General features: G+C 40.6%; 4 protein-coding genes across 9 annotated transcripts in view; 3 read left to right on the top strand and 1 right to left on the bottom strand.

The window, feature by feature from the left end:
* NPLOC4 (NPL4 homolog, ubiquitin recognition factor) overlaps window positions 1–41,224 on the top strand; it is a 49,555-nt gene extending 8,331 nt beyond the window's left edge. Inside the window, exons 4-17 of the mRNA XM_026701752.2 lie at window positions 3,452–3,631; window positions 7,106–7,154; window positions 7,915–8,009; window positions 8,733–8,856; window positions 11,800–11,979; window positions 15,615–15,701; window positions 17,574–17,645; window positions 19,095–19,221; window positions 23,678–23,838; window positions 32,820–32,891; window positions 35,815–35,910; window positions 37,395–37,511; window positions 38,792–38,894; window positions 39,275–41,224. Of these exons, the coding sequence (XP_026557537.1) occupies window positions 3,452–3,631; window positions 7,106–7,154; window positions 7,915–8,009; window positions 8,733–8,856; window positions 11,800–11,979; window positions 15,615–15,701; window positions 17,574–17,645; window positions 19,095–19,221; window positions 23,678–23,838; window positions 32,820–32,891; window positions 35,815–35,910; window positions 37,395–37,511; window positions 38,792–38,894; window positions 39,275–39,432 (1,621 nt within the window). The 3' untranslated portion in view covers window positions 39,433–41,224. The remainder of the gene's footprint in view (window positions 1–3,451; window positions 3,632–7,105; window positions 7,155–7,914; window positions 8,010–8,732; window positions 8,857–11,799; window positions 11,980–15,614; window positions 15,702–17,573; window positions 17,646–19,094; window positions 19,222–23,677; window positions 23,839–32,819; window positions 32,892–35,814; window positions 35,911–37,394; window positions 37,512–38,791; window positions 38,895–39,274) is intronic.
* Window positions 41,225–45,122: 3,898 nt separating this feature from the next.
* On the top strand, window positions 45,123–49,641 carry LOC148127029 (uncharacterized). The gene is made up of 3 exons (XM_087924989.1): window positions 45,123–45,320; window positions 46,485–46,614; window positions 47,438–49,641. The coding sequence occupies exons 1-3, from the start codon at window positions 45,221–45,223 to the stop codon at window positions 47,706–47,708; spliced, it is 501 nt and encodes a 166-aa protein (XP_087781115.1). The 5' UTR covers window positions 45,123–45,220; the 3' UTR covers window positions 47,709–49,641.
* Window positions 49,642–53,123: 3,482 nt separating this feature from the next.
* Window positions 53,124–90,452, top strand: FAAP100 (FA core complex associated protein 100). 5 transcript variants are annotated; one of them, XM_026701754.2, is made up of 10 exons: window positions 53,124–53,311; window positions 53,728–53,908; window positions 58,947–59,065; window positions 62,304–63,232; window positions 69,571–69,724; window positions 70,983–71,773; window positions 73,517–73,653; window positions 75,711–75,827; window positions 76,963–77,049; window positions 81,217–82,160. In XM_026701754.2, the coding sequence occupies exons 2-10, from the start codon at window positions 53,744–53,746 to the stop codon at window positions 81,340–81,342; spliced, it is 2,625 nt and encodes an 874-aa protein (XP_026557539.2). In that variant the 5' UTR covers window positions 53,124–53,311; window positions 53,728–53,743; the 3' UTR covers window positions 81,343–82,160. The 5 variants fall into 5 exon arrangements, with proteins under 5 accessions (XP_026557539.2, XP_087781122.1, XP_026557540.2 ...); XM_087924996.1 differs by lacking the exon at window positions 53,124–53,311 and adding an exon at window positions 53,331–53,410; XM_026701755.2 differs by lacking the exon at window positions 53,124–53,311 and adding an exon at window positions 53,348–53,469.
* Window positions 90,453–91,082: 630 nt separating this feature from the next.
* On the bottom strand, window positions 91,083–118,338 carry FSCN2 (fascin actin-bundling protein 2, retinal). 2 transcript variants are annotated; one of them, XM_026701757.2, is made up of 5 exons: window positions 117,426–118,338; window positions 97,875–98,031; window positions 94,623–94,744; window positions 93,867–94,034; window positions 91,083–91,816 (listed from the first exon to the last, which is right to left on the bottom strand). In XM_026701757.2, exons 1-5 carry the CDS (start codon window positions 118,243–118,245, stop codon window positions 91,611–91,613), a joined length of 1,473 nt encoding a protein of 490 aa, XP_026557542.1. In that variant the 5' UTR covers window positions 118,246–118,338; the 3' UTR covers window positions 91,083–91,610. The 2 variants fall into 2 exon arrangements, with proteins under 2 accessions (XP_026557542.1, XP_087781125.1); XM_087924999.1 differs by lacking the exon at window positions 93,867–94,034 and having other exon boundaries at window positions 91,502–91,816.
* Between the last annotated feature and the right edge of the window lie 25,841 nt (window positions 118,339–144,179).

The following is a 144,179-nucleotide window of genomic DNA, read 5'->3' as shown; positions in this document are numbered from 1 at the left end:
CAATGTAGTGTGATATCTTAATACGTGAATCTGTTAAATATTTGCCGGGTTCTGTTTATTTTATGTATTGTTATGCTATTAATTAAAATGGTTTTGACATTGCATTATATTTATCCAGTCAAAATACTAACAAACAGGAGAATAAAAACTCATAATAAACAGAGCTGCCCAATCATCAAACAAGTAAACACCACCAATCCCTAAATGCCCATTGCTTTGCAAAAGACTATTAGGGAGAATACCAGCTGTACTTCCAAGGGCAAAGTGTTCCAGGATTTGGAGACTATGAAAAGCATTTCTTATTGGCCTGTGACCCTTTGTATTCTCATAAGGGTGGGACCTTGAACACCCCCCTCTTTGAATTCAGGAACCAGCAAATCCTGCCTGGAGGAAATGGTTTCTAAGGTACCCTGGAACAAACCTATATAGAGCTTTATAGGTTAAAAACAGCATTTAATTGATTTTAGAAGCCTATTAGCAACCTATGCTGCAGAGAATAGAATTACACTGTCATAATGATTCTCACCTAGTGTCATTTTGGCTGCTGCACTCTATCAACTTCTGAATAATCATCAAAAGCTCATGCACACACACACAAACACACACACCCAGAGCACATGCAATTCCAACGTGTCCAAAGAACATGAGTTACTCTTACCAGGGTTTCCAGGTCGAAGTAGGGTTGCAACTGGCTCATCAGCCCCTGCTGGGCAATGTCTCCCAGTTATAGTGTCCATCTGCTGCTCCAGCAAGAGCAAGGAGTCCACAAATACCCACAGGCTGCAGACAATCCTGTCCAAAGACTATAGCGAGTCCATTTTGGCTCCAAGATATTTCTCAATAACTAGTACGTATATATTGCTAGAATTTAGGTTTGATTCTAGCCACCCAGACCCTCACAACCTCTTGGCTTTAAGTTAGAAAATGATACACAATTGAGTTACTATCAATGAGCTGGTGGTATTTCATCCCTGATGGATCTAAATGTGATCCAGTAATATATGTAGGCAGACCCAGCCTTAGCAAATAGACATAGTAGGTAGAAACTTACTGCAGATGCTAAAAAGCAATGTAGAAAGGAAGTAAATTGTTCTTTAAAAGTTTAAAGTTTTTGAATGTTTCAAGCACTAGTAGAAGAGAAAAGAATTTTAAACTCAAATATGTTATGTAGCCATACATATGGCATCTGTCTGTGTATCAAATGTATATAGCCACCCATCTTTCAAAAAATAACCATTTGCTTTCCTCTTGGCTGATTCATTATATGTTTCAGGGTAAAGAAAGGACAATCATTATTGTTCTTGCTTTTCAGTTTAGATATCTTACTCTGTTGTCATTTTTATAGCCAGGGAGCAGTCAATTTAATTATGCTTTCTTTTGGAATAACATTGCTTTTCACAAACTGGTACACTGTGATAGTAAAATGTATCTGCATAGTCATTGTAGGGTCTGTTCCTCGTTTCAGCAAGAGCATGCCTGGTGGATCACATTTAACACCCTCATTTTCTCCCTTATGATAGGGGGAAAAACTAGCTGCAGACACACCTTTTCTTTAGTCTGAAACTTCAAAAGGCTTTGGTGGGTCTTTATCATAAATACACAGGCTCCATGTATGAAGACCTATAGAATCTGTCTGAGGTGAACGCAGCTAGTCTTTGAGTTACAGCCTTTTGTTCAATCACTATTTGAAGTGACAATGCACTGAACAGAGGGATTTATAAACTGGTCCTCAGAGTTCTGGCTATGGTCATAGCAACAAAATTTGAGCATTTGACAACCAGCTTGTACCTATGACTGGCTTCAACATCCCTCAGTCACATGTTTGCCATTTGTCAACTTCCCTGCAGGCCTTTCACAGGGAAAGTCAAGTAAGTTTCTCCCTCCCCCTTAGTCTTTTTAGCTTACACGCATCATACCCTCCTTTCCCCCATCATTTGCATGCACCCAGCACCCCCTGCCTCAGTCTCCCAATCCTCGCATGGACGCACTCACCCTCACTCACTCATGCATACATGCATGCATATACACTATATTGTCTTTCAGTGTCTTCCCTGTGACTGCATGTACCCCTCACCCTCTTTTTCTCATTTCCTCTGCAGTTACACATACACATGAACCTTATGTTCTCTTTCCCTGGCCTCCATCACTCACATCTATCACCTGTGCTGAGCCTCTCAGGGTCTCTCCCACTCCCTGCAACACGTCTGCACTTTTTACCTGGGACTCCGTCTGCTTCCTGCTTAATGACTCACCTCTCTGGGTTATGACAACAGCCAGACTACGAGGATTTCTGGTTGCTAAGTGATGAAATTGGGCAATGTCGTATTTTACACCTGTATCATTTAGCAATGGCAATTCCATTTCCAACTGCAGATGTAACTCAAGGGCTACCTGTACACGCTATGCATATTTATATATTGCTAACCCAATTTGGATGGTACATTATTACAATTAAAATAGCAGCTGTTAAAATAAAGGCATAGCATGTTTAATTCCTAAGTGCCAATTGAAATGAGACAAAACCTCCTCACTTTTTTTTCTGTAAAACGTAAGAGGAGGAGACTGCTCCATTTTCCTTGAAGGTACTTTTTATTTGGAACAGGCAATTAATTGGTTTCTCCGTCAACCCTTGATGTTACTGTTCTGAGAAGAAAAGCTAACCTTGGTAGAATAGGTTACTCATCATGTCCCTTGTGAATCATCCTTAGTCTACTCGTGTTTGGCAGCTTGCCAATAATTGTAGGAGGAAAAAAGCAGAAATCTGAAGCTGTTTAGAGCTATTCTTTTCTTGGTCTGTTCTTATATTGAATAGGATGGGGAGATGGTAGTCCTTTTGCTACCATTATAAAAAAAATGGCCCTTTGGGAAATGACATCTCAGAAAAATACAGCTTCAAAAGAGCCAGTGTTATTTGTCATGAGATAAAAAGAAATGATGTAAAAACTGGAAAGTTCTTAAATGGCACTCCTCTGTGCATTTATCTCAAAGTAACTTCAATTGAACTCAGGGAAACCTACTTTCAAGTAAATAATCACTTTGGGTTTAGATCCAGTTTTCCTTTGATCTAAATTCTTCTCACAGGAAAATCAGATGCAAGAATGGGGAGATTGTTTGCTTGATTATGTCTGTAGTTTCGGAAAGTTGAGGCACCATCCAGAATAGTTCGGAAGAAGGCCTTAATAGCTTAGAAGAAAGAAGAGTTCGGAGAAGATTGTCTCAATTTTTTTGTAGAATGCTTCAGCTTAATCTCACTCCTTTCTGTAAATGGAAAAGATGGTATAGTGAAATCTATAATCTGTACAATTGCCAATCCTGCATAGAATGTCTACCTAAAATCCCCCTATGTACTTCCAAATTAAAATAGATGTAATTGAATATCGTTCTGAAATTGATAATTCTGTAACAGTTCTACCATTTTTTTCTAATATTTTTATTTTTTTTGTTTTTGCAGACATGGAGATATGCTATTTCTTTTTCCATCAAACGCACCTGGTTCTTCCTCTGAGAACATGGATACCTCAATTTCTCAAGGAATACGTCCACTAGGTGTTCCCCAGGTGGTAGAAGATGAAATTGATCAGTACCTAATAAAACAGGATGGGAAAATTTATAGAAGCAGAGACCAGCAATTGTAAATATCATTGTGTTTTCTTATTCCACAAAATTCCTCACAGTTTGCTGTTTGTTTCCTTCTTTTCGTTCTCTATTTCCCATTCTCAAAGGTAACTAAAGTAATCCCGTGTCAATTCATATTGAAGCGTTTTCCCACAATTTGGTAGTAATTTAGTTCTCTGAGGTGGGTTGATAATAACTAAGATGCTACATGTTTCAGCACTGCTTATGTGGAACAACTCAAAAATGGATTCTTTCTTTAGAAATCTGGAAAATTGATGTTTTGATCTCCAGAACAGGCCATGGGGAAAAATGGTACTGGCTTTGTAGGAAATTCAGCCTCGTACTATTTTGATAGAAGTTTTGTCTTTGTATGGTAATGAACACATGACTATATATTGTTCAGTAAGTATCTGCTCTGAAATTCTCAGAAAGCCTCAGACAGATTTGTAATCTTATTCCTTTAAAAAAAAATACATTATTGTTCATAAACTACACTGACAGTCATTGAAAGGATCTGATCCATGTTAATCGTTGTTAGACTTACCTGACCTTCAAATCATTTAGAGCTTTGTAGAATGAAGTGCATCTTAGTAATCATTTGTTAAAAGCACATAATGAAATAATATTGTAGCTTACTACTTGAGTAATCAATTTGTTTCCATCTTAAATCTTGGAGTGCCACAATTTGGCCTATGTCCTTAAATCTATAGTGTAGATGTAATAATACCCTGTTTCTCCAACAATACGGCCTCCCCCAATAGGAAGTCCCAGCATGTTTTATAGGCATGAAATGAAATTAAGCCCCTCCCACCAAATTAAGGCCTATATTAAAACTTGCGAAATGTGGGGGAATGGTGGGGGGGGCTTGCCATTAGGAAGTACTTTTGTTGCACAACCGGATATGGTGCTGCCTGCGTTGACCCCGATACGAAGTGCCCCACCAACGCTGAGGTCAACATCCAAGCCGTCGCCGCCTGCCTGAAGATGCAAGGGGGGGGGGATTAAGTCACCCCCGGAATGATGGCCTAGCCATTTTTTGGGGGCTCAAAAAAAATAAATAAGACTCAGCCTTATTATATGAGAAACACGGTATTTAGACATGAATAATTTCAGCCAAGTCTGGGTAAAATATGGAGTAGGTTCTTATTTTAGCCAAACTTAAATTGTGCAAGAGAGCTGTAAGCATGTAGAATAAGCTTGACTTGCTTTTATTAAATACAATTGCTTGTTCAGAATTCCAGTATTCTCAGTAAAAGTCCTGCCTGTCTTGACTTTAATCATTGTGGTTGGACTAACTGGATTTCTAGTAACAGCAGCAAAGGATGAGAACTATTCAGTCAGCTAACATACAGAAGCCCTTGATTTAACATTATGAATTATGAGGAAGACGCTTCTGAAGTGACAACTGCAACATTTTTAGGCCGTAAACATAGGCAGTAGCCCTCACTGGATCATTTACTGCAAACCTTCTGGGTCTTGCTGAGGATGACACTGTATTAGTTTGAAGAAAATTTCTAATTTAATTGTACATTTAAAGCATGCTTAGAATTGTGCATCCCAAACATCATCAACATGGAAGATTTGAAATTGCCACAAACAAATATAGGGTGGTTTATGCCTGTGCAAGAGCAAAATTGATAATTAATCAATGCTAAATGTCTTATTCAAGTTATAATATTACAGATGTTACCTTTAAGTAAAAATATATTTGTTTGGAATCTAAGCTGGGGCTGAATTTCATAATAGTCTTCATGTCCTTCTAATTATTGTAGTTTTGAAATACTTGAGCTTTGACAAGTAAGCAAGGGAAAAATAACACTGAATTACAGAAAGGCCATATAGATACTTTGTTGTTAAGCCAGTTAGGAGAAGTCATATCAAGAAGATATGGACATGATTGTAGACAATTTGCTTGGTTTTTATCTTCCAAATCTTTTACACCTGTAAAACTTCAGAACTTCAGAGTTGGCGCATGCTTTAGTATTTCTCAGATATATTGAGAAACTCAGAACTGCTTTTGATAACCATTTTGTTCCTAGCTGGAATCTTTAAAGAGACATGAAATATATTATTCTCACAGGCTACACTGAGAACATTGTAGTAGTTGGTGTCTGTCTGAGGAAATGGTATTGTGACCACCAGAAGGCTACTTTTGGAGTATAGCTATACATTTTAGAAGAGATCTCTATTATTAGTAACTATTATAAGAATCTGATTTAAACTTTTATAATGTGTTATTTCTTTTAAGGTTAGATAGGTCCACACTGCCCCTTTATATAGTTTTCCATGTATTGGAATGATTGCTTCAGTGAAGATCAAAAACCTTTGAATAGTGAAGTATTGTTGGCAGTTGTGTGATTTTGACAATGTGCTCATGAAAACATCATAGGCAAAAAAATCTCTTGTTGAATTTATGCCACACACACAGAAACACACACACACACTCTCTCTCTCTCCCTCCCCCCCCTCTCTATATATTGAAAGTTGCTAAGAACACAGTAACTTTTATGAAGAAAATGCCAATAGCAGAGAAAGAAAGTTGTCCTGAAAGACCTGCTGTTAAAATAAACATTGAGTAAATAAAAGATTTTTAAAATATTGAATAATAGTCCATTGCCTCCTTAAATAGATGGAAATGGAACATGGTGCTCTGGATCTTTTCTACAACAGTATAACCAATCTGTCTATTCTGTTATTAGCGAAAATAGCATTGTATCTTATCAGTACTCTCCATAATTATATTTCTGAAATTAGGGAACAATTTTAGTGTAGTTGGCAATCAGCACAGTCACTCTTAGCTGATGACCATCGAACCATTGAAATGCTCCAATGGTCACATGATCAAAATTAAGATACTCGACAGCCTGTTCACATTGAGGACCACAAGGTGTGCTTCAACTTCACTTACTCACCTGTCTTCTCTCCATCCTTGTCCTTTTGACCTTGCATTCTGCTTCCCTCTGCATCCCCATTGCCCTGCATTCAGCTGCCCCTCTCTACCACACCAGTTGACCTTCTGTTGATGAGGTATGCCTGGCCTGGCTCACTGCAAGGCAGCTCCTGGCTGTTTGAGACCTTCTGAAGACCTTGTCAGTAGCAGGCAGAAGCAGAAGAAAATGGTGAAGATCAGCTGGGATAGCAGGAGTGCAGCGTGCCAGGGGTGACCACAAAGACAGACATAGTGGATAGATAGGCAGGTGGAAGGAGTTGAAACAAAAGCAACCCGGCAAGGCAGGAGAAACATGAGGTCCTCACCTAATGACTGCTGGGTCCCGACCTAACAACTGCAACATGGAACTGCTATTGCTGAGGGGTGCAGTCACATGATGTTTTGCTTAATGTCTGCTTTGCTTATCAATGGAAGTTCCAGTCTGTTGGGCCCGTATTAATTTATGAAACTGTGTTAAGTATTAGTCTGTAAAGCTTTACAAAATAGAGTGCTTTTCTGTTTTTGCCAGTAAATTTAGCTGCTGATGTTCTCTTTACACAGATGTCGACATGGTCCATTGGGTAAATGTGTACATTGTGTACCTTTAGAGGTAAGCAGATAAGTGAAAGCTATTATAGTAATACTTTACAAGGTAAAAGTTTTCTTGATGTATAAAGTTGCTTTAATGGCATCAGTAGAGAGGATGTTGTTGAAAGTTTAATGTATCCTAGCTGTGCTGATAATGGTTAAAGAGGCAAAATTGGACCCTTGGATATACCTGTCAAATCAAAACTTGGATTTATCTGTTTTTGACATCTGGTTTTTTGCAATAGTGATTTTAACAGGGTATACAATTTCATGTTACAAGTTGCAAGAAAGCGTATGCAGTTGGTATTTTCCACTTATATTGGAAGTAGATTTTTTTCCTTTTTAAAAGCTACAGCTGAAAGCTGCTTATTTGGGGGGGGGTATGCTTATATATACTGTTTTTATTAATGACTTATATAATAACCTTTTAATCATTTTTAGTTGTGTGCAGATTCTTCAGTTAGCTAGGTGACCTCTAGCTTTGTTTTTAGCTCTGTAAGCTAAAAAAACAAGAATATTACATCTATGAAACAGGTTGGGTTTCAAAAGCTATTTTGTACAAGAGTAAAATATTTTAACTTGCGGGGGAGGGAGAAGAAAGGGCTCCACTATTACTGTCAGAATAGTAATTGCTGTGGAAAAAGGGTATAACATTGCCTAATTATTTCCACACTGAACGCCAGCCGAGTATTCAGACTAAAATATCCATTTGTACGGTGATCAATGTATTATCAAGCAGGTGTCTGACCTGGTTTTCCTTTGTGTATGTGGGTTCTTGGCAGCCTTTTGATGAGGATTATTTAAACCATCTGGAACCTCCCGTGAAGCATATGTCATTCCATGCCTACATCAGGAAACTGACCGGAGGTGCAGACAAGTAAGAAACTTGGTATCTACTGCAGGGGAGTAGAAAGATGACATAGATAGCAAAATCTGAAAAAGTAGAAAATGATAGGGCAAAACCAAATTGGCTTCAAATAGTAACATCACTTTTAAGTAAGTTCATTATATTGGGCTGAGATGAATTTTATTTTTTTTCCCTTGGTTGTTGATCTTAAACTGACCTATACATTGATGCAGCAAAGACATTTTTGAGGAGAGGGTAACAAATCTAGTGTTTTTGTCATATTATCAGCAGAGGTCAGAATAAAAAAAAAACCTGTCCTAGAAACACAATCTTTCCATTAATCTGTCACGTACATATCTTTTTATGGTGATTTCTCATAAAAAGTATTCTGTGGATAGAAGGTAGCAAATGTTAAAACATCTTTATTTTTATTATGCTGTGAATCTGCAACTGATGTTTCTCATGTTTACGGTGTCTATGTTGATCACACTGTGTTAGCTGTTATTTGCATACTTGATATGTTTGCTAACACCAGTGTAAATGAGAGAAGAGGCAGGTTGGTTTCTGCATTGAACTGCTGTTTCTCCTCTCTCTCCCCCCCCCTCCCAGCCAGTTTACAATTAGGATTAGGGAGTTATATGCAGACTGCATATAGTTGTAGAGTCTGGTGGCATCTTCTGGCAGGATGTCTGCTGTATGTTTATTGGTGGTTGATTTTTTAAAGATATTAAGCATGTTTCTTCTTTTGTTTAGAGGGAAGTTTGTTGCTCTTGAAAACATTAGCTGCAAGATTAAATCTGGATGTGAGGGGCATCCTCCATGGCCAGAAGGAATCTGTACCAAGTGCCAGCCAAGTGCTATCACACTCAACAGGCAGGTAAGATGAGTATTACCCATAATAAAAGCTAGCTTTTCAAGATGACGGTGAAAGTTCTTGCTATGATGTTCGTTTTGGGAAGGAATAGCCAGGAGAATTTGGACAGTGTTTGGCAGCTGCTTGGTGATAAACTTAGCACTCATATAGGAAGATAAAGCAATATATGTATCTGATAGATTCCTTATAAATGGAGGAAATCTGCCATACATAGGAGAAATTGCAGAAATTTTAAATTCCAACTCTGTTATCCTGTTAAATGAAGTGAAAGACCACCACGAAAAATTTCAATTATATAATAGCAGTGGATTTTGAGCAGCTAGAGCTGTAGAAGGGATAGTATAAAAAAGATACCCCATAACTCTAGGGGATAGATACAAAAAAAAAAAGGTAATATGTGGTTTAATTGTTAATGGTGCTGAAGAAGATGCCTTAAGCTGGGCCACCATACTGCCTATTCACTGTTTTCCTGCAAGGCTAGATAAGCAAAAGGCAGGATTGAATCTTCTATAGGTCCTTGTTTAATAACTTATGTAGCATTTTCAGGACCCTTTAGCAATAACATAATACTTTGTAATTTTGAAGCCCTGCAATGTCCAAGGAGATTTAAATTTATGAACTATAATTAGCAATGCCAAACGCATTAGAGCAAAAATATTTTTCAACCAAAAGTTACCGAAAAGATGCCAAATCCATTTCCACACTGAAATAGACTGTCTCCATAAAAATATTGCTTCATTATGGATGCATCTAAGGACTGCAAGGATAGAGTCTCAGCTGTTTGTCTTTGTTTATTCATGCTTATTTACAGAAGGAGCCAATTCAGAATGACCAAACAGGATGAAGCTTTTTTATGATTAATCTAGCATTTTAAAAAAATACATTGTTTTAAATAATATCTAAATGTGATCTTTATATCTGAATCCAAGAAGCCTTTCCTATTGTTTAGGTAAATGGGTTAACTAGGATTTGTACTTTTTTATTTGTTTTCTTCAACATTATTAATACTGACCAAAGTTTCAGGCCTGGGCACATTAACCAATACATTTAGGAAGCAAAGTTTTAATCTTTTCTGGTCCATACAGACTGAGAAGTTTTCCCATAACATTATTCTGGGATTCACATTTAATTTCAAATAGTTTACTCTTTTTTGGAGTGTGAGTGTGATGGCTGGAAAAGTTACCATATTTTTTGCACTATAAGACGCTCCAGAATTTTTTGCACTATAAGATGCACGTAGCTTTGGGGAGGAAAACAAGAAAAAAAAATCTGCCTCTGCCTCCCAGCATCCATCCGGTATTCATCTGGCTAGCCTTCTTGCAGCAAACAGCCTGGTCAGCTTCACCCCATTATCGCAGCCCCAGCACATGGCTCGTCAGGGCTCCGCTCCATTGCACCCACCACCTGTTAACTAAATTGAGTTCCTGCTGTTACCAGGGAATGCTGGAGGCTTTGCTGCCGAGCAGCTGATTGGCGGTTGGATTGGCCTCCTGGAATACTGCCGACCAGCTGTTCTAGGTGGTACAGATTGCTGCCACCACCACCAATCCCCACCACCTATAACAGCTGATTAGCAGTATTCCAGGAGGAATACCCCTCCCCCCTGCTGCAGCATTCACTCTATAAGACGCACAGACATTTCCACCCACTTTTTGGGGTGGAAAAAGTGTGTTTTATTGTTTGAAAAATACAGTAATTTTGAAAAGGTACAGAAATAGTTCAGGTAAGTGCTTCCTTTATCCCTACTATTTATTTCTTTTTTTAAAGAGTATTGGAAGGCTTTCACACATTACATTGTTAGCCTTCAACAAATGTTTTATTTCCCTAGAGAGCTTTTAAATTCAAGAGTGACATAGAAGGTATTCTTAGGAACTTGTTTTAAAAATGTGGGTCAGTCCCAGGCCTTGTTTGAATTGTACTAAGCCATCAAGATCAACAAAAAAGAAAGCCTGTAAGCTGGGATCATCCTACAAGTGTAAAGTACTAGGAATCACCTAGGAGTGTGACTAAAAGCAGAACAGTGACACGTGGACAGGTGTTTTTTTTTTAATTGTTATGTCAGAGTGCCCATAGACCATGATTGGGATTCCATAGAGAAAGTTAGAATTGAATGTCTGGAAATTTATTCCTACTACTGGTATAAATTAGAGGTGCATTCTGATAATTCACTATGCAAGGAGTCCTTTTGAAACTGTGGTATTCAAAAGTTGTGTTCTCGCTCCAGTTGAACAAGGATTGCTGCAGGATAAAGGATTGTTACAACAATGACTCAATGATGTCTCTTTGTATTAAATAAATGTTTTATTGGAACAGTGAATTTTTGCAGGTCATTCAAGGTGTATACCAGTCATTATGCTATGTTGTATAAAGGAACAACTTAAAATACAAAATGTGTCTATGGATCCAAAAGTATTGGAAAAAGTGAAGATCTGTGAATGTGTAAGAAATAATTGGCCACATTCAGAAATCACAGTTAACTAAATTCTTTGTTGAACTATGGCTTACAAATTTGTAAGTATTATCTTTGAGAATCATATAGTTGAAGCAGGACTTCCAGAGAGAAGTAGAAAGAGAAATTCTGGATATTTATATGTGAAGTATGCAGAATATAAAGATACCTTCTGAGAATCCAAGCTGAGGTTTCTGCAATTCGTGAACCTCCCTAGCTAACATAGCATAAAAGAAGAGAAACAAGCTGAAGTTTTTTCTTCATGGATACAGCTGCCATTGTTCAACTACTTCTGTTAGCAGAAGCAACCAAGTGGGAACGATCAAACAGTATGCTGTTCATCAAAAGAATTTTGGCTTACCATAACTCTAAATGAAGCAAGCTGAGTTAAAAGACAGCAGGCTAATATCTGCAGTTTTATGACTATATTAAACTCTACTGATTCTGATAAGGGGAAGTGTTTAATTATGGTTTTATGTTTTTTTTTCAAATTGCAGAAATATAGACATGTGGATAATATCATGTTTGAGAACCATACAATTGCAGATCGTTTCTTGGACTTCTGGAGAAAAACAGGAAATCAACATTTTGGATATCTATATGGGAGGTACACAGAACATAAAGACATTCCTCTGGGTATTCGAGCTGAGGTTTCTGCCATCTATGAACCTCCACAGGTATCAAATCCTACTCTGAAATCCCCTGACTTGCTCTATTTAGAAGAATGCCTGGGAAACAACATTTCTCTTGTATTTTTTGATAATTGAAGTAGAAAAAATTCGTTGACGTATTTTGGGGAGAAGAATTTTGCTATGAACAGTCTTGCTTTCAAAAGAAACAAACTTTATTTCAGTCTGAACATTTGCACGTTCATGTGAAATTAAATCTCTTTAGGTGTGTTTATATTAAAGGTTTGGAGGCTCTTTATTAACTTATACTTTATAAATAATTGCTCTCCTCTAATCTGAAAAAAATGTCTATGCATGCTTCTTTCTGTTTCTGCTGAAAATTATGCCTGCACAATTTTATATGGTTGAGGAAGATAGGTTGCCAAGTATGCATTGATCTGTAACAGATAAGGATTTATATTGCAAGTGTGGATGTTTTTAATCTAACACCATGCTGAGCTGAAAGCTTGAATGATACGCTAAAGAACATTAGGTACATCAAACTGAGTCAGCAACAGGAATCTATTTCTTTCTATAAATTAGAATTTGTCCCTCACATTGGCAAGTCAGCCAGTCTCAGTTGTTAAGCAAGTCATACAACAATGGCAGAGCTTGATGTTGCTACTTTGAGATCTTCATCAACAACATTTCTATTGCTATTGTTGGTAAATTGTTGATAAAGTTCTACTTTGAGATCTTCATCAACATTTCTATTGCTATTGTTGATTGTTGACTCTTGTCCTAGCCAAGGTGTTGTCAAATCATCCACATACATGCAGAAGCCCTTGAAACAGCGTTGGCGAGGGGGCAGTATCTTGGCATTTTGAGTTTGTAAAGGGCGCCACTCAATGGTTTATACAGCTCAATAAATTGGTAAGCTTAGGGTGCCTTCGATTTTTTTCAAAACTGCAATTTCATGTTAAGTCATCAGGTGGCACTGTTCACTGAGTACTGAAGGGTGATTTAGATGGAGCAATAACTAGTTATAACTGTAGAGTTTATCATAATTGTTAGCAATCATAGTAAAGAGGAAAAGTTAATGTAGACTTCTGCTCTAACTAGGTTTCCACATTTTAATCATGATCTGGAAATCAAGCCAATTATTCATCATTGCCATCAGTTTTAATTTTTCTTGAATTCTGGAATGTAAGCAGAAACTCAAAGGGAATTTGCTGATAGGCATAAGATATATGCAAAAGTCCAATTAAACAGAGAACAATTTCCTTCCACGCAACCACCCATCCATCACATTTCTATGCCATCCATCTTACCAATTGACTTTACATAAATTAGGGTAAGTGAAAAAACTGTGGCTTCTCTGCCCATATGTTGGACTTTAGAACAAATCCCTATCCCTGTGTCAGTAGCCCTACTTCCTGAAAGACCAAATAGAATAGGAAAGGTATAAACTGGAGGTATTTTTGAGAATAGAAGTGTTTTCCTTATTCCTTTTTTTAAAGAGACAATAAAGCATTACTATAGCCATTTCTTGTATTCTCCATTTTCTAAAATGGAAATCAAGTTCCATGACTTTGCATAATGTTAGGGCTTCTTTCCTCTAAGAAATAAGATGTGGGTTTTGCAAAAAGCAAAAGTAAGGTGCAAGAAAGTGGGCTTTTTTTGAAAAGAAACTAAGGAATGCTTACAAGATTACATAAGAAAAGAGAAATATAACTTCACTCTGTTTTTGTGGACTTTTGGATATATCTTATGCATACATTCTCTTTGAGTTTCTTCCTATGTATAGAATTCTAGAAGCATTATAAAAGATGCTTATTATTAGGAAGAAACTAAGTAGAGTTTTGCAATCTTGGGTTCAACAGTTTTGTAATGCAGACTGAGGTCACCCAGCTAGCTTTGTGCCTGAGGCAAGAATAGAATTCAGAAATTTCCAGTGTCTTAGCTACTACACCAACCTGGTTGTATACACAGATCCATATATTTGTTTCAGTTTTAAATTTGGGGCTAGCCTACTGCTGTGCCAGAATGGTTTTTTCTTCATCCTGATTGGTTGGGAGTCTTGGTCTGTGTTTATTGGTCTTGGAGTTTGCTGTGTTCTGCTTGATTGGTGTGTCTAATATCTTCTGTCTGTTTTGTGGCTCTTTTTGTATCTTGATTGGCTGGCAACATTGTGTTCCTTTATTGGAGGCCTTTTGTGCAGCTTGGCTCCGGGTAAATGGACGGCTATCAGTTATTAGGAAGCTAGGTTTCATCTGGGTGCCTGGTTGGATGTGTTTGAGCTGGAGGTATCGGGGGGATCTGTTTGTGCTCAGGTGTTTGCCTGGCTTGTGGTGTAGAGATTTTTTTGTTTGTGAGTGCAGGTTTCCAACTAATCGACAGTCTGGTGGAGTCATCTCTTCTATTCATGCTTTTAGGTCTTTCTTCAATCTCTATGGCTTCTCTGATAATTCTGTGGCTGGGGTTTTCTATAGTGGCTAGGGTTTTGGTGCCATTGAAGTTGATGCTATAACCTGTGGCTTTCATGTGTTGGACTAGTGAGGAAGTGTGTTCCAGCTTTTTTTACTGCATTTTTGTGTTCATCCAGGAGGGTACTTAGTCTTCTACTGGTCTGTCCAATGTATGTGGCAGGGCATGATGCACAGGGGACTTCATATATGCCTTGGTTTTCCAGGACAATTTTATCTTTGGGGTTTCTTAGGATGGCTGCTACTTTTCTGTCTGTTTTGAAGGCAGTTTTGAAACCATTCTGACACAACAGTAGGCTAGTGGTTCCAACGCATTCTGACATATAGTCAATGCTAAAGATTAAGGTGGGACAAGAAGCAATGGATGGAAACTAATCAAGGAGAGAACTAGCCTATTCCTATCAGAACGATTAATCAGTGAAATTTCAGAGATTCTGGGTGCTCCATCACCAGAGGTTTTTAAACCATTTGTCTGAAATGGTATAGGGCAGTGATGGTGAACCTTTTTGCTGTGGTGTGCCGAAAGCATGTGCATGCTGGCACCCACAATGCAGTGCACCCCCGCCCCCCTGCTCATGCGTGCACAACATCCCCACCCCGCCCCTTATCTGCATTGTGCATGTGTGCGCCTCCCAGCCCATTTGAGGCCATTTTCGCTCTCCCGGAGGTTCAAGGGAAGCCTCTACAGCCTCAGGAGGCCAAAAAACAGGCCGCCTGGAAATACCAGAAGTGCCTGTTTTCAGCTTCTGGAGGGCCTCTGGAGCCCGGAGTAGGTTGTTTTTGCCCTCCCAGAGGCTCAAGGAAAGCCTCTGGAGGCTGAAAAACAGGCTCGTTTCAGCACTTCCGGTGCAGGTAAGTTTGGCTGGGACTTGCATGCTTGCACAAATGGCTCTGTTTCATAGGTTCGCCATGTATAGGGTCTCCTACTTGAGCAGTTTTGGACTAGAAGACCTCCTAAGTCCCTTCCAACTCTGTTATTCTGATTCTTGAAAGTAAATCTGATTTTATCAGGAAAGCATACATGTTCTAAACATTACATGAATGCAGGTCTGTTATATGCATAAGTGAAACTTCTGTAAATGGGACAAAATAGCTTGTCTGTTTTCATTCTCCTGGTATCTCCTCATTGTGGAAAATGTTATTTTCCCTTTCAGATGCTAACGTCTGCCTGTTAAAAGTTAGTTCTCTAATGCTGTTTGTTTGTTTTTTTTATTTTAGATTGGTACACAAAATAGTCTAGAGCTCCTGGAAGACCCAAAAGCAGAGATTGTGGATGAGATTGCTGCAAAACTTGGTCTAAGAAAGGTATCAAAATACATTTGAGTTGAAATGCTGAAGTAAATGTCTTTATACAAGTGAAGAAAACCTTACTAAGTACCAAATCATTTTGTTAATATGCAATTTATACAAACCATATTGCAATATAATTGTATTGCAGTTATGTAAAATAATATGTATTTGAAAGAAAATAAGTATTTTATAATCTGACAAACAAAAAATCCCTATCTGCTTAATGGAGGAAAAAAGGAAGAAATCCAAAAAAGAAATAAGTCTGCATTAATAAATAAATAAAACTACCCCATTATACTTAAATATAAAAGAAAAGTATTGTTTAAAGTTATGTACTGTTGAAAGTGTATAATCATCATATTTCAGTTTTTAAACAACATATATGTTTAACTTTGACTTGTATTTTGATTTTCTTTATCTAAAGACTGCCAGTGATTTTTTTTTTTAAATGTGGCACATCAGCTTTCAGATCAATAATTAATTTTCTTATATAGGTGGAGGTAATTTATATTGTTAATACCTGTTCCAGAGAAATAAAATAGATTTTATTTCCTGGAGCTTGGGCATTTGTAATCCAGGGACACTAAATTACATGATGAAATATTAATTTGGATTTATGCAAACATCTTTATCCACACATGGAATTTTTCTTTTTGGCTATAAGTTTATTTTCTCATATTTGCCAACCTTTTGGGCTGGTACATATGTTTGAGAGTGCTGTCAGTGTTGTCACAAAATGCCGGGAAGGGCTATGTCACAAAATAATATTTTCACACAAAACAAGTCAGCATGATTATAAAAAAGTAACAATTGAAAAAAGAATCCAAAGGTGAGACAAGTGGGAATGAGCTTAAAATAGAAAACTCGCTCTTTTGATCACATAGCATTATTTATATATTTGGATTGAATAACATTCCAGTTGATCTTTTAGCAGTTTACAGTTTTTTCTTTCAGTAATTAGAATTAAAATACTTGTATATAAGTTATAGTGAAGTAAAATATAATTCCAATAAAAACCCTTGAGCTCAATACTCATCAAACTCCTTTCAGTTTGGATCAGCCACATTTCCATTCCACCCACAGAAACTGTGTAGAAGAGCCATATTTTTTACCATTCCCTCAAGCACCAATAGGGATGGATTATCCTTACCTGTAGGCAGGGGTCCCCAAACCCCAGTCCATAGACTGGCACCAGGTCATGGTATGCCAGAAACTGGTCCACACAAACAACCAAAGCCCCATCCACGGGAACCAGCATGCAAAACCATCCCTTTCCGGTCCACAGAACCAGTCCCTGGTGCCCAAAAGATTGGGGGCGGCTGCTCTAGGGATAATGTTTTGTAGAAGAAGCCGTAACAGAGGGTGCTCTTGACAATATTTTCTCAAAAATGGGACCCATAACATGCCTTTCCTCACAGATCTTCACCTGTTGATCAGATTCCATAAGCAGGCAGTCTTGAAAGATGCACAGCTGCTAATCCAGAAAGATCTGAATGAAAAGATTTGATGTTGCTTTTTAGATTAACTAATATAAAAATTGAATCTTGAGAGCAGCTCTGTGAACTGCTCTTGATTTTACTGTGTAAATCATAGAAGACTAAGTACCATTTTTTTTTTTAATAAGGAGGGTGAGAAGTAGGAACCCTGTAGAAGTCATCAGATCTTTTCATAAGGGAGCCTAAAACTGCAGGTCTTACCAGCTGGCACTATAAAATGTATTCAAATGAGGTCTGCAATGCTAGCGAAATATTTTTTCCCCCAGACAGCTGTGAAGCATATTTTCCCTAAGGGATTTATATAACGAGGCCATATTGTACTAACTAGTATGGGCAACATTTTTAAATAAAACAAGACAGAAAAATAAATATATATGTACTGTGTTTTAAGGTTGGCTGGATATTCACAGATCTGGTTTCAGAGGACACACGGAAGGGGACTGTTCGCTACAGCCGAAACAAAGTAAGAATTTTTTCCTCTTTAATTTGCTTCTGGTTTTACAGCAAATATTGCATCATTTATATACATAATTCATAGGAACGGGAGTTCAAAAGGAATCCTGTGATGGATATGTAGGATTTTTAAACAGAAGGAATATGTAGCACATTTTAATACTATATCTCACAACATATTTCCCTTTCCTTTCAATAAAAAGCTAAAGTCTCATCTGAATTGGAATTTGTTCTTGGCAATAATCTGCACAGCTCCATATAGTTTTCTTGGCAAAAAATATGGAAATGGTTTACTTTTTTCCAAGGTGGCTTTTTGTGACTTCTGGTCTGTAGCCCTGCATGTCTTCCATCAAAATAGTAACCAGGCCTGAAGCCATTTAGCTTCTGAACACTGACAAGGTGAGCTGAATCCTGTCACCCGCTGAGACTTTTTTAAAACAAAACTTCCCTAGCAGTCATCTTGCTTGTAGTGTTTTTTTTTAAAAGATTTCTTTTCTGTGAAAATAACATATCATTATACCATATCTCTATAATGCATTTGGTTAAACTATAATATCTGCCAAGAAATTTGGTTGTACAATTATGACAACAGCTTACATACTCTATCACCTAAAAGTAAACTGAATATCTAATAACTGAATGTTCCCCACATTTATTCCAGTCCTTTCATGCTAATCAGTTTTCCATTTTTTTTCCTAATTTCAACCCTTCCAATATCTTCTATAATATTTTAATAAATATCTTAGCTGGACATTATTTTGAGATCAAAACTGAACAGAAAAGTGTAACAATTTCTATCACTCTTTTTCCACCTTGATAAAGTTAAAATATAGAGACCAAGTCTAAAACTAAAGCTGATAACATCTTACCACTGAGACACTACCAAATACTAGAGAGATCAAAATTTATGGTAGTTTTATTTTTATAGTGGTATATTGGTTCCTTGGGAAGTCAGGCAGTATGAAAACCTTAGGAATAACCCATATTAATTGTTCGCAATTTTGTAAAAATGTTAGGTCATTTAAGTATACATGCTGGTAAAGACCTGTTGAAAGGTTGCTGATAGAAAGGGTAAATATTTAAAATTGGTCCTAAATGTTCTCAACTAGAAATCAAATAGATAAACATGATTTCTTTTTCATTTTCAAATCTAATTTCCCAATTCCCTAAAGTGCTTGCTTAAATTATCTATTATACAAAGCCCAGATTCTGCTTATAATTTCTCATATCAAGGAATACCAAATACCCTAATCTCAATTATTCTTCTGTTCTGTCAGAACACATCATAAGGGTAAAGTAATGAAAATGCACAGCTTTGAGAATCACCTGATAACTGGCTAATCTTTTTCCAGGATGATAATCTATGCTTGATATTAATTTATAGTTTTTAAAAAATAAATCTTGTTAGGTTTCCTTAAAAATACTCACATATGTTGTGTTGTCTTTTCTTCCTCTTTAGGATAACTATTTCCTTAGTGCAGAAGAATGCATTACAGCTGGGCATTTTCAGAACCAGCAGCCAAACATATGCCGCTTGTCTCCAGATGGACATTTTGGATCTAAGTTTGTGACTGTTGTGGCTACAGGTAACAATAAAATACTGTACTTATTCTCCTTAACCTGAACAGTTCTTGTCTATCTTCCTCCCTGAGGTAAAAAGCAAGGTTTTTCAGATACCAGAAATGTTCAGAATCAGACACAATATTTGCTCTACATTCTGACTTTTCTGCTTACAAAAATGTCAGAGTATATGCTTAGGCATGTTGGATGGCAAAACAGAAGCAGGATTTTTCAGTAATAGTTCCTTAACTATAGAATTAGTTCTATAAAGAAGTTCACCTGCTGTCTATTCTGTTATTTTTAGTGCAAGGCAAATAATTTTTTATTCCTGTAGGTCTTTTTAATCTGTTTATATTACTGCTGCATATGGCCTATTTTAGTAGTTTTATTCCCGCTGCGTTTAACTACTATTTCAGTCAACCATTTTATTATATTTTTGCATGGGTATTTTGGATATTGGCAACTTAACACTATTTAGAAATATGTAAATATAGGAAAGTTGCCAGGGTACATGAATTGGTGATTGATTTCAGATGTCACTTTCAACTTTTTTTTGCCTTCTTATAACACAGATTCTTTTCTACTAGTTTATGTTGCTATAACTCATATTGTTTAAACTGGCAAGCTGTACTGTAATTATATTGAAATTTATTCCTTGCTAAATATTTTTCATCCAAGTATCTTTAGTTCTAAATCCACAATCTAGTCTCTTACAATTTTCAAATACAGGGCATCCTTGACTTACAACCACAATTGAACCCAACATTTCTGTTATAGAGACATTTCTTAAATAAGTTTTACCCCATTTTATAACATTTCTTGCCACCGTTGTTAAGTGAATCACTGAAATTGTTAAGTTAGTAACCCAGTTGTTAAGTGAATCTGGCTTCCCCGTTGACTTTGCTTGTGAGGTCACAAAGACACAGCAACTGTCATAAATATGAACCAGTTACCAAGCATCTGAATTTTAATCATATGACCATAGGGATGCTGCCCAGGTTGTAATTGTGAAAAATGGTCATTAGTCACTTTATTCAGTGCCATTTTAACTTTGACTGGTCATAAATAAATGTAAAGTCAAGGACTACCTTTACAGCCATGGATCCTAATGTGCTCCTGCATCTGTAGAAGAAAGGTTAACTTCACCCAACTGTAGTCCCTATCCCTTTTATTTTGACCAATCACATGCATTCCCCCCCCCCCAAAGAATCCATAAGAATATGTTTTCAAAATTAGAACTGCAGAGCAAAAGAGAATAGGTGAACCCTATTATTTGGCTAAAGCTTTTTTTTTTCCACAAAAAAAAATCCATACATATACATGTCTGATAGGTAATTTCATAGCTTCTTAAAATGTCATGGTCTGCAGGTACTTAATATTTCATTTAATTTTGTAGTTGATACCATTGAAATGATAGTAACACACATTTACAATTTATGCAGTAAAACATTCACTGAGTGGGCTTCAATTAGTTGGTTGATTATATTAATTACTTTTGTTCTTCTGTTTTGGTTGCTCTAAGAAAACCCAACAGCAAAATTTTGATTTAAATCTTAAATGAGTATACCAAAGATAATTTTTCAAAAGGCAACTGCATTTTGTTTTTATCTGAAAATGTTTTGCTTCTTATCCAAGAAGCTTCTTCAGTACTGACTGTCAGAACTGAGGAAACCTCTTGTTTTCTTTAAGAAAAAACAAAATCCTGTTCCTTTTGAAAAAGCACTTTTGGGACAACCATGACCTGGATGACCGACATTCTCCATAGAATACTCTTACATAAATACTCTTTAACGAGTAGCAGCTATTCCAGCTGCTAACCAGAGGAAAGCTGTAATGGCTTCTACATTAGTAATACATGCGTTGTGATCATTCAAAGATGCTCAGAAAAATAGAACAGAAATAATAGAAGGATGTAATAGAAAGTCACATTTGAGTTTCTTTGTGATTTGCTTGCTCCTAGCTCAAGTCTTTCTATCCTTCTCCCACAAATTGAGATTTAGATAGAAGAGGATGATAATATGGTACTTTTGTAGATTTTTTTCCCCTCATGATGCTTGGTTTTCTCTGAGGCCAATTCACAAGATTCTTTTTAATTAATGAACTGTTATATAATGTGCTTCCTAAAACATAGTAATCCATGTCATTAGATTACTTGCTTGTCAGCAGCTGAATAGAAACCTCAGGGCTACTACTGCACTTTCACCATTATTTGAAATTAATTAAGTGAAATACTTAGTAATATTTTAGATTTTGCTTATCTTAATTTTTTTAAAAAGTTAATTTTGGACTTCTGCAGATGCCTCAACACCTGTTGGTGTTGTTTTGCAGTTTCCTTTGTAGAGTCACATCATTATAGAGTAATTTACTCCAAAGGCTGTATTTGTCTTATATGTCCAATGCAAGATTGTCTTTTAAGAATATTACAAATGATCTCTTTATATAAAATGGTAGTAGACAAATTGGATAACACCGGAATCTTTGACTCTGTGTTTACCTCATTGTATTAAATATTAAAGTTTATTACTACTATGCTTTTTAAAAACTAAGCTGCACTTAACATGTGCTGCATTCATTCACTTTTTTAGCAATAGACAGATGGAGATAAGGTTGAGAAGAATGAGCAAGTTTCTACAGCTGGTGTTTGCACAGATGACATAATCAGCACTGTTTATTTGAGTAGGATAAGTGGCAGCAGCTTATATTTTAGAGACAGGCTTCTAAAGAAAACTGAGCTCTTGTAAATAGGAGGATGCAATTTTCAGAGACAACAAAAACATTAGGAAATTTTCATTCAACACATTGAGTTCATGACAGAACTGCTCCTGTCAGCAGAATTAAAAGATGAATTCTTTCCTCTGGACATCTTTAAATCTGAGTATAGGACCTGATTTTAAGAATGGAAAGAGAGAGGAGGAGGAGGAGAAGCAATTCCTGTGTTATAAGTAGATTACCACTTGACAGTCAATTATGCCCATTTACGTATAAGCTTCATGAATGTAAAGTCACCATCTTAAAATTGATATTGTAGAGGACACTTTTAATATGAAATGAATTATATTTCAAAAAGCAGTTTTGTAACATCTGCCTTCGATTTCTAACTCGGCAAAAGCTCACCAAAATTAAAACACAAGTAAATATAGGAAAATTATGTCAACCTAAAGAATTCTGCTTTTCGGTGGAATGATTTAACTTGCTATGCAAAGTTTTGAACATTTAGGAAGAACTTGTACAGAAAAATGAATCATTGAGGGGGGTTGTGGTAAATGATTACATGGTTTTATTTATTATTTAAAACTTTTATGTAGACTAGATATTTTTATGTTTAGTGTTGTCAGGCAGTCACTCTTGAGAATAGGGTGGTGCAAGAAACGATAGGGGCAACACATTATGGGAATATGATCCTGCTGCTTTGCAAGCTGTACTGGTTGCCAGCTTGCTTCTGGGGGCAATTCAGGATGCTAGTTATCGCTTTAAAACCCTTCCTGGCATAGAGCCTACTATCTCAGAGATTTCCAGTTGCTTCTGCCCATCTGGTTTGGTCCAGCAGAGTGGTGTGCTCTGAGTCTCATCAATTAAAAAATACATTGTTACAGAAAGCCAGCCTTCTTGGTTGCAATTTCTGCCCTGCGCCATGATCTTCCCCCAGACATTTGTGTGGCTCCTGCCCTTATGTCTGTCAGGAAATTACTGAAGATCTGATTGTTCTCCCAGGCTTTGAATATAGATGATTATGGAGTCTCTTTTTAGTTTGGGATTAGTTTTGGTTTGTTTGTTTGTTGTGCTTTGCTCTTTTGGACGTTTGTATTTGAATAAGTTGGTTTTTAGTTGCCAGCTATTTAAAATTAAATTTTGGGAGTTGGGTGACAACTAAATAATAAAGACTATTATAAAGAATAAAAGTAGAAATGACAGCAATGAGGACTGCTAGGATTGAAGTCACTAAGTGTTGTAGTCAAGTGGCATTGCATTTTATGGCACATTACTTAGTGAAATTCCAGTTGCAATTACTGTCATTAAGCAAGGACTACCTGTAATATTTATAAATGCCCATTTGATCTTAGATAAGGTACTGTGAGCAGGTTATAGAAGAAGAATTGGGAAGGACACAATGCTCAGTTCTACCTTTATAAAAATCAACTTCACAGAAAAAAAAAGGAATCAGTTTATTTAATCTTTCAAAAATGATGTAAACATGATATATGATGCTCTGTGCATTATTTTCTAATAAACAACGTATCTTTTTTTTTAAATCCCCTATATGTGGTCCTTTGGATAGTGCTATATCATTCATCATTTGAAAACTTTTAAGCCCAGATTCTAGAAAAAGTCTGTTCTGTCGGGGCAATAAACTCTGAATTGATGCTGAATTTCTTAATGAAATAACATGTTCTTCATAAAATCAGTGATAGCCCATCTAGCAGCTTGAGGCGTGTTCTATCGTAACTCTGTCAAACCTCTCTTCTTAAAATATCTCTGTTTCAGGGGGTCCCGACAACCAAGTCCACTTTGAAGGCTACCAAGTATCCAATCAGTGCATGGCTCTAGTGCGTGATGAATGTTTGTTGCCATGCCGTGATGCTCCAGAACTCGGCTATGCAAAGGAATCCAGCAGTGAACAATATGTGCCTGATGTCTTCTATAAGGTAAATATTCATAACCTACATCTCTGTTAACATATGACTTCTGTGAAGACCAGTAAAGATTCATAGTTTATCTGTAGTTTTCAGAGTCTTGCAAGCCATAGATGATTTCATTCACTTATGATCTAGAGAGAAGGAGCAGCTTGAATCAGGAGGGTTTCATAAGTATATGGGATCTGGTCCAACTCATAGCTTACAACCTTGTGCTTTTTTATTTTTGTTTTATTAGCCAACCAAGGCAAGTTCTTAGTTTTGCTTTCATTCATGTAAAGTACTGTATTTCAAGCAGTTCTTCGTTAAAGGAAGTTTACTTTCCCTCATTCTGCTACTTCCTATCCTTTCTTATAAGGAGGGTAAGGTCCTTATGGTGGTAAGCATGAAAACAAGAACTAGGGTTGACATTAGCAGTTTTCCAATATCTAAGGGGCTGCCACTAAGAAGAAGTGTATGTCAGCCTATTCACCAAAGCACCAGAGGGCAGGATAAGAAGCAATGGGTTGAAACTAAGCAAGGAGAGAAGCAACTTAGAACTAAGAAGAAATTTCTTGACAGTTAGAACAATTAATCAATGGAACAACTTACTTCCAAAAGTTGTGCCTGCGCCAACACTGGAGGTTTTTAAGAAGCTACTAGACAACCCTTTTGAAATGATACAGAGTTTCCTGCTTGAGTAAGGGTTGGACTGGAAGACCTCCAAGATCTCTTCCCACTCCATTATTTTGTTAGTCATAAAACATAAGCCTGTTTTATGGGCACTCAGCCGTGCATGCTAAAGGTTCTTTTCTTCTAAATAAGTATATGTTTGCGGCCTGTAATTTTGGTGAAATTCCTGCAGTGCTGTTTCTATATTTCTTTCTTACTTAGAATTAAGTAAGGAGTTAATTACACTAGCTGATATTCTTTCTTGGGTGATGTTTTTTCTCTTTAGCCTTTTTGGGAAGCCATTTCTTCCAGAAAGGCATGTCTCTTCCTATTCCTCTTTTTTCTTCAGTGGTTTTGGGACCACTACCAATTCTGATTCTGGCTTTCCCGGAACCAAGAAACCTTCAGAGTTAGTGCTGCCTAGAATCCAATTTTTTTTTGGTTGCCAGCTATCCTCCTCCTTTCCAGAAGTCTCTCTTTCAGTGTCTGGCTCTTCTGCCTTTTGCCCTCAATGTTACTTTTTTAAAATTCTAGATATAAATTGTTTTTGTATATTTTTCCACTCCAAACCAGATTTCTGCTAATTAGTGATATAGTTTTGAATACTTTTGCTTATTGGCTTTACATCCATGAAGAGATGAATGCCTATTAAATCTTTGGTTTTTATGTATTTTTCAGTTGGATTAAAATATTTCATGTTTTTAATTCATTAAATTTGCTTTTAAGATATTGTGTCAAATACCTCAGCTTGTATATTTTATTCCCAACATAATCTTTCTCTTATATGAATGACCTTAAGGTAAGCATAGGACCAGCCTCTCAGAATTTAAAAAGAATCTATATTGATATACAGCCACTAATCCTATCAGTGCTAACTAGAACTAATAAATCCATAGGATGCCATTTTGTTTTGTTTTTTTTCTCCAGTTCAGCAGCTCTTCTGCCTTTCTTCTGTTCTGGTTTTAGAGTTCCACCTAATCATCTCCATGCTTTCAAAGATGACATTACTGATTTATCTCCTCCCTACAGTAGCATAAACTGTCTCTGTTATTATTTGTACAGTGCATATCAGAGTTGGGTTTCTTAATCTTGGAGAACCATCAGTCTTGTGGATAGTAGCTCTGGCAAGAGTCAGTTTCGTGCTGTTAACATTCTATAGACTAGGACATTGGGCTGTATCTAACAAAATGAAATTCAATGTAGAGAAAAGTAAAGTCCTACACTTAGGCAAGAAAAACCAAAAGTACACATATAGACTGGGTGAAACCAGGCTCAATAGCAGTTACCGTGAGAGGCATCTTTGGACCCTTAGTGGGCAACCAGCTAAATAGGAGCCAGCAGTGTGCAGCAGCAGCCAAAAAAGCTAATGTAATCCTAAATTGTATTAACAGAGGGATACAATCAAGATCAAGGGAGGTACTAATACCACTCTATAAAGCCTTAGTAAGACCACACCTAGAGCACTGCATTCAGTTTTGTTCACCACATTATAAAAAAGATGTTGGGACTCTAGAAAAAGTATAGAAAAGAGCAACCAGGATGATTAGGGGACTGGAGGCTAAAACATACAACGAACGGTTGCAGGAACTGGGCTTGGCTAGTCTAGTAAAGAGAAGGACCAGGGGAGACATGATAGTGGTCTTCCAATATTTGAGGGGCTGCTACAGAGAGGAAGGGGTCAATCTATTTTCTAAAGTGCCTGTAGGCCAAACAAGGAATAATGGATGGAAACTGAACAAGGAGAGATTTAACCTAGAAATAAGGAGAAACTTTTTGACAGTGAGAACAAGCTTGCCCTCGGAAGTTGTGGGAGCGCCATCACCTGAGACTTTCAAGAAGAGATTGGACTCCCATCTGTCAGAAATGGTGTAGGGTCTCCTGCTTGGGCGGGGGGGGTTGGACTAGATGACCTACAAGTTCCCTTCCAATTCTGATTATCTGTTATCTGTTATGTCAGACCCAGAGCAAAAACTCTAAAAGTGGAAGTTGAGAGGTCAAGTGAAGGACAGAATAGTTAGCTATGTGATTGAAGAAAAATTGGAGCCTGCATAGTCCCATCCACTGCTTACAAATAGTACAACCATATCTACAGAAATACATGTTTGCAATATTTTCTGGTATAAGATCAATTTTTCCTTTTGTAATGTCCCATCACTTTCCAGAGCCAGCTCAACTTCAGCATGAAGTATGTAGTGCTCTCCATCATGCCTCCTAGCAAGCTCCCAGAATTAACAATGCCACTTGTATTTGGTAGTTGCAGCCGTCCCTCAGCTGACTTTAAATCCCCAACTAATGTTTGTTTGGGATTTTTTTCTCCCCTTGGCCCAATTATGCTTAGATGAGATGTTCACTGAAGCAAAATGATGCAGCAATAAAAGCTGCAGGTTTCTCACAGCCAGCCAGAATAGTTTTCTGGTACATGTGGAATATGCTTATAAGGTACCTGGTGAGAAGCATGAATTGCAACAAAGTGCAAAATAATAAAATGCAAAACAAGGATTTAAAGAGCCTCTGAGGCTGAGAGTGAGGTGTGGGTGGTCAATGTGAAGAGGAGAAGCTATGCCAAGAAAAGGCTTTTATATATCCATAACATAGGACCCTAATGGAGATAAAGGCAATATTCCTAGTCTGTTAATGCAGACAGGTTGCGTTTTTTTCTTACCGCAGCAATACAATTCTTAATTCTTATGGTTCATATGATACCTATATAGAATTTTTTGCAGTGCTGTATTTTCTAAAGCAGCAAATCTTTAATCCATTCTTTAAAAACAAAGAAGCTTGGTAATCTAAATATTTTTATTAGAGCAATGCTTTCTTCATATTTTTCAAAGTTTATCCAAAATTGTCAATGTTTGATGAGCTTGATAACTAATATGCATCTGGCTTTAATATACAAACATTTTTGATAGTGCAGTAGAAATAGCATCACTCCAGAAAGAGAATTAATGTCCTTAATTGCCAATTTCATTTATACTTTTGTCAAGAAGTAGGAAAACCAATCAAATACAGATGTAATGTTAGTCTTTAACATGGATTATTTCAATTTATATAATGAATCTTTAATTATAGATGAGCTAATTGTGAGATTGCAGACTTCTGTTGCAATTACCAAGATACTCTTGTTTTTAAAGCATTTAAATATAAATCTTAAAGTGTAGTAAAACAAGGTTTCTCTCAATAAATGTTATCTTGCTTAATTAATCTGACTATTGATAGATAATTTACACTTTTAATCCCTACTCTCCAGGGGAATATTTTTATAGTTTTATATCACTAACGATACATATTGGGCAGAATTTATACACTGCTGAACATAGGACTTAGACATGCGAAAACTGCACCAGTTTGGAGAAAACACAAAAATGAAAATTTTGAAGGGAAACTAATGCTTGTTTTAAGCCCCTAACTTGATCACAAGCCTTTTGCTTCAATATAAATCTAAAAAGTTAGTAAATAATAATAATTAGGAGCTGTTTCCGACCTTCACATCAGTGACACACAATGCCAAACCATTTATTGTTGAAGATTAAGGAACATATTTTGATTCCAGGTTGAAGATTTAAATAAGAGAGATGGGACGAAGCTAAGTGAAGTACTTAGATTAAATTATTCATTGGGATGAAGGTCTTCTGGGAGATTCAGATTTTTGTCTCTTGGGAGATTTCTCCGAGGCACACCACAAGTGCTCTTCTATAAAATAATGAAAGATTTGTGCCTGAGAGCTTTGAAGAGCAGTATATATGGGTAGCATTCCCAAAAAAGAGCTTTTAGAAATTTATTGGACATGCCCCAAGAAGCCAATGTTTGTGTAATGTGGAGTACATTTATCTCTCAATGTTAACAGCAGTTTAAATACAACAGAATCTATTGAACCTCTATGTTGTCTAACTGGGTAAAAGAACAGATGGTTTGAAAGCTCCCATGATCAGAAAAAATGTGATATATGTCAAACTAGATAGATTTGAAGTAGTGCCTGTACAAACCCTGTGCCTTGCATGAGGTATGTGGTCTGAGTCTCTTATTTCTTTATGTTAGAAATGGAGTTCCTGAGTTGGTATTGTTGCTTACAAAAAAGCACATATTTGGGTTCAAGTTACATGGCTGAGAAAAAATGCTGAAAAAAGCTGTAGGGCCTCAGTGAGTGAAGAGAAGTTTTAAAGTGAAAATAGTAAACCTCTTTTTCAAGTCATCCTTGTGTGGTGTGCTTCTGGAACTTGGCTGGGAATTGTTGCTTTCTTGACAGCCTTTTACTGATCTTGCCAGTTCTTCTGAGAACAAATCAATAATCTGTGTCTTAAATATGATAAACATAGGAAATGCAGAGGCCCCAGGCTTGCTCTGATTCTATAAAATGGGGCATTTTCCCCTAGCAATACCTTTAGGTTTTTTGCCACAGTCTTTATCTTAGCTTTTTAAAAATCAAGAAAAATTGACAGCAAGGCTGTTGACTGAATTTTTACGCAGACTCAGTTAAAATAGAGAGATAAAAGCTTACCCTAGTTTAAAAACAGGAATAAATATTCTAAATAGCTATTTTCTCTGTACCGGTTGATCAAGGAAATAGCCCCTGAAATACTATAGGCTGAGGTGCTATAACAATAACATTTATGTAGTGCAACAGGTAGTCCTCACTTAGCAACCACAATTGAGACTGGTCATATACTCACTAAACAGAAAAATCAAGTGACCACAACTTTTAAGATTTTATTTTCATCTTCCATATTAAATCTGCTTGTCACAAGGTGGTTGTAAAATTGTCAAATGGCAATCGCATGATAGGGATGCTGTGGACAATCATAGATGCAACAGCAGTTGTGAATTATGCAAATGAGAATCAGATGAATGTAGGACACTGCAACAGATGTAAAGGTGAGGAATGGTTGCAAAATTATTTTTTACCACCATCGTAATTTCAAATAGTCACTATACAAGGCACTCAGTAAGCGAGGACTAAAGTAGCACCTGAGTGCTGAGCCTTCTTTCCTTTTTCAGTTGTGTGATGTGCAAGCAGAGTCTTCATGAATTTGTCTAAAAACAGGAATCATATAAGATTAACAGTTTAAATAAACAGTCTACTTTCAGTAATAGGAAAAAGAAGTTTCCTTTCTATCAATCTGAAGTTATCACTGGATATTTCCTTGAGTTGTGGGAGAAGGATCCTATATAATAGGCAACATGATCTTATATACAAACCTATACTTTGTTGCTGTCTAACATACATTGCCATTAGTTACAACATAGTGAAATGAAATTATTGGAAGCCCTGAATGGGGAATTCATTTAAAACTCTGTATATATTTCAGTTTGAAATTTACGATGAACCATCTTTGATTTATGTGATTCTAAGTATTTGAATACCTTCAGTTAATTTATGAAGTTTAAATTTCCACTGTCTAATTGACATTTTATTGGGCTCCTTTGTGAGAGTTCAGCTGTGTTGTACTCTTGAAGTTGGTTCCTGCACCTTGGGGTTCCAGTCCCAGACTTATTTCAGGGATGGCTCAACATTCCATCAAATATCTCACGCCCCCCAAAATCCAAAAGGCACCTGAATTTTATGGATCCTTTGAAGCCTTCAAAGTAGCTAAAGTCCATTTTGCAGGACTTGGTTTCCTTATCGACTTCAAAAGAATAGCTGTGATCTTGGCATTAGTGAAAAGATATCACTCATCTTTGCAGTGAGCAAAGATTTTTATTGATGTTCTGATGTTTAAGTACTTAGGGTTAATAAAGACAGTTGATGACATTGTTTTTGCAAAGAGATCTTTGCCTGTACTACAGTTTTCTCTTTTCAGAAACAAACTGGGTAAGGTTTTTGCAGTTCTGCTATTGGTTCAGCCTGCATTTCTTCAGACCATTGTATGCTGGCCTGAAAAAATGCCAGTTACTAAATTTTAGTTTCCACATGAAGTCATGTGCATAAGGTTTCATTCCATCATGTAATTTCAGTGGCGGTGGGATATTTTTGTTTAAATGGGTTTCTTAACTCTTGTTTTAAATAATACTCTTGGTCTTACTGAATGATGAATGCTTTGTATGTAGAATGAATTATTACGCCTGAAGATAAAGGCTAGGTGAGATGTCAAATACAGAGCTTAGTTGCAAAAATTATTAAAGATGCTCAAGATTCTTCTGGTTCAGCAAATTTTGTAGTACATGTCCATCACCTGGATATAGGTAGCTATAGCCATATAGCTACTTTAAAACCAATGCGGGGGTGGGGTAAGGTCAGTGGACTAGAACTCACAGTCTTGAACTTCGAGTGACATCCTTTAAGATATTTGAAAACTGTTTTATTTGAAACATTTCCAATTCCTGTGGACTCTCTTTGTAGGCATTATATCCTGTCCTGTCCTAGTTTTCTTCACTGCCCTTCCCTGGCTCTGTTTCAGTTTCTCTGAATTCTCTTTAAAATATGTCCAGAACTGAATGCAATACTAGATGTGGAGTCAGACTAAAGTAGAATAACAAGAATTTGGAATGCATACATTTTTTGATGCAGCATAAATTGCATTTGCCTTTCATTGCAGTCACACCATATAGTGCTCATATTCAGTTGGCTCCAAGTGCTGTAATTGAAATAGTAGTTTTCCTACAGTGCTTTTCTATTTAGATGAATCAGTTCATTGCTTATTTGGAATTGAGAAGAATTCTATTTTCAAGCCAAATAAGTATTTTAAAAAATAACCTAATCGGGAACCAGATCTTGCCTTACTGTTAAATATGTATTTAATTAACATGGAGATGCTTCTTCATGCCGTCCTTTACATGGTATTCCATACTGCTCACAAATGGGAAGCATCATAATTACTACCAAATTAGCAAAGAAAATAGTATTTTCCTTTTGGTTGCTGTACTTGATGTTTACTATACTAAATATACTTAAAATAATTAGCAAGGGATTAGATGTTGTTTCTTCATCTTGTGATTCTGGGTTTATTTACTACATTTTCTATTATTATTTTATGCCAGAGAGGACAAAGATTTTGTTTGACGGCTATTCAGGCATTTTTTTTCACTTTGATTTCAGATATGTACTCTGTCTTTTTTTTAAAGATATGAAGGTGAACAGGTGTTAGAAAAATGTTTCTGCATATTAGAACTTGATTGGACTTAAAGATGTATTCCAGATTGGAAAATTATATGGGTGGCATGGCAAATTCTCCCTTGCATAAGCGAGCCCATAGATTGGTTTCACTGAATTTGTTTTTTGTCTTTATGTGGAAAAAGCACTCTTGTTGGATAATTGCTCATGGCTGCTGGCTTGATATTCTCAGTAATACAGGGAGCATTCCTAAAATAAAAATGATTTTTGTCTAAAATATTATGCTTAATATCATTGGTGTGTGTGGGACAAAACCTTGTGCAACACTATAGAGATTAATCGCGCTATGAAAGTACACCAGATTTTAGATTAAGTGCTGTTGAGACATGCCCATGAAAAGAAACTGTATATATATGTCTACTATGTAAACTTTCTTCCCCTTCAATTTTTCTGCTGAAGTTTAAAATATCTAAAAGCACTGGCCCTTGCAGTAACTATTGGAAATTCATTATACCAAGCATTAACTAATCTTGTTTGAGCAATAAAACACCTGTGAGATTTTTGTTTTTTACATTATGCTTGGAAAGCCGACTGAGTTACATTTTTCACTAGATGTCTAACTGATCATGCAGTGAAGTAAGAAGTGGTCAGTGATACTCTGTTTTTTCCAGCTATGGGTTAACAGCTGCTTCTTCGTGTAAAGATGAAGGGTGACAAACAGACATGTTAACTAGCTAAAATTATTAAACTTGGCATATTTATAGTTGTTTGGCAAGTAATAATTAGAAAAGAGTTGAATTGCTTTTGTGAAACCAAAACCTTTTCCATGAGGTGGAGAGGCAGGGACTAAGAGATAAATAAAATTTGAATCTGCAGTTTTGAGAATTACAAGTTTGACTGATTCTCTGAGCTACACCTTGTTCTGATTGGCTTATGCATGGTTCATCAGCAGTGCCCATCTTAGGATTTTACATTTCTCTCCAGCTCTCCGTTTCTCTCCGTTTATGGCTGCATGTGTACACCTGTGCACTGGGGTGTGAATGTTTTGGATTTATTTTATAAATTTAAATATGTGAATTCATATTTTAGTTACTGAGGTACAGTGAGATGAAACTGTGTGAAAGATACTTGAATGTTAGAATCCTATCAGTTTGCTGGTGCTTAGATGACATACTAGGAACTGACCAATGGGCCCCTGATTTTCTGTGTTTAATATTTTTTTCCATTAAACTATTGTTGTCTTTGTAATTCTTGGTTAGTTATTCTGCCTAACAATTTGGGATGGCTTTTGTTTTAGGATATAGACAAGTTTGGCAATGAGATCACCCAGCTAGCTCGTCCTCTCCCTGTTGAGTACCTAATCATAGATGTAAGTATCAATTTTGCTTACTTTTTACTTTGGCTAAAGTAAATAGAAACATTGAATAGAAATATGCAGAATTCTCTCCATAAGTTAAATTGAGGAACTCTTGCCATATTAGTTCCTTACTGGAAAGTAAGTGCTAACAAGTAGTTTATAGCTGTCTGGTTGCAATGTGGTTGTGTAAAATCTCAGAAGAGTATTTAGATTCTATATAAACACACTGTTCAAGAATCCCACTGCTCTTACAAAATTATGTTTGTATTTTAAATAAGTGGGAAGTGTCATCTTCACAGAGATGTTAGTGATTACATCTATTAAGAAAACAAGTGTGTGCTATATCTTTCAGAGAAATGATTAAGCAATGTATGTGTGATATGGGCTTTATTTATTTAGGTCTCTGTCCTCCCTTTATTTTTACAGTTTAAGGTGTATTCATGATGTTCCTTACTTTTTTTTTTGCTCCTCCATTTTTCCTTTTTCTAACGCAAGTCATGATTTTGCTTTAGAACTTTCTGTTCAACAGACCTTCAATTTGGGAGGCAAATATAAGCATTCCTATATTACGTTTTAACTGAATTGCTTTTATTCTATTTTTGTATAATTAATTGTCTTGTTTTATCCTATTTTTATTCAATGTATTTATTTTAAATTATTTGTTAAACACTTGATTTGAATAGAAAGATGACTTTAAAAAAGTGATATTGCCCTCCACACTTTGATGGCATCTATATATTCCTTAGATTTGACATTACAGTGATGGGAAGATTTTTGCTAAATAAAAGAATACATTTCAAAGGTGATTAATCAATAGATGACAAAATTGTAACATGTAGAAAGATGAAATAGAAATTAACACATAATTCAGAGAGCCAGTTTGGTCTTGTAGTTAAGAAAACTGAAAACCATGAATTTAAGCCACACCTTAGCCATGAAAGGCAGCTGGATGTCTGTGGGCCAGTCACTCTCTCTCTCAGCCCAACCCACTCATAGAGTTGTTATGAGGAAAATAGGAGGAGGAAGATGTATTGGATATGTTCGCCACCTTCAGTTATTTGTAAATATAATAAAGGCTGCATACAAATAAATAAATTTGTATAATTGATGCCAAAATTCATTTATAAATAAATAAATTTAAGACAGATTCTGATAGGCTATGAATTCATAGAGATTCACTTGTTCAGCTTCCTTGTCTATCTGTCTTCCTTTCTCCACCTCTCCCCTGTGTGTGTGTGTGTTTGTGTGTGTGTATGTATGTACGTATATATGTACATATATATGTGTGTGTATCTATATATGGTATTCAGCTTTGTTCGGGTATTTTCCCACATCATTATAGTTGTGCTTCTAAAGTTGTAGCAACGTTTCGGCAGAATCTCATCTGCCGTCATCAGGCTTCTGTATTGTGTTCATCTGTGAGTCAGACTGTGGTCTTGGAGTATGCTGTGTTCTGCTTGATTGGTGTTTCTAATATCTTCTGTCTGTTTTGTAGCTTTTTTTTTTTGGTCTTGATTGGCTGGCAACATTGTGTTTCCTGTATTGGAGGCTTTTAGTGTGGCTTGCCTCCGAGTAAACGGACGGCTATCATTTATTAGGAAGCTTAGTTTCATCTGGGTGCCTTATCAGAGAAGCCATAGAGATTGAAAAAAGACCTGAAAGCATGAATAGAAGAGATGACTCCACCAGACTGTCAATTATCTGGAAGCCTGCACTCTCAAACAAAAAAATCTCCACACCACAAGCCAGGCAAACACCTGGGCACAAACAGACTCCCCCGATACCTCCAGCTCAAACACACCCCAACCAGGCACCCACCTCACTGACAAACACAGTACAGAAGCCTGATGATGGCAGATGAGATTCTGCCGAAATGTTGCTACAACTTTAAAAGCACAACTATAATGACGTGGGAAAATACCCGAGCAAAGCTGATACATACATACATACATACATACATACATACATACATACATACAGTGTGTGTGTGTGTGTATATATCTATCTATCTATTTCTACTCAAAACTGAAATTGGCTGATCTATGCACCGAGATACTGCTTTTCTGAAATGATGGTAGCTATTGTGTTGTTTGCCAACTTTCTGCTCAAGTTGACAGTCCAATAAATTGATTAGCCAACAATAAAAGTGTCTGTTTTGGACAATCTGGGATATAAGTTAAATGAAAACATATTGCCAGAAAGTTGCATTTAGGGCGCGTTTGACAAGAAGTGAAACCACATTTCTGAAACCTGTATCATTTATTAGTTGATTGCATGATAAGTTATTTCTGTGCCTTTTGATTTGATTTCAAATTGTGTTGTTCCTTGATTAAAAACCCTATTGTTGGTTAATATCTATCCTATGCAATATCAGGTGACATATGACACTTTTTCATTTTTAAAACACAATAGTTTGTAAAATTAGCATCCCTGGGGCAACAAAATATGTGTAGAATCCTTTTTGTTAGAGGAATAGGGCTGCAGACGTCATAGCTTTTGATAGCAAAGACAAGAACTTTTTTGTCTTACATATGTACATACATACATATGCTGTCTTTCCTCCCTCTAGTCTAGAAAGCAGTAGGAATTTGAACCTTTGATGGTCTCAGAAGTCTTGTGCAATATGGTCTTTTTGTCAGAGATGAACTGATTCTTAATTACCTCACGCAAAACACTAAAAAAAGCCATAGGTTGTTTATATTTATGGAGAAAATATATGGAGAGACATATGAGAGATTTTAAAAGAAAGAGATCGGAAGACCCATAAGAAACTTCATTTCATCTCTCCTTTCAATTTTTTACCTGTCTTTGTTTTAAAGGCCTTATCTGAGGCCTGTCTCTGTCATAGATAGGGGTTTTGCCCTGTCTCTTGCAGTGTCTGTTAACATCGTTTGTCATTTGAATTTCAACTGTTATTATTTTTACTGTTTTGAAGATTACTACCACATTTCCAAAAGATCCAGTTTACACATTTTCTATTTCTCAAAGTCCATTCCCTATTGAGAATCGTGATGTACTGGGAGAAACTCAGGTATGTATAAATAGCAGTTTGGATGAAGGGAAGTATCTATACAATTGCATTTATTTAGTTTTGTAATATTTAAAAGCAGATAACATCATGCATAACATTGGCTTAGTTACAAATAGTAAATAGTTTTAGTTTACCCCTTTTTGTTTTGTGCAAAATTTAACCAATTCTATGTGAACAGATTTCATATAGTCATGTAAAATAAAGTTTTTGCTATGTCTGGAGATCAGAAAAAGCTTGCATGTATGTTACCACGAACAAAATGTCTACCATGGTTACAAATTGTGTCTTAGTAAGACGTCTATTCAGCACATCTGCTTGTATATGCTGTATGCCTTGACTTTTGCTACCAAGCAAAAGATCTTCATCCTTTGAGAGGAAGAAAGTACAATCTGCTGTCTTTCGTATTCCTGTTGTCCCGTTTTGAGCCTATGTTCAGAGAGATAGAGAAGAACTATTGGATTTAAAAACAATTTAGCTTACTTCAGGTTGTCACTGTCAACTCTTATCAACTGAAAAAGCTCACCTAATCTACCCAATTGCTGAGAATGGAATTACACTATTGGTCAGGCATTGGATGAAAATTATAAGCAGTAGGAGTTTCTGCAACTGTCTTCATGAGTTCTGCTAAGCTATTGTTACCTGCCATTTGAAAAGAAACACAGTAAAGTTCCCTCAAGAGCAAGTTTTATCTAAATTCTCCTTGATGTGGAAGGAATATCTGGTTACTCTTTGGCAAAAAAAAATCCAGAGTGTCATTCATTTGCTCTCTTTACATCACAAATACTAGCAGTCTTCATAGATAGAACAAAATGCGTGAAATTGTTAGCTGAACTGGCGATGTTCAGGAGAGCCCAAATGTAAAACCTGCAGGCCAGTTATGAGGCGGTGGGATATCTAACAGAGCCTACAATGCTGTTTTCCTTTCCTAGCCTTTACTTACAGTTGCTTCTACAGTTCTACATTTCCTGCCCTCTGCATCCCAATCAACTGCTGTTTCTTTTGCTGCCTCCACATCCTCCCAGTTTTTCCTACTGTCTCTCTGCCTCCCTTCTGCTTTGTTTGCCTCTATATTTCCCAGCTTCTTTGTCTTCTTGCATATCTCTTAAATTCGATGTGTTTGCTTCCTGGATGCTATTTCTGTCTATTCATTCTTGCTGGAAGAGTTTCATCAGCAGAGGGTGCTATGATCCTGAGAAAAGACTTTTAGTATCATAAGACTTTTACTAAAAAGAAAAAAAAACCTGCACGTATTTTAGTTTGAGAATGTTGCTACAAAAATAGAGAAAGAATTAAATGCTTAAACAAGTATAAATGTAAATAATAAAGTTAGTATTAAAGTCATATTAAAAAGTCATCTGACTGCTTCGGTCCTGCCCACTTTTGAAGGGCAGCTGTTGAGATAACAATTTTTGCACTGTACATACGCTGGTAAATTTCATAGAATGTTCCAGTTGGCTAAATAATGCTTCTGTCAATCTTTGCAGGACTTTCACATTCTAGCTACATATTTGTCCCAGAATACCTCTTCTGTATTCCTTGACATCATCTCTGATTTCCATCTTCTCCTCTTCTTGGTCACCAATGAAGTGATGCCTTTAAGGGTACGTAATGACTTTATTTTTGGAGAAAAGCATAAAGGTTACATTAAGAAGGCTGCTAAGCATAACTGACTTTAAAACAGGATATCTTGACTGTTAGAAGTGGTTTCTAGATTGGTAGTTTGGCAGTCAATTCTGAGCTGTTTGGAGCAATAAATTGGTAGCAATTGTCACTCAGCCTTGGTGGAGCAAATTTGACACTTAGGCATATTGTTAAATTTTCTGCATCAGAAATTCTTGTTGTAAAAAATCAATTCTGCAATCTCTTTTGTCTATTTTTAATCTATGCTTATGGCTAGCCCAATTTGCTAACTTTTGCTAGATCACTGATAAATATGAAGCTCTGCCTTTACAATCGACAATTTTTTTTAAAAAGGCAGGAAAAATAATAATGTACTGTATTTTCCAGAGAGCTTAAAGAATTGTAACGATGTGTGGAATAGCTGAGCTACCAGTAGGTAATTAACCAGGTTTACTGAATATTATGATAATGAAGTATAATTGCAATGGTGCAATTGTTGTCTTAACAATAAAATATGGAATACACATACTCTGTCCTCTTTTTACATTTTAGAAACTTCCTATCACATTTTTTGTAATTCTGGACGTAGCCTTTTCCATCTGCCTTTGATTTAGAGAATCTGAGCTCTGTAATTTATAGTATAGAAAGCAAGGAGTTCTGTTTTTCAACAGAATGGGGTTAAATTTGCAGGCAAGCCAGAACTTCTTGAAGATATACCTTTCTAAATTTCATAGAAATCAAAGCAGGCATTTTTGAAGTAAACTTCATTAATCCTTTTTAAAGAACAGTTCCTGTAACTTTGCTGTTAGGTCAGTGTAACGACACAGGTGTAGCAGTTGCTTCTCTGGTGGGTATCCATCCTAGCCTTCAAACAGTTTTCTTTCCCGATTATTCATTTACATCAGGATCTGATATGTAACAAATCCAATGTACAGATTCTGACATTTATGCAGTAATGTGATTATGGAGCCAGCAGAAACATTTTTATTTCCTGAGCCCCTTCGCTCAAGAACAAGGATGAAATGATAACGCATATTGTTATCTAGTTCATTTCAGAACTTGTCTGCAGTGCCACCTGCTGTTCAAATCTCAAGAAATGGTGTTTTTTTTTCAGCAAACCCATTTTAATGTAATCCTGCATAGTGTTGCTTGTGAATGTCGTATAACAGTTACTAACAATTACAGCTAGCGGAATATGGTGCATTAATCCTTTATTTAAAATGTAGGTAGGGTTTTGATGTGGTTTTATTTCCTGTTTTAGGACAGTATCAGTTTGTTGCTGGAGGCAGTAAGAACCCGGAATGAGGATCTTGCTCAGACCTGGAAAAAATCTGAACAGTGGGCTACCATTGAGCAGCTTTGCAGTATGTTTAATGTCTTTGCTCTTTTTGAATCCTCTCACTCTAAAGATGCTGGACAGCTTTTGTTTACCTACATCAGATTGCCTAGTGTTGGACTTTAGATTTGAAACCACCTTTGGAATGAAATTAGTACAAGTAAACAAAATTTTACACTTTGTAGCCAAGTGGTGATTTAATTCATGCAGGAAAGAAAGGAGGGGTTTTTATAGGATACAGTTGTAGAAATCTGTGGAAAGAGTTAGACAAGGAATGGGACTATTCCTAAGGGAAGATTGCATTTATTATAGAAATTATCTAGCAATTTGTAAAGTTTCCAGGCAAAAAATGTTTTCTGCTTGTTGGAGCTTTTTCCGTCTCCTAATTATTCCATTTCACTTTTTCAGGCACAGTGGGTGTTCAGTTGCCAGGACTTCAAGAATATGGTGCCATGGGCAGTTCAACACATGCAACAACTTCTTCAATGTGGGCCTGTCAGCACTGCACCTTCATGAATCAACCAGGCACAGATCATTGCGAGATGTGTAGCCTCCCACGGAGCTAGGCCCTGTTTGGCTTGGCGGTCAGGGCGGCCATTACAGACCAACTGGCAGAAATACAGAGGCAAACCTTTAGCCAGGCAGGACTGTTTTTCCTCCTGGGATGATGTACTGTGTGGGGCGGGGCAAGACAGGAAAGGGGGGAAAGGACCCATATCACAGGTATTCAATTGCCATTTACAAGGTGGCAGCTTGCAGTTGGAACAGGATGTCCCAGTGGGAAAAAAATAAGATGGCCCCACTGTGCTGCCTTGTCTTTTCTTTGCTCTCAGTATTGTAGAAAGCCAGCGGTCCAGCCACCCGTCGCACAGGTGGCTGATCGGCTCTGTGGGCTCATGGCAGTGTGGCTGTGTCGCCCAGTTAGCTTGCATGCCACAAGTTTTCCCCGCCTTAAGCTTGTCAGTGAAGCTAGGCAGTAGTGTTGAAGGGATGACTTGGTCCCCCAGGGCTAGCTTGTGTAATGTTGTTCTCTTGACACGCTTTGCATTTAGCCCCAGAGTTTCTGGGTCACTGGTGCCTGAGCCACATTGGTCCATTATAGCTTCAAATTGAGTGACGTGTGATCGCAGGACATACTGCGGCTTTAAAGCCCCAGGCTAAACCTGGTACTGGAGAGTGGGGGAAGAACATCTTTCTCAACCAGACAGGGATGATTCTGCTTGCCTCCATTTCTTGCCCTACATCCCTAATGGCAGCAGATTAAAAGAATTGCCAGAGTTTCTAAACCTAACCCAGAGGTTAACTAAGAGAGAAGACGATTTTCATCCTGGTTTGGCAACGGGACGCATATCCTCTCACTTCCAGGTTTGGAACCCCACAGCAGCTTCATTCCAGCTGTGTCAGGACTGGGAAACCAACAGTTCACAAGCAGTTATTTGTACCAAGTCTCCATGCACTATTTTCCCTTTATATTTAAAGCAATTTCCTGGGATCCAAAGCTATGATCGGGCAAAATATCCAGGCATTTTATTCATGCCTATTAATGACTACACAGGGATCAGCACAACAAAGTTAGATGGAGCATATATTGGAATGGGAGTTTGTCTTACCTCACTAAAATGCCTGTGTAAAAATGACCTTGCCTCTAGAACATAGTGACTGCAATAGAAATGGCCTTGCCTCTAGAACACAACCCTGCCTACTGTTCACATAATCATATATTAGCTGTGCCTCCTATTCCTTATTTCTTCTGATACCTGGGCTCTTTCATTCAAAAGTGCCCAGAGATTTTTATTTTTTTTCATTATCCAAAATTCCCAATATCTCTGCTAGGACTGTTTTATGTTAAATCACAATTAGTTCCGCTCGCAGAAGTATTCTTCATAGCAAGCCTATGTAATCACCCTGATGAACCTCGCAACATTAGAGAGAAAGAAGCCCTTCACGTCAACTCTTTGGTTATGTGGACATACAGCCTTTGTTTCTGCCCTTCCATAGTTTATATTCCTAGGTCTTCATCATCACCAAAAAATGTGCCTCCATCTCAGCTCCCATTTTCATTACGGGCATGTAGGATCGGCCTCCAAAGACTTGCTGTGAAGGATGCAGTCTTTGCCCTTCAAGGCAGTTGTCGCTGGGGCTCATAAACACACTCTCTGGCCCTAGGTATTGCTGGCAGGACGTGTGACTTTTGTTTCCTGGGTTTGCATTTTGACTAGATTTCTCAAGCTCAACGGGCTGTAGCCGCTCTTGCTGTTCTTCTTGGTTCTTTGGGTTGCAGAGGTGTATGTTTGGTTTGGACTGGACTTAACTGAATAACAGCCCCTGCAAATAAAAATCTATTAAAAGCATCCAAAATGATGGCTTTGGGTCCTTTTGTTACTTTCTCCACTTTGCTCTCTACTCGTTTTGAATTTGTGGAGCCCTTGGGCCCCAAACATTTCTCCTGACCACCATTCATGTATTGTTCCAATACAGATACATATGTCATGATGATTCACTTCAAGTCCCAACCACATCTAATTTCTAAAGTGCTTGCTGTACATGTGAGCAGTCCGCTATTGTTTAAAATCTCATCTTAAAACAAAAAAAAATGGGATCCATGTTTTTAGCAATCTGGCAAGTAAAGAATATAGGTTTTATGTAAATATGATATGGGTTATACATGTTAATGGATACAGCCATTGATAACAAATGGTTAAACCTGAACCATTTATGTAAGGTGGCTAGTAGGAAGATTAACATACTTCTGACCTTCTAGATCATGATTTAGAAGTATGAAAGAGTTGGGAGGAAAAAAGACCAAAAACAGACATAATATCAGTGTTCAGATTCATAAAAAAGTTGCCATAGAGAAAAGGTCAGGAACTATTTTCCACTGCCACATAAACTAGGACCAGAAATAATGGGTACAAGGGAGGTTATGGGTTCTCCATCTTTGGCTATTGTTAAGAAGAGGCTAGACTGCCATCACTTGAGGAACAAGCTAATTGGTTTTCCTACACATTGCAGAGGATTGGACTAATTGACCCTTGTGGTCCCTTCAAACTCCACAAGTCTATGATTCTAGGGTAATGACTTGGATTAACTGATGGAGGAGATAACATTGTTGAGATATTAATACCTTATAAGAGAGCAATAACATTCAAAATGGTTTTCATGGGTTATAGAAACAGCTAAATATAGTGATTTAAGAGACAAATGCAAAATTCTCAACTTAGGGGGAAACAAAGATAAAATGCACAGATGTAGGGTAGGGGAAGCCACATAGATAGTAGATCTTTCAAGGTAAAAAAAAACTTGAAATATTTGTCTTAATAGTGAGGACCTATATCCAGCTTGTGGTGTGGCTCCAAGAAAGCAAATGCAATTTTAGTCTGCATCAATCAAATATTTTCCAAGTCCTGGGGAGTAATTGGCTCCACTTCATTCTGTGTTAGTCAGATCACACCTTGAATATTGCATCAAGGTCTGAAAACCAGTTTTGGAAAGAATTCAAACAAGTATTTCCAGAGAAGAGCAAGAATTAGAAACATTAAGTCTAATGAAGAAAATTTGAAGCAGCTGTGAATGTTTATCGTGGATGGGGGTATCATAGCATGCTAGAGATATGTCAAAGGATGATGCACAGAAGATTGTGAAGGTTGTGAAGATTTTCATGCATGGAGGGTCCTTTGCACCAATTATAGTAGTATCTGTGAGCTGACCCAAAGTGTGCATGTCTTGTGCATGGACCTGTACAACATAGGTCCTCTCAGATGTGATCCAGGGTAGGAGAAATTGAAGGTCCAGAGCAACATGGCTTCAGAGAACTAGGACTGGTATGGCAGGTAGATGCAGAGTGTAGGAGAAAAAAGGTGTGTTACTGTGTAGAGGCAGAGGAGATCCAGTGAGTATGTCCTTAAGATTTTCCTAATTTGCTCTGTGGTTTTGCTTGGGTCAGATCATGCCCTCCCTCCCTGGAATAGCCCAGACAAACATCCAAGGAATAATGTGTTTTCTTTCACATGTAGGACAAAATATTTTTAATTTCATGCACATCCCTTCCAAGAAGGTCAAGAACTATTATTCTAACTAGTGAAGAATAGCTTGTAGGTTGCAAGAAAAACAAATTTTGATTGAATTTACTGCTGTTAGGCTATGGAGCTCATTAACCAGATAAATGATGGGATTGATTCAGGGATTGCATTCAGGATCAAGACAGCCATCTGGTTGAGAATATTTTCATTTGGATTCTAACACTGAGCTGAGCTGTGGCTCAGTGGATGAAGTGTCCTTTCCCAACTCTACCAGTGCCCTGTAGGTCAGGAGATAGATTTTGTGTTCCCATCCATTTTCCTTATGCTTATCTCTACTGTGCCATCTGGACTCAAAAACACTGACAAGGGACTGACGCATGTCCCCATCTGGCTACCTGATGTGAACCACACTGAATGTGCTCTTCTCACTTAAAAAAAAAAAACCCATTGTCTGGATATCATTAAGAGCAAGGGGAAGTTGGGATGGGGTGAGGGGAAGCAGCAAAGCTAATGCCAACAAGACGGGACGCTTCTAATTTTCAAAAGAAGTAAGTCAAAGCTGCTTTACCTTTTGTAATTCCCAGTTGTCCATATTTCCCAAGAAAACACATGCTGGGGAATTGCAGTTTTGTGCCTTTGTAAACAGTTTTCGTGTAAATTGTGCGCAGCAGAGTTGGCATACACAGCTTTGTCCCAGAGTTGGAGTACACAGCTTTGTCCCTGATTTGTCTATAATCAAAGAAAGTATGAATAAACAAGAGAAATATCCTCTTTTCTCTTGAGTGCTAGTGACCTAAAATGTATTTTGGAGTATTTGGGGGAGTTGTACCACAAATCTCTTACTTCCCTCCTCCATCCCTTCAGAGATGTAAACTGCAGATCGGACAGATTCCTTTCGTAGGCCAAAAGGATCTGTTTGTAATTTGAAGAATGGCAAAAGTTCAGGACAATGTTATAAAGTGAAAAGAGGCAGATCTTAGCTTGAAAAAAAAAACAAGCTAGACTTGAAAGAATGACCACCACATCTTGCCATCTGAGGATTTCAGCAGGTAAATAAAGTTTTTATTAAATTATGGGTTTTTTTAATTAAGTATTTTTTGAAGGTCTTGATCACTGGCTAGTTGGCAAGTGAGAGCTGGAATCTAATTCATCTGGAAAGTGGCAAACTGCACGGCAGCATTAACTTTTAGGGCTCAATGCATTTTCAATTCCTATTAAAATGTCTTGAATGGATAAACACATATAGGAAACGGGATAGGATGTCAGGCTAGATCCATAGATAGCTAGGTTCAGGTGGCAAAGTTGTGACTACTGTGTGTCAGTCTAGGTCATATTACGTGCCTTGCTCGCCCTCAATTTAATCTGCTCCTTTCTATTTTTCTGCAGTCCAACATCAGCCATCAGCCCAAATCTGCCTCTATTTATATGCAAAGGGAGAAAGGTCTAAAAGGACCAGTTGTGAACAACAGAAGGGAGAGCTGAGGTTGGGTGAGGAATGGAAACAGGACTCCCAGACTCCAAGTGTGAAGGACCTTCAAGCAGCTGCAGCAGCCACTCTCTGACTCTGGCTACAGCTAGCCGAGTCTCTTAGCCTGAAATCATGGGAAAGAATGGAAGTGAGAATGAAATAAAAATGAATCTTTCCAGTCTTGACAGGTTTCAGCCAGCTGTACTGTATCTCTTTCGTCCTCTTCCCTTCGTGTTTGGTTGTTAGAATGTGATAGCACCCTTAATAGCAACCTTATTATTTATTGTGTTTATCTGCTGCTGACTAAAGACGATCACATGGTGGTTGACACAGGTCCAATCCAATGAAGACATAGCCTAAGCTACCCCCCATCCTAACAATAAGGAACTAGCAAGATTGAGCAATTTGCCTACTCAGATCCACAGCTTCTACTTTCTCCTGCCCACCCACTTCTACTTCTTTCCAATTTGCAACATCCCAAAGTTTCAAAGCTATTTAGGCACATGGAGGAAATGAGGGCCTTCTGTGGAAAGGATGGTCGTAAGTCAGATGACATCCCAAGTTCCAACATGACGTCGTCAAACCCCTGGATATTATTTCCATCCAGCTGGACTTGGACTGGTGAATGGATGCAATGAGTGTTGTGTTTCTATAGCTACAGAAGTAGAGACGCCCCCTTTTTTTTTCCTGCCCACTGATATTACAAACTGATGACCAGCCCAGCTAGATGAGCAACCATATGGGAGCCATCAAGGAAAAAGGGGCGGGGTTGGATGAAGGACAGGAATGAGGCTGTGAGGTCTGTGCAGAGACTGTTAAAAAGGATCTTTGATTTGGTCTGCCTTCTCTTGCCACTGTCAAGGCAGCATGAAGCAGATTATCTGGCTGCTGTTGTTGGTGGCCATCAGCTGTGCAGCCATACCGAAGCAGCAGCAAGCCACCCCCGAATGGGACTACCGATCAGAAGGTAACAGGTCCCAAACAGCATGGCTTTCCCCAGAAAGCAGGCTGTTGCTTGGGACAACAGAAAGTTTTCTTTCTGGTGAATTGGGGCAGAGGGGCACTTGGATAGGCTGGCCCCTCTTTGGTAAAGGCCTTGGAACCCCCGTTGTGCAAGGGAGAATGATTTTGGTGGCACACTTGCTTTTGACAGGATGCCCCAAAGCCCATTTGTTTTTCATAAAAGGCTGCTAACCTGAGACTTCAATCGCCTCCCAACTTCCAATTTTCACATTTCTTATACAATTCTGAACTTATTTTCTGTGCATGATTCTTCACAGTTTTAAGTATCTGTGAGCCCCTGAATTTTAGCTGTAAATCATATTTCTGCTTGTGTAGCTCCTAGGACGCATCTTTAGAGTTGAGCACATTTCACTTTAGAAAAATACTGTGGGTCCTAAAATGAACTCTTAAGGAAAACCAGGTCTTTGAAGATGCATGCTAACCTTCAAAAATTAAGATCCCTTTATGCTGCCATTGTGTTTCATGTTATGCTGAAACAACTTTATTCCTCCTATTGCTCTCCACTTGAATTCCTATGAGATGGGTGAGCTGCCACATTTTTTTACAGAGGTTTGGGAGTATTTTTTTTACCCATGGAGAAGGTATGAATGTATGGTGAAGGTCTGGCTGTTGTCCTCAATAGTCCTGCTAGATTCTCATTTCATGTTAATGGTGTGGAAATGCCTCCTTCTCAGGCACAGACAGCATTTAGGAACAAAAGTGCAATGTTGGAGAAAGAGGGGAAGGAAAAGTAGTAAAACTGTTGTTGTTATTACCACACAATCTACCAGATAGTTCTGACTGGATGTGGCACAATATTTTGACTGTCCAGATTCTTTTCAAGGATCTAGCTAATGATACTATTGTAATATAGGCACTGTACCAAATAATGTGACATTTTGTAATTGATGTGTTGAGATTCTGCCCATTCATATGGTGTCCAAATGCTTCTCTAGATCTTCTGGTATGTTCCCAATCACCAGTACTTTCTTTTTATGTGTTCACCGAATCTGTATTTGAAGGTTTTTAAACCTTTCCTTGTTTTTTTTAAGACAATGATGATTTTACACAGCTACTTCTTTGTTATATCATATTCCAGTTTGCTCTTCTTTTCTCTTTCCTCTTCCAGCTGATAAAGTCAATACGAGGGGATGTTCTAATCTTACTGTGGTTCTTGACAACTGGAAATTTGCTATTATGTCTCAAATCAGGAATCTTCTTCTCCATGATCACCAAACAGTGTTGCCTGACTATGGAAGGTGAGGGCTGAGATCCAGGCAGTAAATCTGGATAGGTTTCTAACTGACTTTGTTTAGCATCTCAAAATATGCCAGTCTAGTGGAGAATTGGTACATTTGTGTCAGCAGTTGATCTAGAAGAACAAGAGTACTGGAATTTAGTTGTTCATAGGATTAGGATTAAGATTAAGTAGCACATGCTCTGCCCTAGGAGGTTTGCACAAGATACCAAACCAATGTGTAGGTTTTCACTACAGCCATTTTTCAATCTGTTTTTTTGGCTTTATCCAATGTGTGCGTGTCCAGAACTTGAGATACATTTTGATTATTTTTTTAAAAAAACTAGCTCAATCTTGAAAGATCCCAGGTAGTGCACAAAAAGCAACAATGGCACATGTTGGCCTGTTAACAAACCGTAATGATGCAGCAAACCAGCAACTTATCATTTGCAGATTCAGAAGACTGAGTTGATGAAACTGGATTCCTGCCTTGGGCAGGGGGTTGAACTAAAAGACCTTCAAGATCCCTTCCAGTCCTATGATTCTATGTACTATTTGTGGGGGACTACACAGCTAAATAAAATAAATACTTCTGGGTCGATGTCACTGCATCTGTATTATGGAAGTATCCCCAAGAAATGGACATTTGCTTGAGCAAAGTTTTGCACAGACGACTTGCATCTATGAAAATAAATTACTGCCTAGATGCCATAATCAAGTTTGGGAGCATAGATCCAGCTGTGGTGTTGAACCTTGTCAGAATAAAATGAAAGCCTGGTTCTGTTAAATTAGCATAGGGTCTTTGTTACTTAACCCATTTCCCTTCTTGCCTGTTGTCTTTTTAGAATCAAACCTCTTTCTGATGCCCTGGATGACCTATACAAGGAATTTAATGCCCTCAAGGAACATCTTGGAGAACTGACTAAACGCTTTGAGGGAGTGGAATCTTTTGTAGATGAGATGAACAAAAGGCAGAACCTGTCTCCTGCTAAGCCTTTCATCAGGGCTACCCAACTAGGAGAGAAAAGGGCTGCCCTCCTGCCAGCCAAACGCCGCAGAATCTTGATCCGGAATGGGAGGCGGATCATAGAACCCTTGACTGAGGGAAGGCAATAAGTGCTCCAGCTGGTGTTGGACCTTCACTGCAATTTTGGAAACCAAACACATCCTTTTGCCTGTCTGTCTTTTCCCTAAAAAAAAACTTCCTTAAGTGTGAAAGACCCAGATAAAGGTAATAAATAGGAATCCTTTCTTGGCTGATAATCTGGACAATTCTCAATGTATTATTGGAATAAATGCCAAGGAACAGTTCCTTAGTAAAGTGGTTTTATCAAATACATGTCTCCTTAAGAGTAGACTAAGACCCTGTTGTTGTTTTAAGTTATGCACAGCTTAACTTAATGACAGATGAAATCACACCTGACCGTTTTTAAAAGAGGATACAGAACACAGTTTATATCATATTCTCCAGTTCTTATATATGTTAGGAATGATTCTGGCTGCTTTACATAGTTCTTACATGCTATTTGCACACTGTGTAATAGTTACATAACTATGATAGCCCACCAAAATGCTGGGGGATTGTTACTTTCCATGACTACATTACAATCTATACCACCCATTTTTGGAAGTAGAAATGAATTGATTTTTAAGATGCAAAATGTTGCATATGCAAACATATACATCCTTCTGCTATTTGTCATGCTCACTGAAGCATTCCATGTATGACTCTAGAAATATGAATAAGCAGAGCTATTTTCCGTTAAAGGTGGCAGTCAATAAAGATTTGCTTATGGATACAGCATTAAGGAAAGTACCAACTCTCTACATAGCTTCCAATTTATGTGTGTGGATAATTGTATGAGTGTGTGTGTGTGAACCTGTTATGAGAAGTCTCTTCCTATCTCTTCTAACAATCAGAGAACGCCCAACGTTTGTCTGCATATTTAACTAAAAAGGTAAAGTTTTCCCTGTCAGGTGTGTCCGACACTAGGGCATGGTCCTCCTTTCTGTTTCTTGGCCAAGGGAGCCAGTGTTGTTTGATCACAATTTCTATGGTCATGTGGCCAGCATGGCTATATGCCAAAGGTGCACAGAATGCTGTTACCTCCTCACCAAAGTGGTACTTATTAATCTACTTGCACTTGGATGCTTTCGAACTGCTAGGTGGGCATATTTAACTAGGAGACACTAAATTAATTGCTCATAGGTCTAGGATTGCAAGATGAGGAATCGACCATAATTGCATCACAGGCTCCTGTATCCAAAACTGCTTGATAAAATGGGTATCCTGTGCTCCAGCGGCAGCCACATGGTCTAAAACTCTCCATCTATGTAAGCATCTTCATAAGAAGTTTTATCTCCCGAAGGTGAATCCCTGCAAATTGATTAAGACAACTGGCTCCTTTGGCTATAATTTACTAATGAGCTTCCTTATTTCTTGAATGATTCTTTTTAAAAACTCACTACTGCAGTCAGATCAGATGCTACAAAAGAGGAAGCTGAGTGCATTTTAAGTACAAGGGATCCAAATTCTTCTCCATCTTTATGCCAAAGCTGGTTTTAGCCAATGAGAAAAATCGGGTTTAATTTCCACATACATAAATAGATTAGAAGCAATTGCATATTATGTAACCTTTCTGGTTCTCCTGGACTTAGGAGCTGACAGACTATCCTGACTTGATGTTATGTATGGCTGATAAGCATATGCTTTGAGGGCTGTATCTTGGCTATCAGGCCTATGCACAGGCTCTAATGTTTTAGCAATGGAAAAACACTGAGAACTATGTTGATTTTTTTAATCGGCCTAATGGTTTGATTGTTTCCAGACTTCTATTTTCAAGCACTAGGGACACCAATTTAGGCATAAGGCCTAAAAAACATATCAAGTCAACTCTTTACAATAAACTACTGGAAAAACTGTCCAAGTCAAGTTTTGCTATAACATTTCATATTATTTGGATAGGGCAAATGTGTGGGGAAAGCTACATGAGTCTTTTCTTCTTACTTGTTTTGAGCTATGTTTGTCAATAAAAACTAAGCAAGGTAATTCATTCTTCCCCTCTTGCAACTTATTGAGTTACTCTGAGGTAAGATGGACAGCAAATAAACAAACAAACAAAACTTATACACCTAGTTTAATTTTCAGCAGGATTTAATAAATTATATTCAGTGTATTAAAAAGAACATATACCTAGTATTTTTGACAAAAAGCACTAAAGCCTACATATCGTAAGTTATAGCTTTTGGAAGACCCAATTGCACTGACTCATTCATATACACCCACAGACACAAAGCATTTCATGGCTATGCCAGAAATATTTTGAAATATGTGTAAAGAAGCTAAGCATTTGAAATGGACATTCTTGAATCTGCAAGCACAATTTTTGAGTGTACAAATAAATCTGTAAATCAATCTAGTAGTTATTTTGCTAGGGATCCTAGTAACCAATATGAATCCCTTGCTTCATCTTTATACAAATGTATTCATATTGTTAAACTTTTATTTATTTATTACATTTATAGGCCACCCATCTCACGGCCACACAACTCTGGGTGGCTAATGACATGATAAAACAATATTATAAAACCATAAGTGTAACATTAATAGAGAATTAGCTAAGATGGGGAGTTATAAAATGGGATGAAGGTGGGATCTTTAATTTAATTTGTTAATCCCACCTCCAGAACGGCACACCCATATCTGGACTTGAGGAAAATAGAAAGAGACAGGTTCAAGGCCTTTTGGAAGGCCAAGAGGATAGGAGCATATCTCATCATGAAGGGTATGGTAGGAACCACGGCAGAAAAGGCTCTTCTCTTGCACCCCATTAGTTGGAATTCCTTGGCCAACGGGGTCTGCTCGTTTGCTCTTTCTGCCTGCCTGAGTGGAGCAGGCCAATCCCATTGCGGTGAGATACCTCCTCAGGTTACATCAACCAAATGTATTACAGCAAACAATGGAGGCTTCTCTGAAAATATTTCCAAGCCTTACTTCAATCTAATCTGGGACTATTATATCCCATATTATGGCTACTCGTTAGATTTAATACACTGCAAATGCACAAAACTCTTCTTCAAATTTGTGTCTATTAGAATACTATTCTATGTCATTGTGTGCATTTGCACTCCAGATATGTGCACTTTTAAATAGAACCACTTATAGGCTCTATCTTTGAACTTTGTTACTATATCTTTTTCATGGTTGCATAAGCCCCTATCATAATCTACAAACCTCCACTCTAATGTTAAGATTTGTTACACATATAATCACACTTTGCAATTTTATAGACAGAGAATAGATTTAAATCAATTTTAGTTTGTAAATCAGCAATCAAGCTTGATGAAATAAAAAAAAACACTAACAAATCACTAAAAAAGCCAGTCCTCTGGTCCTGGTGACCGATCCTGATTGGACCCTGTAACATTATCCTTGGACATGTATATTCATTCATGAAAAAACACTAAGGTATAAAAAAGCTAATGGGGGTTAATAGATAAGAAGAAATAAATCATGTTAACTTCAGTTGCTGGAATTTGGGCTGAAGGATGAAACATATCAATTAATTAAATGATAAATCCTTTACCAGTCTCACGGTATTTTAGGATAACTATCACTGCAAGCAACACTGCCATCTACTGTCTCAGCTGCATTGTGATGTTTGTTCTTTTTTTTAAATGCTGGCATGTACACACCGCTGTTGCTTATAAAATGCAAATGCCAGATGATTGCCACTTTCTCATTTTAGCTTTCAAATGTGAGGTTGGATCTGAACAATTACTACAAAACTTTAATACAACAAAAAGCTGTAGAATCAATAGCAGGCAACATCTTGTCAAATATAGTACCGGTCCTCACCACAATGCCTAGCCACATGAACCTTTGGTAGGCTGGGTACAGAGCCAATTATTATTTTTTGTACTGATATTCCCATTTTTAGCGTGGGAGCAAAATACGGCTGACTTGGTGGGACGGCTGTTTTTTTCTGGCTATACTTATTTCTATTTATTTAAAGCCACCACAGTCCTATTAGAGAAGCTTAAGAAACCGGTTCAAAGTCAACTTGTGAACTCATGATTCAAGTCCAATTTCTGAGCCACGGTATACACAGTATCTACAGATAAAACAATAGCAATAGCAATAGAATTTAAGACTTATACCCTGCTCCTTAGTGCTTTACAGCACTTTCCGAGCAGTTTACAATGTAAGCATATTGCTCCCAACTAGCTGCATCCTTATTTTACAGACCTAGGAACAGAAGTGGTATTCAGCAGGTTCTGACCAGTTCTGGAAACTGGTAGCAGAAATTTTGAGTAGTTTGGAGAACCAGCAAACACCACCTCTGACTGGAGATTTTACAGTATCCTTCCCCTGCCACGCCCACCAAGCCACGGCCACAGAATTGGTAGTAAAAATAATTGAATCCCACCACTACCCAGGAAGGATGGAAGGTTGAGTCAACCTTGAGCCCCATCAGGACCAAACTCCTGCTGTAGGCAGTTAGCCTGCAATACAGGTACTCCTCGATTTACAACCATAATCAACCTCAAAATTTCTGTTGCTAAGCAAGATAGTTGTTAAGTGAGTTTTGCCCCATTTCACAACCTTTCTTGCCACAGTTAAGTGAATCACTGCCAAAGTTTCCCGATTAACTTTGCTTGTCAGAAAGTCACAAAAGGTGATCACATGACCCTGGGACACTGCAACTGCCATAAATGAGTCAGTTGCCAAGTATCTGAATTTTAATCACATGATCATGGGGATGCTGCAATGGTTGTGTGAAAAATGGTGATAAATCACTTTTTTCAGTTCCATTATAACTTTGGTCACTAAATGAACTATTGTTAAGTCGAGGACTGCCACTGCGCCTCACTCAATTCCAAAGATGGATGACTGGAGTCCAGATGTGTTTGCTTTTTCCCTACACATCTGATTTCACGGGGTAATAATGTTAAGAGTCCCACAAAACCCAGGTATCCTCTGTGTCCATCAGAAACCACTCTCAAGAGTTCCTACATTAAATGCAACTTGGAGTCAAGCTCTTTCATTTGGCTCTATGGACGCATCCAGGCAGCTTCTTTGCTACCCATGCACATGTATTTTTCCATTCCAAATCCAGTCCTCTGATTTCCTGGTGGTCTCCCATCCAAGAGACCCGATGCTGTTTGGCTTCCCATCTAATGGCAAGATCGACCAGGAGCTTCCCGGCATATCAGGAGGACCCCAGTCCAGCTAAGAATGTTTTTTGGTTTTTTTGCAGTATCCCCATCTCCTCCCACCAGTGGGAACCACACACACTTTCTAAGCTTTCCTCCTTCAAATACAAATGGAAGACCATGTGCATTGGCTCCGCGAATCTCTCTTCGTAGCCCCAGCGCCGAGCATCCTCTCCTTGGGCTGCCCTGACAATCGTTTATTCCCTAGCAAGCCGCTCCCGTACCAGGACCCGCTCTTCTCATCCCCATGGCAACAGCGAGGCGCACCAGCAGTAGGAAAAGGCGCTCAAGAGCTCGCTCTCCCTCCCTCCCTTTCTTTACGGCGCGTCGTAAACTGTCTCTGCAGCCCCTTGTGCTTCCGCCAGCTCCGGTCGACAGCCCGGGGAGAGAGAGAGAGAGAGAGAGAGACAGACAGACATAGAAAGCCGTAAAGCAGCGCCTCTTCCCGCGCTTAGTAACGGGTGGCGTTCCGACCGCTGCCTTGGAGAGAAGGAGGAGGCGGGGTCAGAATGGAAGCTCCGCCCCTTTGGCTTTGTGGCGGGGTGGTGGGGCGCGACCTATGCCGGATTTGGGGGGCGGGGAGTGAGACCAGTTGCTTGCCGGTTTGCGATTTGGGACGATTTCGTTTCCCGTCTCGAGCATTGCCTTGTCTATTGTGAAAGTCTGTGTGTGTGTGTGTGTGTGTGTGTGTGTGTTGTGCGTGTGTGTATGTGGGTGGGTAGGTGGGTGTCCTTCGGGGTTTATTGTTCTCTTCGTTCCCACCGGAGGCGCCGGGGCTGGAGTAGTATGGCCCGGGTGGGGCGGCCCCTTGCACGCAAGCTGACTTGCTCCGTTCCCACGTGCTTTTGCAGACGAGGCGGGGTGATACCTGAAGGGCTCTCCGGTTCTACCCCCACATCTCTCTGATTCCCCTTTCCAGGCTGGCAGCGGCAGTCATGGCCCAGGTGGGGCACAGGGTGGATTACCTGGCGGGATTTTGCTGCCCGGTTGGGGGATTGGCAGCCGGGAAGCCCCGCGTGCTGTGCCACGAGAACCAGATCTACCTCTCCAATGGCACCGAGTACGTCTATGTCTACGACCAAGAAGGGCGGCTGATGAAGGTACGTCTGGACTGGCGCTTGGTCCTGCTAGCCGAGCCTCCTCCTTTCAGGGCCAGGAGCCATGGGGAGATACCAGACTCTGGAAATCAGGTCAGATGCTGAGGAGGCAATTTTAGGACTGATGGAGTGGCTGAAGGAGGCAGAGCCTCTAAAGATCCAGACAGCAGCAGCAGTGTCTTTAAAAGTTTGAAAACACTAGTATGTTAATAATTGCAGGATCCTAGCTGATCTCTCTTAACCTGGTTTACTATCTTCCATCAGTGTACAGAACAATGCATTGTTTAAGCACTGAAGACAATTACAGGTGCAATTCACGCTGCATCCTTTAGCGCTAGCTTAAAGCTATCTTCTCCACTCTGACAGCTTCCAGATATAATGAAGTACAATTCCACTGCTCTTTACTTAGTGTATGATGGGGATTGTTGTCCAAAGCATCAGAGGATGCTGGGATGGATTAAATACCACTACTGTATGTCTGCAGCAGGTTGCTGTATCAATCAATGACCTTGATTGATCTAAGAAGCAAAGCAGGGTCATCCCTGTTTAGTATTGGGATGGGAAACTTTTAGGAATTTCTGGTCTGCAGACCAGACAGGGAACTTGAAAATGTGTTCTGCAAGAATGCATTGGCAAACCATACCATACTGTTGGCAAGAAGGCTGCATGGGTGTACCCAAAAGTCTCTGTAAATTGAGTTTGACTTGGTGGGTAAAAACTGATTTGAAGACATGCCTTCATTTTCATGGTAGCTCTATTTCCCAGTTTGTAATTTTATCTTGAGTTTTATTCAACACCATAAATGCTAAAAATAAACATGTTTATGCAGCACATGAGCACGAAGTGAATTCTATACAGATCTATCTTATGTCACTAATCCTAATTTAAATACAGCATTTGAACTAAAAAGAGAAAAAGTAGAACAGCACTGCAACACAATAATGTTATCCCGTACAGCATGTTGAATTTCTCTGCTCCTTCCCTTCAGGAGACTCAAAGATAGAAGTAGTAGTGGGTTTGTTTAAGAGTCAAAAGTACTGACAGAAAGCAAACTCTTGCACCAGAGGAAACTGTGTAAAGAAAAGCAGTAATAGCATGCAATGTACCTTTTGCACAGTGGGAGATAACTTAGAAGTTTGGGCTACAAAATCTCTAATTTGTCATGTTTCTGGGAGCTAAGGAGTAGTGCAGAACTTCTGTAGGCCACCAGCTAATCTATCCCAGTCATAAAAGATGTCCTGACAGTATGGAAATCCATTCTGTGATTGGATTGTGACCAGTATTTTTTTGGCGAATATACATGTGCCAGGTATTTTTTTTATTGTTCATCATTTTAGGACGCTTTCAAAACACATTGGTTTACATTTGCTACCAGGAACCAAAATATTTTGGTTAAGTGCTGGAAGTTGTTTTTCTGCATGTGAATTTTTAGGAGAAAAGCAAGACAGTGGGAGAAAATGAAGTTTGCTTTTCATAGTTCTGGATCAGAGCAAAAGATATACCACCTTCTCTTTATCCATACTGTTAGCTCCTATGCTATTCCTGATAAATGTAAAACTTGATCAGAAATGTAGCTGAAACTAGGGCGTTGTGTTTTTCTTTCATTAGTCCCTTGAGCTTCTAATCTGTTATTTCTTTAAAAAAAGCCTAGTCTGCTTCTTACAAGCAGAGAACAGATGAGTGGAATGCGCTGCTAACATAGCTTGTGTGTGTGTATGTGTGGGAGGCTTAATAATAAGAGTGGCACAGTAGTTCAGAGAAAGAACCAAAATGAAATGGATCCTATATGGTTAACCCAGACTGGTTTGATGCTTTGTTTTCTGCCCTCCCCATCACATTATTCTAACTGGAGCCCAAGATCACCCAAGTTCAGTCCCGCTCTCCCTCCTCCCCACTTTATCTGGTATTTTACATAAATAGTCTGCTGGAAACCACAGCTTAATGTTTGAAAGAGTCCTTGGGTTATTAATTTTTCTCCTATAAAATTGAACAGGCAGAGATGATGTGTGAGATGCAGAGATGCTCTTAACTGTTTAAATCCTTAGTTTAGATTTTTCTTGATGATTTTTTATGATATCTTTTTCACCATAGCAACCTTTGGTAGCAAATTGGTTGTTCTTCATAAGTCACCTACGTGTAGCATCAAATTCTTGACATCAATCTGTGGTGATTTCCCCCCCCCTCTTAAAACTGTCCTTACAAATCTGCCTTTTGTCTCTAGAGTAGTCTTGTTGAACTAGAAAATGAAGGTTATGTTTTCTATTTGCTGTATTGGCACAAGTGATACATATATGAAATATTTTCCAGTGTTGCATAGATTTTCCAGTGTTGATTCCTAGATTTAAATCATACTTTCACATATTAAAGCAATGTTTCTGAATCTCAACAATTTTAAGGTGGGTGGATTTCAACTCCCAGAATTCCCCAGCTGGTAAACTGGCTAGGGAATTTTGGGAGTTGAAATTGCATACTTGAAACTTATTGAGGTTCAGAAACCCTGTATTAAAGACACTCCTTTAATTTATTCTTTTGATTTTACCTCAGAAGCCTATTTTGATAATAACCAGCTGAACCGTGCACACTTTCCACTCACATAGAGATAGATAACAAATAGGTTAATATGCATATAGATTATTACTTTCTCATAAAAATGATAAAAATACAGATTTTGCAGGGCTTTTTCATGCAGAGATGATACTCTGTTCTCTGTGCTTATAATACTGTTGCAGCTTTGACTGCAGACCGATGTTTGTGTTGGCTGCTGCTTGTTCTCTCACTGCTGAAATGATAGCCCCCATCTTGGATATAATATGCCACTTGTTCAGCAACGCATCAGCAATCGTTAATGGCTTAAAAGGAGGAATGACATGCAAAATAGCATACTCCTCTTATTGCAGGGTATGCATTTGGGTGAAAATAGTAACAACTGCACATCCTCAGATAAAGAAACAAAACAAATAATCTTTACTTCAAGCTTCCCTTGAGTTGAGAATGAAGCTCCTTTTAAATCAAGGAATATTCAGAAAATGGCTTCAGACTAGATGTGCCAAGGTGTCTTAAATGATACTCGGAGGATCCTGATTCTGCACAAGACAGCAACTTATTATTTGATTATAGTAGATTCCTATTCCATCATAATCTATCCAGTCCTCAGTGGCGGTTAGTCCTTCAAGGTAGTCCAGGCAAGAGGCACAAACAGGAGTAATAGCTCTCTACTTCTGTTGTAAGTCTGCACACATTTCTCTCTTCCTCTCATTTTAACTTTCCAGACCTCCCAGAAACAGGGAGTAGTTGCTTGTTTCTCCTGACAGAAGCACAGGCGAATTTCATAGGGTGCTGCAGTTCTGCCAGTAACCTGTTGCCAAGCGTGAAGGTCTTTGTAGATTAACATCCACGCTTTAGTTTGCACACAGAAGCCAATGAGCAGCCAAAGCGGAGCCTGCAGTAACAGAGGTTATGGACTCCTCAAGTGATGTCTGGTGGTGAGCATTTGATCCACTGCTTTCTCTATCAACGGAAGCTTCCAGATGGTGATTAAAGGCAGCCCTGTGCATTGTGGTAGTTGAGACAGGTGGTGATATAGCTCAGCTTTTGGAGAGACAGATTTTCAATCTCCTCGTTGTTTTGGTTTGCACCTTTTCACCAGATGAAGTTTGTGGCCTCCGTGGGTGAGGATTACCAGCTTTTCACCAGCATTGTGTTCATGATTTTGACAACATGTGGCATGAGGGGAGTGAAATTGAGGTGAAATTTCTCCCACTTAACCTACAGGTGGAGAAAAGCTTCACCTACTCAATGCTACTTTACTAACAAAGAAACAGTACCAATAATAATTTTTTAAAAAAATATAAATTCAGTGGTGTAAAGACTCTTAATTCCTGTAATGAAATAAGTGTCAAGCACCAGGATAAGGTTACAGGTAGATCTCCTTTAATGATTGCCTTATTTAGTGACCATTTGAAATTATGACAGTGTTGAAAAAGTAATGGTTCTCACATGTATGCCTGTCACAGGATCCCCATCAGAGGTGGGATCTATCAGTTCGCACCTATTCGCTAGAACCAGTTGTTAACATTCTAAGCAGTTTGGAGAACTGGTTGTTAGAAGAAATTACGGGCCTAATCCTGTAAGGAAGGCAGGAAGGAAACATTCTGGTGTTGCTTACAGAAACTGCCTCTTCATTGACCCTTATTACATTCTTGGCAGGACTAGACTTTCTGTCTCAGGAATGTGTCTGGAGTTTTTTTTCCCCTCCTTTGCTGGTACTTTACTTGTGTGGAGTGACCATTCAAAGTTACAATGGCACTAAAAAAAAGTGACTTATGACCATTTTTCATACTTACGACTGTTGCAGCATCCTCACAGTCATGAGAGGCCAGGCGAGGAGATGTGTGCCTTCATGTGAGTGATATTGAGTTGGCCATACCCAGCCAATAACATGACCACTAAGCTACACCCACCACCTAAGCCATGCCCACAGAACTGGTTGTTAAAAATTTGAATCCCACCCCTGATCCCCATGTTCTCATAATCAAGATTAGGGTACTTTGCAACTTGAGGCGGGGGTGTTTACCACTGTCACAGCATCCCGCTGTCATGTCATTGTCATTTGCACCCTTCATAGTTGTCTTCTGACAAGCAGAATCCATAGAGGAGCCAACAGTAAAATCACAAGTCACGGCCATGTGCTGTCTCACTTAATGACTGTGGCAGAAGTGAGGGAGGGATTTCATTGTGGCCCTGTTATGTTTTCCTTAACAACCCTGTTGCTTAGCAACTAAATGAGGACAGGTGCTAGTTTGATAGTAAATAATGCACACTTTGGCTTATCTGGAACCAAAGCAGATTTTATTAGGGAAGATCTTCCCTGCTCATTCAAGGGCTATTGATGACCAGTTGGATATATATTTATGTGCCCAGTCTTCCTGTGAGGTCTAATATGAGTCTATAAACCAGAAAATGGGCTGTAAAAGATGTCTGCTAATGCATATTTTACCTCCCTGAAGGCTTTTTGCGATCCTCCTTCCTGTTTTCTTCCTAGGCTGTCTACAGGTTTCCTGATCAAGTCTGGCACGTGGAGCTCTTGCCCCTCCACCATCAGCTGTATATTCTCTGTGCTGGAGTTGGCATTTATTGTGTGTCCTTGGACTATCAAAGCAGGTGAGGGATGGAATGTGATTGCATTGAGTATTCCAAGCTTCCTCCCCTGCCTAAAATTCTTGAATTAAAGGCTGGAGTGATCACATAGACTAGGAACATAGAATTATAGGGTTGGAAGCAGGGGTGGGATGTTACCGGTTCTGCCCGGCTGTATAGAACTGGTAGCTCTGAAGAGCAGCAGACACAGAACCGGTGCTGTGTCTGATGCTGTTTGGCCCACCTGCCGACCCGGGCTCTTCTCTGACCTTTATTTCCTGCTTTTTCAATCTCAGCTGCTTTGCACGGCACAACCTAATAACCGAACCGGTAGTAACACCAGTTGAATCCCAACCCTGGTTGGAAGGGATCTTGGAGACCCTATACCATTCCAGACAAATGGCGGTCCAGTATTTTCTTGAAACCCCGCAAGTGATGGAGCACTTGTAACCTCTGGATGTAAGGATAGGATAGGATATATGATAGGATAGGATAGGCCTGATATGTTGATCGGATGTGGCCAATCGAACCTCTTTTGAGCCTACAGAGGTCAGATGATTCATAGAGAAATCTGATTGGGAGCTTTGGGAATGATCTTGCTGTGGATGTCATCTAACTCCTCCCTTAGGCTAGTCAGGAGCTATGCTTATAATAGGGGGAGGGAATGTACGCAAAAGGGGTTTGAAGGAAGCAAGCAAGAGATAGCAACATGAAGCTGCTCTAAAAGGCATCTCTAAAGTAGCGGGGGGCGGGGAGAAAACTCAGATTCTTTGGAGAATGCAGGATGTTTCCAGACGGTTGGGAGTTAGGGGTAAGAGGAACAAAGGCAAGGATACCTTAAGTTAGGAGAAGAGAAGATGGTTAAGTTGCAATACGGGAGGGGGCGGGATGGGGATATGACATTTTCAAGAAGAATCACTCACGCATCTCTGTTACTAGATTCTGGGCCAACAGCAATTTTCAAACCATATTCAAGAGGCCAAGAAGCACAGTGTAATAAGCACATCTTGGTATTACAAGACATGTGCCACCAACAGCAGCTTGCTGGGCAGAAGTTCGGCAAAAGCTGAATACGTGTGGCATCTTTTCTGTGTCCGTATTGGATTTAGGAGGATGTGTTTATTAATCGGGAATGTGACCTTAAACGTGGTATATCACTCAAATCCTGTACCCCAGACCCCCCCAAAGAGCAACAAGACCATCTTGCCCAATGTTACACACCCAGTTTTCTGTCAATGTCAATCAGAATAGAGCTGGAAGGGACTTTGGAGGTCTTCTAGTCCAACCCCCTGCTCAAGCAGGAGACCCTAATGACTATCGAATCTCTTCTTAAAAGCTTCACTGATGAAGCACTCGCAATTTTTTAACAGCAAGCTGTTCCATTGGTTAATTGTTCTCCCTGTTCTCCCCTAGACACTTGGAAAGGCTAACCAAACATGCAATCCTGAGCATTGACTAGAATCTTGGCATTGTGGAAATCAAGGTTTGTCTTTTCCTTTCCCCACTGAGCTTGCGTGGGCAGTATCTGTTGGGCAGTGTTGAGCATCAAGGTTTAGCGACCATTGTCTAGACCAGTATTGGTTCAAGTGTTCTCTGAGGACCTCTGGAGCTCCACCAAGACCTTCTCAGGCTCTGTGAAATCAAAATTGTTTGCCAAATATTAAACTTATTGCAAAACTTTAAAGCAATGTCACGCTTCTCATTTTTTATTTGTTAAAAAATGCAGGGTTTTTTCATGAAAAAAATTACATCAGTGTCTAATAGGTTTAATATTGTTATTTTTACATGATTTGATGAATAAATATTTCATGAATGTGTCCATTTTAATTTTTAATATGGTAAATATTGATATATAAAATCCATAAAAATTGTAAGCTCTTTTAGGATTCTCTCTAGCTTTTAAGCACAGGAAGAGGTCTTAAGAACAAAAAGTTTAAGAAACACTGGTCTAGACAACAGATTTCCTGATGATTTGCTAGAAACTGTGGTTAGCATCTTCAAAGGCAGGATAACCATGCAAAAGTCTGGTGAAACATCAGGAAATCGGTTGTCTGGACCAGGGGTCGCCAACCTTTTGGACCTTAGGGAACACTAAGCTCATAATTTTAAATCCCACTGATCAGAGACCCTGGGAAAATCCTCAAAAAAGTCCGCAGGAAAATTCCCCACCCCATTTTCCTACCAATTGATCATTCTTTATTTGGGATCACAGGATACTGTCTCCAGCTCTGTTGTGGGGGGGGGGGGATGAGCGAGAGAGACTTTTAGCTTCATGCAAGGAAAGCAGCAGAAGCAGCAGAAGTCTTTCTCTTCCCCAAACTCCATCAGAAATGAGTCTTTGCCGACGCAGCCTCTTGGAGCAGGAGGCTTTGCAGAGTCCCAAAGACTCATTTCTGGCAGAGTTTGGGGAAAGAAAGAAAAACTTTTGCTGCTTTCCTTGCGTGCAGCCAAAAGCAGAAAAAGAAAGAAGCAAAAAGAAGCAGCCCGGTGGCCAGGCGAGGCATGTGGGGCAAGTTCCTCCCCTCCGCCCTTTCCCCCCTCCTCTCACTACCTCGTGTTGTTCGCAGTGCAAGACAACGCAAGCCTTGTGTTCCCGAGGGCCATGTAGGCGGTACAGCCTTGTGTTCCCACGCAGCCTGGATTAATTGCTTTGGGGGGGTGCTCTGGGAGTGACATTTCTCTGCGGATCACCAAAATTTTCTCGTAGACCACTGGTCTAGACCATGATAATTAAATCCTGAAGCTCAACACCTTCCTGAGGTTGCCTTTCCTTATCGAGTGAAACTGTTAATACCATCACACAACACGTGCCAACAACAGCTTCACACTTTGCTGCTTTTAATGGAGGCTGGGTCAAGGAGAGCATTCAAATCTCCCTGCCAGTCCCATTGACCCAGATAGAGCATCTATCTAATGTAGCCTATAGGAACACATTAGAAATCTTCAGGGAGTCCTGTTCTTGGCTCTCACATCTAGGTTGTCCCTTGGCTGTTTTTGTGTGTTTTTCTGCCATTCATTCTTTTGCCATTCTTTTCCAGGTTCCAAGCAGCTTAAAAAAGAATTCTTGTCGGCAAAAAGTAAAAAAGTAATTAAGGGGCTAGAACTTCCCTCCAGAGGTGTTGTTCTGTCCGTCTTAATCCAGCTCTCCCCATTTCTGAATCCAGCTCAGCGAAGCGGATGCTAAACCTTCTGATTTGCCAGTGCTATTTCCGAGTTTTCTCCCTTTGGCTAGTCTGAGAGGTTTTTCTTGTTTGCTTTGAAGGTTAGTGAAGCAGACGGATGGCGAGGAAGGCGATTGCTTTTCCAGCATTTTCCCCATGGGCTGTGATGCCTGCGCTCTCCCTGATGCCACACTTTGCACCTTCACGCTGCTCAATGATGTCTTGGTCACCCTTTCCCAAGTCCGGGAGAAGTGGTGCATGAATCTCCACAAACTCCCAGGCCCTGAGAGCCAGGAGAAATTGCCACATCAGCCAGTCAGCCATGTAGACATCACCACCAGCACAAGCAACGATGGCGATATGTCTTTAGCCCACTTCCTCCCGGTGCTGTGTTGTGCATCTGCTCCTGGTGCCAGTGACCGTTGGGAGGGACTTCGCCATTCTGGGGGGTTCGTGTTGGAGGAGCCCCTCTTCAGCCTCCTTTTCGGTGTGGATGCTGCCATGCTAGATTCTCCCATGATCCTCTGTGGCTTCCCCGATGGGCAGTTGTGTTCAGTGCCTTTGAAGGCCCTAAGCTCCCCTGGAGACCACGGTTGGGAAGACTCGCCCGTCAAGATCCTTCACCATCTGGAGGAGCCAGTGGTTTTCATTGGGGCCCTGAGGACTGAACGGAAATCCCTGGGTGTGGAGGAGAATCCAGCCTATGGAGGCTTGGGTTGTGACTGTGTTGTGGCTTTGGGACACTATGGTAAAATGGTGGCCATCAAGGCCTCTCAAGGAGAAGAAGTCAAAGTCCCAGAGCTCCGGGAATATTATCTACAAGGACCAGTTCTGTGTGCAGCCTGCAGTGGGGGAAGCTGCATGTACTACAGCACCCATTCTGACATCTACGCGGTTGACTTGGACAGCAATACACCTGAGGCTGAAAAAGTGGAGGCTCCGGCAGGGACCCTTCCTTCAGCTGTGTCTCCTGCCAGCTTGAGTATCTGCAGCGTGGTGGCGCTTTCCTTATCTTCCCGGGAGTCAGAAGGTATTAATTAGACCATGAGAACAGGTCCATGGTCTGGAATGGTAGAGTAATCCTACCAACCTGTCTGGACACATCCTATTGAACCTGTCAGACAAGTCATTTAGCAACCATTCAAAATTATGACCTGGAAAAGGAGACTTATGACCTGAATTGCAAGTTCTGACAGTTGCACCCGCCCATCCCCCATGGTTATGAGGCAGCACTTTGGGTGTCTGGCAGTATGGATGCCTTCATGTCCATTTGCAGTGTCCTACAGTCACGTGACCATGCTTTACGATGGTTTTCCAGTTTTTGGCAGAAACCACGCCACAGCGAACAAGGGGTTCACTTAACAACCGCAGCATTCACACTTAGGACTGCCGTGTTCGCTTAGTGACTGCTGAAAAAAAAAAAGTAAAATTGGGTCAGTCACAAATGGTTTTATGATCATTACAATTTACAAGCATTGTGAGAAGGCCCCATTAAGGTTGCAACTGTAGAACTACCTGCAGTAAATTAGGAAGAGAAACAAATAAGACACGAGGAGGACGTAGTCGTGTGGACAGAATGTATCTTGATCCAGGCTCAAGTGCTGGTTTGTATTTGCACTTCTTTTGCTGAAAATGAATTTGTCCATGGTACAGTTAGTCCTCAACCTATGGCCACAATTGCGTGCCAAATTTCCATTGCTTAAGCAAGACGATGATTGTGAGTTTTGTCCCATTTTACAATCTTCCTTGCCGCAATGGTTAAATAAATCTCTGCAGCTGTTAAGTTAGTAAAATGGTTGTTAAGTGAATCTGGCTGTGAAAAGTGTGAAAAACAGTCATGCCACTTTTTTCAGTGCCGTGATAACTTCAGATTGTCAGTGAACAAATGATTGTAACTCAAGGACTACCTGTTTTACCTCAGAACAAACGGGGATCACATCCAGAAAAGCTCAAAAGAAGATTTTATTTAACGCTGACCTTTTCTTGGGCCCACAATGGCCTTGACAAAGGAAAAAAAAAACCCTTTTGTCTCTCCTTAGGTTGGCCAGGGCAGCAACTAAATGTGTTACTACATTGGGCTTTTGAGGTGGCTACATGAAAGAAGAAAGTTGTGCGCTCCTTTGTTCCAACATGTGTCAAACAATCCCTGAGCTGCAGACTTCAGTCAGGAGACAGAGATTCCTAGGCAATCCATCCTTCAGCTTGTGGTATTGCTGAGAGACCTTGGCAATCATTTAAAGCTTTTATCCAAGATTGGGCAATGTTTGTGTCCAAGGCTGCCTTGAGCAGCTTCCATAGCAAAACACAGGGGCACCAAAGTGAGGACTTATCTGGGCAATAAGGTCATCACACAAACGTTACCATGATATAATTATGTCTCAATGTTTGACCCAGTAGATAACTTGCAGCAGGGGAGAGGAGTTATCAGTACCAACATGTGGTCATTTATCCCCAGACACTCATTTGGTGATAACTACAGCTCATGATCATATAAAGGGGGTGATTGCAGGTAGTCCTCAACTTACGACCACAATGGAGTCCAAAATTTGCATTGCAAAGCAAGACAGCGGTTAAGCGAGTTGTGCCCCATTGGGCAACCTTTTTTTGCCACTATTGTTAAACGAATCGCTGCAATTATTAAGTGAATCCTATGGTTGTTAAGGGAATCTGGCTTTCCCCAGACATTGCTTGTTGGAAGCCAGCTGGGAAGTTTACAAATGGGGATCCACATGACTGTGGAACAGAGTGCAGCTGTCATAAAATACATCTTGGTTGCCAAGTGACCGAATTTTGATTACAGACCATGGGGATGCTGCTACGGTTGTAAGTGTAAAAACAGGTCATAAGTCACTTTTTTCCATGCCGTTGTAAACTTTAAATCACTAAACAAATGGTTGCAAGTCGAGGATTACCTTTATGTCAACTTCACAAATAAGATTCTCCAGTTTTTCCTCCTCTAAGAGAAGCAGAAGTTCTCAAGATTTCCTTTCTCCCACCCACCCCTTTGTAATGACAATAACACTTTCTCAGGTCTTAGAGGTAGTGCACCTCCAGCATATTTCCCAGGGATGCCACTGTGCCTGTGGACACTCTCGTTTGCTTTAAGACTTCCTATACTTCACGAGCTTTTCATTTTTTAAATAAACAAATAGGGATTAATGAAAAACTCTTTTAGGGTGGAATTATTATTTTTTTAAACGGAAGCTGGCATGCTGTAATGTGATGTCACAGGCTCCAGTCCAGCATAATTTCCAGGAACATCTCCAGGCTCCAAAAGAACTTTTTTTTTAAAAAAACCCATAAAAATAAAAGTATGTAGCCTCTTATCTAGCTGCTCATGAAAATGACAGAAGTAAGTAAGGGTTCGAAGAGTGCAGTCTGCAGGAGGAAGAGCTGGCCTACTGGTCAATTGGTGCTTTGTAACCAGTTAGTTCCCCACGCAGCTATTTTGTGAACGGGCAGGTTGCCCAACTCGCAAGATGTTCACTAAATTCCAAATCTGCCTGTCATCCACTCCAGGCTAAGAGATCCTGGGCTTCTATTCTGGTTTTCAGGTGCAGCGTTCTACTTCAAAACGGAGGGAAGGCGTTCTACCGTGTTTCAGAAACTGTCATCTGAGGGGCAGCAAAACTGAATTCATAACTAGATTCGGCTCTGTGGTTGCTTAGATTGCCTAGCCTCAGACCAGCTAAAAAGTTTTCTTTGTTTTATATCCCGACTTCATTATTTTTATAAACAACTCAAAGGGCAAATATACTTAATACTCTTTCCTTTTCTTATTTTCCCCACAACAATCATCCATGAGGTGAATTAGGCGGAGAAAATCACCCAGCTGGTTTTCAGGCCTAAGGCCAAACTAGAACTCGCCATCTCTTAGTTTCCATCCTGGTGCCTTAATCACTAGACCAAATTGAACTCTTTGTTCCCTTTCCTACCCCTCTCCTCATTGAGACCATTTTCTGTGGCTTGTTCATATCATACTAGCCCAGTCAGACAGGGGTGTCTTGATTTGAGGTGACAGAGCTCGGCCCTTGCAGTTTTGAGGAAAGACTGTATGGTGATTATATGCTAGTGTGATAGTTTGTTTTGGGTTTTTGCGCAGAGAAAAGCTTGAGGTCAGCTTCCATCAACTCAGCCCCATGAAGAAAACAGGAGGGTAGAACTCAATAATTCAAGAGCTCTGCCTCCTTTCAGTAAAATGGCTCTGAAATGCTGTGACCTGGGGAGGCTAAGCAGTTCGCCTCCTTTTCTTTCTTTCTTGTGCAAAACATTTGCATTGAGCTTGCTCACCATGCCAGAGGCATTCAGATCCTGCATGCAGGAAACAGACTTCTCTTCTAGCAAGGATTGGGAGGCCATTTGTCTCCCCCTTGAACACAAAGGAGGGGAAAGGGTGGGGGGGCGGCTGCTCCAGCTACCAACAAGGTTTAAGGAAGCAAATGACTTTGCACCCATCCTTGTCATCACCGGGGTATTTGGCAGGTATGGTGGAAAGGCCTTGCCTAAAGGTGCTGCACTATTTATTTTGCCCAAAAAGAAAAGAAAAGGATAAGAAATGGGGATGTTTTGTTTGTGTGGACAAATTGTAGTGGTGAAGCGGTTTCTGAAAGCAGCAGGGAGGAGATTTAGAATTATGCAGCATGTGAGAAGCTGGTTCTCTGGCCCACTATAAGCTTTATTTTTAGTGCTGCTTTAATTTCTGAGCTGTTAATAGAGTTTTTCTCCTTCAACCTTCTGTACATGCTAATGAGATCCAGCAGCAAGCTTTCTTTTAAAAGGCTCTATTCAGGAAATCCAATTCTTGGTTCAATCCCAGATCTTGTTGTGGGGGTCAGTTGTTACTGTACCTCTTCCTTTCCCCAGAGGCTCTTTCTTCTGTTTCGGAACCCTAATTCCTTGCATCTTAGGATGAAATTGTTCTATTCGGAAAGAGTCATTAGCAAGTAAAATGAAGCATTCAACTAGGATAAGCATTCTGGAAGGGAACGTAGCTAGATATAAAGTTGCCCTTCTCTCTCTTCCTGGAAGTAAGTTTTCTGCCTGCCATTTATCCCATTTTCTTGTTCTCTCCACAACTTTCAGCATCATTTCCCACTTTGATCTTTTGAAGGGAAAGATGGTCTGTCTGCGGTACCTATCTTCTAATTTATATCCCATCTTTACTGTGTTTGTAAACAACTCAAGCCAGCGAACATATGTACTGTTCCTTCTTCCTCCTAATTTCCCCACAACAACCCTGTGAGGTGGTTTGGGCTGAAAAAGAGTGTGGCCCAAGGTCACCCAGCTGGCTTTCATGTCTTGAACTCACAGTTTCCCAGTTTCCATGGGAATGAAGCATTGGCCTCTGGCAGCAAGCAGTTTGGGATCTTGCTTTTGAGTGAGAAACGGTGAAGAAGCAGCAGCTGCCACCATCTTCTTCTTCCGCCGCCTTTTCTTTGGTCAGCCCCTGAGTCTGCTGTGTTTTTTTTTCATTCTCCAAGCTTCTCCTGGGGCTACTGATTTTCTCTGCCCCCTGGAGTAGGGGAGTCTATAATGGCTTTGTTTGCTTCCAGCGACTGAAGTTACTTTCTGTGCACAGAAATTAATCTTAGCTCTTCCAGGAGAGGCTGAGCGATGTTCTCTTCTTGTAGTTCTTTCTGCAGGCCGAGAAGAATTATCCCTAAGTTAATACACAGGCAACCCAAATTTAGGCTGGATGTACACCCACACCAATATGCCACTATCCATATATGTACAACATAGCCAGTACACTTTTTATTCCCTCTTTAATTCTCCTGTGATCTTCTTTGCCCTTGTTCAACTTCCTCCCTCCAATGCAAAATATTTTCTGTCCTCGGTCCCCTTTCCAAGTTACTTTTTATCTTTTTCCTGTATAGGTGGGCACGTTTCCAGATAAAACACTGTGCTGCAGCCACCTGCCGTTTTATTGTAATAAATGTGGTGGAGTTGTGGTTTAATTGGCAACATGCCTGCTTCTCTTCTCTCTTTTGTGAAAAGGAAAGATTCTTTTGAATATCTGGTGCAGCAGGGATATTGAGGGGCATGTGCACAGTCAGAGACAGGTATTTCAGCTTTTTGTTGCATCATGAAAGCTGTCTTCCAAATTCTGGTTAGATTGCCCATTCTTTCCATCTCTAAGGTCGTGTAACTACAACCTCCAAACCAGCATAGTTATTCCAGAGCTTTTAAAGACACATGGTTCTAAGACAGCATTTTTCAAACTTTGCAGCTTTAAGATGTGTGGACTTCAGTTCCCAGAATTCCCCAGGCATCATGTTTGCCTGTTTGTAAAAACTGAATAATTTTTTTTTGCGTTGGTAGTGGGGATATTGTATGTGGAAGTACACATCCTTCATGGTCTGGACATTTACATCCTTGACTTACAACAGTTGAGCTCAAAATCCCTCTTGCTAAGCAAGACAGCTGTTGAGTGAGTTTTGCTCCATTTTACAAGCTTTCTTGCCACTTTTGTTAAGTGAATCACTGCAGTTCTTAAGTTAGTAACATGGTTGTTAGGTGAATCCAGTTTATTCATTTTGCTTGTCAGAGGTGACCATATGACCTTGGGACACTGCAACCATCATAAATATGAACCAGTTGTCAAACATCCGATTTAGATTATGTGACCATGGGGGTGCTACAACGGTCATAAGTTTGAAAAATGGTCATGAATCACTTTGCAGTGCTGTTGTAACTTTAACGGTCACTAAATGTATGTCTGTAAGACGAGGATTATTTGTATTTATTAGGGTTTTTTTTTAATCCCAACTTTATTACTTCAAGGCATACATAATACTCCATCCCCTTATTTTTTCCACAACAACTCTGAGGTAGGTTGGGCTGAGAGAAAGTGACTGGCCCAAGGTCACCCGGCCGACTTTCATACCTAAGGTGGAACAAGAGCTAGAACTCACAGTCTCCTGGTTTCAAGGCCAGCACTACACTAGACTACACAAATACAAGAAGTTCACAGGTTTTAAAAGCAGTGACATTTATTTATTTATTAAATTTCTAGGTCGCCGATCTCCTCTACAAGGTGACACTTGTAGGGGAGGTGCAAGAGATTCCATAGGAGGTGGATCAGGACAAAAACTAAATCTGATTTCATTTACTTTTGAATTAATTTAAAATTCAATGTTATACAATTATCATTCCATTGAGTGATGGTAATATTGATTATCCTTCCATTGAGTGATGGTAATATGGGAGCCATTTTAGAGGTCCTTCATGAAGGCTCTTTAGGGCTCTATGTAACTTCAAGGTCTGTTTCCCTGATCTACTGCTGGGAAGGAGAACTGAAATCTTCCTCATGGTGTTAACTCTCTTCTCTGCTTCTCTCCTCTTCTTCTACATTGCCACCATGCTCAGGAGAATCTGAACTTCTGGCTCTCTCCGCCAAAGGCCGCCTCATGACGTGTGGCTTGTGCAGCCCAGATGATACACAGCCGCTCAAGATGAACGCTGACAAAGCTGGGCAGAGGATCAAAGAGCTCCTGTCCGGGATAGGCCATGTCTCTGAAAGGTAAGAGATGGCCTCTCTGTGAATAGCATCCCTGCGTGTAGAGTACACATTTGGCATTTTTGCGTGTGTGGCTTGGGAAGCTCACAGGGAAGCATTTGCTAATGCCACCTCGATTGTCCTGCCTGAGCAGCCTTTTCTGGCACAAGGATTTGATGCTAAACCCTGCAGTGGGGATGGAAGGGTGAGCCACAGTATGCTCAGTTAATGGGCAAGGCAGGAAACGTGGCAGTAGTGGCTCAATGAATGAAGATGACAGCTCGGCTCCAGGTTGACTCAGCCTTCCATCCTTCCGAGGTCGGTAAAATGAGGACCCAGATTGTTGGGGCAATAGGCTGACTCTGTAAACTGCTTAGAGAGGGCTGGAAAGCACTGTGAAGCAGTATATAAGTCTAAGTCTATTGCTATGCAGGAGACTGTGTTTGAGGCGGCAGTGCAACTGGAAGAAATAGAGGCCTAAGGGCTTCTGGAAGAGCAATATAGGTAGTCCTCAACTTACAACCACAGTTGAGCCCCAAATTTATGTCGCTTAAGTGAGAAATTTGTTAGGGTTTTGCCCCATTTTACAAATTTTCTTGCCACAGTTGTTTTAAGTGAACCACCGCAGTTGTTAAGTTAGTAACACGGTTGTTCAGTGAATTGGGCTTCCCCTTTGACTTTGCTTGCCAGAAGGTTGCAGAAGGGGATCCCATGACCCCGGGACCCTGCAACTGTTATAATGCTGTCAAGCATCCGAATGTAAATCATGTGACCGTGGGGATGCTGAAACCGTCATAAGTGTGAAAAATGATTTAAAATCACTTTTTTTTCAGTGCAAGTTGTAACTTTGAACAGTCACTAAATGAACTGTTGTAAGTCTAGGACTACCTATCGATTCTCTGCAGCTTGCTTTGGAAGTTCTCCTTGAGAACCAGCCTGCAGGCTTCAGCAAGGGGTGGAAGTGAGTCCAGTGCATCACTTGAGACTTTGAAGAAGAGATTGGATTGCCATTTGTCAGAAATGGTGTGGGGTCTCCCACTTGGGCGGCGGGGGGTTGGACTAGATGACCTACAAGGTCCCTTCCAACTCTGATTATCTGTTATCTGTTACCTCCGGTCACTTGGCTGAGCCTTCAAACAAAGCCACGCCAAGGGCCAGCAGTTTCCAACATCTTCTGACCTGCAGGTTTCCCACTGTGCATCTTGTCTTTCGCCTATGAATTTCTTAGGCAGTTTTTCCCGCCAGTATTATTCAACTTTTCCTTCTCTTCTGATACCTGCAGAGTGTCCTCCCTAAAAAAAGCTGTGGACCAAAAAAACCAAGCTTTGACCTGCCTGAACCAAGTGATGAACGTGAGTGCAGCTTTGCTTTCGAGCCAAAATGGTCTGAAGCCCATCACTTGCACCACCGCTGCTCATTGGAGCCATATGCTGGTTCAGGACACCTTGACAATCTCCTGCATCTTGGAAAACGCAAGCGAATGCAGCCTGGAGCGGGGCTGGACCTTCTGTGTCCAGCTTTTCGCCAACTCCTGTGACTTTGAGGAAACCACTTCGGATTCTGCCACCACCTATACCTTCCCTATAGATCAGCTTCTTCCAGGGAACAAGACAGAGGTGACCCTTCCAGTCAGCCCCGCCGAAGGCTCCAAACTGAACCTGCCTTTTACGGTCTCCTGCTCCCTCTACTACAGTTTGCAGGAGATCTTAGGCACCGTTTCTGAGTCCACTGAGCTTCTGGATGACCTCTTTGCAGACGATTCCCCTGGACTTGCCCTGGACAGAGACGGCATCTGCCTGCCCTTGAGGGAAGACACTATTGATCTCCTGCAGTGCCTTCGCTTGGATGACAACAAGGGAATGTCTGAAGCTAGCCCACCTGCTGTGGCCATTTCTGTCCCCGGGGATCCAGTTGAAAACTTCTTGAAGTTATCTCTCAAGAGCATGGAAGAGAATGATGAGCTTGTCCCAAAGGGATTGAGTATCATTGATGAAAATTACTTGGCTCCAACTGTAGCTTCCATCAAGGTATCCTCTGAACTGCTGAGAACGTCCTTGAAGGACTTCTGTGAAGGTGTGTGTTACCTGCGAATACTTTTAAACTCCCTGTCTTTTGTCCTCTCCTTGACTTTCATTAGGTTTAGCACCTCCAAAGCCCACCCGCCTTGACAGCTCCCATGGTCTGTTTGCCCTGAAAAGAACAGTGTCTTTTATTTGCAAGGCAGCTGTTGTGAGAGACTTGGGAGGTCTTGCTTGTCAATGGACCAGTTAATAACATTCTTGGCTGAGTTATGTGATGATGGAACTTCCTATAATCTCTCTCTCTCTCTCTCTCTCTCTCTCTCTCTCTCTCTCTCTCTCCCTCCTTCCCTCTCTCTCCCTCCCTCCCCCCCTCTCACGCACACACACAAACACGCACACAGCACAATTCTAAAAGAAGGGTTGGGGCTCTGTGGCTCTGCAGATGTTGCTACACAACCAGCCAACACGGCAGTGGTGAGGGATGCTGGGAATTGCAGTCCGGTAGCATCCCATCGCAGTCTTACAGAATCGTTCCCAGAATCAAAGAACATCAAACTAATAGGCTGAAAGCCAGCAATAAGCCACCTTCGTGTTTTAATGAGTATTCCACCATCAAAAAAGCCTGCAAATGACTCCCAGATCCTTTGAGTTGGCAGGGGACAGTGTTGCAGCCAAACCCAGTGATAGAAGCTGGATAACTTTCCTCTTGGCAATTAAAAAGAATGCAAGTAGTACGCCATGCTCATGAGCAAATCCTCATTTCCGGCTAATCCTGAAAATTAATTTCAGCCCAGACTAGAGTGGATGCTTTGCCAAGACAAGCAGTAAAGTGTTTTCTAACGATACTTTAAAAAATGATATGATTTTGGATATACATTTGCACAATGGTTTTCAACAAGGTAGTGTTGCAGGGAGGAAGATGGCGAGGTTTGGAATATTTTGCAAGAATTGCAAGCAGTGATAGACAGGGATTGTAGATATTTCCTTTGTCTATCTTACTGGAACAGAGATCCAATATCTATCAGCAGTATAGGTTTTTAGATCTGTTGTGTTTAAATATATATTAAAAAATTGGAGACTGCCTCTCTCACTCATAGACAACTTGGGGGGAGGCTACAATTAAAGCATAAAATTATTGTGCATCTTTTTCTAAAAAGGCCACTGGGATTCTTTTATTTATATCATTGTGACCTCAGATCCCTAAAGGTGGACCCTTATATTCAACAGGATGTAAAACAATTAGTTCAGCCTAACATCTTTATTATGATGTCCTAGATTTATGTCTTTGGAGATTCTCAGTCAGCCAGGTCATGGTTGTCCCAAAGGTGCTTTCTTCAAAAGGTAATTGGACTTTTCTTTTTCCTTGAAGACGTTTCGCTTCTCATCCAAGAAGCTTTTTCAGTTCTGATTGAATGTTGGAGGATTTAAGGGTTTGCATTCCTTGCAGCCATATGGTCAATAGCACGCTTTCTGAGAGTGGAACACAGATAAACCTCCAAGTGACTTCAAGTGACTCTCAGAAAGAGTGTTAACCCTTCGAATGCAAGGAATATAAATCCTTCCATTCGCCACCATTCAGTCAGAACTGAAGAAGCTTCTTTGGGTGAGAAGCAAAAAGTCTTCAATGAAAAACAAAGTCCAGTTGCCTTTTGAAAAAAAGCATCCTAGACTTATAGACCCTTAGGTATGTTTGGAAAGCCAGTAGGAGAATCGGGGAGTGTCAGCCTGGTGTCCCCAGGGATCCTCATGCTCTTCAGGTAACAAAGATTGCCCTTCTTTTGTTCTCTTTGCCCAGATGTGTCGCTGTGCTGTGTGGTGCTGCGATGGCTGCTGGCTGAAAATGCCGAAGCGGATGCCCTTCGGAGCCAGGAGGTGGCAGTCATGCAAGGCCTGGCCCCAGATGGAGGCAAAGTGCAGCTGAACATCCGAGAGGCAAGGAAGGAGTTGTAATTGGGCCGTGAAACTTTGACTTTGGGTTATGCTGATTAGATAGGCTTGTTGCCATGGAAACGGCTTGTATGTAGATTCTATGTGAAAGTAAAAAGCTGAGTGTGTTTGTTATCATCTTACTCTACTGCGCTAAAGAAAGAGGTCAATGCCTTTCTTTCTTTCTTTTCCCCTTTTTCCCCTACACTTTTTCCTCTTTCCTTTTTCCTCCCCTTATTTTTCCACTATTTTCATTTTGTTAGCCTTAGAATTAACTTTATTGTCACTCTGAACGTACACTAATCGGCATACATTAAAATGAAATTTCGTTGCATATAGCTCCCAAAGGGTCACCACCTCCCCATACACACTACATAAACATGACAGAATACATAACATACATACATGCATACCGTGCAGGCAAACATACACGTATTTTACATTTCGATAAACAAATACAAATTAGGAACTTGGGTTGTAATTGAGCCGGCATTAGAGGGAAGCAGAGGGAGAGGAGATCCTTCCCGAGGCAGAACTGCATTTCGCTCAGTGTGTGGAGATCAGCATGATGGCCCCAGATGTGATGCAGTTTGCAAAGATCCATGGGTGATTACAAACACTCTCTGCTTCTTGCTTGTCCCCTTTCATGGGCCACATGTGCTCTTGTCTTGCTATGTGGAGCATAGAATAAGAGGTTTGGAAGGGAGGTCTTTCAGTCCAGTGGTCCCCAACTTTTCTGGTCCTGTGGACTAGTAGTGGTGGCATCACTGGCAACATCAGGGTCGGGGGGAAAAGGGGATAGTTTCACATGCAGACATGCCCACCATTTGTACAAATGCATCTTTGCACGGGCACACATTCACCTGGCACTTGCACAAATGTAGCTTGGACTACACACGCTCGCTCGCTCACCACTTGCATAGGCTGACTCCCAACAGGCCAGGGGCCGGTACTGGGCCACGGATCAGAGGTTGGGGACTCCTGTTCTAGCCCAACCCCCCCTGCAGGAGCCTCTATACCATTCCAGACAAACGGCACACTCTGGGCAGTTTACAATGTAAGTGTATTTCCCCCAACAATTTGGGTCCTCATTTTACCGACCTCGGAAGGATGGAAGGCTGAGTCCACCTTGAGCTGGTCAGGATCTAACTGCAGGCAGTGGAATGCAGAGTTAGCCTGCAATACAACCAAACTTGACTTACAACCAAAACTGAGCTCGAAATTTCTGTTGCTAAGCAAGACAGTTGTTAAGTGCATTTTGCCCCATTTTACAACCTTTATTGTTAAGTGAATCACTGTAGTTGTTAAGTTAGTAACATAGCTGTTAAAGGAATCTGGCTTCCCCCTTGACTCTGCTCGTCAGAAGGTCATCAAAAGTGATCTCATGACCCCAGGACCCTGAAACCATCCTAAATACAAGGCAGTTACCAAGCATCCAGAATTTTGATCATGTGACCATGGGGATGTTGCAATGGTTGTAAGTGCGAAAAACGGTCATTTTTTTCAGTGATGTTGTAACTTCAAACATTCACTAAATGAACTGAGTAGAGGACTATGTATATCAAATTTCCATTCTAATTTTCGCTACAGGTCAAACTGCTTGCTACAAGCTTAAATGCAATAAAACCTTTTCAGTGAACTGGAAAAACCACTTTGGGAGGAGTCCGTTGACTCTCCTTTCATTCCAGTGACACGCTCTCCAAGCATGCTACCTTAGCTTAAATTGGGGGCATAAATCATAAAAATGAATACATTTGGGAAAGGGATATTGTGCTTCCAGACAAAATAGTTCAGAACATGGAAGAAATTTTTTTTAAAATGCATATAATAGTTACATGCTTAAAATGCCGTTTGGCCTTCAGTGCTCTTATATAAGGTGCAACCCTATGCTCTTCCTTCCTTTCTTTCCTCTTTTGAGTGTCAGTGGTGTGGAACAGTGATCATTTTCCCCTGTCAAATGAAAGCCATTTTTTTTTAAAAAAGAAAAAAGATTGACACTTCCTTACTCTCAGTTTCTCTGCTCAGTGAAACCGGTGGCAGTGACATTCTTGTTTTCCTCCCAGGTGACTGTCAGTGACCTGAGCCCAGCAGGTCCTATCCAAGCGGTGGAGATTGTCATCCAGGGCTCTCCACTGGCGAACATGTGTCAGCTGCATCATGCTGTGGTTCGGCGCATTCAGGTATGTGCTGTGGCAGAGTGAAGGTAGGCAGGATGTCTGCCTATTATATCCTGAAAACTTCGGTTGCACAAACAAGATAGGGGTTTAGCTTGCAATCCAGTAGGAGCTGGGGCTGCATGGTGTTTTCCTGTTGCCTTGTCCACAAATCTGGGCTGATTTGTGAAATGGTCCAGTCCTTAAGAGAGAGGAAGCCATATAGACTTCCTTTCTCTTAAGAAAGGGGATGAATATTCCATGGTCCTCATGTTAAGAAGCAAAGGCTTTTGAGGGTTTTCTCCCATCGTCCACCCAGAGTTACTTTGCAGAGGGAGATGGCAGCATAAAAATGTGATTTTAAAAATCATGTAAGTACCCAAGGGAACAGAAGTAGGTGTTTTTTTGAAGTAGGCCAATATACTGCTGGGAGTATACTGCTGGGAGTGTGCTAAAAACTCCCAGTGTGCTATGGGTTTTTACTGTGAACCCATGAAAGAACTCCTCTTTACATATTCTTGCATTTTGGGGATGATAAAGGAAATATAAACTTTGACACATCATTTGGGAAAGCAGGAAACCCAGAGGTGCTAGGGCTGATCCTAGTTTAGAAGTTTGATAGGCCATCACCACATTCGAAAAGCACAAGGGGTCAGATGTGAAGACCTAGTCGGATTTCTTACCTTGCCCTGGCATTTATTTTCTTGATTTCAGTCATTTAAATACTCTGTTCATTCATCAATGAGTAATAACAGAATGAATAATTAACAATTAGGACCAATAGCTAGAATTACAACATCAAACAGTGAGGTAAAAATGTATACATAAAAAATAAATGGTGTCAAATCAATAGCAAAGCATGGCTCCTAGGAAAGGAAAGATAGAAAAGAAGGCTATGTTTCAATTTTTTTTCTCAAAGCATGACAAAGAAGAAGCCAGCTGGACTGATTTGGGGAGGAAATTCCAGAGTGTTGACAACACCACCAAGGACTGTAGATGCTTCCCCTATTTAATTCCAGGCAGGCTTCCTTTTGGGGGTAACACACAAACAAGGCCCTTGTCTGCAGAGCATAGAGCCTGGGTGGGAACCGTATGGAAGAAACCATTGCTTCAGACAGGAGGGGTTTAAGAAGTCCTGTTTGTTTTGATCTGATTAACACAGGCTCTGATTTTGGAACAAGCTTGCCAGGATTCTTCTCCCCCAGATATCCGAGTGCAGTATCTCCAAGAGATCCAAGCCAACCATGAGGTAAGCAGCTACCCAGACTCAAGGCACTGGAGGAAGCAAGTGTGCATTGCACTCTTTGTTCAAGTTGGCTGTGGGAGAACTTCAACCACCTGCCTTTGGGTGAGCGCTGGGATTTCAGAGTACAGGTCGTCCTTGCTTAACGACTCTTACTGGGACTGAAATTTCTGTCACTAAGCAAAGCGTTGGGTGAAACATCTTACAACCACACTGCTTAGCGACGGTAGTTCCGGTAGTCCTGGTTGTTAGGCAAGGACTGTGCAGTCATTAGGAGGGGGCCTCAAACTGTTCCTGTCCTCCTGGCTCACCTCTGCTTTCAGTTCCCCCATCTATCTATCGATCTCATCTCCATTTCTGCCCTTTTGGTGAGGCACTGGAGGAAGAAGAAGATCAGAGGGAAGGGCAGCAGGGGTAGGTGGCAATGGGGGAGTGCAGCGCAGCCAAAGGGCAGAGATGGGGGTGGGGGGGTGGGACAGGAAATAGAAGAGCGGGAAGAGTTGAAGCGCACACCGCAGTTGTAAATGGGAGCAGGCTGCCAAATTCCAAATTTTGATCATGTGACTGCGGAGGCGCTATGACAACTATAACTTCAAGGACTGGTTGTAAGTACCATTTGTTCGGCTCCACCTTAACTTTGAATGGTTGCTAAGCGATGGGCAAGGACTGCCTGTACAGCCTTCCACACTTGTTTTTAGCCACTCCATTGGAATTGGAAAGGCTGAACCATCATAATTTCAGAATCTGGCTTGAGGGAACCAATGAGGGAATGGGTTTATGGCTTGTTTCATAGTTTTATTTATTTTATTTTGTCAAGCGATTATAAGATAATAGGTATAAGTAAAAACATAGTTATGAATACATGGATACATATATGAAAAATAAAATAAAAATAAAAGAAACAATAGGACAGGGACGGTAGGCACGTTGGTGCGCTTATGGACGCCCCCTACAGACCTCTTAGGAAAGGGGTGAGGTCAATAGTAGACAGTCTAAGGTTAAAGTTTTTGGGGTTTGGGGAAGAAACCACAGAGTCAGGTAGAGTATTCCAGACATTGGCCACTCTGTTGCTGATTTCCTGCAATCAAGTTTGGTGCCGTTAACCTTGAGTTAGTTGTTGACTGCCTCACCCAGTCTGTGTTCATTCTGTTCATGTGTTCCATAATTTGATTAGTGATACCATTCTTTCCTTCCCTGCCTTAGCCCAGAGCTGAAAGCAGATGTTCATATAAAGCATGACCTGCTTTATATGCTTTCACAATGGAACCTTTTATGCAACTGGGGATTTCACTTGAGGGTTGAGTTTTGTCTTCTCACTTTTCTCCCTGTTCCCAATCGTGGAAATACACCCTGGGTTTATATAGAGCTTCCGAATAGCTCTGCTCCCTCAGGACAAGGTGCATTTTAATCCAGCACTATATTTCCCACAACAGCCAATAAGATGCCTCTGGTATGCTCACAGGGATGAGACAGAGATACACCTTTCTTGTAGTTATTGCTGTTGTTGGTGATATCAGTTTACCAGACTTCACGTTAGCAGACTCTGGACGTAATAGATAAAATACTTTATACTATTTCACGTATGGATAATACCATTTTATCCACACAAAAAGATTTACAGCTAAGAGTCAGTCCTTGATTTTTGACTACGATTCAGACTGGGACCCCCATCACTAAGTTAGGAGGTCATTACATGAGTCACGCCCAATTTTTCAAGCTTTTTGTTGTGGTCATTAAGTGAATCACATAGTCATTAGGCAAACGCAGTTCCCCGCATTGAAGAAGATGATAGTGAAGGTTGAAATGGTGATGAACACTCTGGGGGCTCTGGGATGCTGCAACCATTGTAAATACATTTTGGTTTGTCAGGAGCCTGAATTTTTGAGTGCGAGGACTGGTCTCATCAATCACTTTTTCCACTGCTGCCATAACCTTGGTCGCTAAATAAATGATTGTAAGTTGGGGATTACCTGTATTTTGTCCTCACAGCAACAGTAGATGATTGGGCTGAAAGACAGTGACTGACTGGATTAAAATTCCTCTGCAGTTTATATTTTGGGGCCTGCTTTCCCCCCATATCTGCTCTTCACATCTAATACCCTTAGATCTGTCCTCAATCAATTTATCCTCTCGCGTTACAGACTGCCAGCTAGTGACCCTCACCACATCTTGTAATAGATTTCACAGATTAATTATGCGAATAACACATTCATTCTGAGCCATCTGTGGCCTACGTGTAGCCACTGAGTTCATTTCTGTCCAAGCCATTAAATTCTAGCAGCAGATTTTAGAATCGATGTTCTCAGCTTAAAGATATTCTTAACTTTACTGTAAACCAATATTCATCCAGAAAAGTTGGAGGGAGAGGGAGAGAAATCCGGTGAATAGCATCCTCCCCCAGTATAAACTGATGAGGGGCATAATTTAAAACCTCATCAGCACAGCTGCCAAGGGTTCCCCCACAAAGATATCTCTGATAGTTTGCTATAACTCTTGGACTCCCCTAATTTGTCCAAACGAGGAGGGGTTTTGTTTTTTTTGCTTTCTGTTTGGAAGGGATTCTTTCAGCGCAGCTCTAGAAAAAAAACTAGAAAGGAAAGTGCTTTGTGTCTTCCTGTACGAAGCCCTGACCGTTACAAACTCTGCCAATCCTGAAACACAGAAGAGCTGAAGAACCACATGGTCTTGTGTAGGGAGAAGGATTTAATGGGAAATCCACCTTTTGAATCGAATATGTATAGTCCTCGCTGGACTAGCACAGGTGGGACCAGCAAGTCCATCGCTAACCACCGTGGTCATTAAGCAAGACATCACGTGACCACGATTTTTCTTTTTATTTCTGGCTTCTCTGTTGACTCTGCTTGTTGGAAGGCAGCTGTGAAGCACACAAATGGCGATCCCTTCACAAGAGGCTTTGATGGTGGTATGAGCGAGGACCAATCATAAAGTTACATTTTTGGCACCATCGTAATTTTAAACAGTCACGAAATGGGACAGGCTTTAAGCGAGAACCGTCTGTATGATGTGTCAGTCGGTATCGCCAGGTAGTGTATAAAAACATCAAAGCAACTTGTACAAGGAAACAGTATCATCCTGCCCTCCAAAACAGAAACCACTAATATTCCTCCCCACCCCACCCACAAACCTACAAAAGAAGAAAAAGGGGCAGACCAGCCACTAGGAAGCTTTGGAAGCCCATCCGCACAAAATTATTTTCACAGCTTTGCAAAATGTTAGCACCAAACGGGCCGGTTCCATCTTTGGAGGCGACGTGTTGCAGAGTGAGTAGGACACATCAGGAAAGACCTGTGGTGGGGCTGCCCGATACTGAACCCTAGCCCTCATCAGGTGAGAGGACAGGCAGGAACGTCCCCTGCTGAGCATAGAACAACGCCGTAGGGATCTTTCTAGGTAACCAATAGAAGGCCTGAAGAATAGGAACCGCACTGGAACTTCCGAGGTGTCTTCGAAGGGCAGCCCCAAAGGGCATTGAGAGATGGTCTGGCTGTGTGGGGAAGGAGGGCTTAGAGAAAGCCATGTTCTTTAGTTGGGCGTGAAGCTGCCGGCAAAGGCAACCATTTTAGGGACAGCTTGTTGATCAGTCCCTGTTCTAATCTAGGAGAGAAGCAGCCTAGAACTAAGGAGAAATGTCCTGAATTAATCAGTGGGGCGATTAGTAATAACTCCAGAAGTTGTGAGTGCTCCAACACTGGGGCTTTTTAAAGAAGAGATTGGGCAGCCGTTTGTCTGAAATGGTTTGAGCAGGGGGGTTGGGGGGGGGTAGGACTAGAAGACCTCCAAGGTCCCTCCCAGCTCTATTGTTCCCTTCTGTTCACAAGAAAAGATAATTCTCCACAACCATCTTTCTGGCATGGCATGGATCGAAAGATGTCAAACGTAGGACCTAGCCCTTTATAGATCTGCTCGTTTTGAAGCCCACGGTTGCCCCTAAGTTCTCCCCGGTGCTTTCAGAAATGCCCAGAGCCTTTTATCAAAACGTATAGAGGTCTTGTCCCTGGTTTATTCCGTCCATTACATCAGAGGCTCCCCTCTCCCCCACTGCTCTGGATGACATTGGATGATGGGCTTCCTGCCTGAGTGAGAGGCTGGACTACTGTAGAAGACCTGCAGGGTCCCTTCCATCTCTGTTACGCTGTTATTCTGTTCTGTTAGATGCTGTTAAAGGAAGCCCAGTCCCTCCGGGATAACCTGTGCCTGGGGAATGATTCGGATGCAACAGTGGAGAAGCTCCTTCATGTTTACCAGCAGCTACGCAACCCCAGCCTTGTGGTCCTGTGAGTGTCAAGGAGCGGCACCCTTCGGAGGATCCCACTGCCGCCTCTGCCCAGAGCTGGTGGATGAAGGGAGCAGCAGGCTGTGCACTTTCTGGACGGGAGGCTGAAGCAGAGGCGTGGTAGAGAAGGGGCGGAGGATTCCCAACAGGCAGACCCTGGCTCCTCTGGAGACTGAAGGATCAGGGGCCAAGCTTTCTCCTGCAATCCCTCATCCTCTTCCCTTTCAACACAACTAGCTCCCCCGCCCTCCCTCTCTCCCTCCCCTAGGCTCCGTGTTTTTGCCCACCCTGGACAGGCGCCTGGTTGCATTGTGACGCTCTCACAGGCAGGCAGGCGTGTGTCTGGTCCTTGCGTGCACGTGCGTGCAGAGATGCCCAGGTGTATGTATGTAATTTGGATGGCTAGCCAGGCGCTCTCGTGGCTGAGGGTGGTGTGTTGTGGATTGCCCTCGATGTCGTTAGTTTAGCTTTTCTCGCTTTTGGTGGCCCTTAACGTTGCTGTGGCAGGCAAGTCTGGTGAGTTGTCAGTGGGGGGGTAGGGTAGGGGAGATTTTGCTGGAAATGCAATGCCTTTTGGTTCATTCTGAGCAGAAGCAGCCGCCGCAGCCGCTACCATCACCACCACTACCACCAAAGGGCTACGCTTCTAGCTGTGTCACATTTTTTTTTCCAGAAAACACTGTGGAAAAACAGGCTGTCACATACGTAGGTTACTCAGGGGGTGCTCTTAGTATGGCATCCCTTTTTCTAATGGGACATTTTGCTCCTTTTTCCAATATGTTTCCTTTCTATAAACTACTTGCTTGTCAATTTCCAAGGCAGAGACTCCTGCAGACTTGTGTAATATGTGTGTTCTTAAGACTTCTTTGCTTCTCAAGGGACTTGTATTGATGGGGAAATGTCCAGTGTTTTGTCAAGTTGTTAACTCCTGGGATAGCCTTCCCTTGCTGGGAAATCCAGTCTCCCCTTCCCTTCCCCTCCCTCTCCCCTTTCTCCTTCTTCACTCCCCTCCCCCTGACAGTCCCTTGGCAGCTTGGGGGCTTTGCCTGCTGCCTTCCTGCTGAGCTAATGCAGCATCTGTTTTAAAAGCAGCCTCCTCCCGATGAATAATTGAAAAGCCGCACCACCGGCACTCACTGGCTGGCACTAAAGGCCATTAGGAAGCACACCATCGCTCAGGGGTGAAGGCTGCCGTGCACTTTCCTCTTGTCCAATCTGGAATAATTGATGTCGTGGCTGCCCTCTGCCCTCGGCGAGAATCCTCACCTTGAATCCTGGAGCTCTTTCGAGGCAGATGCGGGCTGCCCCATTCCCATGCGTCCCTTTCCCTTGTACTTACCAGGTCAGCTCTGAATATTTTAAAATGGGGGTGGGGAGAACTGCTGCCACCCACAGGGGGAATGCCTGCTTTGTGTTTGGGAGGCTGTCCACAGCCCTGTTTCCTGAATCTTAGGATGCCCCTCGCCTACCTTTCCCTTCCCCAATAGAGGGAAGGGCTGGGAGGTCCAAACAGCAGCAGCTGAAGCTTCCTGGAGGGAGGCCAGGTTTTTTTTTGTTTTAACAGAAGCTGCACTTTCCCCCTGCTTACCTAGCAGTGACAGGCTCCATAAACACACTTACACGCATCTATGTAATTAACCTTCCAAAGTGAAGGTTAAGCGGACCTTTGCTGTCCAAGGCTTGGGAATGGGTATTGAGCGGAAGGAGGAGATATATGCCGCTGCTTTCCCAACCTGCCTTTTCTAAATTTCTCTTAATAGGTTGGACTTCGGGGGGGATGCCCCTGCTCCTCCTTCACACACACACACACACACCCGTGTGATCATGGAGTGCTCCACCAGTGGCACTTGCAAGGATTGTGGCCGGTGGGCAGGCAGATCAGCTGTGCGTCTGAGTGAGAAAAAGCAGGGTGCTCAATAGAGAACGGTCCCAGCGTCCCTCTTTGGAAAAGTTCGGGTTTCAGTTAGGGACAGCGCTTGGGTGGCCTGCGATTCCCTGCTCCAGTGTCTTTGCCTTCTGCTCAGCAAGTCCTCAGTGGGAGAATTGACAGGTCCGGGTCTCAGCCTCCCTGCAGTGCTAGCCTAATTGGATGCCGGCCAACAACCATTCAGCGCTGAACACGTACAGAGAGAGTCCACCCCTCCCCAGCTCCATAAGGAGCAGGAATCGGCTTCACAGACCGTCTCTGCTTGGAGAAATCGTAGCTGGTGAGTTAGTGAAGCTGGAGAACCCAAGGAGAGAAACAAGAAGTTCCTAGTCACTGCGAGGAGGGGGAGGAGGAGGAGGAGGAGGAGGAGGTGGCTACTCTCAGGTCCCTGGCTGGGATTGTTTTGCTCAAAGAAATAGGAAGTCAAGTCCAGACAAATCAAGTCTCCAGACTGTCCATCACAGAATTCATCCTGGCACTCAAATTATAATCTCAGGATCTTGGTTAGAATACCTGCCTCCCCACCTCGTTTCCTTTCCTAGAAAGTATCCTATTTGTTTATCATCAAGAGTGTCAGCCACACTTTTGCCAAACTGAGCTCCGATTTATCCCATACCCCCACTATACACATACCTTTAGGGCGATAAATTTGTAGAGCAGACGCACTTGTGTTTTCTCATTATGACTAATTGTGTGTAATTCCTCTGCAAATCCCTGGGCTGGTCCTTCTGCATCAGGAACATAGTTGCACTACCCTCTTGCCGTCAGCAGAGGTCAATGTGCCATTAACTCTGGGTTGCTTGGAGAGGATTTAGCAGGTCCATGGAGGCTGACGCTGAGCAATGCCATTTTGGCACTAAGCTGAGAGGTGCTTAGCCAAGTGGGCTCAAGATCCACAGTGTATTCCTTGTTTAATTCTCGGGAATACGTCTCGTATTGATCATCCCAGGATCTGGTAATTTTATGGCAGAGCTTCTTTCGACCCTGCTCTTGCCTCAGAGATAGCAACATCACAGCTACCCAACCCATTTAGCTGTCTTTTCCTTATTCTAGTGAGCTCTTTCTCCAACATCACACAAGCAGCAAATCCGCTGGGATCAGCAGGAGTTTAAAAGCTCACCTGCTGCTCCTTGCCCAAGATCTCCGAGCAATTTTGAAGCTGCCTTCTGTCCAAATGCAATACACTGAGCTCTTGCTTTTGTGTGTCTGAAAAACTAGCAGTGTGGTAGAGCTATTATTTCCCCTGTGGTACAGATGCATTTCTTTCTTCTGCTATCTTTTTCCTGTGCAGACTTAACACAGAAACACATTATGCCTCTTTCCTGAAAAATGAGAATCTCTTTAAGTTCAAAACATACATTCATAAAAGACAGGTGTTTTTGTGACACGGATGTGGAGTGCCTTTCCACAAGCCACATAGGTGGTTTGAAGCCCAACCCAAAGGATATACAGATGGGTCCACGTGTTGCATTAAACATGACTTATTTCACCAAGATTTTTGGATTGAGGCTCACTTGACTGAGCTCACACAGGAGAGTTTTACAATTATATTTTCAAACTGGGGTGATTAGATTGATGAAACCTGCAACACTAAAGCAAAGTAACTCCCACTTGCATGTATGCATATTTCTCCACTGAGGATGGTTTACAAAAGTATAGTTACAGCTGACTTTAAACAGTATGGCTCAACACAGTGACTGAACCTACTTATACACTTGAGCTTGGATAACACCCAAGTGCACTCACATTGGTTGTGAATAATACACAGCTCAAACATTGTGTTCATGTCAAGATGGCTGGCTGCTGCAGAGAGATGTCCTGGCTTTTTGATGAATGCCTACTATGGGTGCATCAATACATCACTTTGGTATTGTTCCCAATGCAATTAACAGAGATGTCAACTGTATGTGGAAACAAACGAGGAGGGCTTCATAACATGAAAGCATGCAGTGCTTAATAAGCTGTTTAAACCAAATATATCTGAGTCCCTACAGGATTTTTCGTCTCTAATTAGGCTTTCCCACGCACGAAAAAGAAAAATGGGCAGAGGCCTGACCCTGCATTAGCTCAGCAGTCATAACTTTTGCCCGAGTTGGCTGCTTTTCTTTTTTCTTTCATTGTAATTCGCCGTCGAGCTTAAACTGGCGTTCACTGCCCATCTCCCACAGGCGGGGGAGCGCCAGCGCCCATTCATCCTTTCGGCGATTTAACGAAGCGGCTCTCGCCCAGGCGGAAGACGGGAAAGGCCAGCCTCGCAATCGCGTTCCCCTGCAGACCGTCCCCGCCTGCCAGCGATGCCATTTTCTGGATCGGAGACTCGCCCCACTGCCCCAACAGCCGGCTGGCCGGCTCCCAGGGCGGATACAGCGGAGGAAGAAGGGGGCCGGGGGCAGGCGCCGACGCGGTCCCCAGTGGGAGTCGCTCGTCCTCTCCGCAGCGCAGGCATAAAGAGCAGCTCGCCGTAGGTTCAAGAGAGGCGGCCGCCTCTCGCTTTGCATGATTTGACGCTTAGCGACCGGAGCCAAGGAGCTCCTTCTCTATGAATGAAGGGAGGAACGTGCCTTTTCCACCCACCGATTGCACGCACACACACACACACCGCCCCATTTAAACCCTAATTTGCCTTTGCCAGCCAGGCGGCGGATTGGACGCCTGTGTCCCTCGGTCTGTTTGCTCGGGGAAAAGGCTGGGTGTTTGTTTGCTTTTTAGGAAAGGGACGCGGTGTTCTTTTTTGACTTTTGATGTGAGGCGGTCCGAGATAAGCGAGTTCGATACTGCATAATTACGACCCGTGTGCGGTTTCCTAACATCTGCGGCTGGATCTGGGGTCTAAAGTCTGTCGCTCCGTTTGCCTTATATGGCTCTGTCCGAAGTTGCCCTATTTCCTTTCCCTTCAGGGCAGGAAAAAAAATTGCCTTTATAAGGGCCGGGGACAGCGAGGTGGAGAGAGGAAGAGGAGGAGGCGATCTCGCCGTCGCCCTTCTCTTGCAGCACAAAGGATTTCCGCTTCTCTTTCCGCGTCTTGTACGCGATCACCTGGTAGACCTTCATTTGAATGTCTGCAGCCCCCGCCCACATTCCTCAAGCTGAAAAAGCCAATCGGGACGCCCGGCTTGCCTTAAACCCTAAATCGGCCAATTGTTTTTTGTTTTTTTTCCCCTTCCCTTTTCCCCGATCAAGTGTTTGTAACCTTTCCCCAGAAGGATCGGAAGGTTTCCAAAGCTTGCGTGGCTTAGCGAGCTTCGGGTTGGGCCCAGTGGAAGCATTGTCCCAATATGACTTTTGAATGAGAGGCAAAAGGACAATGAATTACTCCATACGTTCATTCCCTCCCTCCCTCAAAAGTGGCAGCTGCATTCTAAGGCAGGTGGTTTCTTCCTGGCTCCAAGGACCGCTTCGCTAACTTGCCTGAATTATTGTCAGGTACTTGAGAGAGGCCATTTTATTCCCCATGATGAAGCCTTGTTATGGGGCCCTGTGGAAAACTTAAATGGCAGCTCTCGCTGGAGCACAGCTGCCCTCCAGATGAAATGCTGGCACCGAGACACCTGCACAGTGGAGCGGTTTCCTACCCCTGTTTGTGTGCAATGCTGCATCCCTCCGTAGCTAATTGTAGTTTAAAACTTGCTACTGTAGGCAAGCTCACCCAATATGGCTAATTCACAGTTCAGAATGCCATGTAGACAGCGGTGGGATTCAGCCAGTTCAGCCACTTTGGGAGAACCAGTTGTTAACTTTCTGAGCAGTTTGGTGACTGGTTGTTGGAAGAAATCATCAGGGCAGAGAACCTGTTGTGAAATTATTTGAATCCCACCACTGCATGTAGACCTAGAACATTCCCTTTGCCGAGTAACCAGTGGGTAGACCAAATATATCCACCCTTGAGTTAAAGGGATATAGTGGCGCTTAAAGTGTATGAAATGTGCTGAGTAAACTGTAGCAATTGAATAGTCCAGTTGGGTCAGAGTCTTGGGAAGCACAGAGCCCAAAGCTGGGGGCGGGGGGGTGGGTTGCTGCTCTTTGTGCTCCAGATCACATACTTCCATCTATGTCCTGATTTTGTAGCATCTGCGTAACTGCCATGGGTATTTTTCTATTCTTCTCTGTATGAACGTGTACATGCACTGAGGTGACTGGTACAAGAAATGCTTTGTCTAGGTTTTCAGGAACTCCTTCTCAGGTCCATTAGAACAAGATCTGGTTGATAATAATAGCAGCACAAAGCATGGAGTTGACTGGTCTAAATATTCACACAGAAGGTTCTGTTGCTTTACGCTGTGTAAGCTTATAAATCAGGTGTGTACGAAAGCCTTCAAACAAGGAACCACTCAGGAGTTGTACAGATAGTCCTTGCTTATTGCCCACTTGGAAGTTACCATGGAAATAACAAGATACCAGTTGAAAATATAATGTTATGACTAATTTACGGTCATTTATGACCTTCATAGTGTCCTTCGGTCACAATTTTGCCATTACAGGCAGTATGTGCTGTCTTTTGCGTGACCTGTGTTTTATTTCTTTTATTCCCTTTTGCAAAATAGCTATTGGAGAGGAAGGGATTGCAAGAGAATAAATTGTTTTGGTCTTTCGTACTGTTGGAAGTTAAAACTCACTCCTCTCCTAGGAAAATGAAATAGTTTAGGATATACTAAAAAGGCAGAATATTTCCCCTAAAAAGAGAAGTAAAAATTTAGAAGCAGAAACTCACCCCCACCTTTGTTAATGGGCAAACCATTAAGGCATGGGCCACAGTATTCTACATAACAAAGCCCTCTGCCCATTTCACCATCTGGCCTAGGAAGATCGCATCAGCCAGCACTTAGTTGAAGCCATGTGGTCCAGACAAAGCCTACAAAGTTAGCTAAGACCCCCGCCCCTGGGAGTCTGACAGCCAATGGGATACATTTCTTACACAGGAACAGGAAACACTAAAGTGGGGCCCAACAGAGGGTATATAACTAAGATCTCTCAGCATCTTGCCCCTTCTTTTCCTTCACCTAATATCTTGTGATCATCCTTTTCACTTTGGAGTTCCAAGCCATGTGGTCCTGCTGTCCACCATTAAACCATCTTTCCAAATAGCCTCCATGTTTCCAGTGTCTTTTTCCCCACTTGGAACTGAACCCAGAAGGATATTTCTTCCAACAATACATTGAAAGCAATGTGATTACACCGCAGCCTGGAGCTAGGAGCCACAAGTGTGCTAGGCAAACAGCTTACACTATTCTCTTGAAATCTCTTTCTCTCCAATTTCTCTTGTGAGGAGAGAGGAGAAATAAAGCAAGTGATTTGTCCCTCCTGCCTGCAGAGCAGCGAGATGGGAAAGGAAGAGATTTCAAGAGAGAAAGCTGTTCATTCTTCCACAAATTGAAAGCAATAGAATGTGCTGGCAGCAGAAAAATATCAGGCAAAGGAGAAATTGCCTACAAAAACCACTTGGTTCTTTTTCTCCCCATTCTCCTCACAAAGTGGAGAGATTGGAGAGAGATTTCAAGAGAGTACTGTAAGCTGTTTGCATAATGTGCCTGCCCCAAGCTGTGCCGTAATCGCATTGCTTTCTATGGGTATAAGACAGTAAGCAGACACTGGAGCATTCCAAAGGGCAGGGGAGTGATTAAGAGTCAAGCCACAGTTGAAGGTGTAAAACTGTAGTCTTGTCTCTTTCTAGCCAGAAAATGCTGCCGTGATAATCTGACTTCCCACTTAGCAACTGCTTTGCGTAATGTGGCCCCAATTAGGGTTGTTAAGTGAGCACTACCTACATTCATTTTTTAAAAAATCCATAGGCTGCCTCTTCAATCACATCCACCCTCCCCCCCCCCACCTATCCATAATATTGTAGGAAGTTAGCACCCACCCGTTTCCTAGAAAAATGAAATATCCTGGGAAATATTAAAAAGGCAGAATATTTCCTCTAAAAGAGAAGCAGAAACTCACCCCCACCTTTGTTAATGGCTGGGCCATTAAGGCCTGGGCCAGAATACTTTACATAACAAAGATCTCCAGGTAAAGCTACAGCAATTGCCAAAAGCCCTTTTCAGTGCATCATCATCCAGCAAGGCTCAACCAAGCCTGGAACTCAGGACAGCCTACAGAGTTGCCCATGGGAGTCTGACAACCAATCAGAATACAAGCTCCAATTCAAATCCCAACAGAGGGTATAAAACCCAGGCACTCTCAGCACCTCAGTCCTTTCCTGATCTCTTCCTTCACCTTGAAACATGTGATTATCCTTCCTTTTTCACTCTGGAGCTCCAGGCCATGAGGTCCTGTCCATTAAAACTTCCAAACAGCCTCCATGTTTCCAGTGTCTTTTTTCCTGCTTGGAACTGAATCCAGAAGGATATTTCTTCCAATAATATGAATAGAGTTCAAGTCTACATGCAACTGAATTAACTATTCTGCTTTGTGGGTCTGCATCATTTTTACAAACCGCTGGAATGTTCTTCATCTTTATTGCACTTTAATTTTTCTGGTTTTGATTAGATGAGTTTTTAATGACTTGAAGAAGTAAATACTAGTCTCATTCTCGAATGCAATTTGCTCATACAGTACCTTCTGGACAACAAAATAAGAAGCAAATCTGAAATACTCATTTGTTTAGTATCCACACTCCTGCCTGTTTGTTGCCTTTGGCTAATGAGAGCCTCTCCATTTCCAATGGAGGGGATGGGTAGGTAGAAAGCCTGCTTCCACTGGAAGATTTCCATTTTTTGCCTGCATCGCATTAGCAATAGTGTTGCTTTACAATTGCTGTGCATTATTTTAAGAGTAAAAATAGAGAAAGAGGGGGATGCAAAAAAAAATAAATAAATGGCAGAATGCTGTGACTTCTGAAACAGTACAAAAATTCCAGCTAAAACTCACTCAGCCTCTGTTCTCCTGCTAAAGGACTTTGCTTATTCCAGTGCTTTGGAATCAGGCAGGAGAAACTAGAGGAGCCATCCAATGTCTGTAGAGATCTCATAGACAATGGTATTGCAAGACAGCTGTTGGGACAGGAAACTGCATTGAACCAGCATCCTTCCTTTTCAGGTTATTTGCGGAAGGCATGTCCGACATGGAAGGAGAGCAGAGTAGAAGAGAGGCTGCTTCAGTAACTGGACAGTCCTGGGCATTGTGAAAATTTCCTGAAGAGCAACTCTTGACTATAAAATTAATCCTATCTCAGGCAATAATTCCAGAACCCCAGCCCCTCATTCTTCATCATTAATTTTCCTCCCTTTAAATCTTAGTTGAAATTTTGCAAGCCTGGCCAAAATTAAATTTACTCCCCTTCTTGTCTTACCCCAGGATTTTATTTTATTAAAAAGCTTGCAACAGCTGGACCACCTCATTCTCCTCCTGCCAGGCGTTTCTGAGTTAGCTTCTAATCTATATCTCTGGCATCTACTGTAGAGTAGAAGATGACTTTACATTTTATGTGTTTATTGCCTTCATTTCATCAGATTTGAATCCCACTTTTTATAACATCAGCTCAAAGGGGTATATACATAGTGTATTCTCTCTCTCTCTCTCTCTCTCTCTCTCTCTCTCTCTCTTTCTCTCTCTCTCTCTCCATTTTTCCTCACAATACCACCCTGTGATAATGTGGGCTGAGAGAACAACAGCCAAATGCCACCAAACTCCTTCCATCTTTGGGCTACAACCTCTTGAGTCAGGATATTAAATGTGATATTGATATTGATTGAAAAGAGCTGCTACTAGAAACAAAAGTAATCTGGAAATACAAAGTCTATTAAATATATTGCAGGCTTTGACTGAAACTGGCAAGAGCAGAGCTACTCAGCTTTAAAAGAACAGATTGTAAGGGCCAGATAACTACATAAGGCTTTATTACGTTGGGAATTAATTATTAATTAGGAGCACCCTAACCTCCAGTTATTGCATCCAACGAGAAGGAACTGACTTTCCATATTTGCAATGAATCCTGAAACTGTCGTGTCTCCTCTGTTTTGCATACCCACGTTTTCTGGAACATTGACATACTTATATGAGATGTCTTGTAAGGTATGACACCTCTGGAAGGAAAAAAACAGGATGCCCTAGGGAAACTGGAAGGGAAATACAACCTCTGCAACTTAGTCAGACACAGCACAGTAACCACCTTCTAGGAGCCTTATTAGTGTGTCACTTCTAAACATAGGCAAGGAAGACCAAAAAATAAAATAAAATACCCCAGGTGAAGAGGTTCCTCTATCCTGGGCCATCTTTTACCTTGCAAGGTATGGAAGCGTAAAGCCCCTTGAGTCCAGGTGCCAGAACTCACCTTCCCCTCACATGCCATTCAGTGTCCAGGCTTGGGCACGCTGGGCCCTGGAGCATCTCAAGCCCTGTGGTACAGGCTCAGTACTCCCAGAATGTTGCACAGTTTAGGGTATCAGCATCAGCCCGCAGGGTTCCAGCTTGGTCTCCTCGTAAGTATTTGCCATTCTTCCCTTTAATGGCCACCCGGCTGCACTCGCGGAATTCAAAGAAGAAGTCCTCAGATGTCTCACCATCGCTGCACACGGTGCCATTGCTAGCCACGTACCAGAACCTGTCATTGAGGCCTAGGAGCACCAAAGAGGCACAGGTCATTGGAGGGCGCATAGAACGGAGCCATTTCAGCTTATTAATGCTAAACTCTTGCTTGGATGTTTCCCTAATAGTTTTTCTTGTAGAAAAACACATGCAAGTCAGAAGCCATAATGGAACGGATGTTCAAACTTTGTAAAGGGATGATTGAAATCAGAGGTGGTATTCGGCAGGTTCTGACCAGTTCTGGAGAACTGGCAGCGGAAATTATGAGTAGTTCAGAAAACTGGCCAATACCACCTCTGACTGGCCCCGCCCCCAAGTCCCAGCTGATCGGTTGGGTCTTCTTTTATTGCACAGGAGAATGGAGCTGGAAATCAGGTTAGTGGGGTGGGGAGGGAATGGGTTAAAATGTTTGAATCCTATCACTGATTGAAATATGACAATGAGCACTTGTGCCAGGATGATGAGGTGATTATGAGGGTTCTTTAGAGTGGGGAGGGGCGACTCTAAAGAGACAACATTTGTCCAGTTCTCTTATTCAACAACTAACACACTCAAGATCACGGTACAGAATCTAGAGTGCAGATGGTTCCACCATATGCAAGAACATGTTAGGAGAAGTGAAAATAAAAGCCATGTTAAAAATAGCATGAAGCCCCAGGTTCCCTAATTAAAACACCAGCATATGCATCCTTTGCCAAGGCCAGTCCTTTGTTTAAATGTCTTCCAAGTGAACAGCTGCCCATCGCTGCTGAAGGTAGAAGAATGAGATAAGAGAACAAGGAGTTGCCCACCCCAGGTGGTACCTGCAAGACAGAGCACGCAAGACACTCTCACTTGGTCACTATTTTCTCCCAACACAGGGAGATTTGATTCCTATCACCGTGATTATTTCCCAATAAGCTTCCAGAAAGAAAAATGAACGTGTGCAGTTTGGGGTTCTTTTGCAATTCAGTATCTTCTTTTCCTCACATGGAGTAGAAGGTGGGGATGATGGAACAGTTGGAGCAAGGAGGAAATGTTCTAAATCTCTTTCATGTCTACCAACAACAGCATAGCAGCTAACTATGATAGCCCAGAGATAGCTCCATATGGCAAGTCAGATGTGAGGCTCCCTTGTGACTTGGATAACTTTCTGCAGTTTAATCTATTGTGTGAAATTAGCTGATGGATTGTAAAGATCTGCTTTACATTCATTTTTTTAAAATGTTGTGATGCTCTTAAAGCTGTTTCCCTTCCAGTTTTAATTTTTTTTCCTTCAACAGTCAGTAGCCTTTGACTGTTGATCATATTCAGTTTTCATTAGCCCTTTTTTCTTAAAATCTATATCTCCACTTATACAAACCTTTGGATCAAAGACACCAATACTTCCTTCTTCTGGATGGTAATACTGGTAGGCCTCGACTAACAACCACAATTGGCCCCCAAATTCCTGTTACTAAGTGAGACATTTGTTAAGTCAGTTTTGTCCCATTTTGCAACAATTCTTGCCTCAGTTCACTGAATCCCTGCAGTTTTTAAATTACAAATGTGGTTGCTAAGTGAGCCTGGCTTCCTCGTTGGCTTTGCTTGTTGGAAGGTTGCAAAAGGGGATCACGTGACCCTGGAACACTGCAACTATCAGAAATAAAAGTAAGTTGCCAAATATCTTAATGTTGATCCTATGGCCATGGGGATGCTGCAATGGTCATGCGAAAAATGGTCATAAATCACTTTTTTTCAGTGCTGTTGTAATTTCAAAAGATCACTAAATGAATTGTTTTAAGTTGGGGACTACCTGTATTTTGTCTACAGAAGCACTGACACTTAGAACATTTAATAACTATTATTATACAGGGTAGGGATGAATTGTAGTCAACAAAATGGACATGTTTGCATGTGATTGCTCTTCAAAGGATTAACACTAAGCAACCTTTGAGCACACTAATTTACACTCACATGCAGGAAGTTGGCCCACTGTGTTTCATGTATGGCATTCCTCTGATATGTGATTAATTAATTAAATAATTCACTGTGTGAATGAAGAACGTTCCCCAGCTCCTTTCTCTCTTCCAACCACCCAGTTTGCAGACAGCGAATTACCTTTGATCTGGTAAGCACCATCACTGAAATTGAGGTGGAAGACATCATAGATGGAACGGTTGGCATCCAACAAGTTGGAGTTGCGATGGTAACAAACAAAGCCATGAGCCCCGCGAAGAACTAGGATGGGTCGGTTGATCAGCTTGAGAACAAATTCTTCATCTTTCCCTGTGGCAACAACTGTAACTCAGTGCGTTCTGAGATTAATGAGACTACCATAACCCTGTAGAGCTAGGAAATCTAAAAAGGACATTTTACACAAATGAATACAAAGTTGCTCCCTTAGAAATGCCTATTTCTAAGAACTTGTTCATGTGGATATTTGGCAAACAAAAGGGAAGATTTTAAGTAGTTAGGGCTATGAAGATGGGGTTTGTTTTATGGTCCTATTCAGCAAGTTCTCTGCATCTGCCAAAATTCTAGAAATATTGAAGAATCCTGTTTCTTTCCATGCTTGGGTAATCCAAATAGGATAGTCTCTTAATTCTGAGACTAAATAAGTCTTTCTTTAGGATTCTCTTATTAGCTAAAATTGTTTTCACGTATAGGATGCATAACTATTTACCAATAAAAGAGCTCAAGAGTGTTCTAGACTAGAGTCAGCTCAAGAACACACCGCTGTCCTCTTGTCAGCCTGAGTTGAGCAGATAAGTCTCCTTTAGTTTATCTGTCCTATTGTTTTGATCTAGAAGGACTGAGCTTCTGAAATAAAGCCCACAGGCAGCTTCACTTTCAGGATCCAGAGATAAGACTCACCCACTCTGTCACTGACAGCTGCCAGTTGCCCATTCTTCTTGGTGCAGATGTATTTGCCATTGTTAGCTTTAAGGGCAACACGGCGACCACACCATTCAAGATCAAACATAGTGCTGGAGGATCTGAGGAAACCAAAGCAGAAAGGAAGAACATGGATTGATGGGAGAATCAGAAAGGAGAAACTATTCCTTCCTTCCAAAGGTTTTCTTCTTTCTGTTGTATTAGACATTTATTACACATATAAAATTGACATACAGTACATCTACAATATGCCACATTATGGAGCGAGATTTATGGAATCTTGATACATTTAAAAAAATTGTACCTTCGATTGTATTTGCAAAGGTTTATCATGCTCCATTGCAACTGTTTCCTGAAAGCTTAGATGCATTACTATTGAGCTTTACCCTACCTTAACCTTTGGGTTTGCAAGTTGTTCCTATGGACAGCAAAAATCTGTCTCACTAATAATCTGCATTACAGATTCTACTACATAACTATTTTCCTCAAAGCATCAGAAGGTAAGACAAGAAACAATGGATGAAAACTAATCAAGGAGAGAAGCAATCTAGAACTAAGGAGAAATTTTCTAATAGTGAGAACAATCAACCAGTGGAATGGCTTGCCTTCAGAAGTTCTTGGTGCCCCATCAATGGATGCTTTCAAGAAGAGACTGGGCAGCCTCTTGTCTGGAATGTATAGGGTCTCCTGCTTGAGTGGGGGGTCAAACTAGATGACCTCCAAGGTAAATTCTACTCTACTCTACTCTAATCTCCACTAAACTTGGCAGTCTATAGATTGAGAGGAAGTATGTGGGGTGGGAAATTTGCCTTTTCATTTAATAATGAAAAAAGAAGGTCAGGAAACACATTTGTAATGCACATTCCACCCAAAGCAGGAGCTTGAGATGACACATGAATGTTTTCCTTTTTCTTTCACATGGTTCTAATAAATTGTAGCCTAAAAGCATCCAGGCTATTTTCAGGGGCAGAAATAGGATTTTCCTGGATGTGACAACTCTCTATAAAGGAACTTCAGGGAACTTCAATGCTTCATTTCATTGCCAAGTCCTATCCTAGTTTTTGAATAGACTTTCATGTCACTGAAGAAGAATAGGGAAAAAATATTTCTTTAGTGTCTATATATGTATGTTTCCAAGAGTTAATCCCACTCACTGTTAAATATTCTAATTTTAATCTAATCTACTTTTGTCCAGTTTTAGCCTGCAGCCTTCAGCTCATGCTTGTCTGGATTAAAAAGTTCTTAAATGTTCTTGCTTAAAAGAAGTGTCACATGTTAAAGGAGAAGTGAGGGCGCAGTTGGAGGAGGAGGAGGAGGAGGAGAAGGTAGAGAAACTGTTGTTGGATCACCCAGATTCTAAAATTAAAAACAGCTAAAAACAACTAAGAAGGTGGTGCTTGTTCTTTATTGTATTGAAACGAGAACACTGAGAAAAGATGTTATTCTTTTCCCTCATGTTGTTTTCGCAAACTAAATTATCTTCCTGAAAATATTATTTTCCCCAAGGGAATGGGGAAAGTAAGAGAAATATATTCAAATACCTACATGGATTTCTACTAAACCAATAGCCACTTCTGATTGGGGGAAAGGCTGATCCCCTCCATTGCAAGCCTAATCCCTCTCTTGAGGGTGCTTTAAATTTCTCAGCATCCCAGGTCTTCCACAGATTTGGTTATATGGTTCAAAGATGCCACTGACATATTCTCCAATCCTACTATTAAAAGTTCTCAAGCAACTGAGAAAACATTTCGGTAAAATAATAATAACAATTAAAAAACACATACCCCAGACTTAACAATTGTTGACAAGAAAGACAAAAGAGTCTGGATAGGGAACATGGCAGCACTGGAGACAGCAGAAGAAAAGAGAAAGAACTGAAAAAAAGTCACAAAATACCAAGACTTGCAAACAGAAGTGGAAAACAGAAGCAAACGAATGCAAAGATAATGCATGGGTGATTGGCACCTTGGATGAAATTCCAAAACAACTAGAGTACCACTTGAAAATCACTCTGCTTGACAAATCACCATTACTCAGTCACAAAAGGCAGGTTTTCTTGGAACAACATTCTGCTATAATATCGTTAACATCATCAAAACAGCAACATCTGCCTATCCCAGGTCCTTGGGAAGGACTTGGTGGATAAAAGTGCCAAACCCAGTCTGAATATCTGGCTGACTGTGTGATGAACTACAATAAATTTAATAATTTATTAAATTTGTACGCTGCCCAACTCTTAGTGGCTCTGTCGCTCACAACCATCAATTAATCAAGCATTACAAACAAATAATAAAATCAATGTAGTCCAATGCAGAATCTATGAAATCAAATTCTGCAGAAGAGGATTATGAAATTAGTTCTGATCAAGCAGTTGAACTATTTTAACCTTCCACCAACTGACTGGCTGTTATTTGGGTAGAAGCAGATGAACATTTCGTACAGGAATAACTTTTTAAAAACACCCACACCATCCAAATGTCCAACCATGGATTCCCGCACGAGTTGTGTGTGTTTTCAAAGAGATGGAGTAATTTCTATAGGACTTTTTTCAACCTGTTCCACTCTTACACGTTTGCCAAAGTTATTGGTTTGGACAGGGGAGAGGAAGGGAGAGGAGGGGTGGGGAGGGAAGCAGAGAGACTGTATTGGAACAGTTGCTGTTGAAGGAGGAAGGGACCTGTTCTTGAGAAATAGCAATTGTCTAAATGCAAACTCTGCAGAGGAAGATAAATGGAGGAGCAGATGCCAAAAGCAACATCTTGCCATCATGACACAATCTTCCTCACTTTTGCACAGGCACGTTAACTCTATAGGTCTGCAAAAAAGAAACAGAATCTGCTTTGTGGTGGTGCAGTGTTATTTTTGTTATTTTGATGAAAGCCTACAGTAGCTCCTTGCTAAATCTGGTGTTCATTTCTCCCCCAGTTCTCTCCCAATTGAGTTATGATGCCTAGTACACGCAATGGATACACTTCTGAAATCCTGATTATTTAGGGCAAGACTATGCAATCTTCTTATGCTTAGGGGCTAGAGACCATGTCACCGCTGGAGGCTAGCTGCTTTCCTTGCTGTTGGCATCACCAAAATGGCTGGCAAAGGAGGTGGTGAGTGATCCGTGGTGATGTCTGCCTCACAGACAGACTTGGAAATATATTTCTCTTGAACTGTATTCGGTCCACTGGTCCCTGATTTAAGGACCTGCCAGCAAAATGAAGACACAGCACAACTCACATTTCAGTAGCCATGGCTTGAATCCCTCCATGTGCCACCAACGTCCAATAGTTGCCTGTGTTGGAATGGAAAATGCACTTCTTGGTTTCTTTGTCAATTTGCATCTGGAAGGTCTCATGGTGTGTCTCTTCATCCTGATTGGCCGAGACGTTAACACCTAGAAGGAAGAACGTATTTCAAGTCATTTAGTTACCAGACATCCCAATTCACTTCCGATCTAGCTTGTGAGAGAAGTTGCCAAGATCCTTAGAAAAGCGCTCAAGTGGTGGCACTAATTTAGACACATTTATTTATTTTATTTTTTTATTTTATTTTATTTTATTTGTCAATCACTTACAAGATAACAGGTATAAGTATAAACATAGTTATGAATACATGAAATACGTATAAGAAAACAAAACAAAACAATAGGACAGGAATGGTAGGCAAGATTGGTGTGCTTATGCACACTCCCTAATGACACATGGAGCTTGTAAATATTTTTTTTTAAATTAAACAGTACAATATGCTTCATTAACCACCTATTATTAATAATAATCCTACAAATTTTATGTATAATTTATAATCTCTCAATAGGCAACTAGGCTCAAGTCTGCTCACCTTGAGGAAAGCCTTCAAGATCACCAGGCCCAGCTGAATGAAAGTTCCTGATTCATCGTTCTGTTATGTTGTGTGGTTACATTTACATTTGTTGTTTATTATAAAATATATTTATTTGTTTATTGTTGTATGGTGTCCTTTTCTGTCCCTTGGAATATGCATTTATTCAACCAATTTATAGGACCAGCCATCCAGCAATGGTCAATGAAAAAGATAAAAACCATAATTGTTCAAACTAATTAAGAAGAAAAACTGAGTTAAGGCTCTTCTAAACATCTGATTCAAGCATATCACCTACACTTATTCCCAAATTCTATTAACATCCTGGCCTCGGTGCCTTGGAGAAAAGTCAAATCTTCATGGACTTCTGAAAAGACAGCAGGTTTGGAGCTGATTATAGTATCTCTGCGAGAATGCTGTTCTATAAAATAAACACCATGACAGAGATACTTCCAGGAGCCCACCAGGTGACAATTTTATTACTTTGCTAGACATAGAGCATGCCTTTGCATTGCAGATAGGCAGTCCCATAAATGATAAAGCCCCATGCTACGTAGGTGACAATCAACACCTTGAATTGCACCTGGAAGTCTACTGAGAACTAGCGTAGTTCGCATAGCAAAGGTGTTATGTGGCCATACCTTGGTATACCTAAATCTGAATCTGTGGTTTCATTCTGAACCAGCTGAAGCTTTGAATGGTTTTTAACAGTAGCCTCATATACAGAGTGTTGTAGTGTGTTGCAGTAATCCACTCAGGAGGTGACTAAGACATGAGTGGCTGTGAATATGCTTCATGATCTAAGAACAGGCACAACTAGTGCACATGAACTATTTATTCAAAGGCTCTCCCAGCCACAACTGCCACCTGCTACTTAAGATGCAAATTTAAAAGGAGCCCCAGAGTGTACACCAACTCTGTCTGAGGCAAAAGTGGAAATCACTAGATGTGAGAGGCCCTGAAACCCAGAGCCACTGATTTTTTTTCAGCTAGTTCTTCTCCATCCAGATCTGTACAGTGGCACCAGGAATGTACCTTGATGGGATCAATTGGATAACCCAGCGCATATGTAAGGTATAAGAGATAGATTGATTATTTTGACCCCCATGTCAATAGATTAACTTCCCCACCAGTTTCATCATCTTATAGAGAAGTGGAACAGAGGCCTAGAGCTGGACCTTTCCCATATTACCAACACTGACTGAAACCTGGAGGGCAGAGAACCACTGAAGAATTATGTCCCCAGTCCTGGTACCCTTAGCCAGCAGAGAAAGATACCAAAGCAACTGAGGGAATCAAGGACGGCCATATGCTATCTCCATTCTAGCATCAGAGGTCACCTATATGTATACTGTCCTGCTACTAGATCCTGGCCTGAAACCTGACTATAAAGGGTCCAGATTATTTACTTATTTATTTAAAACATATGTGTAGCTGCCTATTTTAGAATCAACTTTGGGCAGCTCACAACCAATAAAACAATCTAAACAATCATAAAACCAAAAGCAATAAAACAATAATGTTAAAAACCAGAAAAACCTGGTGCCACAATTGCATTGCCCTGATGAAACCCACATTCTTAACCCATCCTGACTTCCCACTATCCCAATATTTAGGAGAAGAGCTAGATTTTAAAGTTCTGAGGAAGGATAAAAGGTTAGGAGGTTATTGGGCTTCATGGAGCAGAGCTGCAATGGAATCTGCTTCCTTCGGGGCTCTTTGGAGTATAAGTCTTTATAAGCTATAAGCCAAAAAGGAAATGTTGGAGACTGGACTGAAATTGTCCAGTACTGCTAAGCTGAGTGATGACCTCTTGAAGAGTGTTATTCCTTGCTGAACTCACATAACTTTTCGCTGAGGGTGGACAAAACATTTTGAGTTAAGAATAGATTTTGATGTTCCTGGAGAGCCTTCAGATGGCTGTTTTGAGCTTGAGGCAACTATTTCAGGTTCAAAACCTGCTTAATTCAGAATGCTTTGCACATTTAAGTTCCTCACTAACCTTCCAGTCATTTCAGATTTGGGAATTATATTTGCTGTCCTCAATCTTGAATATCTGGGAAGAAAGGGAATTGAAATCCAAGAGACTGAGAAAGGCTTCATTACCCAAATAAACTGATGTTACAACTAGTAGAAAGCCTGCATGCTGGTTATATTCAATGTAACATCTTCCCTCTCATGGTCTGGTTTTACCTATTGTTATTGTTTTAATGGGTTTGTAAAATGTTTTATTTCCTAGTTTTATTATAGGCCGCCTACAGTCACTTTGGGGAAAATGGGCAGCCATATAAATTTGTCAAATAAATAAATAAACAACCTCAAAGCCTTATGATGCAAGCCTTCCCCTCTTATTTCCATAAATGCTGGGGTTTGCTCTAAGATAGGAACCTTCCGGAGCCACAGTTACTGAAATTGTGGACAAAAAGATGGTGTAAGTTTAAAAACCAAAGAAGTTCCCAAATTCCCTCCAGTCCTGCCTCAAAATCTTGACAATGATAGGCCTTTGCACTATTACCCTATTAATCGAGGCTTTTTACATTCAGAGGCCAAATGAAGCTCCTGGCCATCAAAAGGTTACCTAGTACCCAATATGTTTGTCCTTAATCCAGGTCCAACTTTCTTGGCATGCTAAATAGTAACCTAATTCTCAATGCTGGTCACAATGACGAAGGCTTTATACAAGCACCAGAGGTGTTATGTCAAAAGCCCGTCATGCACCCTTGTATAGAAGGCTTCGCTGCCTGATCCAAAATGGTGGCCAGTGCTCCAAAGGATGGAGAATTCTGAGGTACAGGTTTTTTTTATTAACATAATAGTTTTCTCATCAGCTCCAAAATTGCAGCCATAGGTCTAATGATATGTCAGGATGAAAGCAAGTAGATTTATACCTGCTACTTACCTTCACTGAAAACATAAAGAAAGGTCTTCCTTTACTCTTGTGCTTGATTACAAATTACAATCACAACAATTGATTACAACACCTATCGCATATACTTGGAAAGAGAAAGGACCCACACAGTTCCGTTCCACCTGCCAAATCTGGCCCTCCCATGTTAGGAGGTTATTGCAAAGGCAGTCTGCATGCAAGCATTAAGAAGTCAAGCTATTTTACCAATGTTGCTGCAGCCTTTGCCTGATAATAATAATAATAGCTACATTTGCCAGCGGGCATTAACCCAGCTTCTGAAGTGTTCAAATGTAAATTAAGTGCAGGAGCACATTGCCTACATTAAAAAAAAATGCAGGTGACAGTCATCTTGCACTATTAAACAAGGAAATGTCATAGATGCAATCAGGGACCATGACCAAGAGTTATTTGTTTTTATTTATTTTTTAGCAGTGAGTACAGGAAACAGAATCGAAAATGGAATCCTGATAGCATCTCCCGTGGCTATATGTTTTATACTGCATATCTGCTGACAGTAGAGAGCTTCTCATCTGACCCAATAGAAGCTGAAAGAATCCAAGAGATGCTGAGACGAGGGAATATGACAAGCACCCGAGGCTCCTTGGAATATTAAATGACCTGGCAAAATGTTGCAGATTACAGCAAACACAACAACTGACACAAAAGAAAATGAATGGGAATGGTCAGAAAATCATTGGCAGGCAATAGAGTATCATTAAGGACAGAATATTCAAGAGCCCTGTACTCTGGTCGTGCAGTCTAGAAGAGCAATTTGTGTCTCACCTCAGAGAGAGCACTAGGAAGCTGTTATAACACCAGCAGCCTCTCATGTATGCTAGAGAGAGTCTTATCTGGATGAGAGGGAGACTCATAGTAAAAAAGAACTGTAGGCTGTGATGTTTGGGAGGACACTGCAGGTAAAATTAGATCACAAACCCGGAAAGCACTGCTGAGATGTGGATTATGATGTGTACATTGAACTTCCTGGGTAAATATTTCTTAGTGGCAGATTCTTTAAATAGTGTCTTCATCTATAAATCCAGTGATAAGAGTTTAGTAGGGAAAGAGAGCTGATAGCAACCAAAATTTTATTGTAGGAAGAGAGGGAACATGCATACTAAAGCTTTACAGACTATTGGGAATATGGATAATGGGTGGCATGAGATGAAACATGAATTGCCAGTGCAAAAAAACATCCTCATACTCAAAGAGGGATGAGTTTAATATTGGGGATGGGATTATTGTGCTATTTCCTCTCCTTGAAGGGCAAGCAACAAAAGGAGACTTGTATTTCCATAAAACGCTGTGTCAATATTGGAGAAAGGTTAAAGATATCTAAAGGCAGAAGAAAGTCTGCCTTATACAATGTAGATTGCTATTCTAATTTTGGCAAACATACTTCGTTTGTATGCTAGATTTCAGGTAGTTGTACATAAACTACAGAGTCATTTTGCCTCTTACAGATTAGCTGTACAATATTCTCAGAAAACTGTGCACAGTTCGTGTCAAACAAACTCAAGACCTTCCGGGCACAGTGGGAACCTGAATATCAAACGTTTTTGCCTGTTTCTCCTCAGAGCAACAGCAAAATAGAATAAACTTCCAGCCCAACGTATTCCACAAGGTTCCATGGATATTCCTCGACTTACAGTGGTTCATTTAGTGACCGTTTGAAGTTACAACAGCACTGAAAATAGTGACTTTTGATAGTTTTATACACTTACGACCCTTGCCACGTCCCCATGGTCACATGATCAAAATACAGACACAAGTAAAGTATTTGATTATTTACATATTAACAGTGGCACGAATCTCACTGGCACAACGCCTAATATACCGCCAACACATATTATCATCCAAAAAATTTACAAATGTGCTGAAATGGAGAAGCTCACATTAAAATTAAAAGGAAAGGATGACTTGGAATTTTATTCGATTTGGGATAAATGGTACGACTGGTTATAGCGCAAAAAAAAAAAGAATGTAGGAAATAAGGGGGAAAAATGAATCTACAAAACATATTATGACATATATATACTAAAAGACAGGAATTTATAAATGTTAGTTTTAGATCTCTTCACTCTTTGATTAAGTAATCAGATAGAATATATTTGCAAAAACACATAATTATAATCTAACAACAAATAACAATAATAGATTATTATGTTTTATAGAGTATAAATAACAGATAACTTACAGGATATAAGAAATAACTGCCACTTAATATTAATTATGAAATATTTAACTCACTATCAAATGTATTGAAGAAAAATATACTATATAATTAGTTTTATCATAGAACGTGTGATGTTTATTTGTATGACTTTTTGTCTTTCATTTTTGTATATTTGTATATTTTAACTTTTTGTACTTAATAAAGTTTTTTAAACTTAAAAAAAAATACAGACACTTGGCAACTGATTCACATTTATGACGGTTGCAATGTCCTGGGGTCATGTCAATGGGGTAGCCAGATTCATTGAATGACTGTTACTAATTTAACGACTGCAGTGATTCACTTAACAACTGAAGCATGAAAGATCGTAAAATGGGGCAAAATTCACCTAACAAATGTCTCAGATAGCAACAAAAATTTGGGGCTCAATTGTGGTCATAAGTCGAGTATGGCAAAGCAGTGCTATTCCACTGCCTGAATGAAAGGTGAGATACAAATCAAATCAATATATGTCTAAAAACCACAGCAGTGATGAAGGTCATTTGGATAGTGGTGGATGGGTAGGAAGGAGAAGTTTCTCTCCTTGTAGGCATAGAGTTTCCGATGGGGTAGGCAGGGAAGACCAGTTACTACTCTCCCTTTGGCACTCTTTTGCAGGATATTCGAATTGGCAGGAAGGTGAAAGCCCATTGGTCAGATAAATCCCCTAGCCTGATCATTCCATTGGCAGCCTTTCCCAGCCAATCAGCTTTGCTTAAAATTTAGCTCCTCTCTGGCCTTTTTGTATTTTCATTAGTCTGGTCTTCCTGCATTTTCTAATGTGAATGTAATGGGATCTACTCACACATCAATGGTTGGAAGGTATGGCAGCCGTATATGGCAATGGAAAAATTACATAGCACACATTTTTAAAATGTTTGTGCTATTAAAAATGAAGCAGATTTCCCCATTCTTCTCAAAGCAGCAATATCTGATAATAGCAGAGACTTTTATCTTTTTGTTATTTTTCTCTCGAAATTGCTCCTGCAGCTTCTTTTCACTCTCTAGAGAGAATAAGGGATATGAAGTTATTTCTCATGGTTTCATTAATATGTAATCTGCCTTTCCCCAAGTGATCAGAAAAATATATTGACATGAATGGCACTGCCTCAATGGCCAAATCTTATTCTTTTACAGAAACAGGCCAATGCACATATTGAATGGCAACAAGGAAAGTGGCGGATATCTTTGGCTTCCTTGGTCTTCCTACTGAACATCACCTGATAGGGAGAAAACTTCCTACTAATCATTCTCCCTAAACAATGAAGTGGGGCTAAGAAGGGGAGTTTTGACACCTCAATAGTTAACAGTTGAGTCTCCTCTCTCGAAGTTAATATCAAAGTGTGATTTCCCCACCCCCACCCCTTCTAGATGAAAGGACAGGAAGAAAACTTCTGAGGTTTCTACCAGCTTAATTGAAAGAGAGGATGATGAAATGTTACCTGAAACCTTCCCCAGCTTTCCTGCAGATGAAGGGAGATAAGGGGCTGACAGCACCCACGTGTATACATATCCAGCAGCATAAAATAGCCAGTGGGAGCTAAGAACATTACAACATCAACAACATCAACAAAGCATAGCAGATTGCATGGGGAGATTTATGAAGGGAAAAGAGGAGACACACTATATGGATCCCCAAACCCAGAATTGCTCTGGGTCTTTACATCCTAATTTCTACCCCCCCCCCCTTTTTTTTTTTTGTATAGTGGCTTGATAGCTCCTTTCCCACCACCTCTTCTCTTAGGGATGTCCGTCTCACAGGGCATTTAGTTTCTAATCCCAGTGTGCAAGATGGATAGGCTTTTGCACCCTGGTACAACTTTCTGGGAATTCAAAAACATAAAAATACATTTAAATAATTTTAATAAGGCCACCTCTTAATAATCTAGTATAGAGGTATGGTTGGAGGTTTCAATCCTTCCTTTCTAGGCTTCTAATTAGTTTTAAAAAATCTGTAAGGAAAGGCAATACTCCAGGCAAAAACACCAAAGATCTCTCCAATCTGGAAAGCACCAGAGCATTCTAAAGTTAAATTACTAACTGTTAATATGTGTTGCATATATTGTGCTGTTGCAGTTTTATATTTATTGCTTTTATTCCTCTTTTTTGTGGTAATTCTAAATTAGCCATCCAAGAATTACAATTTGCAAGTAAAATAGATAGACAAACAGATGCTGAAATTAATGCTCAATGCCATAACTTGTCTGGTGAGATAAAATAATATTTATAAAACAGACATTTAAATCTGTAGTGCAGATATTTGCAATTGCCCCTTTCTATAGAAATTCAAGGCTTCCTGAGACATGGCCCTTTGCTTCAAATTTCTACACTTTTCCAGCTTCTCAGAGATTCCCAACATTAATCAGTGTCTGCTGAGACAGTGAAAAATCTGATTTGTACTCAGCCTCTTTCCATGGACTTCTTTGTTTCCCTGTTTCTCTTTATAGTATTACACCTGGAATAACCTGGAAGCAAAATACTGGTGGAAGAATGATTGCTATTTGCTCTTGCGTTGTCTATCCTTTGGCAAAGCAATTGCTTGATGGTTTTTCTGGACTGGTAACATTTGATGGCAGGAAGGAGCAAAGGCTGGAGGAGTTCACCAATCTTAATATGTACTGTATGCTATAAATAAATACCATACAATTGCCAACACTGTGCCTGCAGCAAATAAGGGACTGCAAAGGAGAAGAGCAAATTTTATTAATGTATAGTTTCCTGTTGGCGCTAGGAATTGTAGATTAGATACCATTTTAACTCAGCCATGAGGGGGTGAGCAATTTTCACCAAACCAAAGCTTAGTGAGCATGCTGGTTTCCAATTTATCCAAGTTCACTGCAAACCTCTTGAGAATTTAATTTGACACACACACACCCCCCCGATGCTTATCTCTGGAAAGGACCACATTCATACATGCACATATACACAGATTGGAGGAATCATGCCTGTTGGCAGCAATGAACCATGGATATGCCTTTCCCCCGATGCTTCTTGGAATAGGCCAAAGCAGGGGTGGGATTCTACCAGTTCGCACCTATTCGCTAGAACCGGTTGTTAACATTCTAAGCGGTTCCGAGAACCAGTTGTTAGAAGAAATTACTGGCCTAATCCTGTAACAAAGGCAGGAAGGAAATATTCTGGTGTTGCTTACAGAAACTGCCTCTCCATTAACCCTTATTACATTCTTGGCAGGACTAGACTTCCTGTCTCAGGAACATCTCTGGAGTTTTTTTCCGCTCCTTTGCTGGTACTTTGCTTGTTTAGAGTGACCATTTAAAGTTACAATGGCACTGAAAAAAGTGACTTATAACCATTTTTCACACTTACGACTGTTGCAGCATCCCCATAGTCATGAGAAGCCAGGTGAGGAGATGCGTGCTTCGATGTGAGTGATATTGAGTTGGCCACACCCAGCCAATAACATGACCACCAAGCCATGTCCACCCAGTCACATGATCACCAAGCCATGCCCACCACCTATGCCATGCCCATAGAACCAGTTGTTAAAAATTTTGAGTCCCACCCCTGAGCCAAAGAAGGGCTTTTTGTATGTGCTGTGCTCTTACCAATATACTGGTATCTCTGATACTCTGCAGCCCTGGTGGAAACAATTCAAATGTGCCAAAAAGAGAAAGACTGAGGCTAGTTGTGATTGGTGGATTTTGTCTGCTATTGATTTGACACCATAATATTGCTTTTCTCAAAATGGCATCCTCTATATGTGTTGCAACGGCAGCTCTCAAAAAGCTATTCTGGCTGAGAATTGTGTCAGTTAGATACACTGCCAACGTGACAAGTTGTGAAAGATTGATACCTCCTCCTTGCAAGAAGAAGCTAGCTTCGTAGCCTTCCAACATACATTTACACTTTTGTTCCCCAAAGCATATTTTATTCATCAACACAAAACAGATTTTCTCTCTCTTTCTTAGGTAAACAATGTTATCAACATGCAGAAAAAAAGAGTAAAACACAGTAAAGAAGGTAAAGGCATGAGATAAAAGAAAGAAAGAGAAATTGTTATAACTACTTTACATTTAACACCATATCTCTCCATACCACACCTTTCTATCCGACAAATCTCCTTGCTTGAAGTACAAGATTCATAGGTTGACCCTTTCAAACTTTTCACTTCTTTTTTGAAAATTTTATTGGCTCCATCCGATCATGACTTTTTTAGTCTGTGCTGGTCTTCTGCTGCATTTATTCTCACTAATGATCAAAACCATCTTCGTGTATTTCTTTCCTACAAATTATTTTGTATTCAATCCACATTCATTCATCACTCTTAAGAGTGCTGAAGCTACCTTTTATTTTATTTTTATTTATTTATTTGTCAATCGCTTACAAGATAATAGGTATAAGTATATACATAGTTATGAATGCATGAAATGGATATATATAAGAAAAAAGAAACAGTAGGACAGGGACGGTAGGCACGTTGGTGCGCTTATGCACACACCCCTACAGACCTCTTAGGAAAGGGGTGAGGTCAATAGTAGACAGTCTAAGGTTAAAGTTTTGGGGGTTTGGGGAAGAAACCACAGAGTCAAGTAGAGTATTCCAGACATTGACCACTCTGTTACTGAAGTCGTATTTCCTGCAGTCAAGTTTGGTGCGATTAACCTTGAGTTTTTATCTATTGTTTGCTCTTGTGTTGTCATGGTTGAAGCTGAAGTATTCATTGACAGGTAGGACATTGCAATGTATGATTTTATATATCATACTTAGATCAGACCGAAGACGGCGTAATTCAAGGTTTTCTAGGTCTAGAATTTCAAGTCTAGGGGCATAAGGTATTCTACAATGAGTAGAGCAGTGAAGAACTCTTCTTGTGAAATATTTCTGGACTTTCTCAACTGTGCTAATATCAGATACGCAATGTGGGTTCCCAACTGATGAACTGTATTCGAGTATTGGTCTAGCAAATGTTTTGTATGCTCTAGTTAGTAGTGTGATATTACCAGAGAAAAAGCTACGTAGGATTAGGTTAACAACGCTTAAAGCCTTTTTGGCTATGTAGTTACAGTGGGCTATAGCACTTAGATCATTACAGATGAGTATTCCAAGGTCCTTTACAGAGCCTGGATCATCAACAAGGTCTTGACTCTTCTGTTTCTACAATGTACTTCATAAATTGGCAGATCTGTGTTACTCTATGCTTTTATTTTGGGTATAGTTTTTGCTGCATTGTTGACTGAATGATGCACTATGAATGTTAGATTGCAAGATGTAACAAGGGGTATGGGTCTGAGGTATGTACATACTACCGCATATACAGATCTGCATACAGATTTACAAACAACACATCTCTATAGTTACTACAAGCATCCATAAATACATTAAATAATCAAGAAAACATTACACATCTTTGCTTTATTCCTTATTCAAATGCTGATACATTGACTAAAGTTTTCATTAATTAGGACGCATGCTTTGTTTCCATCATATAGTGCTCTTACCACATTCAGCAATTGCTCTTCAACTCCGTATTTGTGCAAAACATCCCTTGCTTCCTACTTAGGCACATGATCATACACTTCCTCTAAGCCAAGCCAAGCACAGAAAGCATGCAGAGCATGGCTTCTGGAATTCATCCCAACTTCTTACTAATAGCAAAGCTCCAGCAGGTCACCTGCCTCGGAAGGAAGAGGGCTCAGAACGGAAAAGCTGAGATGGCAACATCTTCTTTCTGTGGTGTCCAGTTTCCATTCATTCTGCTGTGAGATTAATCTATCTCATACTTTCTTTTCCTGTAGTTGTGCTACTTTCACTCTCATTGGTTTCACTTTGTTTTCGTTCAAACTCATTTTTTTTTTAATTGAGGTCCACGGTTTCATGTTCTCATCAACCTGGTATTCTTTGCTAATTCTCTAAATCTTTCATCACAAACAATCAAATCAGTCATGTTTTTTAATTCATTCCTTTGCCATGACTACACATGAATAGACTTATATCTAAACTTCACATACAATTCCTATTTCCCATCTCCCTCTCCTCCCCTCATGGATCATATTCATTCAGAATGTTGGACAGCTTTTCTTCCAAACTTTGTTATTTTCATTAACACCATTCTCTGCAGCATACCGTACAGCTATTGCCAACTTGTGAATTGGTGGTAGTTGACTTGGATTGAATTTAAAACTGAGTAACTATATGGAAAAAAATAGAAGTGGCTTTCTGAAAACAAACTATATGTGTAAAGCTGGTAGACAAGATGGGGAAAAAGGGCAGACCAAAGTAGATTTAAAGGGATGCAGAAGAAATATGTAGGAATTAAGATTAGTTTGCTGTTTACGGGGGAAGGTCTTTCCTCCAAGTTCTTATTTCAGAGGTCTTCCCTACAGAACAGTTAATGGCCCTGAGGGTGAGAGGGGAGAGAGTACAAGTACTCCTTATGACCACAATTGAGCCTAAAATTTCTGTTGTTAAGTGAGACATTTCTTAAGTGAGTTTTCCCCGGTTTTATGACATTTCTTGCCCAAGTTGGTAAGTGAATCACTGCAGTTGATAAGTTAGTAACACGGTTGTTAAGTGAATCTGGTTTCCCTATTGACTTTGCTTGTCAGAAGGTCGCAAAAGGGGATCACATGACCCCGGGTTGCTGCAACGGTCATAAGTACGAACCAGTTGGCAAGAACCTGAATTTTGATCAGATGATCATGGGGATGCTGCCAAGATTGCAACTCTGAAAAACCGTCCTAAGTCATTTTTTTTCAGTGCCGTTGTAACTTTGGACGGTCACCAAATGAACTGTTGTAAGTCAAGGACTCCCTGTATACCTATCAGGTCTGTTATATGGCCGGGGTAAACAAAAAGGGTTAAGCACAATCGTTAAATCCAGTCTTTTTTTTTCAACCACTCGGGAAATGCAAGATTTCTCCCAATTCCCAGAAACGCATAATAGCGAAGGCGTCTGGATCCCATGCAACAAAACCAGCTGCAGCTCTAATTGCAGAAGCTGGCTCAGCTGTAGACAAGTTCATAAACAAACACCAAGGATATGCAGTCATGTAAAAACTGTGGGAATTGTTTGGCTGGTGATTCCTCTCCCTTCCCCTCCTTCCTGCTCAGCACCAGAACTCCACATTTAGGAACAGGCAATGACAATTTTTCTATAAATTGACAATCCACTAACCCTAAGGTTTCATAGCACCTGACAGGCAAAATTCCAACCATTTGTATGACAACCTCTTTTTAAAAAGTAATAATTTTGCTACTACCCATAGGAAACAAATTCCATACACATTAGATTTCTCAGGTTTCAAATGAATGTGGAAGTTACTATCACCACTTGCTTTGGGATAGGGGCATCCACGTAATACAGTGATCTTCTCCCCATGACTTGTGCTGTCCATCTGAGATCAACTTCCGGAACCGACAAACCAAACTCTTTACACAGAAGGGCTGCATACTTTGGGGGGACAGAGTTGTAATTCCAGAGACTTTGCAGAAAAGGGTTTTGTCAATGTTGCATGAGGGGCACCTGGGTATGGTTAAAATGAAAGCCCTGGCCAGGAGCTACGCCTGGTGGCCAGGAATGGACAAACAAATAGAAAACTGGGTAGCCACATGCAAAAGGTGCCAGGAGACTAGACCAAGCCCTCACTCCGCCCCGATCTGGGACTGGGAAACTCCAAGGGGCCCCTGGTCTAGAATCCACATAGACTTCGCGGGGCTGACCAAGGGACACATGTTCCTAATCACCGCCGATGCTTACTCCAACTGGCTGGAGGTAAGCACAATGGAATCAACAGCCACAGAAGCCATCATCAGAAAACTGAGCAAACTCTTTGCCACACACGGCCTGCCAGATGTGCTAGTGTTAGATAACGGTCCACAGTTCACCGCACTAGCCTTCGAAAGATTCCTGCCAGAACAAGGGATACGCCATGCATTAACCGCACCCGCTTATCCATCCAGCGGTGAATGGGCGGATGGAACGCATGGTTCAGTACACAAAAAATACCATACAAAAAATTGAAACCGGCAACATACAAGAAAAAATAAATAAAATGCTTTTGATCCAACACATCACACCCAGCTCAACCACAAACAAAAGCCCAGCAGAGTTACTAATGGGCAGGAAACTAAGATCCCCATTAGACAGAATGCACCCCACTTACAACCCTGAGAAACCCCCAGACTCATCCGGCAAATACAGAACATTCAACATCGGAGACACCGTTTACGCAAAAAACTTCACAAGTGACCCACTCTGGGTACCGGCACAAATCACCCAGATAACGGGCCGCCGGTCCTACCGACTGCAAACCACCGATGGACGAAGCTGGAAGCAGCACATCGACCAGCTACGGTCAAGACTAGCCGCTGACAGCATACAAACAACTGACCAAGAAATCGGGGGGGGGGGGAACCTTAAACCATGAGCAAAGAAGAGAAGGAAATCCTAAAGCGCAGGCAGAACACCCCCCACCCAGAATAAACCAACCCCATATAAACCAGCCTTACTTACCGGTAGACGTCGGACCAATAGACCACGAACCACTGGAAGCTTCACCTGGAAGGAGCAGCCAAACCAGTTCAACCAGCCCGGAAAAACCAGGCGGGAACGACAGAAGCGGCACCTCGACCAGCCCGAGTAGACCGGGAGGGAGCTACCAAAGAAGGCCCGGCTCACCCTTCCAGGCGGTTCCATCCCAAGGAACCGGAGCAACAAAGAGTTCATCCGAACCGGTCGAGGACAACGCTGAAACTGAACCGCGCAGGTCAACTAGGCAGGCACGAAGCCCCGCCTACCTGCGCGACTATGTGACTACGCTCTGTCAGACGAAACCAAGAGGGGAGGGGTATACTATATTAACATACTCCAAACCCTAACACTTGATTGGTCCACGCGGACCGCGACCGGATTGGCTGACTGAACGGCTGTGATTGGCGCGCTTTGAATCTACCGCGATTGGTTGAGCCAATCGCGGGAGATTCAGAGTGTTGTCATTGGCCGCCGAGCCGCGAGCAATCCCTATATGAGGGATTGCCACGGCTCCAAGTTTTTGTACTGAACTTTAACTAAATAAAGAGCTGAACGTTACTGTTGGTCTCGCGTCTCTTTGGGAACCGATCTACCCAATCTAACAGGGAATATAATCTATAACACAGTCCCTAATACTTTAACCAACATCAAAAAGGAGAGTCAGAAAGTTGGGATGCTGGATAAGGCAGGTTTTCCTGCCAATGGAAGAACCATCCTGCCCAACTCGAACACTGAAAACTTTCTGCTTCACAGCTATTCCTCCTGCATCAAACTTCAGCCAGAAGTTAATTGGCTCAGCCACAGTATAACTATCTAAGACAGAGGCGTGGTACCCATGTTACATGCAGGGCGTCTGTGTGGATGTGGTTTTAGAAACCAAGTGATCTAATGTATTCTTGGCTTCACTAGAACCAAAGTGAGCAACAAGGAGTAGCATTTACTAGAGATCTGAGTTCTATAATCAAGAAACCTCTAAGGCTCTCTGGAACTTCTAATGTGTGTGTGTGGTTTTTTTTTCAGAGTATCTACTGATTTCCATTGTTTCTCTTTTGTTTTTAAAAGTAAGGTTTTAGGCCTCATGAACTGAAGAGTTCTACAAAGAATAAGTTAAAACTCATGAAAACTGTCTGCAATAGTTTTCAGTGCTCTGATTAGGAGAAATTGTGGCATGTATGTTTCCTGTTTTTTATTTTTATATCTTATCTTTCCATATTTAATATACATATTGGTCCTCTTAGATCTTCTCGTTCATATATCATGCTCAAGAAATGTGAGAATAAAATATGTAAACGTTTAAGTAGAATAAAATATATAAACCGTTACTCCCAGAGGATTTTATGTGCAAGTGATTTCTTTTCATGCAGAAAATAACATTTTATTCCCTGTGAATTGTCATACATCACTGCCATGAAAGGGTAGTTATTGGACTCCGATTCAGAAATTGGCAATCTTATATACTTTAGGTATTGTGGTTGTACAATTTAAGCTGTAAGCATAGAATTTCAGTTTGTTTTACACTAGCCAAAAGATCAGAAAAAAAGAAGCATTCAATTCACCTGGACTCTTAAAATAACATTAACAAGAATAATGATTCGTGTATGTTTCATTTTTCTATGGGAAAAGAAGCAAGGGCATTTTTCCAAGTAGATTTAAATCAATCTATAATTCTTTTGGTTTCTGGTAATATGATTCAATTATTATCATTTTAAATTCCTGACATTTATTATTTTTAAGTTTGTTCTTGATGCTAAGGAATGGACAATTTACCATAATGTGTTAAATGGGTTGGATTCATCTATTCAAGCAGTAATTGTCTTTTATAAACTACAGGAACACTAAGAAAATGTATTTTTTTTTCTTACAGTTGTAACAGAGATCTGCTCCTGTACCATTAAAATCAACCCTAACATAAGAAATTAAGCAGATTTCTTGCCCTTTGATCTTCATGTCACAAAAAGTTTAACTTACTTTAATTCTTCCTACTAGGAGACTTTGGAGCTTAAAAATCACAGTCAAAAATTTTATGATGGTGATGACTGAGAGCAAAAAAACATGCATTCACATCAATTTGATTATGAATATCTTTGCTAGGAGGGAGATAATCTGCTGTATTTCAATATCTCTTCCGCATATGAAACAATAGATAATTTTCCTAGGGTTCTAATGGAAAAAACTCAGGATTATGTGATAGAATTCTGTTACAGCAGAAAAGGACAAACATAAAAGTTATGCATCTTACAAGTCATTACCAACGAAGGTAATTTTTACTCGGTTACTGCGGGTGATCAAAGTATTGTTTGTAGCTTTCAACTCACCATTCCTAACAAGGTGCAATTTTGGATTCATCACTCAGCATAAGTTGCTCTTCTCTAATAAAATGAGGAAGACACAAGGAAAAGGAAAATCCCATGTATGAAGGTCCTTTGAATATTTATGTGGGGTTTCTTTTTTAAAAGAAATTCCAGAAGTACAAAACATTCTTAAATTGCTATGTTCTTTGAAAGAAAGCTCTTGTTTAGTAGCACTGATTTTCCTGAGAAATAGAAATCAATTAAGCTGGCAGCTGTATAAAAAATTTAATAACCGCCTTTATGTGGTCAGCTAAGGCATATTAATGTAGAAAGAAATTGTACATAAACAAAAGTGCTTCAAATATTATGTGTAGTTGGCTTTGTACTCTTGTTTCTCTTGGAGGATCAGCATTGTCCTATGGGCCTGTGAGATGAAGATTCTATTAGGAACACTTGTTTTCAGGTAGACCACCCATCTCTGGGTATCCACCGAACCCAGTGGGTAATAGCCTAATATCCCTTGTGCTTTGAAAACAAAAGGTACTGGGTTAGCTTCACAGTGGCATTTGGATTTTTTTTTTAAATTTTGAATTCTAGGAAAAGGAAGTACTGTATGCACACAGTAGACATATTCAGTTGTTTATAGGATCTTGAGTGTTCAGAGGAAGACATAAGGAAGACATGAGATGAAGGATAGGCAATAATTTCACTGTTCATATGTAAGAGATGAGCAAGCTAACCTGAGTTGGAAGGCGGCATTGAATGTATCCTCAGTTTGGAATCTTTGTACTTCCACAAGAGATCTAAGTTCAGTCTTCTGTTAATTCCATTGACCCTTAGCTAGAACTAGTTTAGCTTTGATCTTAATTGACCAGACTCTTGTGTATAGGTAGCAATAACAAACTCTTCAGTGCTTTGAGTTCAGTGAGTGGTCCTGGTTCTTTGCGCCTGACATTGCATTATATTCCCAAACATTTTTTTAAAAAGAGCACTACAAAACATTTAAATCTGCAAAATGTTTTCTTAAACAGATAGTTTTGATTAAGATGAGGGGCAGAATGGAAGCCGTGCCAAAGAGACACAAACTATGGATTGATGACTAAAGGACAAAATTGTTGTCTGGGTGATTAATCAAATTACCATAACTGCATAAGTGTCATTCTGTGGCCAAATGAAAAAGTTACCTGATGAGATTTAGTTTGTCATACTCCAAAATTCAGCTCCAAGATGAAAGTGAAAAGCATTTTCAATAATGTTGGGCAATTTATATTTAAGTAGGTAATTGCCATAATTCCTTAGGTAGATGATAAATGAATAAGAGGAAGATGGGCAGTTAAATAAAGTAAAATAAAATAAATAAATAAAATATGAACTAAATAAGATCCTCAGATTCATACTGAAAAATTTGTAAAGCAAAAGTATAAAATGAGATTGATTTTTAGGAATGAGTTTTATTTCTATGCTTTGATAAACTCTGTGTTTTATCAACAGACAGCATCCAAAACAGATAACCTGAAAAGCTGATTTCAGGTCTCACTGAACTGATTGGACTGATTTAAATCAGAAAGGAATGAATTGGAAGATATTCTCTAACTACTATCACCTAATGGTACAGAAGCAAATTAAACATAATGAGCATATTTTCTGTCTGTGTGCTGCTGAAATTTATAGAAGCTGTGGGGCAGCTGTTGCACAAATCTTATGCAACAGGTCTTATGCCAAAGAATGCCACACTAGATGGGGGATATCCAGGGACATATTTGCTTTCCTTATGGACTTTCCTCTTGTGTGTCAAAGAAGGCGGGATGATGTACATGAGAAATATTTCTTGTATGCCATAAATATTTCAGATCCTAGGTCCTTTATCAAGGGCTCTGAAAACTCTGCCATTTCTCAAACAGGTGTCAGGCATTTTGAAGAATACCTCTATTTTCTATTTATGCCTAGACAAAACTGGAGGCCAGTTAATGAGATCTACTACATACAGAGAAAGCCTCGCACCTATTTCAGGTAGCAGCCCCTTCATTCACACACAGAAGACTGCAATTTGGTGGCTACCCATTGAAGATGGATATCTCCTGAATCCTCTGTAGTTATTGGAAAATAAGATTTTTTCCCCCTCCAGGATGTGTTTTCCTATCCTTTGTCTTGCCTTTGGACAGACTGATTCCCCACCAGGTTGTCGGTGAATCCTGACAGTCCCCAAAAGTAGGTGTAAGCTCTTTAGCTGAGGCTGATGTGGGCTAAGTTACCCTACCTTTGCAACAACTTGCTAATTCAAAAGAAGGCATTGTGGCAGGACTCAAGAGTGTCTTTCTTGTCAACGAATCAGCAGCAGAAATGCTAATTGAGATCCTAACATTATTGCACAGACTGAAGAGACTCAGTTTAACACTCAACTAGCTGACAGCTGTAACAAAGCTCCAAGATACTCAATGGCTGCTCACTTTGGTGAATGTCCTTCATTCTTAAATCTTAGCCCAGCTCTTACCGATAATATCTCTTGGATTCAAATCCCTTTTGTACAATTGAGGTAATCTTTTCACAGCTCAGACACCAGTCCCATGTATACCCTACATCATATTAAAGTTATGATTTGTTGACTGAGCCTGTAAGTGTCAGGAGTTCATACATCATGTATACCGAAATTTACAATTTACAGTGACTGGATTCAAGCAACATGCCAAACACACTATGTTAGAGTTTATCACATTTCACAAACCGATCAGTGCACTGATGAAAACAAGAATTGTTACAGAGCAATGAAATTAAAATGTATGCCCTTTCCATTCAGGTACACAGTTGTAGAGAAAGATAGGAAGATAATTGCCAAAAAGGTCTAGAAAATCAAATGTCAAAAAATCTCCAGAAACTATGACAAATACTTCCCCCATTGTGCAGTCAGCCAGTTAAGCCAATACAAGCACATTTCCTGGCTGCAAGATAGACAAACAATTGGGCACATCTAAGCCTGTTACTGAAATGGGACAGAAGCATTGCCAGGCTAAGGGCAGCCCCACAAAGCAAAAAGGGATGAATGTATTACCTTGACGGATGGACACGTATCTGCCATTGGAAGCCATGAAAACCACTTGCGGATGACTCTCTTCCAGATCGAAGAGTTCGTCTTTGCCTGGCTTGGAGCTCCTGCCAGATTTTAGAGTGCCCGTAGGTCCCATTGGTGCTAGGTATTTCCCATCACAATCCTTGAAGGCCAACTTCCCTGCCTTGAATTCCAGGGTATAACCTGAATGGCGGTCAGGCTCCTGGACCAAGGTACCATCGTTGCGCAGGTAGCGATTGTCGCAGGTTCGTAGGCAATACTTCTTGTTCTGGAAGGTAAGGGTGATAAGCGAATCCACACCCCAAGGGATGTTGCTGTCTATAGAGATCTCATCCTCTTGGGCACTGAGGTGAGCATATCTCCGCCTGCTAACACTCAAAAGATTAGCTTGGGGGTGGATGGCCAAATGTACCACCCAGAGTTCAGCTTCAGTAATGGTTTGGGCGAAACAAGACAGCCTGTCTTCAGAACCACCAAAGAAGCGCTTGTACCGTTCTGACTGGAGCGCCCAGCGTCCGTCTGACTGAGTGACAATGATAAAACACCCATCCGTTTCTGGCTTCTCGGCTTCACAGGAGACCTTGCCATCCTTGTCGGCAGACAGGTACCTACCTAGGTGGCTCTTTAAGAAGACCACCGAGCTGTCTCCATCCTGTTCCAGGCTCCATATTTGTTTCCTTTTCAGACTCGGTGCCGAAGCATTGATTTTGTAGCCAAAGTGCTCTGCTGTTAAATAGCGATTATCAGAGTTGATTAAGCCAAACTGGATCTTCAAGGCCTGGTGGATCCCATTGGTTGGCATCTTCAGTCTAGGCAGCAAACAATCCTAAAGACTGGGGTGAAAGTCAAGTTTTCCCAGTTATTAATAGGTATAAATGTTTTTCCCAGCCTCACAATTGAGGAATCTAGATTAAAACAAATGAGCGTTTCACATCTCAGTCAAAGCCACCGGTGACCTGCAAATGCTCCAGTCCCAGGCCAGCCTGCAGCAGCTTTTCCTTCATCTAATCTGCAGCCCATAAACCCAATCTTGTTCATTACTTTTTCCCCGCCCTCCACACCTCCTCGAGCTGGCAGCATTGCTCTCTCCTGCGCTGCTCACATTGACTTCTCCTCCTCCTCTGCACGGCACAGCAGGGATTGGGGGGAGGAGGAAAGTAGGCACTTAGCACTGCACCAGCCTTGCTTAATTAGCACAGCTAGGATTACAAAGCTTTCAATGAGCTGCCAGCCTCCTGTAACCAATAGTGGAGCTTCTAGATAAAAGCCACAAGGAAAAGGGGTTGACAGATGGCACAATGGCCTTTTAATCAGCTGTGTTCTTCGGTGGGATCTTGTATTCTACAATAGTGGCGTTCTGCACTATAGCTCCGTTTCTTTTCCTTTGCTGTCTCAGTATCTCTAAATGTTTCATAGATTCCCTACCTAACTCCTTCACATCTCAGGGCTACGGTACATTGCAACCAAACCTGCTGCCTTTCTGCTTCATTTTCTCTGCAGAGGATTTATTCCTCTTTGTCTCTGTGTAAAGTTACATGGTTCTCTGATTCCATATGGTAGGTCACCTTCGAGCTGAATGCCTCTTTGGTCCAGCTTCTAATCTCCTTAACAATTAAAAGGGCCTTTCTATTAGCATAATTCTTTTATCCTCCTTCGGATTCTTTGCCTCCATCTGTTAAGTAGCACCAAATCCATAGCTCCTTTAAAAGGAAAGTGGCAGGATCCCTTAAGTTTAAGGAAATGGTCTGCCCAGAAGTTGAATCAGGGCAGCCTATAAAGCAAATGTAGCCAGCTAGGATGGCAAACCCATGTCTTGAATAAGTCCCTCTTAAAGAAATGCTGTTTAATTTAAACACAAAATCTTGGCATCTGATAAAGCAGAAAATATTCAAAATACAGAACGGAAGTGTTGAAAGAAATATCCATCTTGGTTCATTTCCCAGTGTGGAACTGGAAACATGGAGGCTGTTTGGAAAAATGGTTTAATGGTGGACAGGATCACATGTCTTGGAGCTCTTGAGCGAAGAAAAGGGAAGAGATGCTGAGAGTCCTTGGGTTTTATGCCCTCTCTGGGCTTTGAACTTCCTAGGGCACAGGAAGAGTATCCTGATTGGCTGCTGTCATAGCTAGCTTTGTCGGTTGTCTGTGTGCTAAGTTTGGTTGAAACTTGGTGGGTGGCGCAATGAAGGGCAATTAAATGGCTCTGCCTGAAGGAGGTAGATCTTTGTTATGTAGAATAGACTGGACCAGGCCTTAATGGAGCATTAACGGGGGGGGGGCTGAGTTTCTACCTCTCTGAGTTTCTACTTCTCTTTCAGGAGAAATATTCTGCCTCTTTAATATATCCTAAAATATTTCATTTTTCTAGGAGAGGGGTGGGTTTTAACTTCCAACAGAAGCTACACCAAGTACCCTATTTATGGAGTTGCTATGAAACAACACCAAATTTATGGCATATAATCAATCAATTATCTGCAATGGATTCCAGCTTTCCATCTAGTTATTCCATTAGGCAAAATGTGGCTACTTCCTTAGGTAGCAGTTCCCAAAGTATCTGGCATTTTTCTTAAGCTTCCAGGCTAGTTAGTTGCTTTCAGGTGCAGTGAAGGACTTTGTGTTTCTAGATCAGGGATGTCAAACTAGCGTCATCCCGTCGTCGTCACATGATGTATCGTGACTTTTTTCCCCTTTGCTAAACCGGACGAGGGTGTCGCCAGCGTGTGGTGCATCTGGCCCGTGCAGTGGTGTATTAACCATTAAGTAGACTAAACACGCGTTTAGGGCTCCAGGCCCAAAGGGGGCACCACAAAGTTGAGAATATGGCTTCGTTTGTACAGTATGTACAAAGGGGGGGGGGGCAACAAGATTTGTCAGTGCTTAGGGCACCAGTGAGCCTTAATACGCCACTGGGGCCATGGGCTGCAAGTTTGACACCCTGCCCTAGATAGAAAACAAAAACAAAAACACACCCACCTGCTTCTAGATAGAAGAGGGCAAGGGACACCGAGGAGATAGGCAACTTGGACTTATGGAGAAACTTCCTAACAGGGAGGCCAATTAACCAGTGGAACTGCTTGCCTTCAGAAGTTGTGGTTACTTCATCACTGGAGGTTTTCAAGAAGAGACTGGACAGCCACTTGTCTGAAATGGCATAGGGTCTCCTGCTTGAGCAGGGGGTTGGACTAGAAGACCTTCAAGGTCCCTTCCAGCTCTATCCTGCTGGACTGGACCTTCCATGCTGTCCTTTGTCAGCAGTTGCTTTTCCACCCCCTTCTTTTCCTCTAGACTGCCTTGAACCCATAGAAAAATATGTTTCTGAGATTAGAAGATATTGGGAAAACTCTAAGGGTGTGAAGATGGAATGGAGAGTTAGTAGAGGCACAATATAATATTGGAATTGATATTGGTGGTGAGACACGCATGGGAAACTTACTCTTGGACAAAGTTTAAGTAGGGTGAAAGGAACAGCTCACTGCTTGGGTGCTGCATGAGTCAGAGGGGAGTCCAGAGAGTGGGGCATAATGCTAGTATAGACAGTCCTCAATTTATGACCATTCACTTAGTGACTGTTTCAGGTTACAACAGCACTGGAAAAAGTGGTCTTCGCACCTACAACTGTCCCAGCCTCCCCATGGCCACGTGATCAAAATTTGGGTGCTTGGCAACCAGCATGTATTTATCATGATTGTAGCATTCCAGGGTCATGTGACCACCATCTGTAACCTTCCCAGCAGGCTTCTGAAAAGCAAATTCATAGCAGAAGTCAGATTCACTTAAAGACCGCTTACTTTCTGCTGCTTGTGCAAATTGCTGATTTTTTGCTCCCAACGTGATTACATGGCTGGGGTGGCTTTCAGACGTTGTTCAGCATCGTCCAATGGCCCGGACAAATTCTTCCTGTCGTGTATGGAATTAGAGTAAAGAGGACTGCATTCTACACTGTGCTGCTTGCCTTTCTTAAAAGAAGCTACATGGCCATTTTTATCCCAAATAAAATCTGGGCTGTAAAAAAACCCAGAAGACCCCTAAAATGGCAACAAAGAGGTTTTCTGATCTAGCAGCTTTATCCTCTCTCTTCCAGCACAATTAGGTCCCTATCAAACTAGCAGAAGCTGATCCTTCTAAGTGAGCACTAGCTGAGCTGACTCAGACTCGTCAATACTTCATTGTTCAAGGACAAAAAGAGAACACAGTAGTATCACTGAGCTTCCCTAGTTAAGAAATGCGTACTGGAGTATCTGTGTATCTATCCTTCCAATTCACCTAACCTGCATCTTTCTAGATAGGAGCAAAGAAAAAAAAATATATCAGGTGACCCACTCCATGAATTGCTCCCCACTTCATCTTTTACTTCAACTTCTAAAGGAGAATATGGTTAAATGGAAAGAACAATTATTCCAACCATTATTTCATTAAGCCCCATTTCCTGATACCACCTGAATGTTGTGGATACATAAATTTCTTCCATAGATCAGATCCAGTTCCAGATTTCTGGGATATCTATATATAAAGAAGTATTCCTTTACATAAAGCCACCATTTTCCAGCCCATCTGCTACATATTCTCCAAACAAGTTTGCCCTAATTTTCTTCTAATAATCTAGCTGTGTACTCTTACAATCTGAATTTTCATTTCCTGGTTACAGAATGGAAAAACCAGTTTTTGTTCTTGATGGATTTAAACAATTTATCTTTAAGTATCTAAAATATGAGCAGCTGTAGCTGGATTTATTGACTCTCTTCATTCTGAAACTAACAGGAAGAGCCTCCTGCACGTGTGAATCAAGTATTTGCAGAATCAATCCTGCAGCTGTAGGAAGAAAGCCTTTGTTCTGGTGAATGTCAGTTCCTCTGCCTCTGCTTGAAGGAAGCCACAGATATTTCCTCTAGCCCTGCCTGCTTCCGTTCTTTAATCTTTTTCTCTCCTACAACGGATTTGGAAAGGCAGCTACTACATATTCTGTTAGAGTGCCTTTTCAAAATGGTGGGTCAAAGAACAAGGCCCACACCTTCTAATCTGCTGCTTTCCTCTTCAGCAAATGGTTGGAAAGTTTCAGAGATATGAGACTCCTTTAAAGCAGGAAAAAGCAGAGTAGATTATTAATAAATAAAATTATTTTTGTCTCCTGGGGTAGTTAATCTTCTTTAGCTCAGCTGGAAGATGGTTCCCCTCTGAGTGTTGTTGGCAGTGCATTCATTTAGGCCAGAGGATAGGCAATTTTCTGCAGACAAAGAAGAACATGGGAATTGGTAGCTAGCACAGGCCTGGATGACAGAAAAGTGTTAGAATTAACTATGGTGCACTGTACAGTAGATTTTTGCTGACATTTTGTGCACAACTGGTAGCCTGAAATAAAACCAGAGAAAAATTGATTATGGGTGGCTAATCTTTGATTTAATCCCAAACTGAGTAATTTTGTTTTACCAATAGAGTTAGTCAAATTCAATCACTTTCTATTGTTTTCATATTAAAAATGAATATGAAAGATGAATAATCAGAACCAAATCCAGACATCGAATATTTAATACCATGCGTGCTTTGTGGAATCTAGAAGATGGTGAAACAGGATAAAGCCAGATGACATTGATAAAGGAGAATGTAGCTCAGGGTTGAACTGTGGGGTCCTTGGTGCTCTCTGAGCTTGGCTGTTTTCTTGCAGATGGTTCATTACCCAACTATTGTTGCACTGATGATGATACTTAGCTGGGTAATAAAATGTCTGCAAGACAACAACCAAGCTCAGAGAGCACCACGGACCCCATAACTTTATCTTGGTCTTCCAAATGCTGCAGTGGCCCGGGCATCGAGCAGAGGCACTCACTGGGCAGGGCTCAGCTCGGAGAAGGATGCGGCGCAGGCCGTCGCCTTGCCTCCCTGTCCATGGATGAGTGGGCGCTATCACTGCCTCAGGCGGCCTCTCCCGGTGGCCCCTTTGGGTTCGGGCTGGAGGGACTTGAGAAGGAAGCCAAGCTCAGGTCGGCCTGGTTCTTTCACTTGGCAGGCAGGCGCGCACCCGCGGCTCGCTTTTCCAGCTCTGCCCAGCCCACACAGCTCTGGTGCGACCCTGGCGGGATGAGCAGAGGGCCCGGCGGGGAGGCGCTCGCTTTGGTGAGAGCTCCGCCACTGGGCAGGAGGGCCTGCCTGTCAGCTGCGCTGGGCGCCCCAGGTGAAGCTCTTTGTACTCTGCCCGGTGCCAGGCAGGGATGGCGGCTGGTCGCTTCTCCTGGGCTGGGCTGATCCTGCACTGCAGCCCCGGGAGATTCGCCTCCCCACATGGGGTTGCACTGCCCTCTCAGGCAGGGGAGTCTTTGTCATACCGGTAGTAGGGCATCGTTTTTAAAAGAATTGGCTTTGCTTTCGAAGGCGAAGGGAAGGTGGCGACAAGAGCGCCTGAAGCCGAGTGTCTCCGCCGGGCTCCGGTTGCAGGAAGGAGCCCTGGCTGGCCGTGCGTGGCTGCGCCAAATGCCACGACGTTGCTCTAAATACTGCAGCAGCACAGGGAGAAGGGAAAGCAATGGTGGCGGAAGGTCTCCCGATACAAAGTGCCCCACCCACGCCGAGGTCAACATCCAAGCCGTTGCCGCCCGCCTGCCCGAGGATGCCAGGGGGGGAAATTAAGTCACCTCGGAAAAGATGGCCTAGCCGTTTTTTCAGGGGGTCAAAAAAAAAAAAAAAAGGCCCGCTCTTATTTTGTGAGAAAATGACGAACACAATACAGAAGCCTGATGATGGCAGATGAGATTCTGCTGAAACGTTGCTACAACTTTAAAAGCACAACTATGATGATGTGGGAAAATACCCGAACAAAGCTGAATACCATACATGCAAGTACCCACGAAAACTTAAGAAAACACACACACATATATATGTGTGTGTGTGTGTGTGCGCGCGCACGCTTCAAGGAGAGCTGCAAATAATGACATAATTTGTTGAGGCGCTGTACGGGGCCTGTACATGTTGTATTTACCTGAAACGAAGGCGAGTCTGAATCTCCAAAAGGGAGGAGAGACAGGGAAAACCTGTGTGGTATCTACTTTCCCCATCTTATCAACCTGGGTTGCCAATTTCAGCTGAAACCAGTCTTGAGACTCCATCCTCATCTAGTAAATGTATGCTTATGACACAATTGTATGTATCCTTATGTATGAATGTTTATATACACCTGTCAGAAGCCATCCACCAAGAAAGGGTAAGGCCAGGATGGAGGAAAAAGAATGCTCATTGAATTACTGATTAAAATTAATTGCCTGTAAAATGAAGTACCCATTTACAAAATTAAATCTGCATACTTCAATTATTCTGTCTTACACAGAGAAACATTCAAGTGCAAACTCTTTTCTCCTCCTAGCAGAAGGAAAGGGGAAAATTCAGGATTTCTGATGGGGGAAGAAATAGCTGCCTTTGGGAGTCAAAAAAAGAGAAAGAGGGAGAAATTATTTGGAAATAAGATTAGCCAGGAAGATAATTGGATGAAGGAAATCAGGTTAGGCGTTACAAAAAAGATTCACTTTGACCAAGCAAACAGCCTCTTCAAACAGCCTTTAAATTTCAAAAGTATCCATCCATCCTCTCTGTTAAATTCTTAGGGAATTGTTTGGCGGAAAATATATTCTGTTAGATGAATTGCTGAGAAGGGTAAAAACCACAGAATTATCTACAAGATGGATGTGAGGAATATTCCAACTATCGACCAATAAAATTGCTTGGATTTGTTTGGAGCTGATCTCCAAGTAGGTGGATCTCAATCCTCTATATGTCCACAATTACAGTCAATATTTGTTATTTGCAGTAGTTCTATAAAGTTGCCAAAAATACTGAATGGGAAAATACTTTTAACCATTGTTTCTACAGGAAACCCAGGGTTAGGTTCCTGCAAGCCTTGATCATAACAATTTTGTAACCCAATCAGTACAATAAGTGAGCTTGCTTGGTGTGATGGTTAAGGTACCAGGCTAAAAAAAAACAGGACATAGCAGGAGCATGTACTTGTGGTTGTGTTTCCTGTCTGGGCTACTTCAATAGGCCAACACATTATGAGAGCTGAAGCAAGAAGGCAGTGCATTGCCTTCTTCAATCTCAGCTGTGAGTGTGCACATGAGGTAACTCAAATGTTTTGCTATGTGTCCACAAATGGCCATGAATGCACTACAAGTACACGTAGACCTTGACTTACAAGCACAACCGATCCTAAAATTTCCACTGCTGAGCAAGACAGTTGTTGAGTAAAATTTTGCCTCATTTTACAACCTTTCTTGCCACAGTTATGAAATGAAGCACTGCAGTTGTTAAAGTAGTAACAGTCTAATATCTTCTTAATTATCTCTTAATCTTGAGGTGTTTCTTCATCTTTCCAATATCATGCGAAGATAATCCTCGCTGCTGTTAAAACATGTAATACTAAATACATACTTCTTTTATCAAGTTTTTCTGATTTCCCTAATAAAAACAGTTCAGGTTTAAAATCTGCATGTTTCCATAGAGAGGAAACTTCTTCCAGGTTTTATTATAAAAAATATGGATAGTATGTAAATGGGTGGGTGGACAATGGGTTCTATGTTATCTAAGAGTTTATGCCCAAATCTGCACAGTAAGAAATAAAGTCCTTATTATTATGCTTTAAAGCTGTACACAGTTCTGCATTCCAAGCAAAAGGGGATTTGGAGCACTTGGGGCAGAGGTGGTATTCAGCAGGTTCTGACCAGTTTTGGAGGACCGGTAGTGGAAATTTTGATTAGTTTGGAGAACCAGCAAATACCACTTCTGACTGGAGAGTTTATAATATCCTTCCTTTGCCATGCCCACCAAGCTACACTCACAGAACTGGTAGTAAAATAACTTTAATTCCACCACTGATTCTGACTAGTTCTGGAGAACCAGTAGCGGAAATTTTGAGTAGTTCGGAAAACCGGCAAATACCACCTCTGACTGGAGGTTTTACAGTATCCTTCCTCTGCCATGCCCACCAAGCCACACCCACAGAACTGGTAGGAAACAAAATTGAATCCCATCACTGACTTGGGGGCAAATGTATAGCAGGTCTAGGATAACTCACTGTGGCCCACTTGCTATGGTCAATTTGCTGCAACCAACTCGCTGCGGGACAACTTGTCAGGGCCAACTCACCATGGAACAGCTCATTGCAGGACAGGAGTTACACTAATATCAAACAAATGGTGGAATAGAATCACTAAAGAAAGGACATCAAAGGAGGGACAAAATGAAATGTGAATGACCAAAATTTAAATATTTTAAAAATTATTTTAAATAATTAAATTGAATCATTGAATTGTTCCACGGTGAGTTGGTCATGGCAAGTTGTCCCATTCTGATATACAGCACCTGTATTGTGTGTTAAAGCAATAGGAACTTTTCCTGGATTTGCACAGCTGCCCTTTGCGGCTGATGCACCATTCTTGGAGGAGACCTGTCTGGGTTAGGGTATATATATATGACTGTGCAAGCTCACTGGATCTCTGCACCCTTCTATTATGGTCTATACCAGGGGTCCCCAACCTCCAGTCCATGGAGGGGCACCGGTCCCCAGCATGCCAGAAACCAGGCCACATAAACAAGGGAAGTCCCATCCACGGGATACAGGCAGCACACGAAAACATGCCCACACCAGTCCACGGAAAAACCAGTGGAACCGGTGCCCAAAAGGTTGTGGGGTGGGAGGGCAGTGGACTATATACTATATTCACTGGGACAAACAATGATAATCTTATATTGCCTAGAAATGATAGTATAATTTATGTCCATAATATAAATATAGATAATTTTCATAATAAAAATCCTCCTCAATTAAAAATTATAATATGAAGCTTACTCCAATGTTCTCTTTTGCTTCAAAAGCCTGTAAATTGGAAATTATCACAAATAGCTCAACATAAGCTATAAATATTTTACTCATATGCTCTTTGGATTTAGAAGTGACACATCTTCCAGTCACAGCCTGCACTGATTTTTCAGGTCCAGCTTAGGTGGGGAGGGACATCCAGAGAAAGAGAGAAGTGATACAACTAGCTAATCACTTCACCGAGATGCCTCTAAGGAAAGTAAGTCTGCTGGGCAAAATTCCACCCAAAACAGTAATTTTGCAGCCAGAATTTCAACTCCTAGAAATACCTCTCTTGTAGTTATACCTGATATATATTGATTTAATTCTCATTATTTTAGTCAGTTTCTATTATTAGAGAATTTACAGAGTCAACTATTTCAACAGGTATACAGTCGATTCATGATAATTTTCTAGAGGAGTAACTGGTGTTTAATTGATGTGCAATGGCACAATTCACAGTATTGTGAAATTGCATTTCTGTGAATTTCATGCCTCTTTGTGGAACAGAGGAGCAATAAACACTCAGAAGATTGTAGTCATTCTGTTATTACTACTTAGGATATCTCAGCAACATATCTATAGTCATATATTAAGAATTTCTGATACCTAGTGGGAATATTTCAACCATCAAGACTTTCTGTTAAATCATAGCTCTGCTATTTATCACTCGATAATTTTCCAACAATTCCATTTTCTATGTACGCTCCACTTATTGTTCTGGTGATCTTTCTGTTCTCAGTTGGTTCATTAACTCTCCATTTACTATTGTTTCATTGCAAAATGGCCTTTGAAAATGCTTCAGAATTTGAACTATTCGTATATGCAATCTTATGGCATATCAACCCTAGGAATAACTGCAAAATTGCTACCTTTACAATGGTGTGGAGTTTCCATCTCTATTACAGCAATAGTTACCTCATGGCCTTTGCTCTCATTGTGCTCTTTACCTCTGGTGTGAAAATGTGAGGTGTGAGGCTTCCCAATTTTTGGAGTGGGGGTGTCCTCCTAAGACTCACAGCTCCTGCTCAATGGTCAGAGTTGGAGCTTGGCAGGCTGTTGCATAGATAGATAGCTTTGGTGTGCCGATTCCAGCCATTTCTGATTGAGGAAATCCTCTTCACAGTAACTTCCACCACAGGTATCTTCTGTATATGGGGCTGCTCTTGAAGAAGATTAGGAAGCTATAGCTGGAATAAAACACTCTGCTCCCTGAGCAAAGATGGGTATATATTGATATACTGAATGATCCCAGTGCTGAGGAAGCTGCAATGACTGCAGCTGGCTTCTAGGTACTGTAGGAAGTTAGCACCCACCCCTCTCCTAGAAAAATGAAATATCCTGGGAAATATTAAACAGGCAGAATATTTCCCCTAAAAAGTAGAGTAGAAACTCAGGAGCAGAAACTCACCTCAGAAGTAGAAGCTCACCCCCTCCTTTGTTAATGGGTGGGCCATTAAGGCGTGGGCCAGAATACTTTACATAACAAAGATCTCCAGGTAAAACTATAGCAATTGCCCAAAGCCCTTTCAGTGCATCATCATCACCCAACAAGGCTCAACCAAGCCTCAGGACAGCCTACAGAGTTGCCCCTGCATGGCCCCATGGGAATCTGACAACCAATCAGAATACAAGCTAGAATTCAAATCCCAACAAAAGTTATAAAACCCAGGCACTCTCAGCATCTCAGCCCTTTCCTTCTCTTTTCCTTCACCTTGGAGCATGTGATTGTCCTTCTTTGGAGCTTCAAGCCATGTGGTCCTCCTGTCCATCATTAAACCTTCCAAACAGCCTCCATGTTTCCAGTGTCTTTTTCCCCACTTGGAACTGAACCCAAAAGGATCATTCTTCCAAAAGTACCATTCAAGCTGCTGGTTGTCAGGTTTAAGGTCTTCCATGCAGTGGTGGGATTCAATTTTTTTTTACTACCGGTTCTGTGGGCGTGGCTTGGTGGGTGTGATGTGGCGTGGTGTGGCTTCGTGAGTGTGGCTTGGTGGGCATGCCAGGGGAAGGATACTGTAAAATCTCCATTCCCTCCCCACCCCACTAACCTGCTTTCCAGCTCCGTTCTCCTGTGCAAAGCAACCAAAGAAGATCCAGCCAATTAGCTGGGACTCAGGAGACAGAGAATAGATGGGGCCAGGACCAGTCAGAGGTGGTATTCTGAACTACTTAAAATTTCTGCTACCAGTTCTCCAGAACTGGTCAGAACCTGCTGAATACCACCTCTGCTTCCATGACTCCAACGTTATTTAAGGGACAATGTTGTCCTGTCTTCCTCTGCCTGTCTGACCAAATCCAAGGGGGCCACTTCTTCCAGAACCAGTCATGACAGGCATGTCATAGGGCCTCAGAGGCGGGCTTTTTTCAGTAGCTGCCCCCATGGTTTGGACTCTTTCTCCCTGGAGAGCTGGCCTCCTGACCCTCCTGGGATTTAGGAATGCTATTATAACTTATCTGTTTCATCAGGAAAGGAGCAGAAGGAGATGCTCCAATCGAGAGTGAGGATTGCCAGGGCACATCTTCTGGCCTTTCTACCTTTTGTTTTTTATCTCTTTTTAATCTATTTTGAGATTCCTTTTTCTTATGGATGCTTTTATTTTATGATGCGATTCTTACTTGCATAAAAATGAGGTCAATAAATAAATTTCAAATATAGATTCCTTCCTTCCTTCCTTCCTTCCTTCCTTCCTTCCTTCCTTTTTTCTGTTCTTTAACTGTGACATAATATTTCCAATTCTACTGCCGTGGTTTTGATGAGCCAATTGTTAACATCAATACTGACAAATTACTAATTACTTTTCTGATTCCATCTGTAGACTTGCTACTGTGGGTGGATTTCACCTTCTACCCATATATTAGATGTAATAAATTTAAATAATAATTGAATCATTTCATCAGGTCTATCCAAGGTGATTAAGGTAGTTACACCTTTTCTGTCTCTGTCCCATCTCAGGCTGGACATGAAATATTTATGCAAAAGATGGTCTGAGGAATTAGCACCTTTAAATCAACGTATTAGGTAAAAAAGCACTGCACTCACTGTTTGCATTGTGAGATTACTAAATTCTTAACTTCCAATTTGCAAAATTCAGCTGAAAAAGAAGGTTTCTTTTTTTTTAATTAATGGAGATGAATGTGCAAAATGTACCAATCTGGGAATAAATAGTACATTTTCGAGAACTCTCCAGAGCATTCTGTTTCTCTCAGAAAATATCAGACTTCTCTGATCGTGCCAGGCTGATAGTTTCCAGAAACAAGTTACTTTTGGAATTAGAAACAGTCTGAGGACTTCCGGTTTGGGTTTCTTCAGCAATAGACCGAAATCCGCGATCGTGTGCAGTTTCGATCTGTGCTTGCCGCTGGAGCACCCCGATCCTTTTGATTCGGGGCTGAAACCACCCTGTAGAGGTGGTGAAGAGGGGAGAGATTGCTAGTCGAGTGGAGCTGCATTTCTCCTTCTTGGCTTCCCTTTCCTGAAGGCGGTTGCAGCGGTGGTCAGAAATGGCCACCTCAAAGAAGAACCCGACTGGATAAGATTGTGCAGGAGGAAGACAAAGAGGAAAGCAGGACAGACCGGGCTAAACAACAGAGAACATCTAAGCAAGGTACCCTGAATCTAAAAGTACTTAGAGGGAAACTTCTGAAAGAAGATTTCTAACCAGCGGAGAGAGAAAAGGAGGTTAAAACCCTTTTTAAAAAACCTTTATATTGACAATTACAAATGGTATGAAAATTTATGTTAATATATTTTGACACTAATAGGCAACTTTAAGCTGGAATCTGAGTGTCAAAAGGAGAATAAAGGTGTTTTGTTTTGGTTTTTTTGGTCATTTTAAAGCCCTAAAAAGGAGAAGAAGGCGAAAGGGTGGAACCTGGAATAATGAAAAAATGGAGTGCCACCTGGAAAAATAAAGAGGATTAACAGTGAAACTTTGAAAAGACTCCTGAAGATAACTGAAATCTTATTAAAAGATACAGTAATCCATGGAAAGGAAAAGTAAAGGAAAGAAACAAGAAGGAACAGTCTGAGATCATTTGGTGATTTAAAAAAAAAGTTTTTGGCATTGTTTTTTTTTTCTTTTTCTGTTTTTACTTAAAGTCAATTGGGTGGTTTTTCAAAAGTGTTTAAAATGGCATCACTCCTGGAGGAATTGAAGATGAGTCTTAAAAAACAGAAAGAAGACACAGAAAGGGGAGGAAGATCCTTTGGCTTCGTATTTGAATTTTTTGAAATGGAGATCCTGAACTATGAAAAGCAAAAGGGAATGCTTCAAGAGCAAGAAGAAGGCAGGACAAAGAAGAAGCCATTTTCAATGATCAAATAATGCAAAGTATGGTAAAAAGGGGGAAAGGAGTTAAAAGTTTGAGATCAAAGGGAACAGCCAAAAAGAAAAATAGTCCAAAAAAGAAGTATAACAGCAAGGAGAAGCAGAAAATAAAATTACAGAAGGGAAAATTAGAGAGAGAAGGGTATTTAAAAAGGGATGAGAAAAAGTGGGGGAAGATAGAAAGGGAAAGAACTTATGAGGGACAAAAGCAGGAAATAAAAAAAAGGGGAAACGTACTAAGATTAAAAGTATTTGCTCAGCTAGAAAACACAGAGACAATGGCTAAATTAAGTTAAAAGTGAGGATTTTGCAAAGGTACAAAATATAGTGTTGTGACAGTAGAATACTGTAATGAGGTAGAAATGAAATAAGTAAGTAATCTATGAGATAAAATTGTATTGTTATGTAATTGTATGTTTATTTATAATTAATGCAATAATAAAGAAGGGAGGGAAACATTGTAATTGTTCTCAAAGATTGATAAATATTGAAAAAAAACATGAAAGATCTACAAGGCTCATACCAGTACTAGAATGAATTTGAATAACTATTTTGTTTACTAATGTATGTATGTGTGTGTATATATATATATATATATACATACATACATATATATATATATACACACATACACACACACACACACACACACACATATATATATATACACACATATATACATATATATATATATATACACATATATACATATATATATATATATATATATATATATATATATATATATACACATATACACACACACACACACACACACACACACACACACACATATATATATATGGCATTCAGCTGAATGCCATACATGTAAGTACCCGCGAAAACTTAAGAAAACATATGTATATATTGTTTTTGCTATGTTTTTAGAATTTTTCTTTTTACATTTTCAAGGGGAAGTACCAAGCAGAGTGAATGATGAGATTTGCATGATATAAAATAGATATTAGAAATTTGAATGTTATAATTTTAGAATGCACAAATTTAATGTTTAATGAGATTTCATATGATAATAACAATAAGACTTAAAGGCATTGCACTCCGATTGGCAATCATAGGGGGAATTTTGCTTTTTAAGAATGTTGGAAGAGAACATGTGAAATTGTAAACAAGACAGACGAAAGTATAAGGAATAAAAAGATATAGAAATTTAGGTAAAAGAAATACAATTAAGAAGAAAATGAGATAACCATAAAAGAAAATTAAGAGAAGTAAAGGGAGAAATAGTGAGGAGTTGGAAAAAGAGTAATAAGATATGAAGTTAAATACATAAGATGAATATGCACATGAAATTGTGTCTGTATGGAAATGTGATTACCTGGAACCATGCTATACTCAAATACGATGTTTTATTTGTTTTGTTAAAACTCAATAAAACTTCATTAAAAAAAAAGAAACAGTCTGAGATGTTTTGAATTTAGCATTTATGAGCAAACAAGTGTATCTGGAGGATGCATGTCCTTGAAACATTTCAAAACCGCTTCCAGTTCAGATTAACTTCTGGAAACCACCAAGCCTTCCCCAAATGGTAAAATGTGGACAAAATGTAACACTCTCTAGAATCTTCCATTCCCAGATGTACAGATTTTTGCATATTTAAGTGCTTATTCATATAGAAACATATGTGTTCTGTAAAATGCAGAACATGTCCTGTCTGTCCTATGTAAACCCTGTTACAAATTGAGGCTGATCTGGATGAAAGTGCAAGTGAACATTTTGAGTGTTTTGCACACCTGAGAAAGAAAACTGGAACAGTTCTTCCCCCACCTCAAAAGCATGGCAGATTGTGAATTAATAGACTTACGATATGACAAAGAAGGCAGTAATATAAGTTGCCTGGTATAAACTCCTATGTAGCCATACAAACAAGGCCAACTCGGCATTTCAGCTGTATTAAGAATGCAAAGTTTATCCTCCTCAGCTAGCACGGGAACAACAATCCCATAATATTAGGATGTGGGAGGCTGGCCTGGATTCTGATTTCTCCTTGAAGGAGTAGTTCAAGTTTCAGTTGATACCAAGTGGCAGATATTGTTGCTGAAAATAGGTCCAGTGGATTGGTTGCCTAATAATTATTTCATGCTTGAGAGCATCCTTTTTCTGCAGCGGCTCCTTTTACAGTCGCCGGGAACTGGCTGGTTTTCTCTCTGAAGGCCAGTATAGGTTACGTGAGCAGCAGAGCTACAGTTTAGTGTAACAGACTCTTGTAAGGCTTAAGGCAACCAACTGAATTATGTAATTGATACCCACCCCGTGGGCAGTTTTTCCAAGCATGTGGCAAGGACAACCCAGGCTTGGTGTCCCATCTGCATTGCTATCTTGCAATGGAAATCTGGCCCAAAGACTTAGAGGGCAGGGGTGGGATTCAAATTTTTTAACAACTGGTTCTGTGGGTGTGGCTTAGGTGGTGGGCATGGCTTGGTGGTCATGTGACTGGGTGGACATGGCTTGGTGGTCATGTTATTGGCTGGGTGTGGCCAACTCAATATCACTCACATGGAGACCTCTCATGACTGTGGGGATGCTGCAACAGTTGTAAGTGTGAAAAATGGTCATAAGTCACTTTTTTCAGTGCCATTGTAACTTTGAATGGTCACTCCACACAAGCAAAGTACCAGCAAAGGAGGGGGGAAAAACTCCAGAGAAGTTCCTGAGACAGGAAGTCCAGTCCTGCTAAGAATGTAATAAGGGTTAACAGAGAGGCAGTTTCTGTGAGCAACACCAGAATGTTTCCTTCCTGCCTTCCTTACAGGATTAGGCCAGTAATTTCTTCTAACAATCAGTTCTCCAACTGCTTAGAATGTTAACAACCGGTTCTAGTGAATAAGTGTGAACTGGTAGAATCCCACCCCTGTTAGAAGGGCAGGAAGGGGGAGTGGGGAAGGACTGGCATTCTTGGTTCTCTGCCACCAAGGAGTATTCCTACCTTAGCAGTGTTCAGGCCTCTGCATGGATCCACATTCAAAAGGACTCACTAGCCACAGAGTAAACCAGTAAAGCCCAGCAGGAAGCAGATCATTACCCCTTTGGCTTCTTCTGACCACAAAACTGTTTCCATTATAACTTGATACAATTGGTTATGATACAGAGCATTAAGCTATGTCTACACAGCTTCGCCCTTCACTCACCAGGGTTTTGTGTACCATGAGCCATTATCCTCATCTTCCACCACCACCAGTTGAGCTGGGCAGCCCTCCTTCCCACTGGCCAAAGGAGGAAGAGCTAAAATGGCAGCTTGCCAGCATCCACTCTCTTACCAGCAGCCACTCTCCCTTTTCTGTTTTTCACTCACAGTGAGGAACAAAAACTGTGTAAAACCCCAACTGCCTACTGATGGGGAAGCAGCATACTTTGGAGGCGAGGGTGCAGGCTACAAGGTGCAACACTTTGTTGCTATCTGATGAGAGAAGGGGAAATTCCAGAACCAAAGAATGGGAAATCACCCACCCCACAGCTCAGGAGGAAATTGCAAAACTGTCTTTGTAGCATTTCTCTGGTAGAGCTACTCTGTCTACCTCAAAGTAGCAATTGTGCATGGCATTTATGCAGCACATTTTATGCATTTAGGAGAACTAAATCTATACAAGTTCACTATGGTCTCAGAAATGTGCACATTGATCCATGCTTTCCTGATGAGGCTGACCCCTGAGGAAACAGATAAGGGAACACAGTGCTTATTTATTAAGTTGTTTGATTGTTCCCAATCTAGGATTGGGCAAACGAAATTCAGGAAGATTCTGGCATGGTCAGATTAAGCACCGTATGGATGTTGTTTATGTCTTTCTGTCCTGTTACAGACCCTTCTGTCTCCACAGGGATCAAGTTCCATTTTGCAGGCATGGAACACAAAACCTGTATTTTCTCTCCTCTCTCAGGAATGCACAAAGGCTCTCCCTCTGCCTTTTTAGTCCTTCTCAACCCTTCAATTTTGTTTTGATTCTGTTTTTAACTTTGTTTTTACAATGTCTTTTTATACGATCATCTGGTTTTATTTGTAAACTACCCAGAGTCACGCAAGTGTAACGGGCGGTATAGGAATAGGATAAGTAGATAAATAAATAAAATAAAACGTGGGAAGGTTGGGCCAGTCTTTGTCAGGTGTGCTGTATTGGAGACGGCTTCTATCAGAATGGACTGTTGCATCTGGCACTGCATCTGCCCAGGAGCCCAGCTGGTGGCTTAGGAAGCAAAGTGCAGGTAACCAGAAAGGGTTGGTGCATCACCATGCAGGATTACAATGGCTGTAGGGACAATTTTCCGAGAAAAGGCAATATGATGTACAGTGCTTCAAAGCTGTGATTCACAATGTGTAGGAGCTGGGAAGAAAGTGGAGTGGTGTGACTCTGCAAGCACGCACACGTAAGGCAGCCGGAAGCAGCTCCCAAAGCAGGCGTGACAGCCTTGCAAAGAACAATTTGCCAAAGAGATGCTTTGTATGCCCGAGAGGCTCCCCTGCAGTTCTTTTACAGGATTTGCAGAGTCCTTAAAGCAGTTACCTGATTTGGTACAAGCTTAAGGTTTGAGGTAAGCACATTAAGTCATGTAGGACAAAGAGACAAGATTTAAGGGTAGCCTCATTTTTTATATGTACTTTCAGGGTTGAATCATTACAGAACATTGGGGTTGGAACAGATGACTAGAATTACTTAGATTTTGACAACTGGATATGCTAGCTGGCACACATGAGAACTGCAGTCAAAGCCATCTGGAAAACATTAGGTTTCTATACATTCCATAATATAGGTGAGAACTGCAACTCAGTGTGCATACAAGAGCCTGTTTTCATGTAATGAGCCTGTAATAAATGCACAAGGGCTAAATTGCTTTTGCCAGATCTGATCCCAGTTAGTATGAAAGCTAAAATGGGTTGCCAGACCTGGGGGGGCAGGGTAGGGAAGAACACAGAATGTACTTGTGCTAAAGGTCCAGCCAGCTCTATCAGTTTCTCTATCAAGAAAAATGAAATGCCCTTATAAACAGGCCTTTTTCATTTCAATCACGCATCTGTGTTCTCAAAAGCCGCAAAATGTTTCCAGCGTTTCTGGAATCTACAAGTCACCAGTGTCCAATTCTGAATGTGTGGCTAAAATCTTGAGAGGATTAAAAACACACTGCTCAAATGTGTTTCAGGAAAGGGTGCAGCACTAATCAAAAGTCAGCCATTTGACAGCACGCCAAGGGAAAAAATCTATGCAACACGAGCACACAATTGGCCCAAGCATCCTTTTTCTCTATCCAGGGATTTTTCATAGAATTCTTCTGGCTTTCTCCATTTAGTATGAGAGAAAAGACCCCCCTCACGATCCAAATCAGAATGATTCAGTTTAAACTCAACAGACTGCATGAGCTGGCACTGGAGCATATCTGAAATCACATGGAGGAGTAATCTGGAATGGGTGAGGGGCAGGGATGGGATTAAAATTTTTTAACAACCGGTTCTGTGGACATGGCTTGGTGGTCATGTTATTGGCTGAGTGTGGCTAACTCAATATCACTCACATCGAAGCACGCATCTCCTCACCTGGCCTCTCATGACTGTGGGGATGCTGCAACAGTCGTAAGTGTGAAAAATGGTTATACGTCACTTTTTTCAGTGCCGTTGTAACTTTGAATGGTCACTCCACACAAGCAAAGTACCAGCAAAGGAGGGGAAAAAAACTCCAGAAACTTTCCTGAGACAGGAAGTCTAGTCCTGCCAAGAATGTAGTAAGGGTTAATGGAGAGGCAGTTTCTATAAGCAACACCAGAATGTTTCCTTCCTGCCTTCTTTACAGGATTAGGCCAGTAATTTCTTCTAACAACTGGTTCTCCGAACTGCTCAGAATGTTAACAACCGGTTCTAGCAAATAGGTGCGAACTGGTAGAATCCCACCCCTGGGGAGGGGGAAGTGGTACGTAATGAAAAGCTTTAATGTGCCCATTGCTCTCCCATCGCCCGCAGAGCGCATTTTGGAAAATGCCCTTTTCATTTTCAAAAAAGCATCTATGTCTATAGCGTGTGCTGGTGTATGAGGCCTGGTCCAATTCCTTTCCGCCTTTCTGAAATATGCCCTGTGGGAATAAGATACCTTGTACTGGATTGGTTGATGTATTTCCTTCTAATTTTTCCAGAATGAAACATTTCAGCCCAAAGTAACCCTGGAGGGCAAACAAAACTCTCGATTAAGGGGTGGGGGGATGGAGAGGGATTTGGCCTTTAAGAGCTTGGCCAGGAAAAATCAATAGCTGAAGCTTTCCACAGCAGGGAGTCAGAAGTCCGAAGATCTCAAGGCTGCAGATTAAGCTCCTCTTAAAGGTACAGTGCCAGAGCAGAGTAGCTCCCTTTTTTTAAAGAGGGGGAGGGGGGGGGTTCTCAATACATTGTGTATTCACTCCTCCGATTTCAGCCTCCATATTTTGGAATTAAACACAATGATTCCTCACACACATGACATTGTTTGGTTACACATTCTAAAACCTTTTCACAGTTGAAGATTTAGATAAAAATCAAAATGAATATATGTAACATCAATCTGAAACTAGGACAACAATCCGAAATGACAACAATGAGAGGGACACGCAGGCTGTGCTCACACAGCAAGCTAAAGCATGTCAAATCTGATCACCTTCACACAACATGCTAAGCATGATTAGTTTTAACACTGATTGTTTTTTTGTGGCTAAGCTTTTAGCAGGAATGCAGGCCATTGGATTAGTTTATGATTCCGGGTATTACACAAAAACAGAAAATGGGTTAATTCAGTATCTAGGCTGCAGGAACAAACTGTTTTACTGACTAGACAAAAAACACCCAGATCAGCTGACCTAAGATCAAATGAGAGAGTTATGCACGTATTATTAGAAGTTATTGCTGGCAATAGTTATAAACTCTCCCCTTTACAATCATGAACAGCAGGTATATTTCATTATTAGTTCGATGTGGATTTGTGCCATTTTCCTTGACCTTGGGAGCTAGGTGACTCCTGATAATTTCCGCAACTGTTTGCTCTTCCAGTACTTCCTTACTTGAATCAAATCTACTCATATTATCAGAAAAATTATCTGATGAGTGGGAGATACTGAGAGCTAAGGGTCATTTTGCCCCAGTGTTAGACTGCTGATACATTTGAATGAAATGAAATTTATTACAAATATTTTATCCCATTTCTGCTAACTATTCTAGCATATAATCTTTCTTTCCTGAAATTTCTGGATTTTTAGAATTATCTAGGAACAAATGTAACTGGCTTTCTTCCTCAATAAAAAAGCACCAGGTTCGGCCCAATAGAGTGGAGCTCCATAAACATATCAAGAAACTGGCACAAGTACAATACACATGATTTTTCTAATCAAATGCAAACAACATGACATTGTCCCTAAAGGATCAAAAGTATATACATCTACTGTTTACAAACTGCACAGACTACAGCCAAAGATTTCAGGTGGTCCTTGGATTATGATGACTTATTCAACGACCATTTAACTTGCAACAAAGTTGAACAAGGGGGATTCACAATAGGACCTCGATCTCACAGCATCCCTGCGATCACGTGGGCATGATTTCCTACATTTCCTGCTGGTTTCCCACAAGCAGAGTCAATGGGAAAACTGACAGCAAGTTGTGGTTATGTGAGGTTCTCGTTTAACAACTTACATAGTCTTCACTTAAAGATGAAAACCAGGACTGGTGGCCTTTAGTGATGCAGTTATATAATGTCACAACTATGTAGCTTAGCAACGGCAGTTTTGGTCCCAATTGTAACTCAAGGACTATCTATATGCTATGTTTTCTCCACGAAACCATCTAGTTGACATCCTTTATAACAAGCAAAAACTAATCCCCAATGCCATCGCTATTCTGGAAATTCAATTAAATTCAGGACTTCACCAGGGCAAGACAACAAACCTACTCTACAGAACTCACCTCCTTGAAGAAAAAGAAAACAAATGGTCAAATGTCTACAGGTATCCACTCAGTGAAATGACTCCACACAATATTGTGAATCCGTGGAATCACACGCTCAGCCAAACTGAAGAGTCCATTCTGGCACAAGGCTTTTTTCCTTTCTTCCCACTAAATCCAGACAAAATGTGCAACTTGGTGGGGACCTTAAAATATTTTCTTGCTGCTGGAGGATGGCTTGAGAGATAAGGAGTACTTTCAGAACAAGAAAGAAACATAGATACACAGCCATCCACAAAACACACCTGGAACAACATACAATTAAAGATTACACCAAATCCCAAATGCATTAAAAAACAAAACAAAACACTTATTGCATGGATGTCCCCAGGTGGATGCAACACTGAATTGGATTTCTATACTGAATACTTTTGCCAACAGGCTGAAGCCGGAATTGTCTTTTTTTTTTTTGGAAGCAAACCTTTTTTTACACAACAATCTCAGTAAAGCAGATCAAGATGCCACCTAAGGCCTCAAGAAAATAGCAATGACATCATAATTAAACAAGCTGACAAGGAAGGGACAGTTGCAATCATGAATAAGATGGATTATATCAATAAAGATGAGAAGTAATTCTCTACTATCACATTCTTTACACGGATGCTGCTATATACTATCATTCCTCACATATGTGAACTTCAGTCTATGAAGAACATCATCCTTGATGCTGAAACAGCACAGCTTGCCACTAGACTTTGAACTTATCCAATAACCATTTCACATTTGCCCTTAGATCATAAAGCTGATGAAGCTGCAAATCACTGGCATAGTCATGGACACAGGCATGGCTCCACATTAGGCCAAACTCTTTATGGCTGACTTAGAACATTGCTTCCTTAATTCTTACCTCCTGAACATCTGTTTTATCTGAGATTCATTGATGACATTTTCATCATCTGGACCCACAGAAATGAATCAACAAATTACATCACGTCTTCCACCTTAATAGCAACCTCAGGTTGGACCTACCAATCAAACAAGTCCATTTTCTTGATGTAAAAGTACATAGTGAATACAACAACATTATATAGGAAACCTACAGATTGCTAAGCATATCTGCATGCTTCCAGATTTCATCCTGATCACACCCCCAAATCTATAATCTAAAGCTATGCTCTACCCTTGAACTGCATTTGTTCTAACCTACGCCACAGACATTCTTAACCGTGTTTTAAGAATTAAGCCAGGCATTCAGGAGGCTGAACTACCCACCCAGCAACATCAATAGACAAATAAACAGAGCCAGATCAATTCCCAGGCAGGACCTATTAAAAGGGAGACCACAGAAACAGAAAGCGAAATACCACCAGTTGTCATTTACTGCTCACAGCTCAAACCACTGAAATGCGTTATTAATAAGCTTCAGCCCATACTGGACAATGACATTACACTTTCTCAGCAACTGGGTGGCATACCCATACAGCAATTGCACGAAGACAACCATCCAACCTGAAGCAGAATCTGATAAGCAACAAGAAATAGGATAAAGATGCCAATTCAGGAACTAGACCTGCAACAGTTCCAGATGTCTATTTCCCCCCATGTCTCCATCAGTAAGTACTATTACAGTCGCCAACAACTATACACCTAAGAGTTGGCACTCACATATGCACTTCCTCCAAAGTGATATAGCCAGTCATCTGTCAGCAATACCCCTCTCCATTCTCCATAGGAGAAACAAGACAAACATCATGCAAAAAAGTTACTACACCCAAGTTTGACACTGACATTCAAAACCAGGACAAAATAGTACCAAGCATTTTAACCCATCAGGACACTCCATAGCAGAGCTCAAAGGGGCTGCTTCAGAAAAGTGGTACTTTAAAAGCACCATCGAGAGAGAAATTGCCGACCACACACACTTCAAAAGGTTTCAGGTAATCTCAAAAGGTCTCAACAAACATAAATGGGTTTTAATGCATTGCAACCACCTCATATGTGACCTGCATCTTCATCTTCCCTTTCCCTCATGTTTCCACCCACTTACCTCAATTTATTTCATTCTATTTATTTGACTTTATTATTTTTATAAATAAGTCAAGACAGCAAACATATCTAACATACTTTCCTCTTCCTATTTTCCCCACAACAACAATTCTGTGAGGTAGGTTGGATGGAGAAAAAATGACTGGCCCAAAGTCACTCAGCTGGCTTTCATGGCTAAAACTGACGGTCTTCTGCTTTCTAGCCTGGTGCCTTATACACTAGATAAATCTCACATCTGTCTACTACTATATGCATTTGATGAATTTAGATGTAGTTCATGAAAGCCAATGTCTTTTCATGCAATTTGTTAGCTTAAAAAGGTACTATCAGACTCCTGATAAAGTGTACTGCACTCCATCCATCCATCCAATGAAGTGAGCTGCAGTTCTTGAAAGTTTATGTCACCAAATAATTGTGTGTCTGAAAAGATGCTACCAGATTTCTGCTTTTTGGCTCTGCAGGCTGATATGGCTCTTCTACACAAAAGAGACTTTTTGCAAAGGAGAATAGAAACATGTTAGAAACTTAGCATTTGCTTGCTACATTCCCACCCCCAAAGGGAGGGCAAAGAGACGAGACCCAACAAGTCGTGAGGAACATTCACAATTCATGGGGAAATCAACATCCAGACAATTTCTGGCTCTATACCTCAAACTGGTTTTGCCAAACCTGACCTTCCCATAAACAGATCGGCTGTTTCTTTGAGTGTCCTTTGTTTACCATCAACCAAAAATCTATCACTCGAATCACAAGTGCCTTTGGGATCTACTATATCTGTAGATTATTGTAATTTAGGATTTACAATTTGTACAGATTCTATAAAATACCTGAGTTGACTACTTAGTTAAAGGTTTTCATAATGTGCTGAATTAAATATGTCCAAATGTATAGATGGAGGTTCAATAGATATAATTGGATGGTTAAGTTTCCGTTAATTTTCGGGAGCATGATTAATGTTATTACAAGGAATATTACATTGAGGTTAATATATACCTTAAAGAGGGATTTCAGTGTTAATTCCCGTTAGACATTTCATACAAATAGATACGTTAAAGAGAAGAGTTATGTGACAAGCTTAAAGGTCCTAAAATATCTCTTGACTAAATTGTGCTTACTATATAAAGATGGTGGTTTTAACCCACCAGATTTTCAACTATATACATTTATATTGGAGGGGAAAGATTATTAAGATTACTTTCTTCTTTAGGCCCATTTGAGAACTGTATTTTGGGTTTCAGATATACAAATCTTTTCTGTGTACTGAAAACTACTATACCTAATTGCCTATTAACAGCAAATGATCCCATTTTGATACCAAATCTAATGAGAAGTTGATACCGTAGTATAACTCAAATTTAACAATAGAAGAAAAGAAGATCTAATGGAATGTCTGGCTCAGCAAAGGATTGACACTTTAAATTTGATTTTAATTTTAATCATGAATATAGGTTTTGTTGCTCAATGACCAAAGTAAATATTTTAAATCACATGATTTTTGAATGATTGCTTTAAATATTTTGAGATATTATTGTTTGTATACACTTGGCTCCATCCATCTATCCATCCTGTACTGCATACTGTTTTAGTCCCTCTAAGACTGGAGTGTCAAACTCACGTCATCACATTGTCATCACGTGACATAGGACAACTTTTTCCCCCTTTGCTAAAATGGGGGTGACCGTGGCTAGCACATCACACCTCCAGCCTGTGGGCCGCAAGTTTGTCACCCCTGCTCTAAGACATGCTATGTTTGAACAGAAACCAACAACTGAAATTTGAAATACAACTCCTATAATTTAAAAATAAATTAATTGGAAAATATTACTGGGGTCTAAACATTGGACCCCTCAAAGAATGTTTATAAAGGAATGGATATTAGATTTCATATGTTGGTGATGTAAGAAAATTCTTTTACATACTTCATTTAGTTTTCATTTTCTAGTCCCTATTTTAGAGACTCTAGCCTTTATTCCCCAAAGCACCGGAAGGCACAACAAGAAGCAATGGATGGAAACTAATCAAGGAGAGAACCAACCTAGAAATAAGGAGAAATTTCCTGACAGTTCCACAATTAATCAGTGGTACAGCTTGCCACCAGAAATTGTGGGTGCTCTGTCACTGGAGGTTTTTAAGAAGAGTTTGAGCAGCCATGTGTCCAGGATCTCCTCCTTGAGCAGGGGGTTGGACTAGAACAGGGGTGTCAAACTCAAGGCCCCGGGGGCTATATCTGGCCTGCAGGGTGCTAAGATCTGGCCGATGGGACTGCCCTGGAAACAGCAAAGGACCGGCCCACGGTGCCTCTGCCCGTGAAAACAGAGCTCAGAACACAAGTGATGTCGAGCTGGCCACGCCCACCCTGGCCTTCCAAAGTCAAACATAAGCCCGATGCGGCCCTCAATGAAATCGAGTTTGACACCCCTGGACTGGAAGGTCCCTTCCAACTCTCTTATTCTGTTATTCTTATTCTTGTTCTGTTATAGTTCTGGTTTAGATTCAATTCAGTATGTATGGTGATAAAAGAATGAGAAGAAATATTATATTTTAAGGATATCAATGTAATCCTGAATTATACTCCAAAAGCGTGCAATTTGTCATCACATGAAGCTTTGACTGGGATAAGACAA

This window comes from Pseudonaja textilis, chromosome 2, assembly GCF_049901715.1.
Source record: "Pseudonaja textilis isolate UNSWEBS1 chromosome 2, rPseTex1.2, whole genome shotgun sequence".
Lineage (NCBI taxonomy): Eukaryota > Metazoa > Chordata > Lepidosauria > Squamata > Elapidae > Pseudonaja > Pseudonaja textilis.
Note: the sequence above shows the minus strand (reverse complement) of the source record. Positions and strands in the feature narration are given on the sequence as shown.

Excerpts from the sequence above, each read along its gene's own strand:
- LOC148127029 (XM_087924989.1), top strand. The coding sequence starts at position 45,221 with ATGAAGCAGATTATCTGGCTGCTGTTGTTGGTGGCCATCAGCTGTGCA. Across the intron at positions 45,321-46,484 it reads ATGGGACTACCGATCAGAAG|CTGATAAAGTCAATACGAGG; the intron begins GTAACAGGTCCC and ends TTCCTCTTCCAG. Across the intron at positions 46,615-47,437 it reads GTGTTGCCTGACTATGGAAG|AATCAAACCTCTTTCTGATG; the intron begins GTGAGGGCTGAG and ends TTGTCTTTTTAG.
- FAAP100 (XM_026701754.2), top strand. The coding sequence starts at position 53,744 with ATGGCCCAGGTGGGGCACAGGGTGGATTACCTGGCGGGATTTTGCTGC. Across the intron at positions 63,233-69,570 it reads ATCTTCCCGGGAGTCAGAAG|GAGAATCTGAACTTCTGGCT; the intron begins GTATTAATTAGA and ends CACCATGCTCAG. Across the intron at positions 77,050-81,216 it reads AGATCCAAGCCAACCATGAG|ATGCTGTTAAAGGAAGCCCA; the intron begins GTAAGCAGCTAC and ends CTGTTCTGTTAG.
- FSCN2 (XM_026701757.2), bottom strand. The coding sequence starts at position 118,245 with ATGCCAACCAATGGGATCCACCAGGCCTTGAAGATCCAGTTTGGCTTA. Across the intron at positions 98,032-117,425 it reads ATACGTGTCCATCCGTCAAG|GTGTTAACGTCTCGGCCAAT; the intron begins GTAATACATTCA and ends TCTTCCTTCTAG. Across the intron at positions 94,745-97,874 it reads CAAGCCATGGCTACTGAAAT|ATCCTCCAGCACTATGTTTG; the intron begins GTGAGTTGTGCT and ends TGGTTTCCTCAG.